At 32.6% G+C, this 144179-nt stretch overlaps 6 protein-coding genes across 10 annotated transcripts in view; 3 read left to right on the top strand and 3 right to left on the bottom strand.

Moving 5' to 3' along the window:
* LOC123695379 (homeobox protein unc-4) overlaps window positions 1-36677 on the bottom strand; it is a 37226-nt gene extending 549 nt beyond the window's left edge. Inside the window, exons 1-4 of one of the 3 annotated variants that reach the window (XM_045641206.1) lie at window positions 36415-36677; window positions 9525-9697; window positions 1062-1201; window positions 1-511 (exon numbers count right to left, since the gene is read on the bottom strand). The exon at window positions 1-511 is cut by the window's left edge and continues 549 nt beyond it. In XM_045641206.1, coding sequence (XP_045497162.1) covers window positions 1-511; window positions 1062-1201; window positions 9525-9697; window positions 36415-36628 — 1038 coding nt within the window. In that variant the 5' untranslated portion in view covers window positions 36629-36677. The remainder of the gene's footprint in view (window positions 512-1061; window positions 1202-9524; window positions 9698-36414) is intronic. The other 2 variants (XM_045641207.1, XM_045641208.1) reach the window with 2 other exon arrangements.
* A 29324-nt stretch (window positions 36678-66001) lies between these two features.
* Window positions 66002-68184, top strand: LOC123695382. Of its 2 annotated transcripts, XM_045641213.1 has the most exons (6): window positions 66002-66077; window positions 66281-66350; window positions 66655-66828; window positions 67079-67126; window positions 67648-67735; window positions 68063-68184. In XM_045641213.1, the coding sequence occupies exons 1-6, from the start codon at window positions 66032-66034 to the stop codon at window positions 68102-68104; spliced, it is 468 nt and encodes a 155-aa protein (XP_045497169.1). In that variant the 5' UTR covers window positions 66002-66031; the 3' UTR covers window positions 68105-68184. The 2 variants fall into 2 exon arrangements, with proteins under 2 accessions (XP_045497169.1, XP_045497170.1); XM_045641214.1 differs by lacking the exon at window positions 67079-67126.
* Window positions 68185-79371: 11187 nt separating this feature from the next.
* LOC123695376 (Usher syndrome type-1G protein homolog) lies at window positions 79372-96528 on the top strand. Its single transcript, XM_045641204.1, has 9 exons — window positions 79372-79749; window positions 90574-90717; window positions 91539-91760; window positions 92097-92323; window positions 92626-92783; window positions 93322-93479; window positions 94154-94276; window positions 95021-95139; window positions 95559-96528. Exons 1-9 carry the CDS (start codon window positions 79727-79729, stop codon window positions 95828-95830), a joined length of 1446 nt encoding a protein of 481 aa, XP_045497160.1. The 5' UTR covers window positions 79372-79726; the 3' UTR covers window positions 95831-96528.
* A 2936-nt stretch (window positions 96529-99464) lies between these two features.
* On the bottom strand, window positions 99465-139849 carry LOC123695381. Of its 2 annotated transcripts, none has more exons than XM_045641212.1 (7): window positions 139480-139849; window positions 122229-122358; window positions 104665-104770; window positions 103855-103997; window positions 102270-102367; window positions 100033-100198; window positions 99465-99585 (listed from the first exon to the last, which is right to left on the bottom strand). In XM_045641212.1, exons 1-7 carry the CDS (start codon window positions 139603-139605, stop codon window positions 99482-99484), a joined length of 873 nt encoding a protein of 290 aa, XP_045497168.1. In that variant the 5' UTR covers window positions 139606-139849; the 3' UTR covers window positions 99465-99481. The 2 variants fall into 2 exon arrangements, with proteins under 2 accessions (XP_045497168.1, XP_045497167.1); XM_045641211.1 differs by lacking the exon at window positions 100033-100198 and adding an exon at window positions 101361-101526 and having other exon boundaries at window positions 139480-139848.
* A 313-nt stretch (window positions 139850-140162) lies between these two features.
* On the top strand, window positions 140163-141986 carry LOC123695380 (nudC domain-containing protein 3). Its single transcript, XM_045641209.1, has 5 exons — window positions 140163-140394; window positions 140513-140910; window positions 141147-141332; window positions 141608-141723; window positions 141814-141986. The coding sequence occupies exons 1-5, from the start codon at window positions 140282-140284 to the stop codon at window positions 141970-141972; spliced, it is 972 nt and encodes a 323-aa protein (XP_045497165.1). The 5' UTR covers window positions 140163-140281; the 3' UTR covers window positions 141973-141986.
* LOC123695377 (zinc-type alcohol dehydrogenase-like protein SERP1785) lies at window positions 141745-143429 on the bottom strand. Its single transcript, XM_045641205.1, has one exon. The coding sequence runs from the start codon at window positions 143103-143105 to the stop codon at window positions 142029-142031; it is 1077 nt and encodes a 358-aa protein (XP_045497161.1). The 5' UTR covers window positions 143106-143429; the 3' UTR covers window positions 141745-142028.
* Window positions 143430-144179: the final 750 nt, after the last annotated feature.

Below are 144179 nucleotides of genomic sequence, written 5' to 3'. Positions count from 1 at the left end.
CGTATTAAGCAAAGACTCTATACTGAACGGATTGTGTTTTCTTGTTCCCCCATTTTTGGACAGATCCTGCTCTGACGATGTTCCGCTTAGGTCTAAAGACACCGCTCTCCCTGAATCGAAGTCAAATTTGTCGAAGTTCGCTGCAGCAGCGGTGAATTGCTTGAAGAAGGATGGCTGTGGGTCGGGGAGCGGGCTGAAGTTCCTGCCGGAGTGCGCGTCTGACGTCGAGCTGTCAGAGTTGTTGATAGCATCGCCGCTAGATGGCGCACGGAGCCGACCAGCTAGCGAGAAGTCTTCGGGACCAGAGTCGTGACAAGAGTCTCCACCTACCACATCAATCATACACTCCTCGCCTTCGACTTCCCCGTCTGAATCCGAGTAGAGACCGCTGTTCCTATGCTGCGCCAAGTACTCCGCTTTCAGGGCCTCGAGGTCAACAGCTATCCCCTTCGCCCGCAGCTTCCTCGCTTGCCTCTCTAGCGCTTTTGCCAGCTTCTTTCTTCTTCTCGCCCTGTTTAAGAAAATAGGGCTTAATTAGTATAGAACCTAATTTTATAGCTGCGTGAAACATTGATTACGTATGGGTAATTACCTACTGCGTACTTTATAAAGTGCGTCGTAAACCTACAATCTAATAAATGTTTTATTTCTAATTAGTATAAGTAAATACAATAAGAGATTTCCGGAATGAATAGTTACTAGAATTGTGCCCACTAATTGAACCATATACCAGTTGGTTATATTTCAATTTAATTTTTAGAGAATAGATATTAAGCATTTGAATGCTATAGAAATTAAAAACTGAATATCAACTATTCATATTTCAACAGTTCAACTACAATATGCTGAGAATTGCTGCATTGGTTGTCTACTAGCTTCAGTAAAGGTACACTATGTCTAATGGGAAAAGTTTAAAATGTGATAGAGTAGTTTCGAGTTTATTCTTTACAAACAATCAAATCTTACTCTATACATATAATATTTATGTATTTAGCACCTAGACAAAAATTTACGTAGTATGTAGTTCTGCTTTCTACCACTATGTCCTGTAATTGACTCACCTCTCGCGGGCTCTCAGCTCATGAGGCGGTATGGGCTCCCCGGAACACGACTGTGGGTGCGCGTTGTGCGCGGGTCGCCCGGGTCCCTTCTTCGTGTGCTCTTTCTTGCGCCATTTTGCGCGACGGTTTTGAAACCAGACCTGGTGGAGGGAAATTTATGAATTATTAAGTAAGTCTAAGTTTGTAAAAATTGTAAGTATTAATTAGTATTTAGTGTACCTATATGGAATAGGTAAAACCTAATTATTTTCCTAAAGGTACTTTTAGGTAGAGTAGTAGAGTTTTTATATATCGTTTAGGTATAAATTGGTTTATAACAAATAAAATACATTTTATTTCTCTTTTCCTTTTTGAAATATTTTGAAGCAGAGATAAAAAAAATGCTTCGATGTAGCTGAAACTCATTAGTGTTATTAATTAGACAAAAGAGGTTTATACGTTTAATATTTTAACAAAGTAACATTCTATATAGTAAAAATATAAAACTTTCTAATAAAACATTTGCCTCATTAATAACTGTTGTATAAATTTGAATAAAATACGCCAACAATTACATATTGTAATTTATAATGCCATATAATTAATATGTTTTGTCAGCGGGTCAATTAAAAACGAAAGTGGCGAGTGACAAATAATTCATAATATCCTATTTTAATTATTCGTGCTTTCGAAGCCAGGAATAAGGTGGGACAAAGACAAATGGCAGTGGGTGTAGACTCACGTCAAATTATACAATTAATTTATCGTATCAGACTGGCTTGCTATTTTTAGCGGTACAGACTTTGCAGTACGTATGTACGTACCTATAGGCTATAGTTAAGCATTATTCTCATTAAATTTATATTTCTACAGATAATCATACTGGAGTTAAACTGAAGGTTTGTTGAGTAAGTATAAAACAATAGTTTTAATATTTAGCAATATTATTCGTGTGTGATAAAGAGTCAGTAAGTACCTTCCCATAGAATTAGACTAAGTATATCACTGAGAATACTTATAAAGATTACGAATTTGAGGCTCTACCACGCTCTAGGTACGCTCTAACATTACGTTACGCACTGTCGTTTTAGATATCATAGTTTTCTTCCCTATTAGGATGCACTACATTTCTTATTTTTATATTCCTCCTTGTAACATCAATTAACTCAGGTACCTTTCATGTACCTTACCTATATATTATATACATATTATATTAAGTAACATAAAATGAGTTCTATTATTAATAAAAAGGTCCATAAAAATCTGTTCGACACGATATTTATGCCGATTATACTAAAAACGTTATTGGCGAAATAGAATCCAAATTGAACAAAAGTAATAAAATTTAATTTATTTTATGGATGTTTAATTATCATAAAATTAATAAAGGTAAAGAATATTTATGTCCTTTTCTTTACATATGTCAGAAAGGAGGGTTTTGTAAAACATATGTCGACTTAATTTAATGTTCTGGCAATCTTATTTTATGGGCAGAGGTAACCGGCATTCGGATTTCGGATTAATGAGAATTAATTTAATAATTTAAACGTTTCACCTTTTATTGACGGTAAATTTTAATTATGTGAACGATATTTAATCTATTAGCTCTATTTATTATGTTCGAGGCAGCAGATAGGTATATGTAACCTAGTACTAATTCGATTGACGTCTTGTTGACTTCGATCTTCGAGTTTTTCAATTAGTGGCAAATATCCCTGTGTAATATTCAATTCAGATTTTCGAATATAACAGAAGAAAAACATAGTTACGGCTACGGATATCTGGTAATAAATATAACTAGACTTAGCTAAGGTTTGAAGTTAAAATTGTGTCAATGCCTAAAATCAAACCAAATTGTGAATAAGGTGAATACTATAACTTTTAAAAATGACGCGAAACTAAAATATCATATCATATTTCAAAGTACATAAACAACACAATCTTCGGAGCGTTAATTCCAAAACATTTCAATTCCACATAACAAGCCCTTCTAATAACAAAATTGGCCGTTACAAATAACTTCATTAGCATATTCTAATGCTACGTGCACCTCTTTATAAGTTTATACTATGGTGCATGTCAAGAGAATCGATTTTAAAACACCTTTTACATAAATAGGCATAATAAGGGCATAATTATGTAAAATTTCCCGCCAACTGCTCTACAAATAATTACGAACGATTTGCTTTTCAATTGTTATATTTATAAGCAAGTTCTCACGCGATTTAGCTAAATTGTTTAGACTTGATGGTTTGAATGTGTTGATTAAAATCATTTTCTCGACGAATCTCAAAAAGGTCACCTAAAATAATAAGTTTAAGGGCCGATTTTGCAATCCTTAGTTAAAACTTATTCGTACCATTTTAAAAATGTGTTACTTGCCCACTTTTTGACAGTTTTAGGTGACATCTGTTTATTATTGTGTAATATACTTTATTGGACGGATAAGATTTAACCAAGGATTGAAAAATCAGCCCTTAATGGCTCTAACTCACTCTAACTGATTAAGATAGGTTAATTTGACAGTTAAATATTTAATTGCAATAATGTATAATGAAAGAAGGCAAATTTTTCAAAATTCAATAAATAAAAGACGTTTTTTTCAAAATTTCTTCATCATCTCTATCCCTATCCTTATTTATCCTATCCTAGTTCCTATCCTTATTTCCCTTGGTCACGGCATCACGCGTGAATGGCTGGACCGATTTCAATAAACCTTTTTTTTTAATATTCCTTGAAATATGAGTATTCAGAGGAAAGGAGAGAAAACGTAAACATGTAGGTACCACGGGCGAAGCCGGGTCGGACTGCTAGTTATTAATAGTCTATAATAGCATGAAGTTTTTTTATACGAAGTGCATAAGTATCTACTAATTTATTATAAACTACGTAGTTCTAAAATATTTTCTTATCAATTCCATGGTTTTCAATGAGCTGTAAAATTATAAGATATGCGTCAGAATGGCTAATCAAAATTAACTAAATAGCCGTGATATTCCACGCTACAAATTAACAATAGACAATAATATATTACTCATTTACTTATATTATTTACTTTAAAATTCTAATCTTGAATGTCTATTGATTTACGTAAGTTATGATTAGATAGTTAGTATTTTGTAGCTATTTTGTAAAATAACGTTACTTATATTAATTTACATGTAAAATAGGTATTAAAATGTACCTATATTATCATAATATGTAATATGTTTATTTAACAGATAGGTAACATATTTCTTTGTTTTCAGTCGCATGTTAGAATTAATAGGTACCTACGTACGATTCTCTTGTCTTTATTAAGACTATTCATATTAGACCTTTAATATTCTAGGAAATAAGGCCATGTACCTATACTTTTTTTTTAATATAGAAAGAAGTCTCAATTTATCCATCATCAACATTCAGCAAATAAAGTAGGTACCTATAGACTACCGACTATCCTTCATTGGATAAATCTATAAAGGGAAATTAATTAAGAACTATAGTTAATCCAAAGCTACATAACAAACATACAAGTCCATATAGATTTAATTAAATCGACGACGTGGCATCTAATCGAAACACATTGATAAGAGAATAGAATAGCCAGCCGGTGGGTTGTTCCTTAATGAGGCACGTATATCCTCCCCCCCTAGGGGTGCTCCTCCGGGGTTTTTGTAGCACGGTGACGTCTGTACCAAATTATCTATGGATTTATGGATTGCCGGTATCGGAGTTAATTGCGGTTTTTAAATTTTTTTTGAATTGTTTTTTGTTGAGTGCTGTTATTTTAATATTGTAGCTACCTTCTTATTACAGAATCCTAAATAGTTACTACGTTCTAATTTACAATAATGTTAAGAAGTATGTTATTATTTTATGGGTGCTTAAATACACGCATAAAGTATTGCTAAACATTATAATCATCGGCTCTATCAATTATTTCAACTAAAAAAAATCATACAAACATATACGGTCTACCTACCGATTCTAAAATAATAGGCTACAAATGTTGTATCTATTTCCCCTGATTAGCGCAATACTATCAGCAAAAACCCATACAAAGGAAAATCAATTATATTCAATATAAGTACACATACAATAAGGCTCTATTTCCCGTAACAGATGTTTCAGGAGTTTATACAAAGACAAACGTACAGCCACCCCTCCCGAGAGTAAGCCTCATCGATACATTGCCGTCTATTCACTCTTATTTACTGCAAGGGGATCTTTAACGAGAAACTGAAAGAAAATACATTCTAATCATGGGTGTTTTCACTTGGTAAATGGTGATTATGTAGAGATACGAGATACATTGTATTGAATGTAATGTTAAATATTATTTGTACACGTTTGTTTAGTTAAGGTGGTTCGGCAGAATTTCAGTGTTCTATGGAAAATTGATATGGAAAGATTGTTTCTAAGTTTTTGGAGTATTGTCTTTAAATTATTTCTAAACGAAAGATAGCGGTGAAGGCATAATGATAGACATTTATATTTTGGCTTACATGGTCACAATCTGCAAATCTAACTGTTCATTAAAATTGTAATAGACATCAATGAATATCAACATGTCATGTAAATTATCCAAAACTCTATCTAATCTACAATAATTAATTTAAGGATTTGAACTGAGCAATATAAATCTTTAATATTTAACATTGAACTATTTAATACTAATTGTAACGACTTTATGGTCAGTTCACTCAATGTATTTTAAGTAACACATAATTATCTTTTATCACCATAATAACACGCTGGTTTTATTACAATTATGACAGAATTATTACAGTTATAATGAGTGTCCGAGTGTCCGCCTCTCGTTACAAATAGATATTGTCTTAAATCACTTTATAACGAAGCACGTCTTGTTTGCTAGAGCGAAAATTTATATCATAATATACAGAGAGGCAACCCTACGTACACGCCTGTCTATCTTTTGCCGCTAAGCCTAGGGCGGTAAACTTGTCTCGTATTTGATAGCGAAGCTCAGACAGAGACAACAGCAGTAAGAACATGCAGAAGAGCGACAGGGAGAGCAACATCTCCTTAAATTTTATATTCTATCCGCATTTTGTCGCCTAAGCGTTCCATTTAGTGTTCCATATTTAAACCTTGCGCTTTTTCTTTTTCTTTCAGCCAAGCGGAGGATGTAACGTATTTTTTTTCTTTTAACTTTCAGGGGTGGAACACTGTGTGTGTGCGGAATACTGATGTGTGCGTGCGACCGCCAACGCCCTGTTAGGGAATGAAATTGGCATATAAATGTAAATTTTATGCTATGAATTTTAAAATGAAGTCGATAAGAAGAATGAAGTCCTCACTTACCGCGGAACGAGTGCAGTTTTCGCAAGTTTTACGTCTGCCTCGTATGAAATTACATTTAAATTAGCTCTTTAGTCAAAAATTATGCTATGAAAGCTTAAGACATCTCATTTACAGAATATAAGAACCTATTTACATACGTAATATAATTACACACATACCCAAGTGTATTGGGTCTTATGAGCAAGATTCTAAGTAACTTGTATCTTGTACCAACAACGCAACAATAAAATTGGAGTGTTGCTTTTATACAAAGGTATTTAGTAAAATTCAATGTATTTAAAAATACATAGCTCTCCAATGAAATGGCAAAAAATATTAACGCCATGAACGCACCCTCGCCCGTTCAAGCCAACGAAGAAAAAGAGAAAATCAAGTGGAGGAAAAAATCCACTTTACAAACGCAAACAAGTCACTTTAACTTTATTGAGCTGTAATCGAATTGTGACGTCCCTATGGTAGCCGCACGATTCGGGTCGGTGCTGCGGAATCTATATCCATCCTTATCTCGCCCGACCATTTAAATCTATGCGATTCAATCGTGCCGTCTCGCTCGCGTCCCAGGGGTGCCGGCGAGATTGCAATCTTTTGATTTATACCAACTATTAGGAGTGCTGTGGGATATAGTCTGTCTTGGACGAGATTTCCTCGATAAGCGTTGGATACAACCGACGTTAGTACTGATTATAGAAATAGATTTATACCCAAATGAAATTGGTGCGATTTATAAAATGATATAGATACATGGGTATCACAATAGCGGTGTTTATAAATATAATTTAAGTGTTATTATAAGCTATCAATATTTTCAGTTACTAATAAGATTGCTGTGGACAGTGGAATGCAATGATTATAGGTTTCACCCATTGAATATTTGTATTTTATTGGTTGTTAAAATATTAAGTGAATTTGGGCAATTTCCATGTAATTAAAATATGTAGTAGGTACCTAATAATTATTTAAAATATGTATGACATTGAATAAATACAGGTACATTTCATTTACAGTGATAATTTTTTTTTATTGCAAATTCGTACCCAAAATCTACCATTTAAAAATACATCTCAATCTGTGGCTTATTAAATCCGCATACAAAAGTTATCCCCAAAATATTGCTTACAATACGCTATTATCCCAAGTTGACCGCTGGTCGAATGCGATTCGACCGCAGTCCCTGGCGGTCGTTTAGGACCGGGAAAAAGAACCACCCCTCATTTTATATTGAGTATGTTTCTTGTTGGTAAGTAATGTTTGAACACAAGAGTTGAAAAGTATAGTGATAAAAAATCTACTTTTTTTAAGCATTAAAATACAGATACATCATCATTCATCATTCAAAATATATGTCTTATCGATTTTTTATTTAGGTATAGTCATTTGATTGCTTATTTCATTCCGTCTTATTTTTTTTAAAGAAAAATGCACATTGTTGGTACATATTGATTACATAATATTAAAAAGGTACCTAATAATGACAGCAGGATAATAAATTATCCTTGTTAACAATACATTATAAGGCAGTAGGCTAATATCTAATTCGGTCTTGGCTTACCTATCGATGGAAAAAACGTTATAATTAAAATATCAAACAATTTATACAACCTCTTCAGAACCTAGCAATTAATTCCTCAATAATAACACTAGCCTCCATATTCACTGTCTCATCAATGTATCAATAAATTAGAATAATCGTTATAAAATACACATCCTCGCATTCCAGTTTAAAAACAAAAAGCGACGCTCAAAGGGCAGGCTATAATTTATATCTAATTATCGAGTAAAACCGGTGAAATTAAGATGTTCCGTGTAAAGGTGGATTGATACATCAATGTACAGAATAAAAACAGCTCAGTTTGTTTACGAATGACGTTGAGAATATTAATGAGCATAAGTAGTGGAAATTGTAAAAATTTACATTTTTGTTGTTAAGAATTTTACAATGTTGCGAACAGTTGCAAAGAGAAGGTACATATCGATTAAAATTTAAATATTGCTCGGTTAATAAAAGCTTCTGAAAAAACATTTTTTTTTAATTTCATTGCGAATCTTTCAAAAGATCAAAAAAAGGAATTAATTATGGATTAGATAGAGCATGTGTAACGTTATAAGAATTTATCGTTACTAATAATAATTTGTGTTTAGGAAGGATGATTATCGAGTTACTTACAATTTTAAGTAACATACCTACAGACCAAAGCCAATGTTTAACAAGAGATAAATAAGACAATACCTACATTTAAACAATCCACTCTTAATTTCCCCATATATTTATAGACGTGATACTTTAGCACATAAAAAGGCATAGAGGCGCAACGCAAAAAGTAAGCCATAAACACGTGTTTATATCCATTATTCTAAGCGAGAGTACACGCTTGGCTAAACTTAAGTTAACTTAACTGAGCAACAAAGGGTTAACATTAAAACAGCGTGTCCAAAGCGATCGTCAAATGTGTTCTCCGTTTATGTGATATGTGTTTCCTGTCAGTTAAGTTGTCAATAAACTTATAACAGCTTAAGTAAGGTGTGGTGAAGTTATTGTTCAGTCTATTTTAAACAACATTGTACTTGTTTATGTATTCACTTCTCTGTTTACTGGTTTTGTTAGAGCAGTAAATAAGATCAGTATCTAGTTGCATACGAGAGGCAGTAAAGATGACGTTAAAATGTTTTTAACACGCTTTTTTTGATAAAAATTTGCAGATGTTGTAAGTTTGCAGATGTCATAAGTTATCATAATAAAAATTAAGTAGCTATAAAAATTATCTGGAAAATATTTTGAGATAGCCTTATGTGATGCCGGTGTAATTTGTAAAATATATCTATAAATTTATCTACTATAAAGCTTTCTTATATTATGTTGAGAGTAGACGGTGATATGACTTTTGTTACCTTAGTACTACTTGATTTTTCTTTTATTCTATTTTATACGTACTTTATAATAGATACTAAGTATATTATATAACATTATAAAGCTGAATAGTTTGTTTGTTTGAACTCAGAACGCGCTAATCCCAGGAACTACTGCTCCGATTTTAAAAATTCTTTCGGTGCAGATAGCCCATTTATCGAGGACGGCTATAGGCTATATAATACGCTAAGAGTTAAGACCAACATGAGCGGAGCCATGCGGGTCAAACCGCGTGGCGCAGCTAGTAAAAAATGATATTATAACGAACTTACCGCGACTCTACTCTCTTTCAGGTCCAGGCGCATCGCCAGAGCCTCCCTCATGAAGACATCTGGATAGTGTGACGCGAGGAATGCTCTCTCCAGCTCTTCCAGTTGCCAGGAGTTGAAGTTTGTCCTGGAACGTCTTCGCTTGCCGCTGTCACCGTCGTCATCACCGACACCACCTTGAATGATTAGAAGGAATTAGTATGTGGAAATTGATAAAAAACTATAAATAACTAAGTTAAAAGAGAGAATGATTGTGGAAATAGCAATTAATAATGTTTGATTTTATATGCCAAAATTTTTGTGAAGAGGGAATCGTATTTTGTCGACTTTTCTTATCCAATTTTATAAAAATATGTTTGTATTCTCTAGGTAAGAGATCAGAAGCTGACAATAAATGTTAATACTATAATGTAATATATGTTTAATTTTGCCTTATCCCTACACTCCCTACAGTTCCACAAAATATTTAATTAGGGACCGTTTACATAACTGTTAAATAAATTCTATACAAAATTTATAGAGCAACAGACAAAAAAATAAGAATGAAATTGGCAAGTCATTTACAATTTAATTATCTAGTCTAGTCTAGTTGACTGGTTTAACAAACTAGGAGGATTTTCAATTTAAAATATAATTAATTAATAACACCGCTAACGGATAAAGACATCAAACATCTTGATTGAGTATATTTAATAGTTATTTAATCACACATACGACATTGTATTTTTTATGAGCCTGGAATTAATACTTGTATGCGTTTTGATTGAAAACTATAAAACTCGACGTTAAAATATTAATACCTATAGGTGTTTTCATGTTGAAATTATCTGTACCGTATGATGGTATAAAGTGAAAGAATGAGCGGCAATGTAGGTACCTACTAGAAAGTACTGTTTTAGATGTAGGTACATAAATGGGTTGTTAAATCAATGACCTATTATACTAGTAGACGCGGCATACGCCAACATCATTGCACTAAAAAACAGCGTAATTAATACATACCTACTTACTAACGCATTATCACCAATACAGTTGTTCTCTCTTTCACTCTCACGCACGAGACATAATACATGTCTCACTCATGTACTTCGTAATAACAACTGCCGATTAAAATACAAAAAGAACGTCCAGGCACGACGCTGAATGGTGCGTGACTAAGTGAAACTCGGGCACTTACCTGAGTTTTTTCTTGCCAAAATAGAGAGCGGGTAACGTATCTAGCTCTTTTATATATCATAGTGTTAAATGCTTTATTTTAATTAGCATAGGTAGGTATTATTAGCCACAAAGACAAATGTCATACGTAGCGTTAGTTGATAAAGTATATATCTACATTATTTTAGCAAGAAATTTTGATCATAGGAATTGTTGAATCTTTATATAATTTATAATAAGTGGATAAAGATAAATGTAACCAATAAAATTGGTAAATTATTTTATTAAGTACGTAAATTGTATTTACAGAAAGATGCAATAATAGTTTTATAGGAGATCAAGATAAATAGTTAATTTATAACTTTAATTAAATTATGATTGATTGTCTTTCAGTTTTAATTAAGTTAGTTATGTTAGTTCTCAATAATTGAGAAAACATTGGCCAGTTTCAATCTATAAAACTCAATGTCATCAGCGATGTTAATCAATATGTTATTTGACAAAATATTGATTTAGTAATTAACTGTACCTACCCAGATTCATAATAATAAATTAATCAATAAAGGTCTTTTCAAACGGACACTGCGATCAGAAATTACATCGAATACCTGCACGAGACATAAAATCTTTTATACAACTCATTTCTACATTGACCATTACGGAAAATCCTTTGCCAGTTAAAATAAACCCGCGACCGGGGGCTCATAAAAAAGAGATAATCTCCGACAAAGCGTCAGAACAAGTTTCAGAAAATAGAATATAATTTCTAATTTTCTCTCGGTGATTTTAATTAAAAATGGTCCCTAGAGGGAGACGGGTATAGCTGTCAGACGCGAGTGTAAGAGGGATGGTTGGAAATTAGTAGCTCTCCCTCCACGGCTAAATAAATTAGAAGTGATTAAGAGGAGCGCCGTTGTTATGAACACGTCGTTATCCTGTCTTTTAATTTACTAAAGTGTTATGAATCTAGTAGGCTTCGGAATTGAATTGATCACGAACTAACGATGCTCGCCTGGCTTCAAGTAGGTAGATAATATACTAGTAGGTAATTACTAATTAATACTCTGGTTTTACACGAACTCTTATATCGATATCGATGCGATAGGCACCACAGGTACACTTAATGTCATAAATAGGTATATCCACAACATAATCCTCATAAAGACAAAACAATGATAAACTTAAATCAGATCTCCTTCCGACAAAATCCATTTGAAGCTTCTGAAAGTTTTGCAATGAGGAACAAGATCAATGAATTACTTCTTCGTTTGCCATGCTCCGTCCACACTGTGCTTACAAAGTATTTAGCGTAGCCACATCGCATTTGTTACACCAAAGATTCAGTGGTATACGAAGGCTCGGTTTATGTAAATATTCGTTCGCCAGCTCTCCTTCGCATCGTGTGGCCGCAGCTTTATGAGAAATTAAGTGCACGAGTGCGAACGAGACGACAAATCAAGCCTAATGAGGAGAGTGAAAGAGATGACTACGGTTATTGTATTAAAACAAACGACTGCCTTGGGTCCGCCAGTTTTGGCGCGCTTTAATTTAGTCTGCCTCAATGTTTTAATGTCACTAGGGAGGGGGAGGGGGGCTAAGTATCTATTTGAGGGTTGTGTTACGCGGTTAATAAATTCGTACAGTTAATAATTCTACTTTGTTCCGTTGTTTTGGTATGAATAATGGTGAAGATATGGACCCAAAGTTTATGTTTGAGTCAATTACGTTTGTTTTGTGTTTACGTTCACGTGAATTAAGTTTATTCAATTTCATGATATCACTAATTTTATACTTAAATGATAAAACAAACATTAATCAAGTGTGTATTCGTTCCAAATTTTTATCAAAAGTTTTGTTAATTTAATAGATACTTAAGTAGGTAGGGGAGCGGGGGGCACGTTGTTACAATTTTTAGATAATTATTAATATTACAAAAGCTATCAAATAATGTATACATTTTATTGCTTTTATCATTAGTATGTCTATTCAGCTAGTAGAATAGCATTGGAAAAATATTAAAATTAACGTAATTTTTCTCATAATAAAGAATTATTGAAATAAGTCGATTGGAACAACTTACCCCTGACTTGGGGCTAGTTGTTACAGCTTCGGGGTACGATGTTACAGTAGGTAAATAAACAAAATGAACAATAATAAATCACTTATTTTTTATTATTTCAAAACGTTATGAATAAAAGAGACTATTTTGAACGGTCGTATAACATTTATAAGCAATTATAATATCTATATCGTAATTTTCCAACTTTTTAACAGTAATAATCACATAACTTTGGCAGGAACTTTCTTCAATCTTATATAAAACACTTTTTCATTACTGAATTAGAAAACTTCGTCAGTAAATACTAACATATTGTAATAAATTATTTATACTTTTTTAACTTGGCACTTCAGTCAAACTAAAATCTACTAGGTAGGTACTACATTTTGCTTTCTTTACGAATGCTCGTTTTATTCTGCAGTACTTCTGCCGCAGCAGATTCATAAACTTCTTGACTAGTTGTACCTCTTTCCGCTTTTCTTTTATAGTTTCTCATTCTAAAAAAAACATTGAGTATTTAGAATTAAAAAAGAATTGAAAGATGAACCATTGTTTTAAAAAGCAAGAATGCGCCCGTCGGAACGAAAGCTTCAATTTCTTTCCATTTATTCTAATTTTTAAGTACAGCGTAGTCATTTCTAAAATATGATACTCAATGAGATGAACGATAATACAAGGTCTGAGGCAAGTCTTTACATGTAACAACCTACCCCGAAAAATTGTAACAACCTGCCCCATGGTATGTTTTTTAATTAAAATTAAAGCCGCCATTAATGGATATCAATAGCAGAATAAAACGCTATTACAAATTAAAACTTGATACATTATGAACGTTCGAGGTGAAAAAAATTTAGAGAATAACAAATATAGACAGCAGGAATCAAAAATTTCGTAAAAGATTTTGTTACTTTCTTGATGGAAATCGAGACACGTGCACATAACCTAACAGTTTGCCGCTCGGCGGGTCACTGATTGTTTTTTTGCAACGCACGATGTTATAACGAAACAAATGAGTCCACTTACGTCTACCAAAGAGCTAAAAATCCCGGTAAAAAATGCGTGTAACTTCTTACCCCTGTAACAACAAGCCCCCCGCTCCCCTATTTAATTTCATGATATCACAAATTTTATAAAATATGATAAAACAAACATTAACTAATCAAGTGTGTATAATTATTTGTTCCAAAATTTTCATCAAAAGTTTTGTTTATTTAACGATACTTAAGTATTTAATAATTACCTATAAGTATGTCAGAAACATAATAGGATAATCGGATTTAAGTGGAAAATAAAACTTGATTACAACTCAGTCACAAATATCAATATCGATTCGCCATATTCCCAAAGAGCCATAAATTCATAGAGCAATACAATAAACGCGAATATAATCTATGAAAAACCAATCAGAAACACGCATAAAGATCATATCTCAACAAATAAGATATAAATTATCAAGAGTCATGGAAATATATCAAATCCCCTGTATTCAGTGTAATAGAATAAACGCTATCTGAGAAGATTTTATTGAATATGAACATTTAATTCTGGTCTCATGCGGAGATAGTATCACTATGAATAAAATAAAAATATTACGAACTTTGCGTGTTGTGGAAATATTCTAAACATGTGAATGAGTTTAGGTTTAAGTAGTAGGTATGTTAGTAGTAGTACCTATGGTTTAAAATGCAGAATATAAGATATTTATTTATTTTTTAGGTACACAATTATATCCATCAGCGGTAGGTAGTAGACAAAGTATTGCACGTGGAATAATATTAATTATTATGCCTCTACATAAATAATACTATTATTGATATTAATAGATATATGAGTGGGAACTGAGCGAAAGAAATCATACTTATTGTCTTCTATGTAGACAATTCCAAACTTCAATAGGTAGGGGGTGCCTACCACCTATACATATTTCTTATAAGAACAGAATTCCAGAAATATTTTTAAGATACTTCTTACCATATACACTTATTGGTCAGTGGTTTCCAGGTGTCAAAATACTGAGAAATGGAAAGCGTAAAATTTGACGATATTCAATTTTATTCTTCCAAGAAGATGCTTACTGGAAATTATTACAACCACTCGTGCTCCAGAAGTTACCAACCATTTTAGTTTCCGTGTAAATACAAAAAAAAAATGGAAAAAATTGAACAGATCATTTTAAAGTATAGTTAGTGTCTGTAGATAATTAGTGTCTGTAATAGGGATAATACCTTATTAATTAATACAAATGAAACCGTTTAATGTTTGTTTTACTTTGTACCAAATACTACTACGATAAAATGATTACATTACATAATATATAAATTCTAAAAATTTACGTTCTACACATCTATGAAGAATTATGTATTTAAGAGAAATGGGTGTTCTTCAACAAACTAAAATATATTTAATGTGATAATTTTCAGTACAATGCATAATGCATATACCTAACTGATAATTAAATAAACAACATACTACTTACATGAATATTCAACAAAATCACAACCCGACACACAATTATCATATCATATTAACATTTACCTCGTAAAAAGGTTCGCAATATCTGAAATTAACGTTGCAAAAAAGTAAAAGGGAAGTCATAATGTCTACTTAAGAGTTGTTCAGTATGTGATCGGATTTTTAAGGTGTTGAAATTATGTAGGTGCATGTAGGAGGATTGTAGGTTAAAATAATTGGATAATTGTTAACTGCCGGTTATTTGTACAAGCACAGATTCATAAAGACATTATGTTAAGGAAGTAGAGGACTGTTATCTAGACATATAATTATCGGGTAACGAATTGTTTGTTATATATCTCAATTAAATGTTAACCACTGTACCTATTAGACCACATTAGACAGTTTGTTTTATAGCCTTGTTTTGTTGTTTAAAGCTTAAAGTAACGTAAAAAGAAATGGATATTTTACAAAATTTGATTCACATAGTATTTCAATTCAAATTCTTCATTGTTCACCTATCTATAAATACTACTACACTCTTTAGGACAACGACAATATTCGTACAGCAATAAATAGCTAATAATTTCAGAAGGCTCTTTCAATTACTAGCTTTCCGCTCGCGGCTTCACCCGTGTTTTAAAGAAAAACCCGCATAGTTCCCGTTCCCGTAACATTTCGGGGATAAAACCTATCCTATGGGCTATGTGTTAATCCAAGTAAACCTCTATCTAGGTTTAGTACTTACTATTTGCGTGAACAAACATAGATACACTTACATATCCATCCTCACAAACTTTCGCATTTATAATATTAAGTAGTAGGATAATAGATAAGTTTCTAATTTATTCATACGGAACAGTTTCTACTTACCTACTCATTATGAACATGATGCTTAAATCTATACATATAATAAATCTGTAGAAGGTTCAATTCTGTACATTGAAAATATTGAAAAAATAAATAACAGGGGGTGTTACTGGATCGATACCAAACCCAAATATGTGATTAAAAATGTTTTTGTCTGTCTGTCTGTCTGTCCGTCTGTCTGTCTGTCTGTATGTGAAGGCATCACGTGAAAGCTAACGGTTCGATTTCAATGAAACTTGGTATAATTATACCTTATTATCCTGGGAATAAAAAAGGATACTTTTTATCCCGGAATAATACGTAGAAAAAAATAAATCTTAATTTTTCTTAATTTTTCCGCGCGGACGGAGTCGCGGGCGAAAGCTAGTGAATAATAAATTCACAAAAAATCACCTAAAATAAAATTAATTAAAAACAGGTGAGAATTAGCACAATAGAATGTTAATTCCATTTCCTGCGAAAACGTGTCGTGACTCGTGACGAAATTGCTTAAACTTTCAAACTCAAAATTTCTTTGTAAAACATACAAAAAATAATTACAAGTTGCTCGCACGGCGTCGGTGATCGCCTATAATTTGCGTTCGATCCCGGGAAATTAATTTCGAAAACACTGCCAATAATAAAGTAATAATTTTGATGCAGAATACGTATCTGGCGGGTTGGGAGCCACGCCCCCCGGACTGGATTCCTTGGTGTTACTTATAAAATTGAAACAATATTAATGACTGTTGCCAAATACATTTATCATACCACCATTTCGATAATGAGATTCGTTCTCTGCATATTGCGCAAGCTCTTCGCGTATAATGAAAGGGTAGTGTAAAGTGTTGTCGTACTTAATACAATCCTATATAAGGGACCAATAGGAAAATATTCTTGTTCTATTCTAATAAATAAAAGTCACTTCTTTATGTTAAAATCAGTATTTTGGAAATCATTTAATTTATTAAGGCCACGGTCAGGTTTATCCAAATCAAATAATTTAATTATTATAAGAATAAGAATTTACATAATAAATAAACACATCCGCACAGTAACACGCTTAATTCAATAAATTTTCCATTTTTTCCATTTTTAAAATAAAACTTCAAAATTACGTCATGCAGCCGTTCATAAATTTGATTTTTTAGTACAATAATTGATCATGTCCAGCAGAACCTTGTAAAATGATTTAAAATTATTGCCAAATTTATTCACGAGATTTTCAACAACATTTTTTGCGTGTACGTGATGTGATGAAGACATTGATTCCGATACTTGCATATTATCAAAAACGGTGCAGTAAACTGTTCCACGAAAAAACTTTAATTCAATTATATAACCTCTTTTCTACATGGGGTTGTTTAGTGAATTGATTATTTTGTAGTTATTTTTGTTTAGAAGCTGTAGGCATAATGTTAAGAACATAAATGGGAGAAGCCACTGGCTCTTGAAACATAGAGTTTTAGGGACTAATTCAGGAACCGAAATTAAAAAAAAGTATAATTTTTGTTTCTAAAACGTACCTATCTCTTATTTTTAATTAGGTTTTAGCCATATTTGGTTCATAGGTAGTATAATTCATTAGTTTATGTCAACAGAACCCATTTTTTAATTAAATTTTAAGGAATTGCAGCTACGCTTAGAATCTCGGTATTTAATGCAAATTTAATTGTAGAGGAAAAAAAGATTTAGATTCATCGATAAAAAAGTCTTCGAAAAACGGAGAAAGAAACAGAATCTCTGGATAAGTCAGTTAAAAACAATGAATTCTTGAGTAGGTACCTATATTATCGTTTGAAATATCTACATGATATTAACTTCAAAGGAAATCTCTTAATGTCTGCAGCATAAAAATGTCATTTAAACACCCAGTAAAAGTGCAGATACACATTATAAATGCGTATAATATAGTGGTTGGTTGCCATCGCCTGAAGCTACACCGTATTCAAAGATTGAAACGTGATAAATGGATATTACAATATATTACAAAGCGTATATTAACGGCAATTTTGGCTCGCCGATATGAGGTGTAATAAAATTTTAATATTTTATGAAAACAATATCGATCACTTTAGCCCTTGATTGATGGCTGATGGTTAAAAGTTAATGCTTTTGTTTTAAGTGTTTCACTTAAAATTTTCAATTGAAATGGGATCATGTGCCAATGTTAATAAAGAATTATTTTGTAAGAGTGAATTTAATACGTCTCTATAAATACATACCTAAAATATATAGGTACCTACATTCGAGTATATCTGTAGATTAAATATATTTTTTAAATTATGTGTTTTTATCATTAACCAATATTATTCCTTTCATTTTTATAATTTACAGTTACGTTACCCATAGGCCATAACTAACAATTTTGGAGAGAAATTTCTCAACAAAACATTTTCCCTTACAAAATTAAACATCAGTGAATCCTGACGTAAAAATAATGAATCTATTAATCAAAAGCTCTACCAACATTCAAAAACAGAACAAGTTCGCCAACCTGACGTCACAATTGCACAGATAAACAAGAACAGCTGCAGCAGTGCGTACGTTACAATATTATCTGTGCCGGTCTCTCGGGTGCTATAACTCACGTCTTGTTCGCTTGTGGTTACTGTTTGTTCGTGACGTTTGTGTTATTAATTATAATTATTTAAAAGTTTGGTCATTTGGTAAGATCTTGTATTTAGTTATAATGGATAATTAAAGTTTAATTTTGTTTATGATCGAATAAGTCCAAATGCAGCTCTATGTAGAGATTTTATCTTGCTCTTTAAAAATAAAAATATAATAAGTAGACAGTAATTCAGTTAATTTAAATTAGATATTGTAAATGTACTTAGTTAATATTCATTTTAATATAGCTAATAAAAATATTAATAGAATAATCTGTGCTCTCCATCTTATTTATTAATTAGGTAACCATCTTCGTTATCTAATAACATCCTGGCAACTTCTCATTAATTTTATTTGACTTTAATTTCTTAACAATAATAATTGTTGCCATTATTTTTTAGTAAAAAACATATCCTCAGAAATTGCATTCATAATTAAACACCTTCAGAAACTCTATTCATATTTAAACAGTCCTAATATATTAGGTATCTACTGATCTTCCTATTCTTAACAAAACATCCAATAAAATGCTTGACTTCTATCTATTGTTCAGGGCACAGATAAAGCAAGGGTACTTGAGCCCAGCGACATGTGTATCGTATAATCCATTGCGGCTGCTGATGCTGTAGGGCCCTCGAGGGAGGAATTTATCACAGATTTACTACCCTAGTGGAAGTATTTGATATAGAATATTTAATACACTTTCAAATACAGTTAGGTGCAAGATTTATAGCTGAGATTGAGAAGTGGCAATTTAATTTCATGTAAACAAAATGTTTTAATCAATAGAAGCAAAAATGGAAACGCGATTTTTTACTAAATTATCGGAATTTCAATTTGTTTTTTTTAGAAATTTTAATTCCTTTCCTTTGATATTTGCAAAAAATAGTGACCCCGTCAGACCTTGACGTTTTTTCTTAGTTTCCACTTTCCAACATCAATTCCAATTGCAACATAATAATTAACAGACTTATAAGACAATTCCGTGTTTACAATTGCAAAGATATAGAAATAAGACAAGTTCCCCTTTACCCTACAATTTCTAGCATAAAATTCCATTCAAACCCCTTTGAAAGTTCATATCACTCTATTCTTTCTTCTGCTGTGTTAAAGTACCTAATAGGTACGTACAATGTACATACCTACTATAAAGAGACGCTGAAATTACAAAATACACATTTCACAACAAAAAATCAGACTACGATTGCGACACAAAAGATACCTAGCGTATTAATAATAATTAAATTACGCCCTCAATAATTGTCCCCACACTTTGTCGGCGATCACAAGGGCCGCGTTATCATTGACATAACTCGTTAGAGATTTATTGCCGTCATTATCGCGCCTGCCCTTTGCGTTAAATAATTAAGTTCGATATTTGTATCGATATTAAGTCCGTTGATAAAACCTCGAAATTATTAGTACAATGACATAAGAGATACAGTGGTCATAACAATGTGAATCTTTGATTGCAGTCAATGGAGTGTTTTGTGTTATTGGGTTGATTCGATTCAAGGCCCAGATTCACAATCGTGACTTTACTTTAGAGCAAAAGAGTCTTCACAAAGTAAACTTTGTATGACCGAAGTTTACTTTCAACATATTTAATTTCAGAGACAATTGCTTGACTTTCCTTAGAAAAGTATGGCCGCAAAGTAAAGTACAGGGTAAGACGTGTAACTGTTACGTTATACGCATAATTTATGTTTTTGAGAACATAATATTATTAAATTAAGTTATATTTCCATAAAAAAGATATATATAATAATAACATTATTATTTTATATCAAAAATTAAATGTTTGAAAAAAAAACCATTAGGTATATAGGAAGATTATAGTAGAAATATCAAAAACCGGTAGACACATCAAAATTCGTCAGAAAAATATAATAATGTTATAAGACAAACGAAACGATGCAACGATCAACACATCAACAAAAAAAAATGTCATACAAATCGATATGACGTTAACCCAACCATATTAAAATGTGTTTCTGTTCTAGGAAATTGGTTTAAAATGAAGGCCTACATGACTTAGTCATGTAAAGTTTACTTTGAGACCAAAGTCGTGATTATCGGCTCCTTAGCCTTTACTAAGTAAAGTATAGTTTCTGGAAAGTAAAGATGAGCTTGACACGACTAAGAAATATATTTTTGGGTGAAAGTAGATCTTTCCATCAAAGTAAAGTTAAAGTGCGATCTATGAATCTCGGCCCAAGATTTCCATTGACTATAATTTTTGCAACATTGCCTATATTTTATCCATACCATTGCATTCACTGATTATTTTTTATTCGTTTGAAATATAATTTTCCTTTGCTTATTAATATTACTTGAATAAAATTTTTTGTTTAATTTATACGTATCTTTTTATCACCTCTATTTCATTACTTTGATTGCCAATTTTTATTAAATTACACATTTTACAAATTACAATATTCTTAAATCGGAATGTTAGCATATTTTTTGTGTCTTTTACATAAGTTTTATAACAAAACTATAATTTTGCAGCCTGAAAATGTGAACAATGTTAAACAATGTGACCAATTACAAACCCTTCCCGGTGTTTCAAGTCATCAAGGTGTTTGTGACCCGTACAAAAAACTAATTAAAATTTCGCAGTATTTATTTAGACAATTTGTCACGGTACAGTTAAGGTGACCGAACGCATGTTCTTAAGGGCACGGTTTAAACTAGCACACGACGCGTGACGCGGGACTTAATTTTATGCTACATTAATAGCGAAGGGTTTTAATAGGGTTAGTTATGGTGGTCTGACAGACCCCCAGTGTTCGCGGGGTTAACGGATTATATGCTTGTGTTTGTGTTGCTAATAGATGTATATCCGAGATTTGAGCCACTCATCTGTTTGGATTAAGGATGAGCTGAAGAAATGGTTGGATGATGAGATTATGAAGCACGGTATTGTAAAATGGTAGGGGAGACCGAGGGGATTTGAAACAAAGGTGAGTTGAAACAGTCCCGATTTCTCGGAACTTAAAACCTTTAGCGATCTGGCAACGTCTTTTTTAAACTTCTCCTATCACAAGCTATCGCGTCAGTTCACGCCGGTGGCGTCATTTGTGCAGTTTTGTAGTTCTGAATGACATGTGCCGAAAATCGCAAAAAGTAAGTATTTCATGATTTTTTACGATGCTTGTACTTTAATATTGGTTTTCTTTTTTGGGTTGAGTTATATAGGTTTTAAAAACTTATTATCTATAGATTCTTGAAATATACTTGGTAAATTTGATTTCTGTCTATTTACTGCTTGATCGAGATTTGAGTAAAAATTGGGAGGTTTTTTCTCACCGAGGTGATTTGAAACAGACTGTTTCAACTCTCCTTGTTTTCAATTTAATATCTGATTATAGCTAAAAAGTACGAAGATTATAGGATGTTATTGTTGATTTAATGTGTTTATTTGTTTAAGCATGCCTACTGGATGAACTGAAACAAGAAATAGATCAAAACCAGGCTGTAAAACTAAAAAGGTTAAGGTTGTCAAGAAAAGAAGATAGTGATGAAGAAGAAGAGGAATCCTGCTGCATTTACTGTATGGAATCATATTCAAATAACAGATCCAAAGAAAAGTGGGCTCAATGTGAATTGTGTGCCCATGAAGCTTGTGCTGGTGGAGAACTTTGTTGATATTTTTTAAATTATTGTTCCATAGTTTATAGTAGGTAGGTACTGATTGTAATACATACTTAAAAAACGACTGATTATTAACTATTTTATGTCAAAGATTTAGTTAAAAAAAAATGTAAAACATTTTGTTGATTTGACTAATTATAATTGATGTTACGCATGTTAATTTTTATTAATTTTTGTGTGTATTATTTGTATTAGACCTACTTGACTGATATGTCATTAAAATATTACTATTACATATTACAAGGTCGTTGATTACTTGAAAATAAAAGTTTTAATTAAAACCTTTGAATCAAATCAACATTTTTATTTTGCAGCTCCTATTGCTCCCCAGAATCATAATGTTTCAACTCTCCTCGACCTCTGTTTCATCTTACCTCGGTATGAGGGGAATTGAAACAAGTTGACTTGTTGCGATTAAGTCAATTTTTCACCATCATTTTTAACGCTTACCGTTTATTTATGCTAACCATTCGCAAGTGTATAGAATAACCTATCGATTGGTACCAGTACCATAAGATTTCTGACAATAGTATGAGTTATATTAAACAAAACGTAAAAATTGTTTCAACTCCCCTCGGTCTCCCCTATGTTTTAATGATAAATTGCTGGTGCATATAATAATATGTCATTGTGTTGTTGTGTTGTAGAAAGGTTTTAGATATAATTTAAGACATTTTTTTATAATATGAAGATAAATAACTCTGTCTTTTTAAAGACACTTAGGTACCTACTAGATAGGTAATAATTATATACTATGGTATACATGTATAACTTTTAGCTTTAAAAGTCTAGATACAAGTTAAATTTGTACATAAATCTTTTAATACATAAACGTTGTCTTCTTATGATAATTTTATTAGAAATGTTAATTATTTAAAATCACCATTTTCCTGTTTTAAAATTACATTCACGTGTAATAAAAAAAAGTTATTACAATCCATACAACTAATGTGGATATATTTAAGGAAAACTATCCTGGGGTCTATAATTTATGTGAAATATGTGCAAAAGAATAACACGGTCACAGTTATTAATTGTTTATAATTATTTGCTAGTTATAATTTATTCACGACATTGCGTCATACGTCGGCGTGAAATTAGTTTTGTTTTTTTTTTGTTTGACAAATAAAAAAAAACTCGTGGGTGATGGTTTTTTAGAACCGTCCCATGGCAAATTAGCAACATAATTGCGAAAAAATATTAATTAGGTACAGCATGACATTTGTTTAATTTTACGATTTGTTTGTATTTTTTTCCTTATTGTTGAATACAATTATATTTTTGAGCTCGAATTTGACTATAATATTTGAACGTGGTCTTGTGGTTACAATATTTTTTACTTTATTTCTCATAAAATAAATATTAATGAATCAAGAGTCAAGACCATCGAACCTAATCAATTTTGTTACAAGCAATCAATTGTAAAGCTCATAAATGAGCTATTGTAACATAAAGTATATTTTCATACATTTCTACATAATACCTATATATGACATACAAACTAAAAGTATCCACACACTACACCGTTTATATTTCGTACCTAAACAGTGCATTATTGGCCTATTCCTTTATAGCAAGACAGTTACCCAAGAGAGCAATTGGAAGCTACCTAGCCAAGCCGCTAAACTACAAGCCATATTGGCGCGAAATCAAACCTCTCCCGTGGCTAATTCCAAAGGGTGAATAGGGCAAAACGATACACTGTTAAAGTAAATAGTAAAAAAGCGAATCGAATTTGACAAATGCGTGTTTTGGGCGCACGCGACCGGCGATTAGACACGCGCGATGCAAGATGTGATGATACGGAACAAAACAGAACATTTTGAGGTTGTGCTCTATTGTTGGAATGAATCAAGGACGAAAAATATGTCACAGTGTAATAGTACCAAATTGTAAATAAAATTCGTTAATCTATACTAATATTATAAAGCTAAAGAGTTTGTTTGTTTGAACGCGCTAATCTCGGGAACTACTGGTCCGATTTGAAAAATTATTTCGTTAAATTCGTGAATTAGCAGAGCAATGCGGGAAAAACCGCGGCGAACAGCTAGTAGAAAATACCAATGTATAATTTACTATATAAATGACAATAAGTAAAAACGGAAGAAAACTAATATATGTCATAATGTAATCCAATAATACTTAGGTACCTAAGTAAAATTACATTATCGAATTAAGTGTTAAAATCTGGTAAGATTATGTAATTTCCAAAATTAGAAGAAACTTTATTAACAACATGAATAATCACGGCAAAAAAATGGTATTTAATAATTGTTATTAATCGATTGCCCGATTGATCAATTTGAATTATAATCAGAAGCGAACAATTTATGAATTAAAATAAAATTATTTTATATTTTTTAAATAAAAAACAAAAAAACATTAGTTCACACAGTATCGTTTTTACGTATTTAAATAAAACAGCTCACCATTACCTTATTAATTTAACAGAACAGCTGTCTAAAACCGGAGGTCTTTGGTTTTTTGGAAGCGTCCTCCCCCGTCCGGGGAGTGTGATGAAATGACCCTTGAAATTGGTTCCCGCCCTGTTCGGTTACATTTCGCGCATCTTGCCGACGACTTGACTAATAGGCCTTATTACGTACATTTTTGGCCTTTTGTCACTTATTCGGGGTAATAAAGCTACCTACGCTGTAATCGTAATAATGTGATGCAATTTCATCTTATGCGAATAAATTACATAACTACCAAAAATATTCATAACTCTAAATTTATGCATAGTGATAATATTTTTATAATGAAATTAATGAAGGGCTATTGAACAAAAATTTAATATAGATATAGAATAGACAAAAAATCCTATTAGCACACTCCAATAGAGATAAAAGAGCAAAAGATCCTAAATCAACATAAAGGAAGATAAAATTTACAAATAGCGAAATAACATTCGATTTAACGAAGGGTGGGTGTAATAATTTATGTGTGCTCTATTTCAGCTCGGTCCCCTCGTTATGTAGCCCTTTATTGATGTACTTTTGACTAGTTGTGATTTCTGTTTATTACACCATTTAATTTTACTGCTTAGTGCTTGTTTTCTGCTTTAATGAGATTGACTTTTTACCGGCTGCTGGTTAAGGTGAATAATGTAGGAGTGTTAACGTTTTTACAACGTCTAAATTATGTGCTTCGGAAGTCTCTGATAAAAAATGTGTGCGTGTAAGTACTAGTGTACACACGTAAGGAGTGAAACTTCTTTATGACCTTTTTTTTCCAAAAATAATTTACTATAAGTATGCAACTTTTGAGAAATACGTCGAATCACGCGTGGTAGGGATAAGAAAAAGATGGCGTGTAACGGAAAATGTCACGCGTAACGAAAAAATGTTACACTAAATTTTTTTCCAACCCCCATAAAGTAGAACTTTCACTTCAATAAATAATCGAAGTTTATACAAACAACAATTCAAAACAAGCTTCTATATAATTAAAGCGGGTAAAATTCGCTCTAATATCCATTGTTAGCATACGCTCTAGACAAAACGTTACATAAGCTGTTCTTTAATTACCTGAAAATCGTAAAAAAATCCCAATTCCAGTCGTAACAATTGAATTGTAAACTCTATAAAAGTTAAGACTGGCTGAAAATAAAATCAATAGCTATGACAAACAAAGAGAATAAACAATCGCATGATTTCAAAATTGGAATATTTTTTCCCGCCGTTCGTTTAGCGAAGAATGAAATTGATTCGACTTGCTTCAACTCAATCAAAATCGCAGAGCTATTGTTTTTATAAACGACTAGCGGTCCGCCCCGGCTTCGCCCGTGGTACATGTTTACGTTTTCTCTACATAAGAACCATCCTCGTACTTCAAGGAATATAATAAAAAAAGAATTATCGAAATCGGTTCAGCCGTTCTCGAGTTATGGAATTACAACGAAAAGTGGCATTGATTTTTATATATTAGAAGATACTGTTACATGAATGAACAATGGTAAAATCATTTAGATTTCTTGATTTAGCTACCTACTCAATAAAAGATCAATCTATCAGTTGTTTTAGTTTAATAATCTATAATAATTTTATGTAGATATAAATGTATTAAATTAATATAGTTTTGAAAAATATTTAGTACCTAATTATCTTTTTTATGAAAGTAGGTACCTATAACTCAAAGTAGTTGAGTGTGGCCGAGCCGATTTTTACGTTGACAATTAGAGTCGACTTACAAAGAATATTGAAAAAAAAAATTTTTTTTCAGTTTACGTAATAACGAGTTAATTATCATATAATTTAATACATTGTACATCTGTCCACATATCTAATTCACATAAAACAAAACAACATAATCTCCATCTTATTAATTTTTTTTCTTGTATTTTATCAGACTCGTGTAATCCCAGATTTAACATTTAGCATTAATGTGGATGTACCTGTAAAGCAGTAAAAAGGAAATAAATATAATTATATTTATTATATTTTAGAATTATTGAAGGTAATTCCGGCTTAGGTTTTGACAAAAAAGCTAAACTAAGTAGCTGTTAAATCAAATAAAATTATCTGCAAAAAGTATTACAGGCAATTAATAATACCAATAAGTGTTAATTAATATTGTCAAAAAGTAAATTTAATAAATGGAAAATAAAAAAGTACCTACGTCCTTCATCACTTTAAATAAAATTTATTATAAAATATAAGTTTTTATTGAATAATTTTATAAGTAATTTAATAGATAGACCGTATGAATAATATTGTAGACTGTAGTCTGTCCTTTGCATAGACTTCGATATTTCGGCATATCTAGATACTATATTGGAGAGTATCAATTCTTATAACAAATTTTTATGTACAAAATATTAACATAAATAACAAATGATTTTCGCAGCATCAAAACAAATACAATTGTTAATCATAGGTCATCCATTTTTAACACGAAACCAAAATAACAGCACTAACCAACACCCACACAAAGCCTTCAAATAGATAAAGGAATAAATTATCTACACTTTTGTATTTCATTTTAGACGCATTTCCATAAACACCCAGCCTTGTTAATCACGGTATTATAAACCTCCAGGTGCATATAAATCATCTCGAAAAACTATTGATATTTCTATTATATGCCGATAAAAAATGGATTGTTGCCAGTCACAAAGCGGGGTGGTCATGCGTCATCCACAAAACATTTAACAAGCTAATTCCGTGGGTAACACCTCAGCGCTAGTGCCGACAAAGGCTCGATAAAATCTGAGTATCGACATCGATGTTTGGAGCGACGCGCGCGCAGCAGGCGGCCGAATTCGAAACTAATAACTTACATTTGGATTACGCTCGTTAGGCTCTTCGCACCTTGCCGGCGCGGCGTTTACTTTTTATTAATACACAATTTATTCCAACGAGATATAGGAATTATTCTAATAATATTAAAATGATAACTTATAGCTAGGATTGGGAGTTAGAGACGCGGGCCGCCGTTTTCTTTTTGTGACTCGAAACTACAGATTATGTTCTCAGACTCGATCATTGTCACTGATATTTTATCTACTCAGCACCATGTTTAAAGTATATAGTACCGATGTATAATAACAGGTGACGAATTTTTAATTTTTTGTTTATCATGAATAGGTTTATATATATTATTTTATATTTGAATAGGATAAATGTTGATGAGTAGGTACTTGGTGAGTAGTTGAGTAGGTACCTACAAATCTATTAAATCAGTTTATTTCTTAGTTTGCCACACTTTATTTGTAATATCACACTATCTTTGTTCAATAAATATAAATTTACATAAATCATATTCGAATTTTGAACTCATATGGATATTTTGTGCGATAAAACGCATGACGAGGACGACAGAAGAGCCTTAACTAATGTGTAGAATTCTATATTTAGTGTACAGTGATTGGTATAATATCTAATGAAGTGCCTGATATTGTTAATTAGTCACATTAAATACTAGAGCAGACACATGGACTCCACAACACTGGAGAAAATATATTTCCATTTCCAATAATAAGTTGGTAGGTTAGAAATATTAAATACTAGCTTCCGCCCGCGACTCCGTTCGCGCGGAAAAATTAAGATTTATATTTTTTCTACTTATTTTTCCGGGATAAAAAGTATCCTATTTTATGCCTAGGATAATAAGGAATAATTATACCAAGTTTCATCGAAATCGAACCGTTAGTTTTCACGTGATGCCTGAACATACAGACAGACAGACAAAAATTTTTTTAATCACATATTTGGGCTTGGTATCGATCCAGTAACACCCCCTGCTATTTATTTTTTCAATATTTTCAATGTACAGAATTGACCCTTCTACAGATTTATTATATGTATAGATTTATAATATACGAGTAGATACCTATTCAAAAAATGTATTTAGTCTTCTTTATAATATTTGAGATCAGTGAATTCTCAAATTTTAATTTCAGCTTTTTTTAAGTTGAAATGATTTATTGTAAGCAGTTAAAAACATATAAGTAGAGCAGGTATAGAGTTTTAATATTTATCACAGTCTAGCTGTTCCCCGCGGTTTCACCCGCATTGCTCCGCTCCTGTTGGTCTTAGCGTGATGATATATAGCCTATAGCCTTCCTCGATAAATTGGCTATCTAACACCGAAAGAATTTTTCAAATCGGACCAGTATATCCCGAAATTAGCGCGTTCAAACAAACAAACAAACAAACCCTTCAGCTTTATAATATTAGTATATAGATTACCTATAATTTATCACAGATTACCTGCGATAAATATATTAAAACTTTAGATTATTATAATCTATTCTGAGCCAATCAATCGTAGTATCTAGGTACATTCTACAAACGTAGGTAGGTACATCATGTAACACATAATTCAGATTTGTATTTTAATCTAAGTACATAGTTCGCTTAATCTTATCAAATATCAAGTACCTACCTATAATTGTCACATTTTATACCTACTAGTGGAATGTAAACTACTTAGGTACCTACCTCAAAAATGTCTAAGGAACTAAAATAAGAAACAATGTTTGTTAGCTCTCTGTTGCATGGTATTACCGGTTGTGCTATATTAGATTAAAATACCTTTGTAAAAAAAAAATAGGTAGGTATACCTATTCGTAGAAGTTTATTTACCTATACTTATCTATTTTAATAAATAAGATAATTTACTAAATTGTCATTTAATAAATAAAATTTACACTTTAAAGAAATAAAGTGCTCAATAATTTAAATAAGAGATTTTCATAGCGATAATAGTTTTTTTTTAATATAGGTAGGTAGGTACCTAAGGAAGGCTTTAGCGCAATAATGTGAATGCGCATTTAAGTGTAGGTAGGTAATAATTTGTTTATAGGTATCACTTACATTTGAATCTTTAAAATTACATCATCCTGTTATAGAAGTTTTAAAATACCAGTACCTATCTAATATTAGGTTTAATACAGGGTGTCCCACCGACGGTGTACCTACTGAGCTTAAAGGGACTTATTAATTTGCATAGGTAAAATAATTATTTATAAACATCATATACCTAATAAATATTAGGAGTTCTAACATCTATTAAGATAGATACTTAGAGGAAACGCAGCAAATTTGGAATACTGCACGTAAATTGGAATACCTTGGATACTCAATAATTATAAGCGCCATCTGTGTTTTCTTCTTTCAAGATTATCGTCATATCCCATACGGATCTAATGAGTACTAAAAACAGACCACCATCTTGACATTTCGGCTGCCAGCCTCGTAGAAGCGAAACGTCAATATTCAAATTTTTTTCGGTAAGAAAGCAATCAGTGACAATCATTTACTATTATATGTAAAATCTTTATTGTAATTATTTAAACTATTAAGCGACCTTTTTAGTTTATGATTTTACTTTTATTTTGTTAATATTTCTGAAATAAAAAATGTGATATGAAATTTTAGGTTTGGATGTCATGTTGTTAATTTGGAATACCGAAAGTGAATATAATTTGGAATATTCCAAATTTTGTGCAAATTTTTGTAAGAAGATATCCAATCTTGTTTTTTTTTAGAAATGTCTGCATCCCATAAGTACAGCAAGAGAAAGAAGTGGGACAACGTGTCCGCGGCGATTATCGCTGTTCGAGAAAAGAGAATGAGATACTTGAAGGCAGCTAAACACTTTAACATTCCCTGGTCAACCCTCTTTCGATTTGTTAATAATGACTCCTCGATTGAATCTATAAAGAATAAAGCCATTGGTCGTAGGCCAGTTTTGGGTACAGATATTGAAAACATGCTGGTTGAGTACATAATATTAAGTAACTATGGAGAATACATTTTATGGGCTGACCAGAATGGACGTTTGCGTCGGTTGGCATATCGATTAGCTATAAAAAATAATATTCAAAACGCTTTTAAGGATGGATTTGCTGGAAGATACTGGCTAAAGGTCCGGAATCCGGTATTTATATTATATGTGATTAGTGCAAGAATTAATGACTAATAAATATAGTAATTACTAATTTTAGTTCCTAATTTAACACTGATCTGTGATTATTCTGACTGATTATTAAGCTATTTTGGTATAAAAATGATTATCAAGAGAACTGAAAACTGTTAAACTGTTATAAAAATAAGATTTTTTTTAGATATGAAGGAAAAGTGTAAGCAATATCAAAGAAAAAAAGGTGATCATAATTTGGAATACTATATTCCAAATTATCTGCACCATAAGTCAAATGATGCTTTTGGAGTTTATTTGTTTAATTAAAATTTTGATATTGTTCTTAGTTTTCGATTTGTTTTATTCTTTCTATTATTAAAGTTTATTAATTTTCTGACCATTTGATGTATTTTTTATTGGGCTAAGCCATTTTATTTTCTACTTATTCCCAAAAAACAAACCGGTATTCCAAATTTGCTGCAGTTCCTCTATTAAAGAACGATCTGTTTATGTAGGTATCTAGGCCTTAATAATTTTGTAAAAATAAAGAAATTGAATCTACCAGATATTGTATTAGCTTTCCTACTAAAAATTTTCTTTTTATATTATGTCGAAATTATCGACTATGAAATATGTAGGAATGAAAACTAAAGAGCCTTTTTATTCGTATACAACATTGATGATATTGAAACTTAAACGTGCAAGAATTAAAGTTAAAGAAACGAGATGAATAAAAAAATGTATTTGAAAATTTTAAAAATAGGTAGGTAAACACGGGCAAATAAATTATTTTTCATAGCAAAAGATGAATTAAAATACGCAGTAGGTATTCTAAAATATTAAAGTTAAGTAAGTTAAGCACAGCACATTAATAGCGGAAAAGCATTACAGAAAATTGTAAACTCCGAATTAATTAAGGTTTAATATCAATTAAACATTTACATTAAAATTTGTAATTGCCAGGTTAAGCTGTTATTTACGTTTCAACGAAGGTCAATTGCACTATATTTTAAATATTTTGTCCTTGCAGGCCTAAAAACTTATTAAGGTTGGTACCGATTACCGATGGCTTAGGTATTTCTTCTAGGTTTGCTCCGCGGTTTTATCTACGGCCAATTTTTTTTTTTTTTTTTTTTTTGTAAGGTGTTTCTCAATGTTAGCCAGAAGGGCTATTACATTTTAACGCGGACGCGGGGGTGAACTGAAGGTTCACCCTGGTAGCGACATGCACAAGGGCGTCCCCCCTTGACGGGGACCACGAACCTCGGCTTGAGCTGTCGCTTGAGTGGAGGAGGCCAGAAGGGCCCTAATCGGACGGGATCTACGGCCAAATGACGGGAACATATTACCTACCTACATTGGTTATTTCAAAGCTAGATATACCTAAGTAGGTACCTATACCTACGTAGTTTTTTTTTAATTAAAATCTAAATAAAGTGGAACTAGTGAATTGTGTTTCTTTACTAAAATGCAGTTCCATTAAGAGACAATACAAAGTATAAATTACTAGCGGTCCGCCCGGCTTCGCCCGTGGTACATATTTAATTTTTCTCTAGATAAGAACCATCCTCGTACTTCAAGGAATATACTTAATAAAAAAATAATTATCGAAATCGGTCAAAACGATACGGAAGTGAAATCGAAACATCATTAGAGCGGGTGGTGAAAATAATAACATGGTGTTTTGCTGTGGAAATAAAAACAAGTTCATATACAAAAAGTAATAATTACTTTGTTTATCGCTCTTCATTTTTTATAATCTAGGTAAGTACGTATTTAAAACTTAGGTATTAGGTACTCTACGTAAGTATCTAAAACAGCGGAGACTTTTTATACGGTCTATCTCTGAATAGTTTTTTCTTGTTTTATTTATGCAATTTGATTAGAATAAACAATGAAATTCCTTTTAATAAGGTCCTTCTACTGTTTGTAACAGGCTCTACAAAACTCATAAATTAAAGAAACAACAAGGCATTTGGTATAATATCATGCCTATTATTAGGTACCTACCTAATTAAATTAACATGTAAATTAGGTAAATATTTATAGGTAGATATTAATTGGATCCTATAACTTTCTTATCTTATCAATGTAGCAATGATTCAGATTTAGTTTGGAATGGGAAAGAGAAAAGGCTAGAAAAACAGAGTTCTCTTTAAATTAGTTTTTAAAATTAGTGATTGATATATGTAGGAAGGTATTGTAATTGTCAATAATAATGTTAAATCGAATTTAATTTTAATTTATTTACCAACGTTATCATGTTTATTAAATTAAATATAATAAAAAAAATGTGTGCGTGTTAGAGTAGATACACACGTGAAACTTCTTTATGACCTTATTTTTCAAAAAATAATTTACTATTTGCAACTTTACAGAAATACGTCGAATCACGCGTGGAGGATAAGAAAAAGATGGCGCGTAACGGAAAAATGTCACGCGTAACGAAAAAATGTTACACAAATTTTTTTTCCAACCCCGATAAAGAAGTTTCATTTCAAAAAACATTTGCATAATTTAATTGTTTAACTCTACACTTCTACAGGAATACCTACCTACTATTTAAAAATAGACTCTATTTCCATAAATATTTAAATACATAAGCATTTTTAGATATTCATGCAAATGACCATTTAATAACCTACCTAATATCTTGTTTTTGAATAAGGCATAAAGAAACACAAGGAGACACTAAAAATACCTACTACCTACCTACTACAATTGCTGCAATACACCTTATTATTTTAATACCTATCGTTTTCTTGTCGCATACAAAATTCTCTACATATTTTCTCTACGTGAAAATAGCATCTTTTATTACATAGTAATGTAATATTTTTTTCTAAGTAGGGACTTATTCTCTATATTATTGTAGATAGGTCCTTAAAGAAACGGTTCCGACGGCTACGAGCTTTATTTGAAATTCATTATTTCTTGATCTAGGTTGCTATATACCTAGGTATTTTGTTTTATAATTGATTATGTTTACATATCTTATTTATTTACTCATAGATACGTTTGAAGTTATTTTTGTTTGCGCTAAATTGTTGAAATCTACCTAGGTACCTACCTACCTACTTAACTACTTTCAAAATCAACATTGAAGTGTGAAAAATTTAAACAGATCTTTAAAAAAACCGTTTCGCATTTTATTTCGATAAAACGAATAAAATATTGTGAATATTATATGTTTTGTGGTGAGTTTTAATTAATCTTTTAATAGATACATACATGCCAACAATAAATTTTTGGTAGGTAGGTACTTAAAGTTATTACCTACCTACTTATTTATAAACAATTGTAAAGGAATTTAAGTTAGGTAGGTATTATTATTAAATGTAGGTACACCTAGGTAGAGACATCTGAAATAATTTTTCTTAATCATCAAATTACCTATTTCAATACAATTTATCATAGACATTCTTGATAAGTAGGTTATTTTTAAACCTATTTATTTTGAACTTTAAAGGGGTAGGGGTGTTATAAAAGTATTAGGGTATCAAATTTGTTAATAAAAAAAGGTGTTAAGATGCTAGGTATCTTGTTATTTTAATTTATTCCGTCTACCTATATCTTATAGCTAGGTATTTAACTAAGTATTGTGATGATTAATTTTATTATTATTTATGTATTAATTGTAACCTTTCAAATAATTTCATCAATGTTTCATAATTTCCAATAAGTAGGTACTTAGCCTACAAGAATAAGCTGTTGAAAGCAACTCTATGACTCTAACATCCCTTATGTTATCTCTATATTTAAATATAGGGTAATTGCGCCTGTTTGCGTCCACTTAGTGCAGTTGGAAAGTTTGAAGGAGAAAATAAAAATGTTCCAGAACAAATTTCAACGCAAAATTTATGTAACGTGTTTATTACATAGTCTATTTTAAGATTTACTTTCAATTGTGTTGGAAATATCATGTGGTTTTTATTTATCTAGACAAATAGCAGAATTAGGCGTTTTACCCAGTTCGCGTCCAAAAATTCCAGTTTGCGTCCACCCGTGGACCAGTTCGCGTCCACCAGCTTAGAAAAAGAATTATGAGTGTATTGGGTGATATTTTATCAGATAAATGCAAATAAAAATTAGATTTTAATAAATTATTTATTTACGAATATAGTTATTTAATAAAAACCGGCCAAATGCGAGTGGGACTCGCATACCGAGGGTTCCTTATTAACCTGTCTTTTTTCATATGTTTTAACTGTAAATTATTATTTTTTCAATGTTTCCCTTATTTGTGCTATAAGACGTTGCTTTGTACCAAACTTGAAGTGTCTGTGTTCACCTAAAGTACCCTGTAGGTTTTGATTCCCTTGCGAATGTCGAAATTTGCGAAAATTTGCAGCATAAACGGCTGTATCTTTTGATTGCTTTGGCTTATAAGTGTGATTTTTTCACTGCTTCAAGGGACCGTAGACTTGAGTATTCAAAATAAATTTCAGCTTTATACCTCTACGCGTTACTGAGAAATAGGGTCTTGACAGAAAGACAGACCGGCAGACGGACATACAGACGGACGGATATCAAAGTGATCCTACAAGGATTCCGGTTTTTCCTTTTGAGGTTCGGAACCCTAAAATCAACATTATTATTAATATAATTCACTGTGTGAGGCAAATGGAAAAACTTATTTATATTTATCTTCTCATCATTATTAGAACCAAAAATTAACAAAAAACAAAGTTACGTTATGTAAATAAATAATAATCAGTTCTATTAAGATTACCTACCTACCCTATTTTATAGTTTCTAATGAATTAAATTTCTTTTTTGTTTATATTATTTTCTTAACCACAGATACTTATTGACTGTCATTCTCAAAAATACTAGTCTCATTTTTAGAATACCCATTTTAAAATGAAAAAATAGCATAAAAATTTGCTAATTTGAATGAAAATTTAAATTATCAACTTGTGGTCTTAGTCAAAAATTTACAATCTATTCTAAATTACATATTTTAGCAAACAATTCATTGCTACGTAATGAAAAACAATGTGGACGCAATATGTTCTATTGTTATGCACTATAGGTATAGTTTGCGCCCACCGTGGACGCAAAATGGAAGTTGTACAAATTCGGTGTAGTAATTCGCGTCCACCTTATTTTAGCTATTAATTGTAAAAGAAATAAGCTGATTTATAATCCATACTATTCCAAGTTTTGTTAGCAAAGCAAAGAAACAGTTACATATTCAAAAATTCACATTTAACAATAAGATACTTACCGTCAAACGCGACGCTGCGCACTATTTTTTTCTCAAAATTCAGCGCGTTTTAGCTTTCTCGTTTAATAGCCAAAATTAAATATTTTTTTTAAATAGGATAGGCGTTGCGCAGGCATATTTTGAATATGTGTGCATGTCTCATATACATTGAGGTATTATCGGAAATTTTTCTTATTACAATTTTACATAAAGTATACTTATTTTCGTGAATTTTCTAAAAGATATCCGCAAAATGGACGCGAATAGGCAGGTGGACGCGAACAGGCGCAATGACCCTAATATACCTATCAATATTATTAGGAAAATCGCTCATTATTATGTAGGTAGGTACCTACCTATGTAGTTACTAACTACTAGGTAGGTGCTAAGTATATAAACATTTTGTATAGTAAAACAACTATCCCCATTATACCAAATCTTCCACAACAACAATCAAAATTCTTATAAGCCACAACGCACCCTTACCTACTTCGTTTACTTATTACTCTTATTAGCTATTAATTAATAAAACATACCCTTACTGCTTCCTCCATCTTCATTTGAATCCTCGCTCGGCGGGCCGTGCGGGGCCCTTGCCGGCAGCGGGTGCGGCAGCCGGGGCCTTGCCAGGAACGGCGGCGGGACTCCAAAGAACGGCAGAAACGGGGGCCAAGTGGGCCTGGGCGCCAAACCCGCCGCCGCGGCCGCGTACAGCTGCAGCGGCGCCGGCAGACCACCTTCCAACACCATACCGACAATCCTTAACACCCACTTATACGCATTGTCACCACATCACACCACAAACACAACTGTGCTTCCCGCGTTTAGCGACAGCACTGACATGGCGCGCTCGGCCTAGGCGGAGCGACCCCTTCCGTCCGAACTCATTCCCGCCTCTTTCATATTATAGATTTATTCCGTTGTGATGCGCTAAACAATAATACACCTTATGTCTTGAGAGTACAGAAGGATATTAAATGGAGGTTATAAATTGAGCTCGGCATACGTGAGAATAACGACGCTGTTGCCGTTCGAAAACGTATGTTAAAGTAGACTCTATCAGAATGGAATAGAGTTCAATTTCAATGTATTTCTGATTATATATTGGATTGGCACTCATACGTTAGTATGGGGCGCAGTCGTAATCTTTTTTAGCCGCATGGCGCTACAAAAACAAGTATAGACATAATCAGAAAGATGCTATGTTATAGATTGTTTCTAATATTTTAGGTTTCGTAATATTTGTTGGTAGAGTCACAGAAAATAGAAATTGGTAAGTTACCTAATAGAGTGTGATATCTCTACATTTTGTAGAGTTTACAAACATTATGAAAACTTTTCTTGTGTTTAAGAATGCTTTCTTTATGGTTTATGTGTGTATAATATTTTGGTGATGGATAAATCTGTAGCTTGTTTTAGTAATTTTATAAAAAAAGAAATCTTGCTTTGAGATGAAGATAGATTAAAAATATTTTAATTTTCTAACAATCGCTGCTTATTGCGGCTCAATTTGAAACTAATTATATGGTACCGACTCAATAGTTATTAACATATACAATAGGTGTTGCGTAAAACTAGATTACAACCGCATTCTAATGACCGGACGAACTATCAATCATACAAAATTAACACGTTACAGATTGTGTTCTGACATTGATGAATCATAAACGAAAGGCAATCAATTTCACAATTCCTTATTCCATTAAACAAAAAAGCAATAACCTAATTGACATAAATAATAATAAAATGTGTCAAGACGGGCGTAAGCGAGGCGACGTGACAGCTGTATCGGGGATCTCGCACTGAGCGGCGAGTCGCTGTGCTCCGCCCTCTGCGCGCGAGCGAGCTCAGCTCGGCCTCGCTCAGCGGGGCGGGGCGAGTGAGCGGTGCGGGGTGAGGAGGGAGATGGGCGGCGCCCCACCGGGGGTGAGCGAAAGCTTAGCGTTGCATGAATTTAATTAGTGCGAGGAGCACCTCGGGCGCATTAGGAGCTGCGATGGGCGAAGCAATAAAAGATATAAAGGAATGAGTATAAATTAAAAGTTAAATAGAGGATGTGGCGAGTTAGAGGGAGAGGGCGCGGAGATGGTACCCCCGTCCCGCTCACTCCTGGATGAACGTAATTGTTTGACGACCTTATTAGTATCAGTTAAATGTCGCGCTCTCTTTTTCTCCGGCGAATTTAATTAGTTTTTAATTAGGGACGGCTTAATGAGTCTTTCAGGATAGGTATTTTAGCTTTCTCTGTTTGTTTTCGGAATATTGTTTGTATAATTGGTATTAACCCTTACTTTTAGCATTAAAATGCTTGTTTAGTTTTAAACGAATATAAAGGATTTAAAAATATATTAAATAGGTATTATCTTGTGGAATTATTAGATGTTTTATTGAGATCATCTTTATACCTTTCATCATTGAGAATGAATTAGTAGGAACTCTTCTAGGAACCTTTATCGAATATTATATACACACATAAGTAGGCACCTATCTACTTAGTTAAATTTCAAGTCTAACGCGGGATTTCACAAAACGCGAGTTTAAAAATACAAAAAAATAGGTATCATAACTAGTACACATTTAAACTTCTCATACAACCGGCAACTGAAACAAATAACTAAAATTATCATAAAACCGAACGCTATCATAATAATTTTTCAATATATAAAACCGATTTCCATAAAATCTCGTTCAATAAAATCCAATAGAAAATAATACGCGGACATAACTTTCATAATAAACTGAAACGATCCCAAGCACATGCGCCTTCAGAACATCTATCTTCAATTCAGTTTAGATACCATTCCCCGTCTCTCTTTATTGCTTGTAAAGTGATATTTGTGTCCCGCTCTAGCATATTAGGCTGCCCATTCACGCTTCTGTCGTTAGTCCTCATTATAGCGTGGCTTACAGCGAGGCGAAAAGCGTTCGTCCTGAATGGGGCGCTTTACTTGTGTTATTGATGTTATATACGTTGCTCTTAATGTAGCATTTGGAAAATATTGTTCCTTTGTTTATTATACGATGGTTGTTTATAATGTGAGCTTAACGAAAAAAATATCTATAGATACCTACCTACCTAGGTAGGTACTCAATTTGTTAAATTAAAACATGCGTCAAATGTAAAAAAGCGCTTAGGTAAACGTGTCACTATAAAAAGTTTCTTCTTTTATATCAGCATTCAGCATACCTATTTAATCAATTAAGTCATAGGTATAAAAATCAATAAGTAAGTACATTCTACAAATAAAATAACAGTATTATCCACGGTTAAAGTTTTAATTAAACCAATCGGGGCATAGCGAATGTTTATTTTTTATTGATAACACAAGATGGATGACGGACACGCGCGAACACAATTGATTTAAAATTAAAATGGCAACTTTATGATGGATGTGACGGTGGCACATCACGCCCCAACTTCCTGGGAATTCGAAGGGTTAACGATTAAACTAAACGGTTTTTGTTAAACGTTTTAACTTTTAAGATCATATCCAATATTATCGGAAAATACGTTTAGGATTGATGAGATGGAATGATAATGTCGGTGTTGTTTCAGTTTTGATAAAAATAGACTTATCTACCGAAAATAACCATACAAATTTAGGTTTAATTATGTTATGTTTTGTGGTGATAAAACATTAATTTTACAGTTCACGACAATTTATTGAAGGTCTCCGAAAATAAATTATTTGTGAAGAAGACTGATACAAATACCTATGCATAGGTAGGTAGGTTAATTTATTACAATGATAGGCAAATTATTTTTGGTTGTTAATAAATTTAATAGGTAGATAGATATTCGCCAATTGAAAAAAAAATGTCTCTATCTCTTGACTTATAGGATTGGTAAGAAACGTAGGTACCTGTAGGTGTCAATAGAACGTTCTAGTTTCAAAAACACCAATAGAACACAGACATATGTAAATTCCAACTTGAACTTTGAAATTATTCAAGATCCCGCCCTTAGTATGCATACAGCCACTTAAGTTACGCTACTTAAGTGTGCTCTCAAAAAGCGGTTGGATTCATAATCTTGTTAGCACTCAAATTTGCATTAATTAAGGCGTCGAGGCCTCAGTCTAAACTCGTAGAGAGTTAGATAATATTCAAATGGTACATATAACGGCGAGACCGCGTCGCTCCCGAGCAATATAGAGCGGAATGGCGAGCGGAAAAGTGCTTTCAATTTAATTAATTTTAAATTTAATGATATTTGTTGCAGGTTAGTATTAATGGTACTTTAGGGTTTAATCGTCGCATGCAATTGTCTTCTCATAGTATATTTGTTTTCATTAGGTATATTTTACACTAACAAGTAACAAGTTTCCAATTCAAGCGTCAGTAAGATTTAGAGAGATTATCTGAATTTTGATATATAGGTATATATTGATATATGATAATAATATTAATATATGATATACAGAAATTTTAAATCGAAAATATGAATCGGTTCCGCTATATTAGGTAGGTACATACCTACTTGATTAATTACATCGGCGAGCCCCCATAGCCATTTTAAACTTCGAAGTAAAATAATATACCTACCTAGGTAGTTAAAATTGTGTGTTATTTTTAGTACCTGCCTATTATCACTTAAGTTTACTTACATAGGTAATCATCATCAATCAATATTTATTTCACTTGTGCACTGCACACTGACTTTTTGACATGCCCATTGCCGGAATCTTCAATATTATGTCTTCCGTCTCCGATTCTGTACCTAATTAATATCTAATACTTACTTTTTCTGTTTTAAATAAACAATATTGCTTAAAATTTATATTTTCAATTTATTTAGCACAGTTATTTAGCAATTATTTGTGGTTTGCCGTATCTAAGATAAAATAAAGCAACGTAAACAATACAGATAACATAAAAACACGTTGTTCAAAATAAAAAGACGTGGTGTTACCTAACGTAAATAATACCTATGGACTATGGTAACGAACCATTAAGGACAAGAGCCTTAACAAAATTGTTCTTACGTGTAAAATGTCCTTATTCTAGAAACCTTAAATACATACTGAAACGTATTTCCCGCTCATCTATCCTTCAGTGAGAGCACCGAGGGTACGCTCGACAATTTCCTCCTCGGGTAATTCACTAGGATTTAATTTAAATTAGTTTTGGCTTGGCTTAATAGCTTCCCCCCACCGGGTGGGGGTGTGGCTCCTCTCCAGGGGAAGTATTCTGGGAGCGGAATATATTTAATTTTTCGTTGACGGTTTTATATTATTTCTGAGCAATTTAGTTGTTGATAATGCGTGTAGTTTTCTTTAAGGTGGTGAATGACAGATTATATGATAAAGACAAATACTTACATAAATGGCATAGTCATCTGCATACCTACTTTAAATCCACACCAGGGATCAAAAATATTTCAAACAGGATCCATAAATAATATAGTAACCTGTTACAGATTGTATTGTGACTAATAAGTAATAACATTCAAATTTACCTACATGCATACTAGCCTAAGTCACAATAATGCTAAATAAACCATAGTTTTCAACTTTCAAGATACCTTTATCTACTGACGCAAGGTTTTTTAAACATATAATATGTTTAGGTACCTACGTATGTAATATAACGCATACCAGAATAGGGTCACAAGTGTGTTTCTGGCTCAGTAAATAAACAAAGTAATGGCAGAGAGCGTTGGCGTGATGTAGGTAATTATTTGTGTCTCTTTAAACACCGCCAATTATGTCTAACTTTATCATATTTACAACGCTCTGAGCCAAACGATTTACAATTTTATGTTTTACAAGCTGTTCCATATTTTTGGAACTACATTAATGAAACAAAGTTGTAATTGAAGAAACACTTATCGATAAAAGATTCAGTAGTTTACTTTTTAATAACGTATTGAACTACATTTTACTAAATAAGTGTTTCTATTTGGTTCTCGGTTGTAACTCGATGCATTATTAGGCGGTCAGCGAAAATTCAGCTATTCGGGCCTTAGGTAAAGGGTGAGGGGGTCCATGTTTAGTATAGAATCAACGTGCTCGAAAACTAAAAATCGGAAACCGTTTTCACCTACTAAGGGCCCTTAATTTGCATAAAAACAAAGAAAAAATACTTATAATTTTTATACAACAGTGCCTACCCAATAGAGTCATAAACTGATTAAATTATTCTATTGTTATTATTGTTACCGATCTTTGAAATTGTGTCGGTTACATAGAAATATACAGATGAAATTAATAAAAGCTTTTTTAAAATACTTGTTTCAAATATAGGCTTTACATTCTTTAAATGATTATCAACAGAGATACGACATTAAAATTTGTAGAAATTACAAATTGACATTATCACGATTTTTTGAAGACCTGTTTCGGTCCTGTTGATTTTAGCGTGATGATATTACCTATATAACACGTTCACTGCGGCATGTCCAGTATCGGGCCATCAGCGACTAGGGTAATTGCGCTGGTTTGCCGTCCAGCTTCTGTTTTCGTCCATTTGACTGACCTGCTACAATCACGTGCGTAAAACTTGAATACAAACCTACCTTCCCGCGCAAGTTTGCACTTTTTACGGTCCATAATGTTTAAGCAACAGTACTATCAACATTAAAATTTGATTTGACAAGAAGAGAGTTCAAAAAATTAACGTAAATGTGGCCGCTTCGCATACGTGCCTTGCAGATGTCATCGCGCGAGAGAAAAATTTGCCGGCGAGAAAAGTTCATGGTAAGGTAAATCACTGTTTTAGCTAGTTTACGTAATGTTTTTGGTACGTATGTTTATTTATAAGCATAATAAACGCAATTATAAGTGTTTATAATACATTTTTATAATACTCTTCGAAATATTAAGTGGACGGATACTAGGTTACCAAATTCTCAAAATATTTGGTTTTCGTCCAAGTGGACGGAAACTCAAACAGCTACGTGAATATTTGTTAGGGTCATTTTACTTTATCGGACCTTTAAAATACTGAATAGTTTCTCCCGAAGTGATCTTTATTGCTATTAGTTTAGTTTTTTTGGTTTCCGTCCACTGCTATGTCAGTGCTGCCAAAATAAAAAAATATTTAAAGAAGTGGACGAAAACTAAATTTAGCTTTAAATGTTTTAGTTTTCGTCCATGAATGAGTATTGGAGTATCCAAAAATTAAATATAGCCATTCTTTTGCATTACTTTTCGTCTATTTTTACGTATTGAAAAGTTTTCTATTCAGTATCTTCCTTATAAATAATTGGTGAGGGCCAGAGTGTTGTAGGTACCTAATATTGTCATTCATTCAGTCATGTATCATTCTCCTTATGTGAAGTAGAGTCAATTATTCGTAGCATAAATGGGGGTAGGTCAGACATAATACACTGTATTTTTCTTAATTATCATTCACTTGAGTATCATCTTTTATTCTAGGTCTGTTTTGCCAATGCAGTATTTTTTTATTATACTTACTCAACGTATCCTCAGAAAGATCTTATTGTTTTTAGATGGCCTCGAAGGAGTCTAGAAAAAAAAGACGCTGCGTACACTGAAGATTCTGTAGCTAAAACTTATTATTATGGCTGTGTGTTTATAGTACGTTTCATTTGATAAACAAAGTATTAGAATGAAAATTTTTGTTGTTAGAATGAATATTTCTGTTTTTTGATGTTATTTCTTAGTCCTGTAATTATTACTTGTTTCATTTACATTGTAAGCAACGCATTCCTTTCTTTATTACGAATGATTATACAGTCATCACTAACGCCTATAAGGACTGCCAAGTGCTACATAGATCTCAGTGTTGACTAAGTAGTTATATTGATTATTATTAGTAAAACCACAAGTAAAACTAAACCTGTAAGGTAGTGAGAAATTGTAATGTTAAGTAATTAAATAAACGTATATATTTACCTGTAATTGATTTTTAACTTAATAGTTGACCTACCCTCCTTTTTCTACACGGTGGTCGAAAACTAGCTTACACTAGGACGAAAACCAGTTTTTTTGGACGAAAACTAGCATTTACCCTACTTTTGCAGAAAATAATTTAAATAAAAAGATACATCGAAATGATTTATTTTCCCTTAATATTATCTTAAAGAAGACTATATAAGGACTTAAAAAAAAAATTATATGTTTAAGGAAGGGTGCTCCAAAGAATTTATTTCGTATCACAAAGTTGGCAACTCCTATAATTGGACGAAAACCAGCGCAATGACCCTACACCACAGTGCGGCGCCCAAAATCGCAGTTTTCACCGTGGTGCGGCGAGGTTTTTTATATGTTAATCAATGACTAGAAAAGAGACAAATACCTATATTTTTGTAATCACAGTTTGAAGTAGGACTCAATTTCGTTTAAAAATCGTATGGCAAAATATTGGACACACGCATAGAAAAGAAACCGTTTCTTTTGTGTGCGGCATGTCAAATATTTTGCCATGGACAAGCACCTCATGCCGCACTGTATTGCGAGCGCGCCGCGTGTCATTCTCGCATAGTGATGTACCAGGACCGCACGCGTCGTTATCAAATTTTTAAATGACAATGATACCTTAGAGGCTTTAGTATTTTACTTTCTTTTATTTCGTAGCATAAATGCAAAAATGTGATGACAGTTGTGAAAATAATATAAAACATTAAAACAAAAGTTACTGAACAAATTAAAACAAAAGTTACTGAACAATTTCCTGATAGTACTCTATCAAGTACCTTGTTTTATATGTGTTTTTTTTTGTATCGACGATCTCGTTATCTGTTAACAAACAGACTGAAATATACAAAATTGATTTATATCGATATCGATGTTTTATTTTACAGTGTTTCCCATCGCTATTACTGTAAACATGCCGTATCAACGCAGTGCGGGATGGCAAATAATTTTTCACAAAATCAGGGGTTTACATTTTCCCTAATATCTTTTAAACTATTGGGTCAAACTAAAAGCTATTTATGCGGTATATACAAGACTATATATACTATTATCTGAAAAAAAAATTTTTGAAATATCTTGAAATTTCATGAAATTATTAACCTTCAAAGTCAGAAGGTGCGATGTGATAAAAATGGCTCATGACGCACAGTGGTGAACTTGCCGATGTGAAGTATGGAAGACATGCCGCAACAACGGTAAGTTTGGCATTTTAGGTGCCGCAGTGAACGTGATAATAGCCTATAGCCTTCCTCCGTAAATGGGCTTTCCAACACCGAAAGAATTTTTCAAATCGGATCAGTAGTTCCTGAGATTAGCGCGTTCAAATAAACAAACTCTTCAGCTTTATAATATTAATAATAAGATTAAGTATAGATAGAATAGAATAGATAGGATAGAATAGTAAAACATTCCAAATTTCATTGAAATAAAATCTCAAGTGCTACAGATGTACTAGTTAAAGTTAATTGCACTGCTGGGATCATCTCCCGAGAGTGTGATGATACGAGTATCTAATGAAAATAAGCATTATTGATTTGGTTACATTGTTTAAAAACATGTTTTTTTATAATGTAAGAAAGTGTGGACTATTGTAGTCAATTAGGAATATGAAAATAATTTCATGCTTTTCTATTGAAAAGTCGAATCACTTCGATCCCAACTTAGGGTTTTTTTGCATTGTCATAGTCATGTAGGTATACCTATCACATGACTATGACAATACAAAAAATTATTATGTTGTGATCAATATTTATGTGGTGATTTTTTAAAGTAAAATGTTAAATGATTAGGTATTTTTTTTTATAAAATATGCGTAGGTAACATAAATTTTGAATCTAGGTACCTATATCTACTTTGGTTTCGGCTTAAGTACAATGGTACCTACGTGTCTAATAGAAAATTTTCAAGCATCAACAAACATGTAAAATGAAAATGACGAAAAATAAATTAGAAGATGTTTTTATTAAGACCAAAACATAAACTGACAAACAATCAACATCAAATAACATAAAATTACCGCTTAACGCTCAAATATTCCACATTCACGGAAAATAGCTGTATTTTGATGTAAATCATAATAAAAATAAACACAATGGCCGATATTACATCGCGCCAAGCCCAGAGGCGATGAAAAATAAATAAAAATTGTAGCGAGGGGTATCTAGAGGGTATGTTTAACCCCTCTTATATTATTCAGAACCGTTTTTTAATTTTTTTCTTTAAAATGCACTTGTTTTTGTGGTTATTGTTTTGAAATCATTCGAAACATTGAAGAAGATTTTTTAATTAAGACTTAATTTTACCTGATACAAAGACATACAATTTAGAATTCGCAAACAAAAGTAATCGGTTGATATTTCGCATTACGTTACGCAATTTTTGTAGATTTTTGACCCTCCCTCCCACTTTTCTGTGCGTACGTTTTACGAGACCCCCCTCCCTCCCCCTAAATTACGTAATACTTGGACGGCCCCTTACCTAAACAAAATCCATCTAGTAAGCCTTTCATTGCAAATCACACCGCATCTTACGAATTACAATTTCTTTCCTTCCACAGATAATAAATATGTACACTTGATTTAAAAATCACACCACTCATTTCACATCCACAATTAAAGCCAAGATACCCATCCCCTGTATTGTCGACACGTCCCCAATATTTTGGCAGATGTGACAATTACAACAGAAGCGAGTTTCGATTGCGCTCAATACAACGAGATAACGTGTTAAATGATTCATATTTTTAACCAAATGATAACATTACAATTGTTACAATGCTGTTTGCATTTTGTGATGTGTTGGGCTTTGTTAGCTATAGAGGTAGAATGTGATTTTATTGATAGACTTATTTAATTTTAAAGTAGGTATAGGTACCTATATTTCTATTGTAATATCTAATATTTATTATTTATCATAAATGTATACTTAATATCTATAGGAATTAGGAATCTAGTATCATGTACTTTTTTTTTTGTAAGGTGTTTCTCAATGTTAGCCAGAAGGGCTTTTACATTTTAACGCGGACGCGGGGGTGAACTGAAGGTTCACCCTGGTAGCGACATGCACAAGGGCGTCCCCCCTTGACGGGGATCTCGAACCTCGGCTTGGGCTGTCGCTTGAGTGGAGGAGGCCAGAAGGGCCCTAATCGGACGGGTAGTATCATGTACATCAGTACTAGGTATCTAGATACTTAAAAATAGAGAAAGAAAAAGGCTTTGTTAGAAGTGGAAAATGAAGGAAAGTCTTAAAAGTTAAAATACACGTAGGAAGGTATATTTAATAAACTATAAGCTTTCCACCCGCAGCTTCGCAAGCACAGTCAAAGAAAAACGTGCATAGTTCCCGTTCCCGTGGGATTTCCGGGATAAAACCTATCCTATTTATCCTATAGGTATTATCCTATAGGTATCAAAATATCTCTATACCAAATTTCATGCAAATTGGTTCAGTAGTCAAGGCGTGATTGAATAGCAGACAGAAAGACAGAGTTACAATCGCATTTATAATATTAGTATGGATAAATAATATTATAATGATCAGAACATAGAAGTAGCATTATACTTTATACTTAGAGATCTAGAAAGTAGTATGTACATAATATATTCATAAGCTTAATATTATATATACGATTTTATACTGTTCCGATCTAATACATGAAGCCGAAAGCACAAATGTTGTTGATACAAACTGATAAATGATAGGAATAATTGAAACATGTGTTGCAGTTCACCCACACAGTGTCTTATCAAGTTATCAATACTAGATATAGAACTATAAACGGAACACCTGTCAATATAGTTTAGCTTTATCGTGGTTCCAGAAGCAGTGACACTAAAATAACAACACGCAGAAAATATGTTCGTTCAGTGAAGTTTGAAAAACTGTTAAAAAGAGCGAATTAATTCATTTCTCATTACTAAAACATACCTATCAGGATAAATTGGACTTATTAAAGTTTACTTGATATCAATAATTGAAAAAAAAAACTAAGGCTTCAGTAAAAAACTTCACTTTTTGTACATTACCTACCGTCTTTGTTGCTCTTTGCGGATAAAGTAAATAGCGGGATGATGTTGATGATTGATGACTGCATTCTGTAAATAGGTACCTACCTTAATCATTGCGAGCACACACATAACAAATTTTTGTATCTAATCACTAGAATCTCATATTATTATTCCTCTTCCCCCCGCTATTTGTTAGATCAAAACATGTTACTCTGAGTCACAAACCAAAGATCAAAATTCAAAACCATTTGACAACCCAAGCTTATGATTTATACCAACCCAATTTCTTATTTCAGGTGCAATTTTAATATTCGTCGAAACATAAAGCTAGGTTTTACGATAGCAATACGGAAAAGCCTACGTTTCGTATTTATAATATCGGAATGGACAGGGTCTATCTATTGGGTTACGAGTAAATACATAAAACAAAATTGAATCGCGCCGGTTGCGCTGACTATGTTGTTGTCCACTTGCCGTGTCCCATATGGATTGAGTGGACGGGTTTATGCGAAGAGTAGCAAGTCTTTTATCTTAAATTTGATTTTATTGCGCCTTGATTAGGTTGTAAGTTTATAGCGTATATTAGTACTGTCTGTAGGGTACGTGTAATCTTACCTTCGACATTGTTCTTAGCTTATTTAATTAATTAGTAGATAAAATTTATACACAAAAGAGTTGTTAGTTTTTGCTCTCAATAGAAGTAATTTAAAATGTCAGCCGATGAATAATTCTACATTAGTTCAGGTAGATGTCAACCACAGAACAGTATGTGATGTCAACAATCCCTTATTGTTATCTTACCTTCTCTCAATCCTTTACCTTCTCTCAATTTTTTTACAATATTTGTAAGGTGACTTCTCACTGAAAATAACATAAATATCTGATAAGAATTTATTAGTTATAGTAGGTAAGAATTTATTATCTACATAATTATGAAACTAGTAGCACCTAGCAATAGCCATGTACCTACCTATCTAATATAGTAGTACCTACCTAGTATTAATACCGTACCAAAAAGAACATTACACATAGGTGATATATAAAAACAGTTGTATCTATAATGTATGTCACATCCACACTATTTCGTTTAGTCATCGACTATCAAAATTGAGTTCAATCCGTCTCTATCTCTTTAATCTTATTGCAATCCCGTTTTGCGTTTCTGCACACAACTTTTTTATATAAATTTGATTGTATTTCCTATTTCGATAACCTTGCATAAAATAGTATAAATTTTTTGAAACGAAATACAATCTAAAGCCTAATTTTTAAATTATAGAAGGATTGAACGATTCACTTTTAATATCTACATTTAGACTGAATGATTTCTAATTGATTTTGCTTTGCTCACCTTCATTGATTTTTCTTTTATTCAGTCAACTGATTTTAATAGGTACTAAGATTTTATTAAATACACTTTGTTATCCAACGCAATACCTAAAAGTAGGTAGTTGAAGGCGCGGTCAATATCCAAACAATAGTTTGTTTTGAAGGTTTATTAGGTACTTATCAAATCATTTTTTCCAATAATAATTATAATATATTCTATGTTCATCTACACTGTTATAAAATATTTTTTACTTTTAAAGATAAATACTAGTTACACGAGTTAATAAGCAAAATGAGGCAAAATGCGATTTATAAGCATTATAATGTAGATTCTAGACCATAGACAAAATCTTGCCAAACTTCAAAACAGCCAGTAATCCCGTCTAATTTACGGCCATATCCCTATCAAACGGATCAATCAGTAATTAAATAGCAGTAGATCGTAGAGTGCTAATCCCGGTTATTCCCTGAGCACAAACAAGCGACGCCGGGACACGCGGCTGCCACGTGACCGGCCATTACCTACGCGTTAAGGATATACTTTGTCTATTACTGGCCGGTTATCTCGTTATCGACGGTATCTGCTCATCCGGGATTAGGTGACGCTGGGAATGTTTGCTTGTATTGTTTATAGTTCTGGGATTAGTTGTGTGAAGGATCGAATGTGGCTTCTAGAGTGCGAAATTTATTTTGAATTTGAAAAACAATTCAAAAATCGGTCTAAAATTAAATTTGGTAGGTACATCTACGATATATTATTTTCAAGTATGTTGAACTATTTTTCATCTAATATTTCATTGGATATGTGTACCTGCATGAGTAGGAAGATAAATCATAAATAGGACAAGACAGTTATGGCGTACGCAATAAAAAATCAAATTAAACAGGACGAATGAACCTGTCGAAATAAATTATAATCACAATGAAGATTAACGCAAGGTAAAAAGTCGAAAAAGTGTGGAACAATAAAACAAAAGTCAAAACATCACTTTAATAAGAAACATTGCTTCCGAACTCCGACACCATCAAATTACATCAGACGAAGGGGAGGACTCACTTAAATATGAATCATTTCATTATAATGCCGTATTCAATCCGAGTAAACCTCACTTCATACTGTTATTACAAGGGGAGCGTACAAACATAAAAATGTATAATACCCGCTGTAGGTAAGCCCCGTGGAGACGATAACTGACACTTAATACCATAGAGCGTGACCGCATTACTTTGTGATCTATGGTCCGCGGAATCTGTGTGTGCAATTTTTATCTGTGCATCGCCTTGCGTCTGAACTGTCAAAAGTTGGAGGGAACGCAAAGCCGTAGTGCAGTTCAAATTTCGAATGGAACATATAAATTTGCACAATTATAATCTTTATTTTGTGCAAAGTAAAATTCATTTTTGATCCGATACTTTGAGTACACACATTTAATTCAGTATTCTATATTTAATGCAATATAATATTTATACGCAAGGACATAAAAGCGTATCTTGAATGGTATCTTATGTTGATGAAATTGGGGGTTGTTTTTATGAGAAAAGCAAATTTGGCGCGTGTCGACCGATGGAATTAGCCTTAATACTTACATTAATAAAGTGTGAAATTGCCACCATCGGGACATGTTTGTTATAATATTTCTTATTAGCTTTTTTTCAGTTTTTACAGCTGTGTACAGATGTGACTGGAAAATGGTATGTATTATTTATAATTCTTGATGAATCTTTTTAGAGGCATGTGGTTAAATGAGATATTTTTTACTCGAAATAATTACGAGAGGCCTTTGAACCGGAACGTTAAATACTTACAATGACAGCACTATTAAATTCTAGCGCGGTTTTTAGCTTTTATTGATTGCGAGGTGCATTGAAGCGGGTCCACCGGGCTGGATAAACAAGGGATAAAAAACGGAAAAATAGTTCCAGCACCGCCCCCCGCTGGGCTAAGGCTACCGTTTCCAAATGTCATTCTCCACTGTTACACCTGATTTCGACCAATGAGACGTCTTGCCGTTTTATCGATATCGACATTTTTTATATGTGTGTAGGTAACTACATTTTTTATAATGGTGAGTCATACCTATCACCTACATTTAGGTAGGTACTATCTAGTTTAAGATAAAATATGTCTAGTTATTTTTCTTATTTAATGACAAAAGGAAGAAAAATAACTGAGGCATAATTTGTCACTTTAAAAGACAAATTCCAAATCAACTGCAGAATTTATAGTCTTCTTATTTCTCAAATAACTTAAATCAAAAAGCACTGTTTTAATTAACGGAGATGACCAATAAGAAAAGTAATTAACAGCTTCAATAGGTAATACTCCTCATTTTCATAACAGTTTCATTATTCCTAATCTACAACGTGAAAGCACAGCGCATCACTATTTACCGATCTTCCAAAGTCGATCGTCGATATTTTTTTCAGCCAGCTCATTCAATTCGATCTTTGGTGATATCGATTTATTCAATTTAATTCACCATTCTCATCGCAGTGATCGTTTCCGTTCGTTTTTTACTAAATATTTTTTAAAGTCGACACTCGGTAGCGTAACCGATTAGTGACGCGCATTCCATAGATTTCCTTCCAATCGTAACGTTTACGATTTTTCTTTTACCCGTGGTAATTTAAGTTGGATGATTAATTTAAATGTTTTCCTTAATCAACGAAGTACCTATTTTACATAATTTTCCCTTACTGACATCGCAAATTACATTAAATAAAACAGAAAGATTTAAATATAAGTACATATAACTATTAACTATCTTTCATACAAATAGAATGTAGTCATGACTATTAAACCAGGTAGTTTGTTATCCTATATTGTGAACCAAATCTAATTTAACAAAACTTATGATCTCATTTTTCAAGCTATCTATCACGCCATAATTTTACCAAAACAGCAAAAAGGATCCATCAATTCCATATGTCATTAGTATCACAATTAGGCCACTTAACGTGCTCCCCGAGGGGTATACCAATTTCAAGTATTTACTACGTCATCAAGTGCTTTATATCAAATCCATTAATGTTCACAAAATGACGTCCAACTGAGTTTGGTCCTTGTCACGGCATGTGGTAATCATGGTCCTGGTCCTTGATTGTAGTGTGGCCCTGATGTATGGGAATTAGAGATTTTTTAAGAACATAAAATGTTATAGTTCAGGATACATCGCCCATTTTTGCAAGTGACTACTATCAAGCTGATTTTCCGTTTGTAGCTTTATTTTGATGAGACACCGAATAATTTCGTGTACGAAACTCTCGATTGTGGTAGCTAACAGAGATAACAAGGATAAAAATTTTTGATTTGATGGTTCTCAAATATTTATTACGCAATTTGTAGGACAATATGTCTGTTGTTTTATATAAACATTAACAAAGTGAAAACAAAAAAATCAGCTTGTTAGTAATCATTTATGATGACCTCGTTATCGATACACTTTGGAAAGGGGGACTCTTTGAACCAACCATAGATTTTGTAGGACAAATATTTTTTCGAATAATTTAGGTAATTATCTTGAGATTGAACAAAAAAAAATTCAGTTAGTAATAAATATTTGAGAACCATCAAATCAAAAATTTGTATCCTTGTTATCTCTGTTAGCTACCACAATCGAGAGTTTCGTACACGAAATTATTGGGCGTCTCATCAAAATAAAGCTACAAACGGAAAATTAGCTTGATAGTAGTCACTTGCAAAAATGGGCGATGTATCCTGAACTATTAACGACTTCTTGATCAGTACTTTCATATCAATATTGTTTTTCAAAACAAATCTGTACACGTAGGTATTTATCCTTTACTTTACTAATTCAGGCATTTAACAAAAATTGTGCTACAACAAATTAAATACATAAATGAATTTACTTCCAAAATAGCAATAAGCAGTACCTAACTATTTTGGAACCAATTTAGTTTAAAATTAATTAAACTACAAAGAAATATTACAACAAAAAAAAATTCGAAACGAAAACAAATTTATTTCGCATCTTTTAAACACAGGTGTTTGCGTTTTGACAAAAGATACAAATACAGAAATAAAAAATCCTCTCTCCTTCCTTAGTCCTAGAAATATCAGCAAGCAAGGCATCCTACACCGTTAGCTACAAATCTACAATAGTCTCGGAATTGTACAAATTGATTTAAAATGCATTTAACCGTGGCTAATGCTAAAGTGTTACACATTCCTATCTGTCATTTGTTCATATTAAATTGATTTTTTACTGCACCTCCATTGTTATTGAATTCTTTTTGCACGTCATGGAAGATTACGGAAAATTGTTACAGAATTGTTTTTAAATTAACTGCCAGTACAGTAATTGTTCTTACGTCTAGAAATTTTGTAAAAATGATTTGTCGAAAATATAGGTAATTAACCGGGCAGTCGAAAAAACATTTTGAGAGTAGTATAAACAAAATGTAAAAATATTAGTAAATAAATCAACGGGAGACCTTTGATCAGAAAATTGCACAAATCCCAATTTTTTTAGTTTTTTTAAACTTCCAATTACATTAATTTTATTTCTACAGCTAAGTAAAGATCTCACAAGATAACAAGAGCAAGGTACACATTGTATGCATTGCATCTGCATCTGAATAGATCGGCAAACACTCAAAGGGCATATCTCAGCGGAAATAAGGTCTCGACTCTTGCCCCTAATTGAGCGAAATGGAACAATTCACTGATAAAACATTACTGTTATAACATTACTATTTATTATTATACCTTCAATGTATAAACAACACTTCTTAACAAACGTCGGTACTTTTTATTGATAATTTAGTAATAAAAATATTTATTAAATGCTTGCTGAGATTGTGAATTCAAAGGGGACCGCTTGGATATTTTAGTACCTACCTAGTTCATTAACCAATTAGGTTAGTAAACTCTGGATCAGATCGTAAATTATTATATTAGCTACCTACTGCATTAACATGAAATGTGAATAGGGTAAACATATAGGTATGATTTTGATTTCGAACCCGATTTTTAAAGTATATTGTAAACTAATCCCTACTCGCGGATTCTTTCAATGTAAGCCAGAATAAAAATGCAAGAAAAATAAAGCCTATGGAACTTAAAATAACGGAGTCATCAGTTATATTATGTAGTCTAATATAAAATTTAAAACATTTTATCTAATCTGGGTAATTGAAAATCGAATTATTTATTCAACCATATTCTATATCCACAATCCTGGAATACCGTACGACGTTCTGCCTATTACCAGCTGCTACAGTCTCTACTATAAAAAGTTCTCTACCATTTTCCGTACCTTCAATCCTGTAGGTACCTACCTTACGACGACCTATTACCTACCAGCTGCTGCGTTCATATTTTTTCCAAAGTTAATAATCGGTAGCGCGCCATCATTAATCAAACCTTAATTAACACATGCACCACATTCACACTACTCAATTAAGACGAAGATCAGCACAGATAACATGCAAATTTACAAGACCAAAGCTCAGCGTGGTGTCCCTTTCTTGCGTGTGGGGAATCGTATATTTGTTTCATGGGATATCAAGAATTTATTGGAGCAAATAAAGCACCCCTGTCCACTTGTAATGTGGAACCTAAATAGCGAAATGTATTGAAATTAGATATTGAATACTTTTTGGAAGAAGTAGGAATATTTTTCGTCCGTTTTATATCAAATAGATTTAAAAAAGTTTAACTAAGTAGGTATATATATATACTATTCTATCTATAAACTAAGTATTATAACTATTTCACAATAAATCTTCACTAAGATATCCGTCTATGCTTACCTACATCTTTGATTATCTAAAACTCACAATTAATTTGTATCCATAGGAAAATGCTCAAAATCATATCCATTTTTTCCAGCCTCAAATTTTACATGGTCAAATGAACACACACCCTTACTTTAACACAAAAATTATTTATTTTGACACATACCCACATCTCTTTCACACCTCCACATTCAATGCGCCCGAGCTTATAAAATAATTTGCCGCTAACAAATAAATAATCTTTTTTTTTATTTTTTACATTTTGTTCCTACAAAATTGACATGAATTATTATCGACGTGGAATAATCGATTTTCTTGTTTTTATTTCGACCTCGTTATATTATTTAAGACGAGATGCGACATGAAAAATTGTATTAATTTTACATGCAATTTATAATTTTCGTGTTGTGTTATGTTTTAATTAACTTTATGTATGTAGACGGTGGGGTCTAGCAATCAATTTAAAAAGTGATTAGTTTTGATTAGACATCAAGAAACGATATATTTACAGTTTAAATGCCAACGTACTCGTTTCAATACTTGTTTTTTTTTTTAATTTATTTGATTATCTAGGTACATGAAGTGGGTATATTTTATTGATTCAACAATGTCAATTATTCTTTTCCTTCTTTTAGGTATGCCGTACCTATACAGATATCGTTGTAATCTTGATTGCCATCATTTTGCAGGTAAATATTCATATCATAATCATTTCATCGTTTTTGGAAGTATAAAAAGCTCAAAACTGTACGCAAAGATACGTTATTTAAAACTGTGTTACATCTATAGTATATAGATCAAGAGCCCATGACGGCCAGACTTTCCTTTCTTTAGGAAAGTTGAAAGTTTCTCTGTATATGTCTCCGATACAGATAAGAACGACTAGCGATTATCAAGTCTGAGTTGTGGTTACTTTGGCAGGAAACAGGTAGTAAAGGTGTATAAAATTGTACCTGACTTTCAGTATACTTTAAAAGCTAAATTTTATATATGTTACTTGGGGACGTATAAAAAGATGTTACCTCAAGAGCCGGACAGTTTTCATGGTTCTTACATCTTACCAGACACATTTAAAAAATAACTAACATATCATCAAATTAACGTTACTACCTAAAAGTGTATCAAATAATTAATGATTAAAAAATAATAGTATAATAAGTTATTAGTTATTACATATCTTTTACGGGGACTTATGTTGATGGAATTTCACGTATCTCGATGACACAATAACAAAGTCATCGAGATACGTGGAATTCCATCGACATAAGTAAACCGCGCAGCATAGTTATTTATTTGCATATTAAAACAATTCATTCAAAACGATTTATAAAAACGGTACAGCTCCTTAGCTGCGCTTACAAGAGACCGACACCGACTACAAACACCCTTACACGAAATTCTATATTATTATGTTGATAATGACATCACTCTTACAAAGTAGATTCACTACTTAGTTACATAACGTGTCATTAATTCTAGATTTTATAAATATATGTATAGGTTATGAATGGGCTAGTGGCGAGGGCTTCAATGAGCTGATAACGATAGCATGTGTTATTCAATGAACACTTAATTAAGTACAGAATACAGATAGCGGGCACAAATCATTGTGATTGTTTATCGTTTAATTAGCGGAGTTTGTGTTTTAGTTTTAGGAGACTAGAAAATAGATCAGGATTTTTTTTTTATGTTAATAGCAGGCAAACGAGCAGACGGGTCACCTGATGTTAAGTAAACATCGTCGCCCACCTGCCCCCACACTACCAGGGGTATGGCGAGTGTGTTGCCGGCCTCCAGGATACTGGATACCTATTCCTAGATACCTACCTAGGACTTTAGATCTAGGCTTACACTCGACACTAAACACATCGGAAAAGATGATTAAGATCCAATTCATTTTAAATTACACAGCCTACCTACATGTTCAATAGGTACGTCATGTAAACTCTGCCTGACAAAGGTTATAACAGGGAATATTCAGCACAATTATATTTCAAATTTCAATTTATCTGATTACGAGTGTACCTACCACTAATATCTTAACCTCTATAGGTATATTATGAAGGGGTTCCTGCTCAGTTTTGAAGGGAATTCGATTCCTAAACACCTCTTTCTAGGAGTAGCAGCGATAATACCTAGGTAAGCTGAAATGAAGTCTAAAATGAAGCGTTGATATTTAATCGATACTTTACACTTGTGAATCGATAGGGGGTTATCGCGAAAGTTTACTAGTCGGAAGCCCGACATCCGTTTGTCTGACTGTAGGTACCTACGTATATAAACACTATAATATTATGTAATTACCTAGTTAAAAGTTTGCCCCTAAATTGTATAGGTATGAAATAATTTGAGTGCTGTATTCATTTAAGAATTAACTTGATGATGCTTTTTAAAATAACTATAGCTTTTGTCGATGTCTTACGAATGAAAATCATAAGCATTAACTTCCAAGTTCGAACAATAAAAATAAGCATAAGCCTACTAAAACTAATAAAATGTAGAAATAAATACTTAGTTACTAATAAATTGTTCAGTTGTTTAGTTGTGACACAGAGAACAAAATAATATCAAAGAATCACAACGACCAAACCATAACAACCAATTACCAAATACAAATACATACTTATAAACACAATACCTATAAAAAGTGTCGTACCTACATATTCTCAAATCGGTTGAAAACATATTTGTTTCACTCACAACAGCTGCAAAAATCGTAAGTTATCTTTATAATAACTTGTTAATTGTTATACATTTATGAATTGTCCTGAAATATTTATATACTAGACCGTATATTCCTAGTTGAGACAATCGTCGTGTCTAAATTGTTATGTTTTCTTGCGCTTTGTGTTCTAATTCGTCATCATCTGAAATAGAATGAAAACATTATTATTTTAAAGATAAATTACATGATAATGGTATTTAGATATAAGCAAATTGTAGGTCAGAATAGTTTGCTGGTACATAAATATTAAGTGTAGCTAGAGATAATAATATTATGTTTGTGTTTAATATAAACTATGATTATTATGTTAATCATTTTGTATAATATATTAAATTTATCTAATAATTAATAACATCAATTATTTAATTTACTCTATTAAAACTCTATTTTTATGTGGGATCTAATTATAATTTTTTTTCTCTACCTGAGTACTAACCGGCTTCTGAATTATTATATTACCTCACACACATGAGAATGTTAAAAAAAAAACTCTAAAATTAAAAGAAAAACCTTCCAAATTAGACCACAATAATTTGCGTTTTAAAAATTAGAAAACAGTTGAAAAAAGAATAAGTTTGTATTTTTATTATCTGCGCTTTATTAGAACCTTCTTCTTAATTCATCTGACTATTTTACTTTAAAATAATAGAAAAAGAGACAAGTAAATTATTTGCTTACCCTTAATAAAAATATTTAGTTAATTATAATAGTATTTTTTTTTTTTTTATGTAAACTCCAACAAAAGAGCGGGCGACTCACTTCCTGGAGGCTCGCCGCCGCCCATGAGCGTTCGCATTGTCAGAAACTTTACGAACGCTTTGTTGGCTAAAAGTAGTAAGTAGTATTTTAAAAGGATATAATAATTTCGTTCCCGTTGCATCCCTATCCAAGTGAAATGGTATAAAGTCGTTTAGCAGCCATTATTTTTCACTACTCCGCTACAGGCCTATCTCGGAGCTATATAAATCGTGTCCATCGCCTGCAGCGCTTTTGATCTGGCATCGCTAAGTTATGTGTCCCTGGTGCCCGGCCTTTCTGTGATACATGTTGTTTGTATGTGCCGATTTCATTTTGCTTTAATTAATGTTGAGTTGAGCTTGAAGATCATTATTTGCTTGTTATTTTTCTAATTTTGGGAAATTTCATTGTAGGATTTTTTAAGTATATTATGCTTACACTTATTGATTTGGCAGTTTATCAATATGTCCACATTAAATTATAAAAAAATACTTTTAAACTTTATAAAAATTATAACGTCCAAAATCATCAATACATTCATCTCCTAGTACATAAATACCACAAAACTCACATTACCCACCCATTGTTATTCCTTGTTAAGAAAAATATAAATTCCATTTGGTACACAATATAGCGTTATCACGAGACAATAGTAGTTCCGCGAGGAGCAATATACTGCAGAGCGCCTTGAGACCTCAGCGAGTGCAATAATTCAACAAATTGCCGAAATATAACGTCGGAATGGCCCATAAAGTTGATACATAGCACTGAAATAAGCCAATAGTTTTAATATAGGAGACTTCTAGACATTAGATTTTATTGGTCCGAGTTTTGAATTTACTAGTGCATTTTTAAACCGTGATTTAAGATGTAGGTGTCTGTGGGGAGATATAAGTTTGGCATAATTATGAAAATGAATCAATTCTTATAATGAACTAGCTTACCGCCCGCGGCTTCGCCCGTTTTGTCCAAAACCTAATTAATTACATACTAAAGCCATCCTCTTGAATTACTCTATATCTATTAAAAAAACCGCATTAAAATCCGTTGCGTAGGTAGTTTAAATACAAAGGGACATAGAGACAGAGAAAGCGACTTTGTTTTATACTATGTAGGTAGTGATAAAGATAAACATGAATTTGGAAGAGCAGAATAATGTAATCTATAGCAATTCATTAAAGTGATTAGCTAGGTGCAGGTTATTAGATAATAATTATTAGAATTAATAGAAAGTTGTAAAAATGATCTTGATCGATAGAAACACACAACTTCATAATGATGATGGCCTATTGGTGATACCAAAAAATTTTTTTTGGTAATACCAAAAATTCATAACAGTCGAAAAAGAAATGTTTTAGTAACTCCAGCCTCACTGGAAGCACCAAATGGCAAATGCAGTAGTATTTGCTGGACTAGACAGTTATTGGAATAGATTAGATGGAGGAGAAGAAGTAAGCAGATTTCCAGAGAAAAAGCTTATTATCGACTTCAAAATAACAAAAACAATTTTTTCCTAAACCTCAAGCATTTCTCCTCACACTCTGAAAAACAAAACAATCTCAACGCCGGTCATTCGAACTAAAGACGAAAGGTCAAACAAATGACAAAGAATGTCACAGATAACGAAAGAAATTATTTCATTGACACTGCGGCGCGTTTGTTGCGTCCACGGTTAGGTACGTAACAAATTGATAATTAGGTGTGAGTTTATAAAAATATCGAATCAATAACAAAAGGACGCAAATAATTAAACGTTGAGGCGAGATGATAAAAACATCTCGTTTAATAACAAAACAAGAACAGTGCAAAGGTTGTCACGATAAAACACTTGTATTAATTTGCTTCTCTTTACTCATAATCGTGTAAGTCGACTCGTTTATAACGATCGCTTCGATATTATAAAGGTTTCGAATTTTGTCGATTTTCGAGAAAAAAGAGGTATCTAAATTTAGCAGAATCTAGGAACTTGACAGCTTCATATTCAATTTAATTTAGCTACTGGTCATCCAGCCATAAATATTTTACTGAAACGAATTATAGTATTTTCTGGGGTTTGGTTTTACGCGAGTCTTATACATTTAGAAATTAAAGACTTTTTAACGGATTTTAAACGCGATTTATTCATTATATTATTTTCCCGACGTTTCGAACACTTTACAGCGAGCGTGGTCACGGGGAGTCTCCCCGTGAACGAATTATTTTTGAAAAAAAAAAAACTTCTCAAGAAAATACCTACTTTAGTCTAATGAATGTATCTAACGTCTATAATGATTACTAGAAGGTACCTAATACCACCTAATACAATTTTTTTTTTAATTTTATGTGCCTTTTCTTCCTTAAAAATTGATTCCAATAATAATTGAATCAATCAGTTTCGTGACGATAATTGAGCAAGCGCTATACGCCTTAGCGTGTTTCAAAGATAGCAGGGTTATCACCACGGTATGTCCAATAAATTAGAGTGTCTTTTATTTTTAAAGTTGCCGCCTCTGATAACATGGTTATTGAATTTTAATATCGTTTTCGACGCAATTATAAATGAGGTTGGATAAGTTTCTAGACCGCGATAAGTGTTATTTTTATATTTTGTGGTTTGTCTATGCCGAATTTATGTTTCGATTCGGTCTGGTTATAGATTCGGGTTAAAGTTATTATAAACATTTTGTAAATAGATATGTATTTTCCATTTAATTTTTAAATTCTTAAACAGTAGATTAATCTTATTTATGTACTGTTTTGTTACCATACTGTTACTATTTTCGTGTATCTAATTATTCTAACATCAATGTCCTAATTTTATCATCATCATGATTAACTATTTTATTTTCTATTTCTGTCACTTTTTCGATAGGCAATGCCTTAGTGCCTACTCGATAATATGTTATCTATAATATCTACGATATCTTTATTCTCATACATCCAAATCGCCTAATGCAGCAAGCTGGAATAAAAATCTACAAGAACATTACTCCTTACGTAAAATAATGAAAACAGATAACTACTAACTTATACACAAACTCCAAAGGAAGCAGGCAGTCTGCATACCTACAGCACACGACGTACTCGTTTCTAGTGATTTGTGGTCCTAGTTATTCTCTATTGTTACATGCGAGGACAGTATTAATGCCACTCATGAATTGTCTACAAGATGGTACAAAGCCACAAAGGCACTTTATGATTTGTGTGGATTAGAATAACTACATGCTGTAATTTGTAGTTAAACTTAAACGAGCTTTTGAGTGGACTAGGGATATGTGTTTGGAAGAATAGAATACACTCCAGAAATTATTTTATTACTTAGGTATTACTTAACTCGGGCATATAGAATTCCTGTTCTAAATATTACGATTTATGCCTATTAGGGGGTGCCATATTCCATTTACCTATCTATAGTGACGTCAGCCGTGACATAGCTAAAAAGCAAATGACGCTCGATCGAATGATGAAAGTGTTTTGAACGATCTCACTTGTCTATTATGCTAACTGGCTTATAAGCTTTTGCTAAACATAAAAAAATCAGATTATCTTTTGTTTTAGCCCATACAAATGAGAATAAATAAAGAAATCATGCTTTAGAAAGTTTTATGAGACATTTTTTCTTCTTCTTTAAATTTGATACTGCGAACAATGTTTTATATCAGGTTTCTTCTAGTCAAGAAGAAGAAAGTGTCTAAAGAAAGCCAATCTAGTCTTAAATCAGATAAAATGCCCATTGTCACCTAGGTATATTACACTTTTTGTGAATACACGAATACATTGCTCTTTGCAGTGAGCCGGAACATCGCGACTTCGTTGCCAACATAAATCAGGCCTGATTTATTTTTATTCGGTTGGCACTACTGAGCTTCTGCATATGAATGTCCTTTGCCTGCAGTGTTTACATTTTTATTTCGTTTCCTTCCTTAGAATTGTAAACGTGTGTTGGAATTTTAAATTACTGTTGAAAGGCTTATAAATATTACCATTATAAAACTAAATACTTAGGTACCTAATTAACTTATTATCTATGCTAATATTATAAAGATGAAGAGTTTGTTTGTTTATTTGAGCGCGCTAATCTCAGGAACTACTGATCGGATTTGAAAAATTCTTTCGGTTTTAGATAGCCCATTTATCGAAGTCTATAGGCTATATATTATCATCACGCTAAGGCCAACAGGAGTGGAGCTCTACGGGTAAAACCGCAGGGCACAGCTACCTATAGTTTTAAATATTTTAAAACATTTTTCTGGAGGCAAGACCAATAAAACAATATTATGAAGACGCAAAACTTTATTAGGTACCATTAAAATTTATTTGCAGGAACGGTACTTAACAAAAGATTTACAATACATCATTAAATCATTTTACTAAAGCGAATCAACTTTATTGATATTCATTGTGCCGTGAACACTGCAATATTGTTTACACAAAATGGACGCTCCAAATGAAGGATCGATTTACGATGACAACCAAAATTGTAATTCAAAACGCGCCTCTCCTCCGACCTTTCGTCCTCTTCCCAGTTCGTCCGGAAATTGAACTTCGGACACCCGCTTGACCCGGATCTATCTTGCAAATGACAGCTGTCAAAATCTTTCCCGCCATTACTGGACGATTTTATTGTTTTCTTTTCGGACAGGTTTAGGGTAAAATGTCTGAATAGCTTTAGGTACTTATTTCTTTAAGGGCCGATTTTTCAATCCCGAGATAAACAGTCTAATATCTACCCATCGAATAGATTTGTTCAATTGTTTATCTAACTCATAACGGCTCGCCTATTTTTCAATCGTGATTTATTTGATGAATAACTATCTGACCAAATATTTCCATATTGGCAGCTCTGCTCTCGGAGTGGCGAAACAAACATATTAAATTAGTCAGGTTAGAGCGGGATAGAGTCAATTCTTGCAATTTGTCAACAACCGTCATTATGACTCACGTCAGGAGTGCATTTTAAGTTTATCTTGTGTTCTATGATTGTTGATTATTGTTTTGATTCGAGTAAAGAGTTTTGATTAAAATTGTGTTTAAATTTATATATTTTACGATGGAAACGACATAAAGGCAGCGTTCGGCAAATTTTCAATGGCATGGTCATCAATACTACCAAAAACATCAATTTCAATATGATTTTAGTAGATAATAATTATATAGAAAGAGGCTAAATTGTTAATAATTCTATGCTCTATGTTATTACATACGAAAATATCCCAAATTTGACGCGTCAGTTGTCAAATTAAACGCCTATCTGTCGAATAGCGCGCTATCTGGCCGTTGGAGCGGCAGATAGATTTATTCATCAAGTAACGTAGTTATAGGTAAACCAGAATCTGATGGCAATTAGAGAAATCAAAATTTGGAGTGTGCAACCCTAGGGAAAATGGACTGAACGATCTTGATACTGCTTATTTTTTATTTTGTCCTCAATATCATTTGTCACATTACATAAATGGACAATACTGTACTTAATAATGAGATATCCACTTAATATTATATGTAGGTACATACTTACATGTATAATATACAATTATACATATTACTTTTATACAGGTAATACATATTATTATTAACACATACCTATATTTGAATATTATTCATTACCAGTATGCCATGTGAAAATATCGATATAATCATAATGTAGATCAAAACTGCTCATAATTTTTTATTAAATAAAATAAAAAATAAAATAAAACTATGTTTATTTTCGTAAGTATTAACAGATACACACATTATAAAATTGACTTGGACAGCTTGGACTTGACTATTAGCCGTATTGGAAACTCCTGTAATAAGTTTTCATAAAATTATATTCTAATCAACAAACAATATTATAGTTACCTACATATAATATTATTTTAATTTAAAGTATCAAAACGGGTAAGTCCAATGTACCAATAAAATCTTCAAATTTGAAAATTGTGATGTGTTTGACCCTTTTTCATCGAATGTTTTTCTATACATATTATAAACAACAACAGCTTGTGATCGCAGCGGCTTTTTCGACATTTTCGAAGATTTTTTAGACAAAATCCTAAAAATTATTCATCAACTGCAAAAAAGACAAATAATTTGACAACCAATTTGATAGTTGTCAAATAAATTGCCACATGAAAATCTTTTATTTCTTAAATATAAATATGCCATCAGATTCTGGTAGACCTATATTCGATAGATAAGTCCTATTCGTCTATTGAAAAATTGAATATTTTGTTAACTGAAGAATAAAGTCTATCTAGCTCTTTATCTGGGCATTGAAAAATCGGCCCTTAGTTCGTTATCATTGTTACATTTATTTTTAAATTTCAGTTTACTTTTACCAAAAGTTGTATTGTTATTTCATTAATTACGTTTCCATAAAAAGCAACTAAACTAAATCTTATCTCTTTGTTCAATTTCCTCAATAATCCAAGCCACAACACTGTATCTTTATAAGCCATAAAATAATAGTTATAAGATTCAATTCATGACCCGCGAGGTCAAAAGCGATCAAACAAGATAAGGCTATAGTTTTGACGTTAGAAATGTACCAGAGCGGCTATCACGACTCGGAGATATTACCAATAAATTCTTCTATATTTCCCTGTAAGATAACACTCAATGATGGGGCATGACCGTGTGCGAATTAAGCTACGAACTTATGAAGGCGCCGCGTTTTGTATAGGATTTATAACTGTGAGGATATTATGTAAAGATATGAAATATCAGATAAGATGGGATTTCAAATTTAAATTGTTATTTCTTGTGTGATTAGCGGCTAGCGCCGATAATGTCTGATATTAATCTATTATCTAACAAAATTATACCATTAGTTCAAAATTTTAATCATTGAAAATAGTCATGTTAACTCTCAAAAGAAATGTCCTTTTTTAATGTGCTAATATACTTACCTATTATATTGCAAATTGATGTTGTAGGTAATCGAAAAAATAGCCCTACCTACTCTAATAAATAAAAATAAGACAAACAAAATAAAATAGGTGCATACAGTTGTATGATACAACGTACATAAACACAAATACATTATCGCTCGTATTGTTAATTTTATTAAATTAAAAATCACCAAAACAACGATCCCACATCAATTACCCGATCTCACTTCTCACGATAAAGTGATAGTTATAATAACGAGATCGATAAATAACCAAAGTACCAGTTCCATAGTTAGCGATCATGGTATAATGAAGACATAGTGGACCACGCCCCCCCTAAGCGGGTAATGGAGTCATTATGGCGCGCGCGCATGCTCGCCAGATCTCGGATCGATACAGCCTCGGGTACTTTGGAATAGACGATTTTTCATGCGATAAACTGACTTGGAACTAAATCTAGGGCTAGGTAGATGGTAGATCGTGGATAATTATTTAGATGGTTGTTTTTAAGTGAAACGCTTAAAAATGTTGGTGTAAATAGTTACATGAAACTTGATTGATCCTTGTTGTTGTCACTTGTAAATACTAAATATAAAGATAGTAATATAAAAAATATGAAATTAAACGGAATTTATCTATAACATGTATGAAAAGAGATCTTTGCTCTGTTTTTTATTCTTAATTTTTCTTTTCCATTTTCTTCATTTCAACAAATGTCAATGTCATAGTTTTTTATGTGCAGTAAACTTGAATAGGTAATTGAAACTATTGAAATAACAATCTTGAAACCAAGCGATTATTACGAAAATTAAGCGATTTATTCTACAGGGAGAAAGAATCTGAAATTATAAAAAACGTTGATAATGACCCGACGCCGTTCCAAGCACGACAAAAGAACAAAACTGGAAGGTAATAAGAATTTTTTTGTAAATTTAAGAAGCCTCTGCGATAAAAGTTTAGGATTATTTCCATCAATCATCACTAATATATTTTTGGGGTTAGATAAATAACGGACATGTCAATTGTCTTGCTTACGTATTTGCCTACTTACTTCCCTTACTTTGTGATAACCAAATTAATCAAACAAAGAAATGTATCAAACACCTTTACAGATAAAGCGTTCGAGCCAGCAGACTTTTCCTACTGGGACCCATACTACGTGGATTCTGAAATAGTTCAAAGGTACTTGTTATAAATAATTGTATGTAGGTAGTAGGTATGTCTTGCGCGGCTAGCGTCAATAGACGTAGAACATTACCCCGTGGCGTGTAGTTTGCTTCTTCCTTTCCTCTTGACAGTTAAAAATGAGTAGATCTCGTATTGTCCAAGTAGTTCTCGTATTGTCCGAGTAGTTCTCGTATTGTCCGAGTAATTCCGGTACTGCCTGAGTATAGTTCCCGTATTGCCTGAGAAGTAATTACAAATGACGAATGATGTTGTATCATGTATGCTTATTCCTTATTCTAACAGGTATTATATCTAACAGGTATAAACGGAATATAGAAGAAGAAGAAGCCTTTGAAGCAGAGGTAACAACGGTAGAGACGACAGCATCGAAGCCTGTGAAACAACATTTGGGACCGGCAATCGCTTTGACAGCTATATTTGGTGCTTTGTTTGTTATATTGCCGTGTCTAGTGAAGAAGGGACCTAATAGAGGGTTAGTAGATTTAAAATTAATAGTAAGATGTTTTCGTTGGTTTTATTACTTATTGTTTTTAAGAAAATTACCTACGTAATTTTTAACGGAAACAGTATCTAACTTAACGTTTTATAATTAATCTACACACCTCTTTTCATTGTCACGTAGATGGCAAACCAGTTGGACAAACTTGTCCTGAATTCTAAGTTTCTAATTAGCCTGTCTATGTTCTTAAATGAAAATTCCAATTAATGTAAATGCTTTTCAGAATAATACAGTGCAGCATTATGATAACAATATTCTGCATGTGGATATTGTAAGTCTCATTAAAAGTTATCTCATAAATTTTTACGTCATATCTAAAACGTATTTCATTCCGTAATATAATTCATTTCTTTCCTGTGTGTATTATCGTGATTTATAAGATTTTCAAGCATTTTTAACCGACTTCAAAAAAAAGGAGGAGGTTATCAATTCGGCCGGTATATTTTTTTTTTTTATGTATGTACACCGATTACTCCGAGGTTTCTGAACCGATTTACGTGATTCTTTTTTTGTTCGATGCGGGATGGTGTCGAATTGGTCCCTTAAAAATTTTATTCGGATAGGCCCAGTAGTTTTTATTTTATGAGCATTTTTGTCTGTAGGTATTTGTAAATTTTGCAAGTGCAAGTTTGAAGTCGGTTGTTTTTAACGCAGTTATCACTTGTATAGTCATAGAGCCAATTTTCACGGATCTTCCTTTATTAGTTATCATCCACCATCTGTTTAGACGACATATCAACCTACATAATATTTATACTATAAAGTGTATGGCTTATCCTGTTAATTTTCTAGCTGGGTGACAATTTACATCGGGCAAATGAACCCTCTAATGGGTCCAAGGCTTGAAAACACCACAGTCGCTTGGATTGCTCACAAATTGGTTAATTTCCTTATTTTATAGTCATTTATCCCATCTATCTGTTCTACAATCCTGTCGTTTCCAATCTTCTATATTTATTTTCTTCATAATTTATACTTTTTATTGTTACCTCTTGATGTAATTGCATTATATAAATAGCTAAGATTTTTTAAAGAAACACTAAGTAGTTCCACTTTTATTTAAAAAAAAAACTACGATCGGTTTCGATACATCATTTATTATCTTCTTCTTTATTTATATATCTACATATGGAGTATTATTGTATGAAAATATAATAGGAATGTCTTCGTTTTCTTTTTACATTAACATCTATTTTTGTCATTTCAGGGTAATCAAGTTGTAAGAGGCAACTCTAGTAGTTCCGACTAATGATTATGTTTCTCTAATATTAATGTTATTGAAAAGCGGAAGTGTCGTTCTCTTTAAGGCTAATAAAGTATACAAATAAATCTCCTCTTTAATTTATCCACCTTGCCATGTGTCTTTCCTCAATGAAATCTTCATTAAAATATTAAGAAATAATTTCGCATTCAAACATCACAACATATTAACAAAAGCAACAGAATAAACTGTAACTTTAGTATATTACCTACAAGATCAATTCCCGTACCAAGATAAAAGCAAAATGTGCACTTATAAAAATAAAGCGATTATCGAAAGCATCTCGTTAACAAGTTGATCCGATGCAATCAGACTGCGCCCCCAAAACAGTCCAACGGTATCGCTAAAGATCAAAATAACATTTGTTGCGGAATCATTTATCAACGCTGATTCTCTTTTGCCCCCAGACTTGGAATCGCTCGACAATTTTGTAAGGCGGTGTCTAGTGCAGGGCAGAGCGATTTTGTTTTTGATGATAGTTTATAATTTATAGGGGAAATGTTAGTGTTATAAATCTATGTAGATGTCTGAACATTTTTATGATTAAAATTATACCAGACGTCGTTTTCCTCATATCATTTATATCAGCTGAGCCAGATCCACACTGGCCCAGCTGCTTCGCGCGCAATCGCTTCGCGACGCTGTTCGCGTTTTGGGAACCTGCTTAATTTCTCAGGAAAAAATTACCACTCAATAATAGATAAGTTAAAAAATGAATTGAGGAAGCTCGTTCTTATCTGTAGCATTTTGTAATATGTTTAATTAAAATCTTTAGTATAAGCATGGACCCAATAAATATCTAGAGGACTTATCATAGCCATAGTAAACAGCGTAATTCGTTTCTCAGTTCCCAATTTAGTCGATAGATGTCACTCGCAGTATCATTTGGCATTTTTTTATAATTGAATGGTTCTTGTCTCAACTAGATGTCGCTTCTAAAAAAAATCAATGTGCCAAATAGTATCAGATTATGGTATCTTGACGTAAAATATAATACGCAAAAAACGTAAACTATAACGTAAAATATAAAACGTAAAATATTATAAAGGCAAGAGGCGGCTCGTGACAAAATTGTACGGGTGTTCAATTATTGAACTAAAACAAAGAAAATACAGTAGCGTAGTAAATTCATAACAAAAAAAAATGAGCACCACATTACAAATGTCTATTTAAACACTAAAAATTATAAAGTACAGGCTATTTCAAAACGAATTCAATGATTATCAATTAATAATTAGAAAATCCCCGAATTTGCTTTCGCGAGCGTATTTTTATTGTTTGTTTATAAATTATATAGGAGTGGCAACTGGCAACGTCGCGCGCTTGTCGCGCGCAATTGCTGCTGTCATGCGATGCGGCAACATCGCGGTTTCGCGCAGGACCTCCGCAGGACTGTCGCAAAATTTCTCTTTCACTCTTATTGGATTCCGTATTTAGGCATTTGATATTCGTATTGGAGTTTAGGTATACGATAAATTTAATTTTAAATTAAAGATAATATATTAATTTTTAAATGAATGAGCACAACTTTATTATAATAATTATTTATGAGAGTTCACTGCCCCAGCGCTCCTTAGGATGAACCGCCTATTTTTTCACTTCAATCATCGCTGTTCGAGAGTGACTTCGTGACCACCATCATGGACCACGCTGCTATGAACTGTTTTTTATCTAAGAATTACTCGAACAATTAGAGCATAAATTTCAACATAAGACGTATAAGTGTCTGTAGCTGTATTGACTCAGTCTCGTACTTATAAACTGATGGAGGCTGGTTCAAATCATCGCCGGCCGTACATCTAGATTTTTTTTTCTTTTCCCGTATTTTTTGCTCATATAAATATGTAATACTGTTTACAAGGGAATAATTAAGAAGAAAAAAGATAGTGACATTTTTTTAACAGAAAATAAAGAATATATATACACTACTCTGATCACTATGTCGAATGTTTGTAGTGGGTGTCGAAACCTTATTAAAGGTACTCACTTCCTTAGATGCTCCCTATGTTCTTTAGCGTATGACTTGCAGTGCGCTGGAACCAACGATAAGAGATTTTATGCCATGTTACCTGAAAAGAAGTCTTCTTGGAAATGTCCAGCATGTCTTAGCCAGCGACCCAAACTTGATAACACCAACACAGTCAGTCGCTTACGTCAGTGTGAAGCGTACGTGTTTGATCAAGCGGGTTACAAATTAAATTCAAATCTAATTGAAATAGTATATCTTGTTGGAAGTTTTTATTAGTGGTGCTTAAGTTATCAAAAACAATCTGATTTGTGGACGAATACGCGTTATACATCACGATTTATTATTAAAATTAACATTGGAAACTTTTTGCGTAAAAGTGATAAAAGTGGTTGACGGTATATTAAAAACAAAAGTTACAAATTAACATTGTCATCTATCGTGACGATTTACCAGATACATTAAGAAACATAATTTCGTTGAAAATTACAAGACACTTGTAGCTCTGTACAAAGTGAACTGGACTTAGAACAGTTAGTAGGAAGATCGATCCTGACAGGGGTCATATTATCAGAAATTTATTACTATATTTTTTTTTTCTTAATTACTTAAATTTTCCAATCATTATGAAGTTTGCCTGTTGCAAAGCTACAACAGAAGGCAGCGCTGGGATTTTATCTTGCCCTCATTGTAAACGAAATTATCATATTGCATGTTTGTTCCCAACTGACAAAAAGATACAATTGACAAGCGAATTTAAAAAAAAATGGTTTTGCCCTGAATGTTCCACTCATCAGTCAAGATCTCTGAATACTGAAAATACCCCAGTACGCTCATGCGCTCAATTGTTACAACGAAGTCCTGATAACATTACAACACGTAGAGGTGGCACATCTTCTTTTAAATCCCCTATCGCTGTGAATAATAATGCATTATCAGCTGACTCTATTCGAGAGATTATATCCGAAGAGATGGAAAAGCTGCGGCGCTCACTGGAATCATCAATTATGAATAGGATTTCGTCAGATTTAAATTGTATAAAGCAAGAAATTATTAGTTTAAAAGACAGTATCACATTTATAAACAGCAGATATGATGATTTCAGCAAAACTATTTCAACGCTTGAAAAAATTAATAATTCTAATTCGTAATTCTGCACTAAACCCTGTGAGGAGCATGAACGCTCTTAACTAAAAACTAAAATAATTCAAAAACACCGGAGTTTTTAAAACAACGCCCTCTAGATGTAATAATTGAAAATCGATAGTTTGCTGTTTCCATAGTTCTAAAATTGGTCACTAGTGGTGCTTATAAAGTTGCAAATTAAATAATAAGCTCAAATCAGAGCGCCATCTAGTAATAGTCTGAAATTACGGGGTACGATCTTTAGTATGACCATTATCAGTCCTTTTAGATTATATTCGTCCATGGTATAAGGTGTAAGGCACTAGAAATATTTCGTCAATCAAACAAACGCTAATCGCTCCGTCTATGACTGAAATAGCACACAAAAATCAAATGTGCTTCAGGGGAATAGTATTTGTGGGGAGATCATCATTAATTCTTGTTGGTGATGACGTTTAGATTAAAATTTAATATTTGTATTAAATGTTCACTTGTCTTGAATGCACAATCAGAGAACACATGTATAGGTTGGTGAATTTTTTATCGTTATTGTTTTATAAAAAATAATGGTACTTATATTTTGTATTTATAATAGCAAAAAAAAATATAGGTACCTGTAGGTATATATTTCAGTAGGTATAGGTACGTATCAATTATCATAATAAACTGCACCTTAGCAGTTGTAAATGTACCTATGTTAATAGCGAGACCGCGCGAAAAGAAAAATATATAATTTCAAGATGCTTTCAAGTCAAAAAATGATTTCCTAAGAACTAAACATTTTGTTCCTTACTATTTTGTCCTTTGTCTTACGATACAAAGAACCTTATACCTTCAATTCAAACCCAACTCAATACATACCTACAACAGTAGGAATTTTCTCACTAAACTAGAAAAGCCATTCCAAGCGAATCCATCCCCATCACAATAAAACGACAAATTCCTAATAAAATAGGTGTAATCCAAAGGTCATCCCTAACCTTAACTCAATTGTTGTGTTTTCGATCTATTTTTTCGCCCTAAAACCAAATTCGCGGCATATTGCCGACAACCCCATCTAAATGATAATTCGGGAACCCTTCTTACAATAAAAATTATTGCGGCCAGTTTATTTTATTACGCTTCGCATTGTATTCAAATACCTACGGACAATCGAATTTGTGCTCCGTAGTTTCATTTGAAATATAAACCCTATGCTCTACTATAAAAAGAAAAAACTTGGAACATTTTGTCATTGGCGCCTGGTTTATTTTCCCGCCCTTGCCGATACAGCAAAACTGAAACACGCATTTATTGGAATTCTTTTAATTTTATACCTAGGTATCGATCTTTAGGTATGCTATGTCTATTTTTTCTGTAATAGTTCAATAAATAATAGCAAAATAGTTAATTTCAATGCTAGCTTATACTTAATTATTTCTTTGTAAAAAGGAAGTGATCGAAATGATAACGGTACCTACTCAAATATTGTAAAAAATTAATTGGATATTATAACACATTACAAGATCATTTTCGAGTGTATTCTCATTTCCGTTAACACCGCACATTTACCCTCACACAGTAAATAGTTATAATTACCTAGCAGATGTATATTTGCTTTACAATCTACTACAACAGTCATCAACCGCAAGACAAAGCTAGCAACCCCATTCTTATCTCCCTTTCAGATCGCAATCAGTGCCGCCATATTCGATGCCATTATGAATCAAATTCCCGCCTTTTTACTTTTTTCCATTCGCTAGGCACCGGCGTCAGATCTCACAGCCGATAAGTTCTTTATTATCCTGGATGATTTTTTAATCTATGCAACTACCGATGTCGTATTTCACACATTTATTATTGTCTCATAATAGTTTGTTTAAAGAACAATAGCTTTTATGGGGACAGATTAAGATTAAAATGACTTAATAATTACAGTTAGGTACAACTAAATACGCATTTAAGAGGTGTGTTTTTAATTGCATGTGCAACATATTTTGTATGGCAATATTTTTGCAATTCCCGCTCAATTTCTTTGTTTTAAGATTAGATATTAAATAAATAATGAGAGTCGGAATGTGGAAATTGGAAAAAACAGCTCCGTTGAGGCGAACACCGAAGTCTCGTAGTGGATTTTCCTATTTGAAACTCGTTAGGAGTTTGTGTGAACTTTTTAGCTCTACGATCCGATACGGATACGATAAATCTTAATGTTATATCTTAATAAAGTTTCTTCTTTCTTTGGAGATTCTTTTTCTTAACTTTGTAACTCAAAATAGGTACCTAGTTTTCAGTTTTCATTAGCTAAACCTATACTTAAATTGCTTTTATAAATCCTCAGTGATTAATTATTATCATAAAAACGCCGAATAGGTAGGTACAGGTTCATTTACACAGTTCAATTATTTCTTACTAAAACCATCGTTTAGTCGTATCGGAGTCGTTACGGGGATTGCGAACCAACTTCCAAGATGCGAAAAAGTATTTTCACTTGAACTGTAAGGGGATTTATCGTTGAACTTACAAAAGTGCAGGAACTCGAGACGGATGAAAATTGTCAGCGGGAGTTATTTATAGCGATGTTTTTTAAATTTCATTTTAAATTATGTGATTTCCTTGTTTTCGGAATAAATGCTGTACATAGATAGGGCTTTAAAATTCTTATGTCACATGTTTGTAAGGCAACTCCTTCGAAACGGCTTGACGGATTTTATGAAATTTTGTTTTCATTTGGTTGCAAATAGTGATGCAACGAATACTACTTTTACGAATACGAATACGAATATCAAACCTATTATTCGGCGAATACGAATACGAATATCTCGCCTTGGTAATAAAATAGGTAGGTACTTATTTATTTAATGAATGTTTACTCTTCTAATAATTAAAATTTAGAATAGGCAAATTTTTATTTAAAAAACAAAGTTCGTAGATTTTCTAGCTTTAGGCGATTTTTTTTCAGCCTGGATGTTTCCAGCCGTTGAAAAAAGTCTTTCCGAAGCGACCGTACATGGCTTCAGTTGAAAATATTTATGTGCGAGTTTTTTCAGTCTTGGAAAATGGACATCTTCTCGCCAAAAGGCCAGTGGATCAGCAGTCTCTGCACACGTCATATTTCTACGCACGATTTTTAAATCTGTAGTAAATAGAGTTGCGTACAAAAATATTCGTTTTTAAATATTCGTATATTCGTCGAATACGAATATTCGGTAAATGTCTACTATTCGGCGAATACGAATATTCGTATTCGTATTCGTTGCATCACTAGTTGCAAATATATTTCATACAACTAGGTAGGTAATAGGTAAGCAATGCTTTAACGTTTAACTGATGACTACATGCTTTAAGCATGTAGGTACCTATCTACTGTCAGAGCAACGTTCACTGTGTTAGTTAGTACCTATTCAAGATAAATATTACTGTGGCACTTAATATAATATCAAATTTGCTAAATAAATATGTAATAAAAGTAATTATTTGAGTATCGCTATATCGTAATGGCGGATCTTCCGGCGCGGCCGCCATTAGTGGCTATTTCCTGCTCACTTCCGGTCGCTAGAGGCGCCGCGTTACGGATTTTTTGGGAAAATACTGAAACTGTAAATTACCTACTTCATTAGTAAATGTTATTATTTAAAAAATTACGCTAACATAGTAGAGTGTGAGTACCTAATCAAATAAGTAGCTAGGTATCTATTTATTATGATCCCGCCCGCCCAAGTCAAATTTAAAGATTGATTTGCTATTTAATTGGTCTTTTTAAGATATATTATCATTTGAAATAGTACCTTCCTAGTTCCTACCCACCTAGGTAAAATCTATCAGTAATTTATTAGTGAAATCAAAATCAAGTTTCTGATAACAAACACTATTAGGTACATAGATATCTATAGGTAGGTGTATAAAAATGAACGACCCTGAAAATATTACAATCTTTTTCCAAATTATTAGGTAGGTAGGTACTTATCAGAGAGAAAGCTCTTCCAGGAATTTACCAAACATATAGGTACAAATGACATGTTATTAACTGTATAATACAATAAATGCAAGTAAGCATTAACATATCCATCAACAACAGTTACACAGGAATGACTGGACCGTAATCGATGTTATTAATCGATGCTAATGCTCTGACACTACAATATCGCTAAGTGGCGGAAGCACTTGATCCATTGGGACCAGATAGCTTTTGTGGTAACGTTTTTTATTTATAGATAGACTAGCTGTGCCCCGCGGTTTTACCCGCAGAGCTCCGCTCCTGTTGGTCTTAGCGTGATGATATTATAGCATAAAGCCTTCCTCGATAAATGAGTCCTGAGATTAGCTTTAGCACGTAACAAACTGTTCAGCTATAGGTAGATATCATTTTAATAGGTAACTATAGACTATAGACATTATATATTATTTTCGTAATATCTATAGACTATAGTTGGACTATAGATATAGTGTATAATAAGTCAAAATTGTCAGCTGTGGTGTGTACCTATTTAAATAAATAAATAAATAAATAAGAAAATAATTTAATTACGAAAATACCTATTTAAGTAAATAGTTACCTATTTACTTAAATAGGTAACTATTTTCGTGGTATGACAAACTTATTTTGTGGTACAAACCTAATGAGATATGGAATTATAATATAGCTTGATTAATATGCTATATGACATTTAAAATTATCACCTAAACATATTTAAATTAGTAACATTACTGTTAACTAATCTGTTATTTTTGTTAATAATTGCTTGTTTTGAGACATTCAAATTAAACAAAAACAGTTTTTTTTATCACGGAGTAGGTACATTCAAAAGCAACATAGATGGTCTTTAATAATCTCTACTTATGATACTTTTAAATAAATTTAAAATCAAATACATAGATGCGACGGTGGGTTGCTAGAATAAAAAATTCGTGGGCGCGACGCAATCAAGCAAAGAATGGGTTAAAAGTGCTTAGAATTTAAATAAGAATGTATCCGATATTGAAAATATTTTATAAGATGTTGACGAGTAAGTACTTATTACATTTTTTATGGTTTATTATTTAGTTATTTACCCGAATATTTTCTTATAATATATTATTTAGTTTCACGCTCCTGAATTTTATGCTTGATATACCTACTTAGGTATATGAAGACAAAATATTTATCCACTCCGCACCTTAGTCAGAGGTAATATTAGATGAGGATTTAAAACTGTAATTTGTATATTATTATCATAAGTAGGTATATTGCGTATTTACGTTAATTAGATACAAGCTTCTGTACTATAAATAAAATAGTTTTAATACATAGGTACATGATTTTCCATTCAGCGGGAACGCCGACAATCCAAAACATTAATCGTCCAAAAGCTTTGATTGAAAGTAAATGATAATAAGGTAAACACTATAATGACAATCATTACCGTGCTCGGTTAAGCTCAATGACGTTAAATGAGCAAAACCACAAAATGCTAAAATGGCGCTGGCCGCTTCACCATTATATTGATTTCGACGCCATTAAAACGGGCCGGAAATTAAAAAGAAATAAAAACATATTGCTTTCCCGCGCGCGCCGAACTTCACCCAATTTGTACATGTTACGTTCGATTTTTGAATACACAAAAAACGAGTAAAAACTTTTTGCGGCTCAAACTATTTCCACCTCTACTGTGAGTGAGTAAAACCTGAATTCGTTCGTTGAGGTTTTTCACAAATGTCGTCACAATATTGCTGTTAAGCACGGAATATAGGGAAGGTAGATTTTATTTGGCATGCCATTATTGTCAGGGTAATATGATTATTATATTATCGGGCGATAAACGAACATAAAAAAGATATAGGCGGCGAGGCAATCATCTCGGGTGGGGATTACGAGCTTATTACAGTGTTTCGAGGTATTATCGAGCATGTTCGTGGCTAATTAGATTTGTGACGTGGACTGGGAGCATAAATCACTTAATACGACTATGACAATTATATATAGCAGAGATCACTAAGCCTACATTTTCATACTTAAGTACTGAATAATTCGGGGAAATAATATTTTACCTAGAGATTAGAGGCATTATATCTGAAATAAATATAATTTGTCTTTCAATAATACCTACCTACATAATTCAGAATATTTTTGCACACTAGATAAGTCACTTGAAGAAGCTTATAGGTACCTACTTACTTATATAAAGTTTCTAGTATTTAATGATAATAAGTATGTATTTATTAGCTTTTATAAAGTAAATATTGTACCTACCTTGATATCTCTTAGGAATACAGAAGCTTTGTAGAGGCCGTGTTAACGTGTAAATTTATCAGCTCTTTGAAATGTAGATAATAAATAAGTAAGTATTTAAAATTAAAATGAGATAAAAAAGGTTAGAAATCTGTACTGAAATATAAAAGTAGGTAGGTATATACCTATCTATATATAACATACAATTAATAAACTTGGAATTTTTAGCTCTACAATGCGCATTGGTTTTTATGAAGGCCTAAAAAAGTTCAATTACGAGATGAATTTATCTAAACAAAAGTAGGTACCTACCTATCTATGTATATTTCATAGGTATTTATTAAAATTTATATTTTTATTCCACCAAATTACCTACTCTGAATCAGTGCCCTTTTTGCAACTAGGTACCTAGGTACTTACCTACAACTAACAAAATAAGCTTTTTTCACTTAAGTTTTTAATTTTTTCTGTTAATTTTATTTTGTTTTATTTACAAATAAATATTACCTAGGTATGTCAATATCTTAGACCTGAAAATAACTTAGTACGATAGACCTAACTAAGCATTTCAATTTGAAGTCCTTTTTGCATCTGTGCAGATTATTCAAACAGCATCACGAAATCCTTGGCTTACCTACTATGTCGAATTTGTGTTTTTTTTTTTTAACATTAGATATTTTTATATCAGTTAATAGAGTGACATATCTACGTTTATAAGACCCTAGCCTACCTTTCAGTATCTACCTACTTAAGTATGAATTTGCATAACTTTTCCATTCCAGTGAATAAGTATACACAATTCGAGCAATTCCTCTAATTTCTTCCTATCCCAACCATAACCAACATATCTCTCTATGAATTACTTATGGTTACAGTTCTACATTCAAAAGAGAAGCTTGTTCAGCGCGCTATCATCTAAGTACTTAATTACGAATGATCCATAACAATAAGCTACAACTTATAAAAGTCCAATAAAACGTTTGATAGTGTATCGTTCGACACATTGGCGGCAATACTTGAACTACACGTAAAATACATTAGCCGTGATAATGCCGTTAATGGACGCCAAATATTTGCACATCACTAGTATTGATAACGGTGGACGAAATTAAAAGTAATTTTATCTTAATGGTCCGATTCCATACGCCTGAATGATGGATTTATTGTTCTGTAATGGTAACTAAATTTACTCAATTGAGATACGTATTTATTATGTAAGTTGGTATTTACTGTTTAGGTATTGCGAATATAATTATGATTATTTCGTAGGTACATACCTATAATATCGATGAATGCATAACATCAAGTCATTAAATTATATTTAATATTTTAGTGCTTGATTCTTAATAGGTACCTACTCAAAACATCTTTTTAAAGTGAAACTTTTATTAGGTAGGTACATCGTCTCAAACTTTTTGGTCTGTGTAGCGCATGTCGCGTGACGCATTACGTACGTACGATACGTACGATAATTATCGTACAAATACGATAATTTTTAGTTAAATGTCTATAGTGTGAAAAAAAGTTTCCCTTTTACTGTGGTTTCATAAAACCACACAAAATTTTTTTTTATTACCTATAAATGCATACCTATTTACCTAAATCTTCATATTCCGCTAAAATTATATTTACATTCATATAACAATATGTACACTTATATGATTTAATTGCGTAGATACATATTATTATAAGTATTTTTTATTCCCTTGAAGTTTTCGAACACAGAGCCTACATTTCCTTATTTTATTCAAATAAGTAATTTAATTCTCATTTCTTCCTGTTAACGCCACCTAGTGGGGAATAGCGTTATTAGTTCTCCAGAGGAGTCACGACTTACGGATGAATGAAGTGCCCTAATAATAGTACGAAGTACATAATATATTCGATAGATGTCGCTGTATTGAAACCGGAGGTCAATGATTTCTCTTGAGGCTATGTTCAGTGCAGTTCTTGTTGACTGTTTCACTGTTCACTGTTGTATATTTTGTACATTCGTTTTTTTGTCGAGAGCCAGACACATTGTCGACAAAATTGTATTGGAACAATAGAAGTGAATTAATTTTTATTAATTTCGCATAAACTGTGTGTGTACCTGTATCAAGTGAGACTGAAAATAAGTGGTGTGATACTTTAATTCAATTTTTCTTTGTGTAAACTTATACTTGGGTAATTAAATAAAAAAAATAAACGTATTGAAGTGTAAAGTGTGACAGTACAAACTTTCTCGTATTATCAATTTCGCGGTATTCACCGGACGAATTCATAGAAAATGAGTTGACCAAACTTTTATTCAACTACTTCTTGCCATAGTTCAAATAAAATAACGGAAATCATGACTACAGACAGATTTCACAAGTAAGTACATATTATTAACATGAATGGTAAAAATGTTTATCTTTTGTAATAGTTCGATAAGATTATGATTGATAATAATATTAACTGCTAATCCCCATTTAGTACGTAGTATGTTTTACAAATAACTATTCATTACATGATCTGATAAATGCAATTTCATTCTATCAAACCCTTTATAGGTTTGTGCAGAATTTATGAACATTGCTGAACTTCAGTCACGTAGGTATATATATCACTATAACAGGTTTAAAAGTATCTAGGTATATAGAATATACCTACGTGCATAAGCTTTAAATGTAATTGCCACAGGTACTTGCCACTTAACCCTGGATGTGGTTGTATCTACTAGGTAGGTACATAAAAATAAACCAAACAATATAGGTACCTACCTACCTAACATTCTCTAAAAACTGTGCTACTGGTAACCTACCTACCTATTTACAAGTTACAGTGGATTTACAAACCGTATCCAACTTATGTAGAAAATATTTGTGGACTAATAATTTGAAAGCAATCCATTAGAATTAACAAATTGTGTACAAAATTAGGCACTGTAATTTGTACCTATCTTATCGATCAAACAATATTTTCTAATAAGATACGATTAAGAATCCGCTAAAAAAATGGAAGTGGTTTGAATAACGCAACATAGAGGGAATCTTGTGTTCGTTCTCATACATCCTACCTACCTAACTTGCAATTATTACTCGAGGTGTATGATTAAAATCTTATTATAGTCTATTTAAATCGCAAAAACCGTATAGGTATGTACCTATTTACAATCAGTATGAGAAAAGCAAACGCTGTACCGTAACGAAGAACGTGCTTTATGTACAAATCCTATTTATCAGAAAAAAAACTATAGAACGAGACTTAGGTTGCGTAGGGTCATTTCGCCTGTTCGCGTCCTAGTGCCTATTCGCGTCCATTTTGCGGATATCTATACTAATATTATAAAGCTGTAGAGTTTGTTTGTTTGAACGCGCTAATCTCGGGTACTACTGGTCCGATTTGAAAAATTCTTTCGGTGTTAGATAGCCCATTTATAGGCTATATATCATCACGCTACGACCAACAGGAGTGGAGCCACGGGGATGAAACCGCGCGGAGCGGAACTTTTCTCTTATAAAATTCTCGAATACTTTTAAGGAAAATTGTAATAAGAAAAATTTCCGATACTTAATAACTCGATGTATCAGAGAGATGCACACAAATACAAAAATTGCCTGCACACAGCCTATCCTGTTAAAAAAAATACGAAAGAGTGAAAACGCGCGGGATTATGAAAAAAAATTAGTGCGCAGCGTCGCGTTTGACGGTTCGTATATTATTGTTTAATGTGAATTTTGAATATGTAACTGTTTCTATACTTTGCTAACAAAAAATGCAATAGTATGGATTATGAATTAGCTTATTTCTTTTACAATTAACAGCTAAAATAAGGTAGACGCGAATTATTACACCGAATTTGTAAAACTTCCATTTTGCGTCCACGGTGGACGCAAACTATGGGGCATAACAATAGAACATATTGCGTCCACATTGTTTTTCATTACGTAGCATTGAATTTTTGTGAAAATAGGTATGTAATTTAAAATAGATTGTAAATTCTTTACTAAGACTACAAGTTTATAATTTAAATTTTAATTGAAATAACTAATAAGCAAATTTGTTATGATATTTTTTGGTTTTAAAATGGGTTTCTAAGAATGACAGTCTCATTGAGCATTAGAGTCAATAAGTCTGTCTTCTTAATATAGGTAACTGATTATTATTTATTTAGATAACGTAACTTTGTGTTTTGTTAATGAATAGTTCTATTAATGATGAGAAGATAAATATAAATACGTTTTTCCAGTTTCCTTACAGTGAATTATTAATAACTAGCTGTTCCCCGCGGTTTCACCCGCATTGCTCCGGTCCTGTTGGTCTGAGCGTGATGATATATAAGCCTATAGTCTTCCTCGATAAATGGGCTATCTAACACCGAAAGAATTTTTCAAATCGGACCAGTAGTTCCCGAGATTAGCGTGTTCAAACAAACAAACAAACAAACTCTTCAGCTTTATAATATTAACTAGTATAGATATATCACTGTAAGGAACTGGAAAGGTAAAAACGGAATTTTTGTAGGATCACTCTGTTATCAGTCCGTCTGTATGTCCGTCTGTCGGTCTCTCTTTCTGTCAAGACCCTTTTTCTCTATAAACGCGTGGAGGTATAAAGCTAAAATTTATATTGAATACTCAAATCTACGGTCCCTTGAAGCAGTCAAAAAATCAAACTTATAAGCCAAAGCAATCAAAAATATCCGTATCCGTATAGGCTGCAAATTATCACAAATTTCGACATTCGCAAGGGAATCAAAACCTACAGGGTACTTTACGTGAACACAGACATTTGAAATGTGGTACGAAGCAACGTCTTATAGAACAACTATGGGAAACAATGAAAAAATAATCATTTACAGTTAAAAATATGAAAAAAAAAGAGGTTAATACAGAACCCTCGGTGTGCTTGTCCCACTCGCATTTGGCCGATTTGTATTAAATAACTATATTCGTAAATAAATAATTTATTAAAATATAATTTTTATTTGCATTTATCTGATAAAATATCACCCAATACACTCTTAATTCCTTTTCTAAGCTGGTGGACGCGAACTGGTCCACGGGTGGACACAAACTGGAATTTTTGGACGCGAGCTGGGTAAAACGCCGAATTCTGCTGTTTGTCTACATATACAAATAAAAACCACATGATATTTCCAACACAATTGAGAGTAAATCTTAAAAAAGACTGTAGTGAACACGTTACATAAATTTTGCGTTGAAATTTGTACTGGAACATTTTATTTGCTCCTTCAAACTTTCCAACTGCACTAAGTGGATGCGAACAGGCGAAATGATCCTACCTTAGGTAGGTACCTATCTCTATACCTGTGGCCCCGCGTTGATGCGGCTTGACGGAACACAGTGGGGTTTTGGTCGGTAGGAATACGACATAACCCACGGCCCTTTCCCCGGAGGCCGTGGGTAAGGGTATCTATGCAAGATTTCCCCAATTTAAAAAAAGGTAGGTACCTATCTATTTCTTTCATAAAAGAAGCTCAAATCTGAAATCAGGTAGATATAAATGGCAATAGGTTATCGGTATCTCTTTATATCCAGTCATCTCAGTTAAAAATGAGTTCTTAGCTACCTAGGTTATCACGGAATAATATTTTATCCTGTGTCCTTGTGATTAGATTTTGGGATTTCGAGATAGGTAACACGATAGTGTAAATAATTAGACTGAAAATTATGATTCATCCGTAATTGACACGATAGGTACAACGTATTAAAGACATCATTAATTTCAACACAAATACAAGAAATGTGACTGAGTTGTGTGTAGTCCAACAAAAAATTTATATACCTATAACTTAATTATAAAAAAAAATTTGCACAAACACCGCGTCAGTGCGCCTTCCAAAGTTTTTGAGTTACGGATATGACCTACATGATACATCGGATAAACAAAAAGTTGAATACAGAATTTCATGGAAAATACTCAGGTTTTAAAATAACTATGGCAGACTTATTCCGTGCCAAACTACATCTAGATCCATTCCTAATGAAAGTAAAAGAAACACCCTGAAAAATGTATTTGGGACAATGAATTCGCTTACCGTTACATCAAAATACATTACATTTAAAATATTGATTTGTTCAAAACAAAATAGTTTCATTAGGTTTAGAAATACGATATGGCCATGCCCACCGGTGATATCGCATTTCTATAAGTAACCGGCTCTCGACTTCCGTGGCTTCGCAAAAAACCTACTCATTACCTAGAACTAGAAGTACTTACTAATAAAGAAACTCGTGTGGATACAAATAACAATGGAAAGCTGCAAGGAAAATTGTAAAAGTTGTAGAAGAATCAAGAACTAGTTGTTATCAGTTAATTGATAACATACCTAATTTATAATATGCTGATTACAAGCACGATTCTGATAACATTTCGCTTTATTCGCATTCGTGAAATCTCATCATTATAAAATCCTAACTTGACTACTCCATGTATAAAAGAAGCGAAAAAACTGACTTTAAAAATTGATTTCAATAATCATACCTACCATAGCTATGAAATCAAATCTTCAAGAGAAAGAAAAAATGACACATCAAAAAAGCCCATGTTTTGTAAATGCTCTTTATATCCATTTCTACTTGTACCTATTCTCATTTTTTTTTTTAATTAAATAAGGTTGCTAATTCAAATAGCACCTTAAATACAAATTACAATCTAGCCTACAAGACTAATAAGTAATTTTATGTTAACCTAAATTTCTAAATAACTTATTCTAAGAGAGTGTCCATTGTCACTTGCTTAGAGTCTGTTAAGGGGAAGTAAGTCACTTTGCTCGTGTGCTTTACTACTAGCTACTAACTACCGTTTCTCATACATTGTTATTTTTAAACCGTATACTAATAGAACCAAGGGATAAACGCACTGACTAATTGACTTAAGGCTTAATTACTTTCCTTGTTGTTTATCAGTTTCGTAACAAAGACTATCTATTTAATTATAGGTACGTTATATCTTTCTATTATGCAAGTTGCATTTATATGGTTAATATAGTGCTTAAATAGAATAAGATAGCAGATTTAAGGCTGTGTAGATGAAACTATATTTATATGTGTTTATAACGAGAAAATAAATTAAATTCATATTTATACAAGTAGTCAATGTTAAGTCAATAAAACAAAAACATAAGCAATCAGCATTATGAATAAAACTTCATGTGTACTTTTTTATATTTGCATTTAACAAGTGATAAGGTACCATGGCAGCCAGTCAGCCACAGTAACGAACACCTGGTCAGTAAATCGATAAACAAGCACAAGTTCTAACTTCGGTTCTATTGCATTAGGTGAATGATTGGAATTGCCTGTAACAACCCTCATGTGCGAGCGTAGGTGAAGCGTGAAGGTGCAAGGAGTAATTGAAAATACGGGCATATGCATTACGTCGACTGACTAGTTCTGTCACAGGTGATAGGGTCTCTTCCTATAGCCTGTAGTCTAATGATAAGGATAGGTTATTTGATTATACAGTAGATATTCAGTACCTATACATATTATTTTGACCAACGCGAACGCGTCCATTAGAGCAGTGGTGGCTCAGTGGTGAGACCTCGGACTTCGAATCGATAAGTCCGGGGTTCGAGACCAGGCGAGCGCGCAGGAATTAAATTGATTTTTCAATTTATCTGCGCATGTTGTAACATCACCACTGCTCGAACGGTGAAGGAAAACATCGTGAGGAAACCGACATGTCGAAGAATTAAAAAGTTCGACGACATGTGTCATCCGCCAACACGCACTTGGCCAGCGCGGTGGATTATGGCCTGTACCCTCATAGGAGGCCCGTGTCCCAGCAGTGGGAACGTATATGGGCTAATGATGATGAACGCGTCCATAGTAGATAATGAAAGAACCTAAAAAAACAAGTTAAGCAACTGATGCTATATTCGGGATTATCTAGTTACTTATTAAATGTAAAAATACCTAAATGCACGTTTACTAAATAACATACTAGGCTAACTGCTTATTTTTATAGCAAAAAAACCGTTATAATGTATTATTATTCATTTGTATAAAGTAGAATGAATTGTATAAATAGACGCAAGTGATATCAAGATAGAAAGTGTTCTTTTGCAAATAGTCTAATACTAGAGGTAGATATAAATATCTTAAAAATTTTGTTAACCAAGAGCGTGATAAAATATTATTTATAGGTAACATAATTATACTTTTATTTTCCTTAATTTTATTTTTAATAAATAAATTTTCAATTCGAAAAAATGGAAAGTATATTCAGTAAGTTTCTAGTACAGGTAATTGTGAAATTCAAGCCATGAATACGAAGAGAAATTTTATACATTTATAAAACAACATTTTAATTTAAAATAGAGAAGGTTCTATGTTCACTCCGCCAAGTTTACAGCATTTCAAATAAGTCTTTATCTTAGGGCTCAAACCAATCTTGCTATTTAGGTACATAGTTAGTACCTATTCACTATTTTAATATCGTAATTACCTGCATTATGTATATAAAATGTACTTGTATCGCGGTGTTTGAACTACTCCGAAACGGCTTGATCGATTCTCATGAAATTTTGTATGAAAATAATTCTTAAGAGTTGGACAACATCTATTACATACAACAACATAGATAAGAGTGTGGCAGAACATCGTTTTCCAGGACAAATACTAGGACTTATATTTTTTGGTTTTTATGGCATTCAAATGCTTTATAAATATAAATTTATAAAGGATAGAAAAAATTCGATCACGAGGCGGGACTTGAACCCGCATCCTTCGCGCCATTCCGGGGCGGATGCCTAACCAACTCAGCCACTCGTGACCCGCCTGAGCAATCGAATTTATTCTATCCTTTCAGTTTTATGTGTCTTAAGGGACACACCGCGCGCCATCTATTGAGATGATTTAACAACCATTTCAACCAATATGAAGCACTTTTCAGTGAATACAATATTGTAACGATGGAACACGACCTTTTTCTTGAATTTATATTTTTTGGTTTTTATGGCATTCAAATGCTTTATAAATATAAATTTATAAAGGATAGAAAAAATTCGATCACGAGGCGGGACTTGAACCCGCATCCTTCGCGCCATTCCGGGGCGGATGCCTAACCAACTCAGCCACTCGTGACCCGCCTGAGCAATCGAATTTATTCTATCCTTTCAGTTTTATGTGTCTTAAGGGACACACCGCGCGCCATCTATTGAGATGATTTAACAACCATTTCAACCAATATGAAGCACTTTTCAGTGAATACAATATTGTAACGATGGAACACGACCTTTTTCTTGAATTTATATTTTTTGGTTTTTATGGCATTCAAATGCTTTATAAATATAAATTTATAAAGGATAGAAAAAATTCGATCACGAGGCGGGACTTGAACCCGCATCCTTCGCGCCATTCCGGGGCGGATGCCTAACCAACTCAGCCACTCGTGACCCGCCTGAGCAATCGAATTTATTCTATCCTTTCAGTTTTATGTGTCTTAAGGGACACACCGCGCGCCATCTATTGAGATGATTTAACAACCATTTCAACCAATATGAAGCACTTTTCAGTGAATACAATATTGTAACGATGGAACACGACCTTTTTCTTGAATTTATATTTTTTGGTTTTTATGGCATTCAAATGCTTTATAAATATAAATTTATAAAGGATATAAAAAATTCGATCACGAGGCGGGACTTGAACCCGCATCCTTCGCGCCATTCCGGGGCGGATGCCTAACCAACTCAGCCACTCGTGACCCGCCTGAGCAATCGAATTTATTCTATCCTTTCAGTTTTATGTGTCTTAAGGGACACACCGCGCGCCATCTATTGAGATGATTTAACAACCATTTCAACCAATATGAAGCACTTTTCAGTGAATACAATATTGTAACGATGGAACACGACCTTTTTCTTGAATTTATATTTTTTGGTTTTTATGGCATTCAAATGCTTTATAAATATAAATTTATAAAGGATAGAAAAAATTCGATCACGAGGCGGGACTTGAACCCGCATCCTTCGCGCCATTCCGGGGCGGATGCCTAACCAACTCAGCCACTCGTCACACACACACAACACAATGGTTAGGCATCCGCCCCGGAATGGCGCGAAGGATGCGGGTTCAAGTCCCGCCTCGTGATCGAATTTTTTCTATCCTTTATAAATTTATAATACTAGGACTATTAATTTATACAGACGAACTAATCTGCTTATCTAATTCTCTCCAGACAAATAATTTGCATAAAATTAAATTAAATCTAATTTATGCTATATCATAAACTAGCGACCCGTCCGTGGCTTCGCTGGCTTTGTCTAAAACCTAATCTATAAAGCTGAAGAGTTTGTTTGTTTGAACGCACTAATCTCGGGGACTACTGGTCCGATTTGAAAAATTCTTTCGGTATTAGATAGCTCATTTATCGAGGAAGGCTATAGGCTATATATCATCACGCTACGACCAACAGGATTGGAGCCACGGGGGTGAAACCGCGCGGAGCAGCTAGTAAATTATATACTTAAACCTTACCTACTCGAGAATAACTCTATCTATTAAAAAAATCCGTTGCGTAGTTTAAAGATTCAAGAATACATAGGAATATATAGATATACATAGAAATGGACAGAAAGCGACTTTGTTTTATTCTATGTAGTGATAATGGAGCAGCATATTTCACAGGGTACGGAAGGCTGTAGGAGACACGGTTGACGTGACGCCAAAATGGTTCAACGGCCTACATGACGTTATTTCACCTTATTTACGTATTTTATTTTAATAATAGCATATTTTTTTATTGTACCTTTTCCAGGTGTTATATTTTACGTACCTAAATGCGTTTAGTTTTTAATCACTAGCGATATTGAATTTGACCCATTGTATGAGATGCCAGTACTCAAAAGATATACATACTAAATAAGTTCATATATCGAAAGTAAATATAGGAAGACTAAAATATAATTAGAGATCAAAAATCACTTAGACCATATTACAGGATGTTAGTCTTTAGAGACAATGATACAGGGAGTTCAAAAACTCCTAACAAAAGGTGAACGCCCAAGGCCAGTATTTTATGTGATTTCAATAACCATACAAATGCATACTTCCGCAATACAAATAAAACTATAGTATCTGATCTAGATTTAGATCTATTTAACGCCTAGGTACTTTTTGTTTGAATAAATGACAAACATTTATCTTACTACATCGTTCGTAAAAAAATACGTATAAAAGGATCTAATTGGTGGCACCTGGTCTGAGGACTGCATCACACACACTGTTTAACTAGACCACATTCTCTTTAGTTCATTGTAAATATAAAAATATTATAATAATCTAAGATAATAATTATCAAATTAGCCGTTTATGTAGAGTTTACTGAGTACTGACACACGCGTTCAGAACAATTATAATATACCTACCTGTATACTTGGATAGAAAGTAGGAACAGAATAATCCCAATCACATTCCATTCTTCCAACATGCTGAATGACAGAAAGTCCATAAAATTCGCGTCGCGTAAATTCAGTTGTTAAACTACATGCTAACCTTAGATTATGCTATATAACATATTAATCTCTACATACCTACGTCTAGTCTTAATTTCACACGGAGTCAGTGTCGGTTCATTTGTAAATGAATCGTCGAGTCCAATTCACATGGCTAGTGAAAGTCATTATTGTTAACAAATTCCATGCTTCACTTTTCATAAACGCTTCCGGAGTAAAACCTTGTGTTATGGTCATTATATGTGACCGGGTTAACGTTGTAAAATGGTATAAATGTAATATAGGAACTAATTTGGTGACACGGATTATTTTGGTACTTCTATGATGAATTAATATTATCGTGAAGTACGCTTTTTTGTTGATAATATCCTAAACGCTCAATGATGCGGACCCTGCAGTCCTGAAGAAATAGAGTAGAAGTTAGAACATTTCGATCCATCAAAAGTCGTTAGAGTACAAGCCTTCTACATAATAGATCTATTCTTAATAAACCTACTTCTTCTATCTACCATCTTCAAATCAGATTCGATTTTAAAGTAGGTTATACCTTCTGCATATGCTTTCTTGCGTTCCTTCTTCATATTATATCTTTCTCTATGCATACCTGTGATGCCTACAGTCTAAAATTCAATGTTATAGTCCATAGTTACTTACTAATATTATAAATGCGAAAGTAACTCTGTCTGCAGTCTGAACCAATTTGCATGAAATTTGGTATAGAAATATTTTAATACCCGAGAAAGGACATAGGCTACTTTTTACCCCGGGACATAGGATAGGTTTTATTCCCGAAATCCTACGGGAATGGGAACTAAACGGGTTTTTCTTAGACTGCGCGGGCGAAGCCACGGGCGGAAAGCTAGTAGTGAATACATTACATAGTTTATGATGTCAGGTGTCAGTGTTTAAAAATTTCTGGAAACTGTTGACATCTACGAAAGTGTACCAAATAGTTAACGTTATGTTTATAACATGTTGGCAATAATTAAAAAGCTTATACTAATTCCTCACTTCCTCACGTCTCTGCTCAAATAGCGATTATCTCTTACGTAAATTGTAACAAGTCGTAATATGTAACCGAGTGTGTAAACAGCTTTTAACGACGGTGAAATTGGCACTCAGTGGGTATTAGCCGAAGCTTATAGTTTATGTAATGTAATGTTAACCATTGTTGGTGTGATCTGACGTGGAATTAATGACATATGTGACCGTGCGGGCGTGTGTGTACCTGCCAGTTTTAGATGAAGATGGGAAAGTTGAATATTTGACGATTCAGTGACTGAACAGCCTGGCATTGAAATACGATAAACAATTTTATAACAAAGTGTATACAGTATAGGATTTAAAATAGAAAATGTTGAGAAAATAAATATGCAACTAAAGTGTGCATACTGTGCATATAAAGTGAAACCTAAATATTCATGATACTTTTTCATGTGAAACTATTATAAACAATGTTAACTGATGATGTTATGCAGTCTTGTTCATCAACTTCTTCAATGCATAAGTCCAATTTGCAACCCATTATTTTTAGTCACCTTTTAACCAGACTACGGCTCAACCGGGCAAAATTGACCAATAACAGTCAACAATACAGGGAATTCTTTTGCAACTTTTAAACCCATTCTTTTGAGTAGTAATTTGTATAGACTGGCCTAAATTTACCTATAAAGTAACCATTTATTTATACAACTTTTAACATTTATTTTATTAATTTTATTAATTTTCAGGGCAGCCAAGGATGGCTTACTAGAGGTGTTACGGGAAGCGACTAGAAAAGAATGTAATAATAAAGACGAGTCGGGAATGACCCCTACACTTTGGGCGGCATTCGAGGGTCACATAGAGGCGCTACGGTTACTTTGTGGAAGAGGGTAATGTATACGTTTGAAGGAATATACTAGGAGATAGTTAGAATATAATTCGAGTTTATAATATGGGATTGGAGAAATTATAGGAGCAAACATTTGTAAAGCGAGTAAATTAAGAGTACCTAGTTTACCAATGCAAAGACTGACAAAGAAGTCCAATAGCAGTATTTAACAAATAATTTTAGGAATATATGTATTTGAAACTCAAACTGTTCGTTTCGTAAACATAAAGTATAAAAAAGGGAACAGTGAATAGTCGAAATTCATCAATACTTTATGGATATCCACGTACCTACCTGCATATTTACACTACTTGGATATTATTTTCACAGCTTTACCTCTAAATATGCCTCACTAACTTGTTATATCTCGCTTATAGCCAATATCTAATGATATAGATTGCAAACCATTATTGCCTGTGGCGTACCAGATAATTTTAATTGATTTATTTGTACTATTAAGTATTAAATATTATCAATTAGTAAGACAATTATTGGCATAAAATATATTTTCTAGAAGTTTTATAGTGCGTTAAGTACGTAGATGCCAATTAATGTAAGTATTTTAATGCTAGGCTTATTTTTATCTATAATATATTTCATCGTATCTCTTGCAAAAGATCGTGATGGATTTAATAAACTGATAATATTTGGCATCTAGCAAAGCCAAAATTATAACAAAAGTCTTATTTTTTATGAACCCTATATATTATGTTCAAATCCTACAAATAAATTCAATATTTAATAAATTCATTTTCATATTGACAACAAATTGGCTCTAATTTCCAATATAATAACAATAAAATAATCTGAATATGTTTTCAGTGGTGAACCAGACAAAAGCGATTACTTCGGTAATACAGCCCTCCACCTAGCTGCAGCAAGAGGACATAAGGAATGCGTTACGTTTCTCGTGAACTTTGGTGCTAATGTGTACGCTATGGATGTTGATGGTCACACCGCTCAGGAATTAGCAGCTATAAATGGTAGAGAAGATATCTTGAGGTTCCTTGACCAGGCTACGGGGAAGCTGGAGAATAATGACAAGTAAGGACTATTTTAATGTAACTTAACTAAAACAGGTGTACACAGTACAGCTAGCATATATATTATATGCTAGCTGTACTGTGTACACCGGTTTTACCCGCATTGCTCCGGTCCTATTGGTCTTAGCGTGATGTTAATACATAGCCTACATTATTTCTTCTTCCTTCCTAGTTAAATAGAATTTCTTAAAAAGCAAGCAAACAAACCAACAAACTCTAACTTTACAAATAGTAATAAAAAAAGTACTTATAACTACATAGGTATTACTATGTCTATATCTACCTGGTCAATTTAAGCTTAAAATAATAATAATACAATTCAATCAATCAATTCCAGAAAAAAAGCGAAATCCTTCAAAGAAAAAGCGAAAAAGGACCACGAGAAGTTACAAAAACAGTACCACAAGAGGCAGAGTAAAGCAGAAGTCATGGCTGAGAAGGAATTGAAGAAATTGACAAAGGAATGGGAAACCAACTATGGGGAGGAGGTGTCGACGATGCCGCACCGACCTAGCAATGTGCTGATGGCTTTGAAACAGAAGATGACAAGGTCTACGAGTCAAGGTATGATAAAATAATTAGGAGATACTTACATTTTAGAAGTGTAGCCATATCATAGATATTTAAAGGCCATATCTAAGAGCATGAAATAATTAATTCATTCTGTTGACATTAATTAAGTTAAAAATTGCTCATCTCAACAGTTCTTAAACAATAGTTTTCTGCAGCAATAATTTTAGTAAATATTAATTTCCTGAAATAGGAAACTAACCGATTCCTTTACATTTTTCTCTGTATATGTTGTATAATATAATATTATTCCACTTCTATGCTCTTTTATAAATAAAAATATCCTATAATTTCAGGTAATTTACTAGACGAGCAACCAAGACCGACGTACAGTGCTTTAGTGGGGACTGTGAATTCGGGCGCTCGAGGACGAGGCGCGGTTTATAAGAAGGCACTAGCTACTAAACTGAAAAATGGAACTTTAAGGAAGAGTAATGCTAATGACGATTTTAAGGTGAATACTTTGATATTCAGGGTGTAATCGTTAAGTGTGCACAGGCGATTATTCCGTAACTATTGAAGATATCAAAAAAATTTAAACTGATATTGAAAGCCTAATGAGTAAAATTACAATAAAAACTTTTTAAAAATAAAACGGGAAATGTCCAAAAATTTAACATAAATAACTCCCATAACCCATAAGTAAAATTACAATAATATTACTTTTTTACTCATTAGTTTCGATATCAGTTTAAAGTTTTTTGATATCTGTAATAGATTACGATATAATCGCCTTTGCAGTGTGCAAAAAAAATGCTCAATGTGCTCTCTACAAAATCAAACTTTCTACAAAATGTTGATAACAATAATTGAAAAGACCTATTTGCGCATTTGTTTAAGTTGTTATAGTTAATTTTTAGCGTAATCTACAATTGATCAATAAAGTATTATTCTAACTTAATTACATGAAGTTTCGTTAGTTTTCATTTATAATAAATTAAAACATTAAAACATCTTCTAACGCACTAATCTATAAATTAACAAATATCCAGGTCGGTGAAATGGAAGGCACAGGGCGGCGATCAGTGACGTCACTGAGTGGTGTTCGCCGTGACTCAGAAGTTATGTATGTCGGCACGTTCGGTGCAGGTCCACAGCAACGCGGCAACCTCGCACAGGTGTTCGACCCGGAGCCCAAGACGCTAACTCGGTGAGTTATTTGGATTTGCTAGAACTCAGCAGCGCGGCAACCTCGCGCTGAAACTACGTCTTAGAATTATGCGTTTGGTTTGGAATTGTGCGTTACATGTGGAGGCACCCCGTCCGATTAGGGCCCTTCTGGCCTCCTCCACTCAAGCGACAGCCCAAGCCGAGGTTCGAGATCCCCGTCAAGGGGGGATGCCCTTGTGCATGTCGCTACCAGGGTGAACCTTCAGTTCACCCCCGCGTCCGCGTTAAAATGTAGAAGCCCTTCTGGCTAACATTGAGAGACACCACACAAAAAAAAAAAGTGGAGGCACAATGGTGCGTACCCGAAGCAGACGCTAACTCTGTGATTTTACTTGTATTTGCTGACTCTCAGCAGTACGGCAACCTCGCACAAGTACTAGGACATTAACTAGATGAGTTTGATACAATATGTGTATAGAATTACGTTGATGCGGGCTCGCAACAGTGCGGCAACCTCACACTGATGCTTTAATGTGTGAAAGACATCCTTGAATAAGAAATTACTATTCTGTTAAATAAACTCTCTCGTACATAATGAACAAACGAAACGAAATAAATAAAAGCATAAATTTAAAAATTAGAATGTTACGTCCTTATTTAACAAAATGTAAAAAATGCATAAAATTAAAACTTTAATTATTTTTTTTAATACAGATCAGCGAGTCAACCCGATTTCTTGGCTGCTCAGAACGAAGACAGTGGCATCGGTCAAGAAGTATTGCTACAAGAACCCGCTAGTATCTTCGACAGGCCTGGCTTTGGAAGTGTTGCGTTTAGGTATTAATTAAAATTATTTATTTAACAAGCTTTATTATACTGTTTTATTGTAATATAAATCAAATGCTTTATGCAGAGGAGCAATCGATGATAAAAGTATTTCCACATACATATTTTTACAAAGTATTCAATTAGTATTAAATTACATATCGTTCATATTAGATACGACTACCTGCGTTCCACGGTTTCACCCACTTGGCTCCGCTCCTGTTGGTCTTAGCAAGATGATATGTAGCCTTCCTCGATGAATGGGCTATCTAACACCGAAATATTTTTTCAAATCGTACCAGTAGTTCCTTAGATTAGCGCGTTCAAACAAACAAACTGTTCAGCTTTATAATATTAGTATAGATTACAAGAAAAGAAAAACCGTATCGCTAATTGAACTCAACTAGCGTCTTTATTAGTAGTGAAAAATAACCTTTTCAGTTTTAAACATGTAATAACCTTTTAAAAATAATAAAACTAGGTAATTTTTGAAGTGAAACTTCTTTATCGGGGTTGGACAAAAATTTAGTGTAACATTTTTGCGATACGCTGTAGGCGTGACATTTTTGCGTTACGCCGTAGGCGTGACATTTTTTCGTTAGGCCGTAGGCGTGACATTTTTGCATTACGCGCCAAATTTTTCTTATCCCTAAGTTTCACTTCTTACGTGTGTACTCTAGTACACGCACACATTTTTTTTTTACTATAACTTTATACTACATATTATAAATATTATAATTTATAATATTATTTCAGGCGTTCAATAACAGCAACACTAAGTGCGTTACCGGGTGAGGACGTGTCTATAGGCTCGGCGGGTTCGCTCGCCGCTCGCCACGCCTACCAGCCCGCTGAATGGGCTTCTACACAATCTGGTAAGTTAATGTCACACACACACAAACACAAACATACACACACACACACACACACACACACACACAAATACAGTTCATTAAGCACAAACGATGTATAACAAAAAATCAACAAGTATACACGTACACACGCAAATTAGCGTACAAGCACGTATATGCATATGTGTAAACTAGATCAAGTTGTATTGTGAAAAAGATATTGTGACATATTTCAACTTCCAAACTTATACGTACGTAGGTCTGTTTAACTTCCGTGTTTAAAATTAATTAAGTAGAAAAACGGTACATACAAGAGAGAGATGAAAATGTTGCGTGCCCATCCACATATTCGGGGTTTCCACACATTCTTTCTTCAAATTTTCAACAATCAACCATATCAACAACAAATAGAGATGTATTAATAAAACTATACCATTTTACAGGCAGTTCCACAATCACGTCCGACGAAGAGGGCGAAGGTGACGAATCTGGTTACGCGTCACTCGAACGGTTCCTCACCGCTTGGGGCCTTTCCCAATACATACAAAAGTTTAAAGACGAACAAATTGACCTGGACGCGCTAATGTTGCTTACAGAAAGTGACTTAAAATCCTTGGGATTACCCCTAGGACCATATAGAAAGTTAGTGACCGCGGTACAAGAGAGAAAACAGGCGCTATCTCATCCAGGACCTATGATTGATACGGCTATATGATGTATTTGAGGCTATTTTCATTGCAACTTATTGACCACAAAACAATTACTAGACTCACAATCATGTTTAAAAATTGTTTGAAGCTCAACTCTGCCTATGCGTGTATTAGGCAGTTTTCTAAAAAGCTATATAATAGACTTTAAACGTTACTGACACGAAATAAGGTGCTAATTCCAATGTTTTTAACAATGCCGCTTGGACATATTTGCCGACCTTTTTTTGATTTTCCTGGGTTATTGTAAAGTTTTTATAGTATGTCAATGCAACTACAACGTAATTCGAGAATTGTCGTTTTACATGTATGTGTACAATAGATTTAAGAGCCGGTTTCACGACTTCCTGATACTGCTATGATAGATTATTTACAGCAAACAACAGACAGAACTTTAAAGAAGTTGTGAAAACGGCCAATAAAAGATGACTAGAATATTATGGTGCTCAATTGTTATAATATCAAATAGTCGTCGATTAAAAATGACAAGTTTTAGCTCTTAATAAAATGTGTGAAATTACATTTATATTTGAAATGCACGTATGTTTGTGACTGCACTTTTATATTTTTGTATTTCTATGTTCGTGTTGTGATATTTTGTATTCGAAGTCATGCCTCATTGTATGTGATGTTAGTGAACCATTCCATCCATTATCGCCATATTATTATGAACTTTTGTACAAAATATATGATTTTATATAAAATATGTTGTGTAGTTTTATTTCTTATCTGACCTTAGACTGCGATTCATACCATCAAAAACTGCCTTTCAATAAAAATGTATTAACAGCTGCAATTATAAAATTAATTAATCACCATTTGCTCTGGTGTATCTGTAAATAATCTGAGCATAATAGGCGCATTCTTGAATAAAATAATTAGGTTTACTCTGACAAATCTATTTGCTATCTGAGTGGGAATCACCGAGGCCGTTACAACTACTGCGATCTGCTCATGCGTTCGTTCACCTAACATATTTTTACAATAAAAGCACTAGTATATAGGTAGCTATAATCTTTTGAGTTTTTCTCGATATTTCTTCCCGTACTTTTAGTTTCGGTTGGCAAATATACTGTACGACTATACAAATCACCATATTTTAAATATTGTTTAGGTTTATATCTACTGATCATAATACTGCTTAAAATTACATTTTCTTTGCTAAGCAATTATAAAATCCTGCTGATTCAATAGTTTGCAGAACACTATTTTTATTATGCAAACTTAGTCCTTATATATTACAATATGCTGTCTTAGATATATATGCTGTCTATTTTTGTTGAATTAATGAACATCTAAGGTGAACATTATGAAGATTTCGTGCGTTACGAGGTTCTTGGAATGATTATTTTTATTTTCTTAACAAAAATAGAATCCATCCATCCATAGAAATTCTCAACAGAAGATCTGTCGTAATCTGCGTAATCCTATCAAGTAAACATTTCACATAGGTACCATACTGGCGATCTAACATAGGCCTAAAATAATGCACAAAGCGTTAGGATATGTCCATTATTTAACGAATGCAGCGTAAAAAAATCCTAACATTGGTTTATTTAATGACACCCTGACAAAGTTTAAGGCTAGTTTAAAAATGCTGGTACTTGGCAATGATCTCACTACTTTAAAAATTATTTACTCTTTATTACTTGTTGCTCGATTCAGGATTATTATATTTTTATGAATGCTGTTTATCTATAATTGTCTAACATATTTTTTACTGTATAAAATACTGGTAATGTTTGTATATGTTGGATGTAAACCAATACACAATAAATAAATAAAACTTTCTATGGAATTAAATGCTGTTTTTGTAGCTAACCTATTATTTATTTTATTTATTTATTTATTTATTAGCCTTAATCAGACACAACAATAGTAAACAATATGTGCATTTAAAAACTTAATTAAGACTCTGATGAGTCGACATCGGCAGATTGGTCTGTTTGCCCTAATTTGGCAAAGGCAAAGACCAATTATTACGGCTTACCATTTAATTATCTACTTCTGAAGATAAAATCCATATGTAATCATTGAATCAGTAGTACTCTTGTTATAGTGAGTTCTCTAGTATCGGGAAATGTAAGTAATGGATGAAGGATAAAGAAGAAAGGTAATTATTGCGTCGAATGAAACACGAAGTAGTTTTTACATCATTTATTTTTAAAAATTTTAAATACAAATTAGTGGAAAATATTCTAGATTTCCAATATTTATAAAATCTAAATTGATTAATTTACAGTGTGGACCTCTTACCTAAACTATGCATTGACTACAGAAATATTACATACAAAATATAAAAACATTATAGAAAATGAATATTAAATGTACTTCCAAATATTATTATATCGAAAAGGACGTCTTTTCAGTCAATTTGGGTAAATAATTCGATTAAAAAAAGGTGATAAAATATTAATATAATACAAAATATTATAGTATTTTATCCGAACATTAATTACCAAACACAATTCTAACATAATATAAAGGTAATTATCGTAAAAATATATTGAACTACACTTAACGATATGTTTATTCTAAAATTCAGACATATATAATTATACCATGAGCATTTGTTTGGAAGTAGGAAGGCAGAAGCCGTTCCTCATTCACTCTTGTGACAAACTTTCTATAAATCATTAAATCAAATTACTTATTCTAAGTGATTTTGTTACGATACACTTATGGCGGAGTTCACTTCGACTTGCTCCTATAGTACATACCTTCGATAAGTACAATTTTACACTATTACCTAAATTCGCATGTATCAGAAATATTTGTTCGAAAAATAGTTACGTTATGAGATTTTTAAGTTAAGAGTTTCGTAAAGCCGTGCTCAGAGACCGAAAGCACGCTTTTGGGTCACTATCCCCAAAAACGCGTCCTTCGGCCAAAATAAAACGTGCCAATAGTATTCAGTCGATCGTTTCACCAGATTCGGGCCACCCATGGGAAAATCAGTGTACGATTGTTTTGAGGAGTTTAGAATTGAAAAAAAAAATAATATACAATGGGTGTCATACACTGTAACGGCGTTCGTCGAAACTCATAACCATTCAGAACGCAGGCGTCCGCTAATACATGAACGCTAGAAACAGGTTGTTGTTTTTGGATGTTTTCTTGCCCTTCCACTTGAGACGGTTTATTCTGCTATCGTCTCGGTAGTACGCGTACTCCGGGTACGGGATATAGGCGCCGGTTAGTGGGTCCAAGGGGACCATGATGGGCAGGTCCGTCATGGACGCGGGCCGGTCCTCGTACGAGCTGGAGTCGGGGTCCGCGTACTGTGGACTCTCTTGGGTCGAGATCTCTTGGCTCTGATTGCAGACCGGTACACTGCGACTCGTATCCGCGGATACATTGGATCGGGAACGAATCGCTGGCCGATTGGAGAATTCCGACGGTTGCAGACTGCGGGTACGCGGCTCAGATACAGTCTCGTCTATACGGGAAAGCGTGTGCCGGCGTGTTGGCCGATACACCTTCCTATCTATAAGATGAGGTCTGCGCAACTTGCGATGCGAGTTGTAGGTTTCTAGCGATGGTGGTCGGGTGTGGTATTGGGGGTTAGGGTCGTCTAGCGGGGGGTTGCGCGCGGGCGCCTGGGGGGCGGGGGGGTTGGCGAAGGTCGCCGCCACTACGTCCCTCATCTGGTCGCTTGCTCAGTAGTTGTAGGGCCCGTACTGCGAGCCGTGGTAGTAGGGGCCAGGGTACGCTTGCGGTGGCGGGTACCCGGCGTACGCGTACTGCTGCTTTTGTGGGTACACTGCAACATATATTATATTTATGACAAATGTGTTGTGGTATTAGTTCGAGAATTTCTAATTTATTTATTGGAATATCTTAGGATTTTAATTAAACATTTAATTTGTCTATATTAACTTGAAACTAGAACAATTATTAATAACATTATTTCATTCAAAATCTATAGTAAGGTAATAAAAAGTAGAATTACTTTCTTTATAATCACAATTATGTAAAAAATATAACATTTGTTATACCAAACATTGTTATACATTAAACTTCATGCACCCGTAACACCATATTTACATCGATGTGTAAGTTCAATGTTATGTTTCTTATTCCTCATTGGCGTAAGTACCCAAATGAAAAAGACAAGATACCCTTCTAACTTCTTTAAAATATCCTTACTTTCGACCACCCTTATGGCCATTTAAAGTTTATTTGACATATTCATAACACCAAAGCATACCCGGCATGAGGTACTGCATGTTAAGCGCCTCTTCCCGCTCGCGCTCGCCCCGCAAGCAAATGGCGGCCGACGAGAACAAAATGGCCGACACCAGCGACAGGCCCACGCCGCACCACGCGACGATATACGACCAGTCGTACCAGGTGCGACTGTTATCTCGTAATATCTGGTTTATACCGTGTATACCCCCGGTTGTTTAACCCATGTGTTTTTTGTCATGATTTACAAGTATTTTGTCATGATTTATAAGTATTTTGTCATGATTTACAAGTATTTTGTCATGATTTACAAGTATTTTGTCATGATTTTTAAGTATTTTGTCATGAATTACAAGTATTTTGTCATGATAGTGTCATGTTTGTAAAGGTTTACAAGTACAAAGTAAGAAGTATTTTGTCATGATTGTGTCATGTTCATGTCATGTTTGTAATGTACAAAGTAAGTAAAGTACAACAGTGTAGTGAATATAATGCAACCCATTTAAATAATGTTTGTAGGTAGATGTTTGTAGTGTATGATTGGTTTTAATTTTCGTGGATACAGATTTATTGAATCCGTTATGTAACGCATTGTAAATTAACCAGAATTGGTAATTTTAACAGGAAAATAGTGTATTTTACAAAGTATTTGTTAGGTAATGAAATGATGAGTTATGAAATGTGTATTAAAGTATGGTTATGTACATTCCCACGTTAATCAGTAAGCGTGTTAGTATTGCATGGCGTAAACCAGATATTAAGATAAGATTATAATTTAATAGCGCGATTATTTGGTCGCATATCAGTCGCAAAAACGCAGTCACGTTTCGGAAGAAACATGAAAAGAAAGAAAGCATTTATGTTAGTAATTCCTTAGTTTATATTATTTCTTACAACTATACTTATAACTAATGGGTAATGAGGAGTTTGTAGATAAAAGATGTGTGTGATAAATATTATGAAGATATAAATTACTTATAGTTAAGTACTATGATATTTTATATAGGTACTTACTTACAAAATATAATATAATAAAATTGGATAAATACATGTTATAAATAACAAAATATAAATGTGTACTTTGAAAATAGTTTAAATAAGTTGTTAGATAATAATATTATACAATATAATATGTACCTATTATAGTAATATTATGTGTTTTTATTTTTACTTTAATTGTTAAATAATACCAATAAAAACTTTTAAGAATTAATTGAGTGTACCTATACAAATAAATATATACTTAATATAAAACATGTTGCGATGATAATATACAATTTACATCCTGCCACAGACCGCTTCAACCAAGCGTTAATCAAAATGGCGTCCACCACAAGATGGCTGCCTAACCTGGCATTATGTACTGCACGTTATTCTGTTGTTCCCGCCGTTTCTCTTTGCTGAGGCACACAGCGGCTGAGAAGAATATTACGGAGCTCCCGAAGGACACACCGACAGACAACCAGGCTAGGATGTATGACCAATCGTACCAGACTGATGAGTTGTCTTTCAATACCTGGGGTTTTAAATTGCTTGAAACTTTCTCTATGCGATGTTGAGGTTGGCAAGGGGTGGATTAAATACACGAATGTATAGTCTGAATTACTGGTTTAAAAAAAGATCAGTGAAACATGTAATGCACAATTTTATCAACTCAATCCTTATGAAAATTATAGACAGAATATAAACCAAAAATATTGTATTTTATAAGGGCAATGGCCATGGTAGGACGTTCGCTTTCACTCTCACACATAGAGAAGAATACATCTCGCTCGCTCGCCTTAACGAGTCGGGCAATTACCTGACTTTCGTATTGCAATTCTGGAGCGTGTATAGCTTTAAAATCATCAAAAATAGAATTTTGCATATTTTTTATAAATAGTTGTTTAATTAAGAGTTTTTATTTATAGATAATAATAAATTATTCAACCTATCAATTATTCAACGTTTCATATCGTGAAAAGTGATAAAATTCATATCATCTTTCGACCTTATTATATCATTCTTATTATCTACTAGCTATCCGCCTGCGGCTTCGCCCGCGTTTTCAAAGAAAAACCCGCATAGTTCCCGTTCCCGTGGGATTTCTTGGATAAAACCTAGCCTATATTATTCGTGGATAATGTAGCTTTCGAATGGTGAAATAATTTTTTAAATCGTTCCAGTAGTTTATGAGCCCATTCATTACAATCAAACAAACAAACAAAGTTTTCCTCTTTATAATATAAGTGTAGACTAAATAAAATAAACTATACTAACGTTAGGCCACTGCTGGTAGTACTCCTCTCCGACGGCTTTCTCCTTCTCGTAGAACTCCACCCCGTGCCACAGAGCCATCGCACCCGCCGCTAATAGACCTGCAATTGTAGAGTTAAGTATTCAATAGACGTCTAGATAATTTAAATTTTATTTAGGTTTATTTTTATGAATGATCATAGGGTCAAGAATCTGTGATGACGATAAAGATTATGAGGAATCTAATTCATGATTGAAGTAACTGTAATTTTGTAAATGTTATTTCTAAATATAACTAATGTTACCGATTGTCTGGAAGAAATCGCTGCATAGCGATAAGACCGCCAATTGTTTTAATGTATTCTTAGGTTAAGTATTATTGTAATAATTATAAGAGTAATTAAGTACTTATTAATAAATAAAAATAAATAAAATAATGTAATGGTTAATACTGACACTTGTACATAAAATTCTCAAATATTTTATGAATTACTAGCTTTCCGCCTGCGGCTTCGCCCGCGTTATCAAAGAAAAACCCGCATAGTTCCCGTTCCCGTGGGATTTCCGGGATAAAACCTAGCCTATGTTACTCGTGGATAATGTAGCTTTCGAATGGTGAAAGAATTTTTAAAATCGGTCCCGTAGTTTATGAGCCTATTCATTACAATCAAACAAACAAACAAAATTTTCCTCTTTATAATATTAGTGTAGATTAGTGTAGATTTGCATAGGGTCAGCCGAAAAAATTTCCCTGACACTGATAAAAATGTACTCAAACATGTGTTTAACATATATAATAGGTACATAAGTATGCATAAATTATATAGAGAAGACACCTACTTAACATATTTAATCGCTTATAAACTTGTAAGTCATTGTAATTAATTTAAAATACACAAAATAACTTTCACTATTTAGGAATAAATTTATCAAATATTAATCATCAGTTTACGAGTAATTTATCAAGAACTTTTCAAAATTATCCCTTTTATAGATACAATTACTGATCATGACTAGAAAACGTAGTGCCCTACTTGGGCATATTAAGTGAAAGAAAGTCAGTAAGTTATGGTAAGTAAGGTTTCAAGTGAATTAATATGCAAACTTAATTACTAGCGTATGCACGGTGTGTAAGGTGGGTCTATTTTTAAATTTCACTTGGTCACTTATTCATTCATATACCTTTATCAAATTTAAGGTCAAAGAACTTACATACATAGAAAGATATTACAGCTATGCTTCTTATAATGTACGATGGTTCTTATTTGTAGATGATTTTGTTATGTTGGATAAAAAAATTAGAGATATAAAAATGAAACCGTTTAACGTAATTTTTATAGCGTTAGACAAAAAGAGTTACTACAACCAAAGCGCAGATTAAATGCATTTTAATCGCGTTATTGCAAATATTCGAAACGTTTCGATAAACATTGTTTTCCGAAGCCGCGAAACAAAATTATTATAAGATAAATTCCCACTCAAAGGCTGGTATAACAACTAAGCTGTAGAATTTATAACTCATACTCACTAAATCCCTAATTCTTAAAACATAATTGCTATTCCCTAAAGTTTACGCAACACCAAATAACATAATAATATTAATACTCACAAGTAACGAGCATAAGTATAGCTGTAGCGGTGATATTCCCGGGACTCCTCTTCCAGCAGCCCACGACCCCGGTCCAGAACGCTATGAATAGTGTGAGGAACCCGACCATGAATAGCGCCACTGTTGATCTGGCCATGTGTAACCTGGAAATGAGAAAACATTTGTCAGGGTTTTTGTTATAGGTGAAACAATTAGATATGTATATGGAGAATATCAAGGCTTATGTTGGAAATTACAAACCTTTCAAATTCAAATAATTTTAACCGAATTAAAAAAAAAAACGAGGAGGTTATCAATTCGGCTGGTATAATTTTTTTTTTGTTAGAATTTTGGTAATGTGGAAGATCATATAATTTAAAAAATAGTCCACAAAATTCGCCAAAAAAATTGGCAAACATTTTTTTCAAAAATCTAAATTTCACTAAACTTCCTCCAAAAAAAATCACTAGTACCTATAAACAAATTCTCTTTCTCTGTCCTTATAGTTACGTATGTATGCTCCTATTGTATGCTTATCTTTAAAACTACTGAACGGATTTTGATGCGGTCTTTTTTAATAGATAGTGATTCGAGAGGAAGGAAGGAAGGTAGGTTAGGAAGGTTTTAGAAAAAGCGGGCTAAGCCGCAGGCGGAACGCTAGTAAAAACTAGAATACCTACGTTGCGTTTACATATTATACTGCTTCAATTTTTTAAATTTAAATACCTAAGGTAAATAATTACATCATTTATATCCGCAAATATCGCCCAGGCCAAAGTCCACCTTTGTATCTCACTATAGAATAAATTACTTATATAAATTGAACATTACCTATTCATGGCATCTTCAGAGAGTCCCCTTGTTTCGTTGTTTTCGTCAGGGATGAAGTAGTCCACATTGCTGCAGTGAGTCTCTACTGGTGATAAGTAGATTTCCACTAGAAATAAGCAGAAGTTTTTGGTTAAAATAATGTGGCATTAAATATGAATATGTACTTAGAAAATAGTTTATTTAATGAATAAATTTATGTAGGTACCTAACGTGATAAATACATTACATATATAATATATCTTAGAACTTTAAACATATGGAGACTTTGGGTCCATTGCAAGGTCTATTACAATTTTTTTTTTACTCTTATAGCTTTTAAGATCTATCGATCTAAACTATCTAGCTCTGAAAATTTTATCTTCGATAAATTAAAAAGCTCTCATAAGATAATATGCTCTATCTCCTAACGTTATGATAAGCGTTAAACAATAATTGAAAGGTGAAACTTACGTTGAAACTTTCAACGTAAGCCCAACAAGTTTTTCAAATTTAATCCTGTCACGCAGGCTTCAATCTTGCTACCCAAGTAACAATACTTGATGAAACCATTTGTTACATTGAGCAAGCAAGTAAGCTTTGTCCATTCTAAAAATATACTACTTACAGATAGTAATGTACATATTAATTCAGTTTGTAAATGCCAGATTATTGAGTCATATTCCTGTCTGATATCCGTCTGACGAAGAATGCAATACATCCACAATAGGACAAAAACGAGTTGGTATAAAATTGTTATTATGAAATTCCGCTTTTAACGTCAGAAATATCGGAATTGTTAAATTGAACTATGATTTTTTTGAACTTTCAAAAAGAAAATATGCTGACATGCGGAAAACGTTTTTTTTGAAGTGAGAGTAACTTTCAAGGTCGCGTCATGGCTATACCGTCACGTCATGGAGTAAGGCGACGATTTTTGGTACTATCTTTGAATCTTGCCAAAGAAGTTTCACTTCTGACACGTATGCTCTAAGTAGATACACGCTCGTTTTTGTAATTATCTGAATCGCTCAATTTGACGAGGTTTAGAGTGAAGTTTAGGTATGTTTATTTTGTGTTCCCTTTGTAAACATCCAGATTAGAATAATTTGTATTTGAGTATTTAAATATGCTTAGTATGACATCTAATTTATCATTTATGAATACCAATGTTCAATGCTAGGTGACACCTAGTTAATATAATATAAAATTTTCACCGTTACTATAGGTGGTAGGTCAGCATACCAGTTTATGTTGGTCTGATCATTTTATGAAGTAGGTAATCAAATTAATTCGTAAATGTTGTTTGACTCGTATTAAACTTGTCTTTCTAGTAAAACTGCTAATATTTTTAAAAACAGTAGCTATTATAGAATCCTCTTTATATGTACCTCATTCTTATTTAGTTCATAAACTCGCTATGCAATCGCATACGCATTATACAATTTTCAATAATACGACCATTATTGAATATTTGCAAGCATTTCCTTGTTTACTGTCAAGTCTCATTCCCGAAGAATGAAAAAAAAAACATTAACATCAAAATATACTCTGATTTTGTATTAATTGAAACTATGCAATGAACTCTACACTTTCCCTGATAATTACGGATGCTTAAATAAAATACGTAACGTAGGCTGTGATACCTATAGAAAGGTGGTATCATACCACCTTTCTTGCTACAAAAAGCCTTTCAATTATATTTGCAAAATCTTAACACGTTTATCAACTAGTTAAAAATCACATGTGAGTGACGTCACTGCGAAAAGGACACAAGGCTAGCTACAAATTACAATTAGTACCTATGTGTCGACTGGCAAATGAATATACAATGAGCTATAAGCAGCTACGATTAAAGATACGGCTTGCATTGTTCCGCCCACTTAGGAGGTATGCAAGACGTAAGTAGGACTTGAATTCTTGCATACTTGTACTAAGCACAAAGACTGGCATTTGCAAATATACCTTATTGTTTCGTTTGTGGGGATGAAAAGTGGTAGGTACTGTGAATAGCATTTGGAATCTTAAAATGGTTCAAAAAGTAGATTTTTATAATGATTATTGTTGAAGTATTCGCGCAATACATGTACCTAATAGATATAAATTTACAGTCATTTAACCATTATATCACGTTAAACGATAGAAAGCAAATTCTTTAGATACGGATAACTACTTATTACATGATATAATTATTTCGTTGAATAACAATGCACCAGATTACATTCATATTACACGTATCATTTACTATTAATAACTGAATCATCACGCGTCTAAAACAGAGAAACTATAAAAAATGTAATGATGAAAATCTCTATAGATCGACAAATGATAGGTCAAACTCCTTATCTAGCGTATCAATCAAAACGTGTGTAAATGATCCTATAAAATTGTCTCAATATCTTGTACACATTTGCTCACGTATCTATACGATAAGCAGGCATGCAAATGGGTAACCCGGTAACATTTAAGAAGGTATCGAGGAGAAAGTAGCGAATTTGCGCGTCCTTGTTCAACGGTTAGACTTCTGACTTGACAAACAGGTGTTGTAATTCTAGTGCCGTTAATCACTTGTTTAGTTCAATTGTAGCGTGCTGTCTGGAATTAGCCTCGATAGACTTGCAAGAAGAATGACGGCGAGTATTTTATATTATTATTGATTTAATATGGGTGGTGGCACGCAACACTTGGTGCGCTAGTTTGTGCACTTTTTAGAATAGCACCAGTTGATGAACACGCTGCCTAACAAGTGTTTATAAGAATTAAATTTTTCTTTATAGGTATATCTATGAATAGAAATGGAAACATTAGCAACAAGTCTCATAAGTTTATTTTTATTTATTTACTTCTTAGCTAATGTAAGATACGGTCATTTGTGAGAATTAAATACAATACATAAAAAAGGAAAAGAAAAAGTAGGTATCTACCTCTAATCATCATCAAACATGACTAAACGCTGTTAACCCACGCTTTCCTTAATTAAACTTTAATCTTATCATGTTTTATTGATGTTTGTCTAATTGTTGCTAATGTAAGCTGTGCATAACCAAATCAAAGATAGCGAAAATACCTAAGAACCTTATACATTGAGTATTTATTCATGTCCCGTTTGATCTAATGATAGATACCTACAAACAAAATTAATTAAAACTCTATCTATATAATATATATAAAACTCAAAGGTGACTGATATAGTGATCTATCAACGCACAGCCCAAACCACTGGACGGATCGGGCTGAAATTTGGCATGCAGGTAGATGTCATAACGTAGGCGTCCCCTAAGAAAGGATTTCCCGAAATTCTTGCGGGAACGGGGAAAAACGAGGATGCACGTACAAAGTCGTGGGCGGAAGCTAGTGTATGATAAAATGTGGAATAACAACGAAAACTTGTTTGTTTTACTTAAATCTGGGTCTTCTCTCAATTTCATATTTATTATTATAAACAATAAGAACTTTATTACAATGATTCATAGATATATTCATATATCTATAATTCATATACCTACAGAAACTGTCCTCGTAATAGTAACTATTAAAATATAAATACATATGCATATTTAACTGATATATTCGCTTCCGTCTTACACAATAGTTACATCAATTAACTAATATTTAAACAAAAGAATATTATTTTTACAAGTTGGTCATATTTGTTCTTGTTCAATTATTCACTAGATTATTATTTGTTCAATTTGTGTCATATTTATGAAACATTTTCAAAAATAAAGACCAATTATTATTTTAAAATAGCGTAATAAAAACTTTGAAAAATAATCGGCCATTGAAGCTCAATTTTATTTTAAACGTTTGTTTTATCGTAGAACGCAGTTCAGATGAATTTTTAAATAGGTACCTACATACTTAAATAAATAATCTCTACATAAATAGGAAAATGTTACAAGTAAATAAGCAATTTTAATATGCGTATGATTTTACTTTGTGCAGGTAAAGTGTAGTGTTTTATCACACAATGAAAGTTAAAGTAAGTAATATATTATAGCCGCCATTGTTATTTTCCTACACATGACTAAATAGAAAATAGATAATTTAATGTAATATCTAATAACCATTTATTTACTACAACAATCACTTGTTGCAATTCACATGCAGAAAATGACAGGAAAGAAAATCAAGATGGCCGCCAAGTCTAACTTTTTCCCGCCAATTAGTTGTCATGTCACTTTCACTGCTTTCCGATATTTGTTTTAAAAGGTCTCAGCAACTAATTACGAGCGTATTTGGTATGTTGTATGTGATGGAAATTCAAGACATATAAAAACTGTTATCCTGCATTCCACGCAGTTTCCTTGTGAATAAATTCATACAAATTCGTAGCAAGCTAGAATTCCAGATAGACCTGACATTAATGTTCCTACAAGACAAGTCTACAAATATACCAGTAATATATTTTGCTATTATTCTAAGTACTTGTGTGACTATGACTACAGTGATAATGTTAAAATGCAAATTGAACCGAAAAACAAGCGAATCGTGGTTTTGTAATCGACCGTGAAGAAACGTTTTGTTTTATGCGGTGCGTGTCACGAATTCATTGATATATGCTACGATTGATATATAATGGTGTTAATGTGGACGTGTAGAGGCCACGTATATTTGACACTTGCATACTTACCTATCCTAAATGACCATAGTGGACCATTTATAAATAGTATTTGATGGAAATGCATTTCATAGCGCTATGTGTAGTATGCTAAAAAGTTGTGTTCTTGGCAATGACCTATTATACTAGTAGACGCGGCATACGCCAACATCATTGCACTAAAAAACAGCGTAATTAATACATACCTACTTACTAACGCATTATCACCAATACAGTTGTTCTCTCTTTCACTCTCACGCACGAGACATAATACATGTCTCACTCATGTACTTCGTAATAACAACTGCCGATTAAAATATAAAAAGAACGTCCAGCCACGACGCTGAATGGTGCGTGACTAAGTGAAACTCGGGCACTTAGCTGAGTTTTTTCTTGCCAAAATAGAGAGCGGGTAACGTATCTAGCTTTTTTATATATCATAGGTTCTTGGTGTTTCTAAACGAAATATCGAAGCCAAGTCTCTCTGATAGTACCTAGGGTAATTGCGCCAGTTCGCGTCCACTTAGTGCAGTTGGAAAGTTTGAAGGAGAAAATAAAAATGTTCCAGAACAAATTTCAACGCAAAATTTATGTAACGTGTTCATTACATAGTCTATTTTAAGATTTACTTTCAATTGTGTTGGAAATATCATGTGGTTTTTATTTATCTAGACAAATAGCAGAATTTGGCGTTTTACCCAGTTTGCGTCCAAAAATTCCTTTTTGCGTCCACCCTTGGACCAGTTCGCGTCCACCAGCTTAGAAAAGGAATTAAGAGTGTATTGGGTGATATTTTATCAGATAAATGCAAATAAAAATTAGATTTTAATAAATTATTTATTTACGAATATAGTTATTTAATAAAAACCGGCCAAATGCGAGTGGGACTCGCATACCGAGGGTTCCGTATTAACCTGTCTTTTTTTCATATGTTTTAACTGTAAATGATTATTTTTTCAATGTTTCCCTTATTTGTGCTATAATATAAGACGTTGCTTCGTACAAGTGTCTGTGTTCACGTAAAGTACCCTGTAGGTTTTGATTCCCTTGCGAATGTCGAAATTTGCGAAAATTTGCAGCATAAACGGCTGTATCTTTTGATTGCTTTGGCTTATAAGTTTGATTTTTTCACTGCTTCAAGGGACCGTAGACTTGAGTATTCAAAATAAATTTCAGCTTTATACCTCTACGCGTTACTGAGAAAAAGGGTCTTGACAGAAAGACAGACCGGCAGACGGACATACAGACGGACGGATATCAAAGTGATCCTACAAGGATTCCGGTTTTTCCTTTTGAGGTTCGGAACCCTAAAATCAACATTATCTATACATATAATAAATCTGTAGAAGGGTCAATTCTGTACATTGAAAATATTGAAAAAATAAATACCAGGGGGTGTTACTGGATCGATACCAAACCCAAATATGTGATTAAAAAAATTTTTGTCTGTCTGTCTGTCTGTCTGTCTGTCTGTCTGTCTGTCTGTCTGTCTGTATGTGAAGGCATCACGTGAAAACTAGCGGTTCGATTTCGATGAAACTTGGTATAATTATACCTTATTATCCTGGGCGTAAAATAGGATACTTTTTATCCTGGAAAAATACGTAGAAAAAAATTAATCTTAATTTTTCAGTTTTATCCATAGACGTTGTTCCGTAGAACCGCGAACACACGTTGCGTATTATTATAGGCCTAACCGTATTTGGGAATTGGGTCCAATATATATTTATAAGATGTTATTGTCAGAGGTCTCAAAATGGAGAAATAAACCATCCACGCGAAGACCGACATCCGCGCGGACGGAGTCGCGGGCGGAAGCTAGTTATTAATATAATTCACTGTGTAAGGAAACTGGAAAAACTTAATTATATTTATCTTCTCATCATTATTAGAACCAAAAATTAACAAAAAACAAAGTTACGTTATGTAAATAAATAATAATCAGTTCTATTAAGATTACCTAAATACCCTATTTTTTAGTTTCTAATGAATTAAATTTCTTTTTTGTTTATATTATTTTCTTAACCACAGACTTATTGACTCTCATTCTCAAAAATACTGGTCTCATTCTTAGAATACCCATTTTAAAATGAAAAAATAGCATAAAAATTTGCTAATTTGAATGAAAATTTAAATTATCAACTTGTGGTCTTAGTCAAAAATTTACAATCTATTTTAAATTACATATTTTAACAAACAATTCATTGCTACGTAATGAAAAACAATGTGGACGCAATATGTTTTATTGTTATGCACTACAGGTATAGTTTGCGCCCACCGTGGACGCAAAATGGAAGTTGTACAAATTCGGTGTAGTAATTCGCGTCCACCTTATTTTAGCTATTAATTGTAAAAGAAATAAGCTTATTTATAATCCATATTATTCCATGTTTTGTTAGCAAAGCAAAGAAACAGTTACATATTCAAAAATTCACATTTAACAATAAGATACTTACCGTCAAACGCGACGCTGCGCACTATTTTTTTCTCAAAATCCCGCGCGTTTTAGCTCTCTCGTTTAATAGCCAAAATTAAATATATTTTTTTAATAGGATAGGCGGTGCGCAGGCATATTTTGAATATGTGTGCATGTCTCTTATACGTTGAGCTATTATCGGAAATTTTTCTTATTACAATTTTACATAAAGTATAGGTACTTATTTTCGTGAATTTTCTAAAAGATATCCGCAAAATGGACGCGAATAGGCAGGTGGACGCGAACAGGCGCAATGACCCTACCTACCACCCTACGCATCTAAAATACGCACTTATCACGCAGAGATAGGAGACTTTTAAAAATTAGAAGAAAGAAACAAATAAGGTAAAGAAATTAAGTGGAACACGTTTTAAATAACAAAATATAAAACAATATATATGTAGGAATTTCGCATTGTTTCTGACGTGGACTCGAAACATGAAACAAAGGTGATCAAATCGATGATTACATTGTCAATGCATATGCAATGTAAACAGTTCGTATCATAAACAAGTTATATCGTAACATATCGAATATAAACTCATGACTATTTGTATGAACCAAGTATGAACTCATCAACAATCCGTGATGACTGAGGATAAATATCTGTTATACAACGTCATCAGTTTTAATCTAGATAAGCTCAAGAAAAAAAGGTGTAAATTTTTTGTATGATTATAATGCATTATGTTGTCAGACAGGTTTTAAACCTTTGTTGTTAAGCTTATACATATTTATACACGCTTCCCAATGCCGTTAAGTTCTTTAGCGCTTCATATGTAAGTTGTAACATGTAGATATAGGTCACTGATAAACTTCTTAAAAAGTAAATTGTAGCTAGCAGCAGGCACCTACAGCTATGTATTTAAATTTAGCAATCAAAGTTAATTATTAGGAGAGTGGCCATTTACATATTCTCTTATTTCACTATCACTACATAGTACCTACTTAGTACTTACGTATAAAACAAAGCCGTTTTCTGCTGTCTCTATGTTCAAAGATCTTTAAAACTACGCATTAGATACCTATTGCTGCTGTTTTTTATAGAGACTTAACAGGAAGTTAAAATTTTGTACAGTTTTATACAAAGCGTGCAAAACCTGGAGCGGAAAGCTAGTTCCATAAACTAGGTCCATAATACGAACACCAAGACACCGCACGATGTTTTGCGTCGCACATGTACAGGAAAACCTATTGTTTGTGTCTTAACAAAGGCCTCGTATTGTGCGTTTCTGGCTTTCTTTTAAGATTCAGTTCTTTATCTTTGCTAACGGATCTAAATGTTACACCTATACACCATTAATCTACTGATTCTGCCTTTCACACCGTAGCCCGTAGGCGAAAACATAATACGTCCCAAAATAGTACACTCTTGTCGGCTATATGAGAGAGAAAGTAAGTACTTACCTATTATTTTTAATTATTTAACGTTCATCAAATTAAACCGATTCATTTTTATACTATTTAGAAACAATATTTTAAAATCTTGGATTTAAAAATACAATATAAATTACATATATTATATGCAAAAATTAAAATATATTGTATTCATCTTCTCACTTGGAAGCTCTAATCTTGGGAACAGCCTTGAATACAATTTTTTATTTTTCCTTCACACACTAATTGTTTATAAATTATAACTTTAACTGCAAAGAATATAATTGGCTGTTCATGTTTAGAAAACTTGCAGCAATTTTAGCTTTCTCTAAGAGATTATCCAAGTAGGCAAACTAGGGTGTAAGTATAGACTAGAATGAAGCGTAAAAATAACACACATAATATACTTACTTAGGTACTTTACAACTATACTTTTAAAACTGTCATATATTTAGAAGAATTAAATAAATAAAACAAACCAAGCTTAACCCTTAGCAGGTATCGTGGGTCAAATTTGACCCAGAAGCGAACATTTTCCGTTATAATTCTTTAAATATTTATGCAACGACTGTGCGCTTCTAAGTATTCTCAGTGCGTCGCTAGCTGCAGCGGGGGGTGGATGTGCAGAACTGTGACTATCTTAGGAGCGGAGGTAAGTAGCTTTCTGGGTCACGTTCGACCCACGACACCAAATAAGTAACTTTTTTCACTGAGTGTAATTACTTACTTTTTTGGTTTTATTGTTTATTTGTACTACATTGGAGGGCTTTTTGAACGACAGACAAATCGAGGAGTTGATGAACGACTTAAGTGATGATTTGGAATTGAAAAATAAAAGAATACCAAATGTAAACCAACTTTGTGACGAAGAAATCATCAGCGATCGAGACAATCCCTAATCTGGCTGTTGCTTAGAAGACAGTGTATTTGGAGTAAGTTCTGACGACAGTGAAAACGAAGAGGAGATACGAGAATAATAGAAAATATACGAGGAACGAAAATACGAGGGATGAGAGTGAAGAAGATGAGGATGATAGTTGATGGTAGAAGTCATTTTGGTTTTGGTTGTCATTTTTTTTATTTTATGCTGATTTCAGAAGCAATTTGTTTTTTTGTTATAATAAAGATATGAGAAGTGCCATAAATATATTTTAGTTAAAGTTTTTCTAACATTTCTATTTTTTTTTTATGTTTTAAGTTCACATTAACCAAAAAGTGCCAAAAAATAAGGTTATTTACAAATACATGTAAAACATGATATTTTTTTTATATTCTAAAATTAAATAAAGTTAATTTTGTAAAAAAACATTTTTTTTATTTCTTATCTAACCATATTTTATACAAATAATAAAAAATCTACGTTCTACAACAGATTGTTTGGTATGGGTAGAATTTGACCCACGATACCGTTAGTGTTGTCAAAAAAGGCGATACCAGCTAAGGGTTAACGTAGCTAGTAGCTAAGCCACAGGCTTAGCTTAACCAATAGATGGCTACCTGCTGACTATAAGCTGTGCTATAAGGTAAGCGTAGTCTCCGAGTTATGGTTCCCAAAATAACCTATAAAATGTAACCAATTAATTGTTACCTTATCTATTATTAATCTAGCTTACTACAAAACATTATGAAGGCGAACTTCCTCAACATATAAGCACATATAAGCATACTTCACGGTACGTTAGCAAGTTACAACATGGCTGTACCGCCAGGGCCGACCGCGCGCTTGCGAAACGAAGTCTATAAGAACTTTAAATTAGTAGATTAAAGATTTGGACTAACCAGCTACTGTATTGGCAAGACATAATTCTAAATACGAGTATGAGAAGGAAGAAACACTATAAGTATCTATATTTTAACTTAGAAACTTTCCAATGCTAGTAGGAATCTAAAAACATCTTAGTTATTTTCCAAAAATGTAATTTTGAAAAGAACTACCTTAATATCAACTAATATTTGGACATATCCAATTAATTTGAAATTAGGTATAACTTAAAAGCCTATTTTTCATAAGAAACCGATTCAATTGCATAGCTTTACGACACTTTCTTCTCGCTTGTCTATTTGAAATTGCGAAAAGATTAATTAGAAACATATTAATGATCTTTTTATTTCCGTCTACGTAGGTATGGGAATTCAATATTCATCAGCCCGTAAAGCCCTAAAAAGCCCTACTTCTTACTGTCATTGATGTTGTTTATCAAGAGTAAAGAGTAGGTATTTTTTCTATATTGCAAAAACATATTTATTTAAATTAATTACAACCACCAATTAATTTTAATTAAGTGCAGGAAGACGTGAGTCCCTCTGTGCCATTATCCTCAAGTTATAAATAATTGTGTATCATCGTAATCCACTAATAATTCACGCAATGCACTAACAAACAATTGTCGTGACGTCACACGCCTTGTGTGATTAGTACGAAGTTTTTTTCGCAGGTTGTAAACGGAAACATTACAGAACAACCTTGTATTTATATGACGTTATATTGTTACTTTTTATAGCGACATGATAACCTACTGCAATAACAAAACTACGAATATTATAGTCAAATTATATAAATTTGTTAAACAAATATTGTCGGGTTATTTTAACGCGTTATTACAAATTTAAACAAAGCTCAAATACATCAGAATTAAATTCACAAAAGTGACATTTTGATACTTCTATAATCGCAGGTATGTATATATGTATTGAATCAAACTGCGCAAGGATTTTCCCACAATTGGTATTTATTATTTTAGAATATGTGATATTTTGATTAATTTGGTATAAAACTTATATTTCCTAAATGATTTTAAGTTACATAGGTATTCTAACGTCATAAAATTGAATGTGGCCGAGACTAAATAAAGAATGAATAATTTGGAATATTTCAAAATTCAAACATTATATAAATAATACATTAATTACGAATTACGATGATTACGGAATATTCTACATTCGCAGGTGTTCTTTGTGAGTTTATCTGAGCCAACCTTAGCACTTGCAGTTTCATTAAAGAGGAATGTTCTTTGTTTATTATATAAGGCACGTTATTGTGTCATTATCTAAAGTTCTCGTAAAAATTGCAACTTGAAATATATAATATTCACTTTAATGTGACATTCCAAAAGCTTACGAGATTAATTAGTTACTTATTAACTTAATATTGTTTGTATGTGAACAAAAACCTCAAGGTTTATATGACTATACATATAATGTATGAGAAATATAGTCCAAATTACATAGTTTCCAATATATAATTATAGCAAAAATTTACTGTCGAGAATGAGTGTTTGTTTCCATTGTATAATTATGTCCTATCCTACTAAACGTACTTATAAACGGGAAAGTTGGTAAGAATGTATGAATGAAAGTTACTAACTCATTGACAAAAAAACAGATGATTAGATCTGTAGGTATCACATTTGTTACAAAGACATGTACATCTGGATGAGCATAGCTTTTTCACCCATGTACCACGTCAGTGACACGGCGATTTCCAGTTATCTATAAAAAATAAGACATTAATAACACAAGCCGTTAACTGTGTCCCTAATCGAACAGTCAGCCAATTGACTATAACATAAAAGTCCCGTACTTCAGGACCTAGTGTAATATCACTTTATCTCTGTCAAGACGAAACGGGCCTACACCATCAACCTACTTTTCAACATGACTACGGTTAAACCTCCTGTTAAACATCGGTTTACATCGTAGTTTGACAGCTATTAAATGGTGTAGATATTTCTACAATTAACGATCTGTAATTACATAGATACCTACTTAATATAAAACATGTTAAACTTGTGTTGGAATTAGTGATATTTAAATACTAATTGCTAATTCAAATAGTTGGTTTACGAATACCTACTAGAATATTCTTTCATAAAATGGGGTCGTATCCTTATCTCACTTGGTAAAGAGTGATAGTCTGGGCAACGCCTGAAAGAAGCCTCTTCACTTTAGTATAAAAGTATCTTTTATGACCTGTAGTGGTCAAGATGTACAGACAATACACAGGTGTTCCCTCATGTAATCATGTTGGTTTAATATAAAACAGTGTACTAACTTCTAAACAAAAATGTCATTGGAGATGACCCTACTATCAGTGCATGCCAAAGAAGCTATAGGCAAAATAAATAATCAGATTATTAAATATTCATATTATGTACTTAAATCTAAATACCAGCTTAACCCGCTACAATATATATATGTTAAATGTGCAGTAAAGATCCATTACACACTATAATATTCAGCATTAACTTTCCCGTTTGCTTTCAAAGCTGAATGGAAAATCACGATAAGCCGCATAAGCGCATCTCCGTCACATCTCAAAGCAAAGCCACATATAACCGGTCGGCTTTGTGGAACGAAGATTTCACTCGACTTGTAAACGATATTAAAACGAATTCCTATAAATTGAGAAAGTATTCGAGAGGTCTTAATCGAGATCTGCGAGATATCGATTTTGTCATCAATCATATAAGTAATCGTGGTCGTGAGCGATTGCGTACCATTTAAAGCTTCTGCTAGTAAACGTATTGACTATATTGATCCTTGACTTTTTTGCGACTATTAAACTAGTTTTGATTATTACCTACGTACATTTGAAATGAGATACGATTAAATTAAAACTATTAAGGTACCTACAGATGCATTAGGATGGCACAGAAATTTCGAAAATCCAATAAAGCGGAAAGCCAAATTACATTTGTTCTTGAATCTGTTACAAAGTTATTAGACCTTGAAATATAAAGTGAAATGTTATCAATTTAAGATTTACTTTCATGGTAAAATCTTAGCCTTATTATTTTAGCTTTAGCATGCAACACAATCTCCTTCGTAATTATTTCACACGTCTCATTGTGGTCGCGACTCGCGTTGCATGACTCTAGCGAATTAAGGCAAGCTTAGTTTAACTGAAATAGGTGTTGCTTAATATTCGCCGAGACAAATATCGAGGTCAATTCATCTATTACTATTAGTTTGTTTGATCTATCATACTGCTGATTTATTGCAATCAATTCTGTTTTTAAATGGTTGATTAGAATTGTATGTGGTTAAAAATGAAACGGTACAGGTATTCATATTTTTTTCATCACTAAGACTGTTGCAAAACACACTTTATGCAAGTGCGTTAAGAGGAATACTAAAGAAAAGTTAATTATTCTCTTCCTATAACATAGGTACCTACCTACTAATTCTTAGATACCTAGATATCTTTTGGAAAATTGAGGTAGTTTCAGTACTTATACCCTTTATCATTAAAAACAGATGCCTAGGTACATCTTAGTTCTTAATGAAATTGTAGGTGGCAGCTAGTAATACTCAAGGCCAATTGACACGAACCTCCACAAATTTAAGCGTAGGCATGAAATGACGATTTCCTGTCCCATACAATCAAAACAATAAAACCTTAGATAATGACTGCATTGTCAAAATATTAAGAAGTTAACGGAGGTCAAGGTTCGACCTCCATAAACAGAAGGCATAACTAATTTTACCATTGCTTTGTAGGTAAGTTGTTGCGTTTACTGTTAAATACTATTTGAATTTGTATGCAAATTATACGAAAAATTATGAAATGAGATATGTAAAAATTCTGTATGGAAATTGAAGACAGAAAAATATTTATTTTATTCTTCTCTTCGTTTTAGTTTGTGTTCCCAAAAATTATAAAAGTAAGTATTTAATCAGTAGGTAGTCTACAAAACCTCTTGATATTATAAAAAATATAGGTATTTTGTTTCGACACTATAATTATAATTAACTTAATTTTAAAAGGCAATGCGTTAAAAGTAGTTTCCGATATATAAAGCCATATTTTATTTATTATATTTGGACTTACCAACTGTGAATAGGTAGATGTCGCACGATATCCGTGACACAGAATGTTGAAAAATTTAGACTTTTGAGGCAATCTTAAGAAATTTTATTGGGAGTTTATACATTGTCAGATTTTAATTTTTAAGTAAAAAGTAGATAACATATTAATTATATGATATTTTGAGATTGTAAATACTCAAACATGGTCTATCTTTATATCAACTGGTATTTAACTTAGTATGGTCACGTACGTATATATTAATGCCTATATGCATCTTAATATCTACTTATTGTATAACCATTGCGTGTTTCCAACCTATTTATACCTTACTAAATTCGCATCAACAATTTATGTATGCATAAAATTTATTCACACAATTTTATCCGGCCATGAAAGTGCTTCCTCATACATATCACGTATGATACACAGCCTAGACCTTCACAGAGCAATTAAGTTATAGAGCGTCCCAAATACACGTATTGAAAAGTGACACTATACCCGTTAAGGTGTACTACACTCACACTGAATATACGATGTGTAATTATAGCACACTTTCGAATACAACCTGGCTCCGTGACCCAGCGGAAACGCGTATAACATTGAAGAGGCCACTTGTACCAGCAAAGGTCGAACCGCCACTTTCATTCTTACTTACAACTGAACATTTTCTCATAATTATAACTTCAGTACAACGAACTACCAAAACCACCAGTTTATAAACTTCATACCCATGGTATTTGTTTTAAAGCTATATCTAAATGGCTTTCATACCGGTTTCTAGAGAAATTTGCGTAAGTCAAATAACGTTAGAGATAAATCAGAGGAATTCCAGCGTTGAAATCAATGTAGATTCTAATCTACGGACGTGTAATTATTTACAATTATTTACTAAGTATCTTATATCTAATAGACACATTTCATAGAATCTCTGTACAGTAAATTACACCAGTATTGTGTATAGGATGGTATGAACATAGAGATTATGTATGGAGGCAAATAGCATCACCTGTATGCAGGAATTTAAATTGGCATAGTACAGACTCATGCGGGTCATTTATACAATGCCAATACTCGGCATAAAGGTTTAACACCAATAATTACAGACCTCATATCTGGGTGTATTCATACACAAGAATTCAGATTAAAAATGGAAAAAAATAAGATCTAATTGGTGGAAAAGAGAGGTAAAATTAATCAAGATCAATTGTTTTAAGGTCACATTCTGTTCATACTCAAGATGTTAGAAGTATTCTTGAAAAACAAAATGGAATTTCGCTATAAAACACTATCTCTATTTTACGATCCAGACGATAATTGTACACTATAGTTAATGTCATAAATAACGTTTTCAAATACAGTTTACACTGATCAGTTATTAAGTCTCTCAAATGGACTCATCTGTGTCACGCGATGCGGTAAATTTTACAGGAATTCGCGGCATTTCATTATTATAACAGCATTGTTGATTGTAGCCATCATGCCTACACTATGGTACCGTATATTCCTGTACCGACCATTAGACTAGTGTTTCTTATAGCTATGCGCTTTTCGCTCCAATAGCGTCAAATCATTGCCATGAAATGTACGTGCAATTAAATAAATCACGATTGTTAATTTTATGTACTTAAGAGCTTCGTAAAATGCCAATTAATTATTGTAATTGGCGTTGTTGAGTGGGATGCATTTCAAACAGTACCTAGGTGTAATTATGATGTAGAGAGTGGAATAGTGAGCGTTAGAAAACTTTGCTCGACCTTTTAGAAAGACTGTAGCTATGTAGTATGTAGATTGTACATATGTATCAATCGAGTAATCTTGATACTCTTTTATTAAAGAAAGTAAATTCTATATGAATAAATGTTTCCACTATGAAAAAAAGAGTTTTTTATCATTTAATGTTTTCCGAGTAGGTAGGTATAGTGGTTTGAAAAATGTCGAAATAACAAAAGCGAAAATGAATATCTAAGATATGATTTAGTTTCCGATGATATCTATTTCATCGGACTACTTTAATTAAGTAATAAACCTTGAAAGCGACACAAATTTCCGGCTAAATACAATTCACGAAGATCCAGATATAACGTTATTACATTAGATTTCTATTTTAAACAGATACTAAGGCTGGTTGCAGAGCTTGACCGACCATCAGTGCGTACCGTGCGTCGGTCCTGACGATACGCATCAACAATGTTTATGAATATGACACTAATACGCATGACAATACGCCGATACGCGTGCGTATGGTCGGTCTAGCTATGAACGGTTTTATGAATTTCCATACATATGACAAGCGCGACTGACGTACGAACTGTCCACTGATGGTCGGTCAAGCTCTGCAACCAGCCTAATATTTTTACGATTAAAACAAAAGCAGTACAGAGGTACTGAAGTAGAGACTTCAATTTGTCATTAAACATTCAACAAAATTTAGCAATGAATACTTTAATTAGGTACCTAATCGATTTAACGCTTCAAGATGTTTATGAAAATTTTAAACAAATAACAAGTTACTAGAGAACTAAATACCGAAGAGGAAAATAGAATTATCATTCGTGGAAAATAACAACTCATTATATTATCACGTTAAATTCTTGACTCATTATAATTAATATATCCATGTAATAAACCCATTAAAATAAGAACTATCGTAAATGTTTTTGTGTTATTAAGTTTGTGTTAATTATGTTGATTAGCACTTAGCAGACATTGATTTACTAAAAAGGAAGGCACACCTTCCTCCTGGTAATCACTAATCCTCTTCCTTTTAGAAACTTGCCTTATCTACCTTTTTAATTCACAATTTTTTCCAACAAAATATTTATATTGTTAAACGCAAATTAAAAACATTTCTAGTACATTACAACCGTGTTTATGGTAATGAATGAAATGATTACGGCACCTCTCGTCGCTATTAAATAGGCCATAAAATTATTCAGTTAGCTTACACGAAGTACATCACATTATAACAGTTCAACGTGTTCACGAAAATAACGTTTGAAACGGCATTTTCAGTGAGAATATTGTAGAGCCATCATTACATATATGTATGAAACGTTTTCTTTTGAAATTCTGGTAAATGTCAAATGATGTTACTTTGTGGAATTCCACGTATACAAGAGAAAACGTCAAATATTTTGATTAATAAAACTCGTTTTAATTTTAATTCCTACTGAAATGAAGTTTTGCATTTTATAGATTTTGATATTAATTAGTTTCACATCATATGCTTAAGAATGCATAAAAATCCTTATTATAGATTTTCATAGAAACATTGTTTACGAAACTATACCCTATATATATAAGTTACAAAGTAGTATTGTACTCACCAGAAGGAGGTCGCTCCTTGGGATAGCAGATTCGGAACAAGCCTCGCGTCCGCGTGTAGAAATAGTACTTGTTGTTGAGGCTCTCGAGGATCGCTTGAGAGTTTATATCTGTGTTCTGTGTCACGTATGTCTGGAACAAACGAGTTGCATTCTTATTACACTGGGATAGCGTACATTTTACAATGAGTATGCTAAGGCCTCATTTGAAAGAGTGCGCAAAAATTACAAGCATAATTTACAAAGACAACTGATGATAAACACCATAAAGATAGTTTTCAGAGTTGTTTAGTCTATGAACAATTTGGTACTTATAGGTATATGTATGTACTAAATTAAACAGATTAAGGTAAGCCTATGAACCAATCCTAATCTAGAGATTTATTAATGTACTCAGGGCTAACGGGGCAGTTAGGTTATAAACAGACTCTTTATCTAACCGCGTTCCGAGTCCCAAGGCTGCAGTAGAAAATATCTCGTACACAGATTAACTCCTTAAAACCAGTTTTATTTCTACATTCCATTAAGTCGGTCCATGAAAATTGGGTGGACCGCATTAATATTTAGGAGGCAGCTGGAACTCAAAGGAAATAACTTGTACGTACTTACCTGTTTTTATTTGACTATTAAAATTGCAGTTTTGTAAAACATACAAATTTTATTGAATTTTTACCATTTCTTCAGATACGTTCATACAATATCATGTTTGCGAAGTAATGGTTAACAACGGTGCGATTACGATTTTTATATTTTTTGTAAAAACGTAAAAAGAACTGTAGTTTGACGTGTATCTATTACTTAATCTATATTTCAAAACACTGGATAAACTGGTTCAGTTATCAGCAATTAAATTGAACTTGTTGCGAAAAATAACAACCGCATGTCCATTTCGTTGTAAAATAAAAAATTGGCGCGCTTTTATAGCAAAAGCGCACAGATAAAAAATTTCACAGCGTAAATATAATGTTACGTCTAGACGTTCGTTTTTTAAATCAACTAGTTAACTGTAATTAAGCGTGTCCTCATTATTTAGGTTCCTACTTTTTTATCTTTATAGACAATAGCATTTCTCTCGTACGACCGTATTGTGTCGACGTAACGTTCTTCCTCAAGTGAGCTTTGTCGTCAAATGTACGGAATGTGCTCAATTCATCGTGAGAACCTGCACTCAGTAGAAATACCGATTTCTACTCCATTCATTCTCAACACTGTAGAAACGTAATACCGCGAATTGATATACTCATTATGTATGGAAAAAGTTTGATTCATTAAATTGTTTTGTTTCTCCATAAATTTTGTTCTGCTAAGGCTGACTCATTTTTTGTGACCAAATATTCTGAGAATATTCTTGTTTGCTACATTGACGATATATTTTGGAATGCGCTTCTGGGCTTATGGAATTAAATTTGAATAAATTAACTATATACCTGTCAGTAACGAGAAAATCGGAATATTTATCATCAAGTTCTATCCAATATATTTTCATATTGACGTACATTGGCCATATTTGTAAAACGCTGCCTTTAAAAATAAAGTAAATAAAACATAAGAAAGTGCAAACCGAAATGTACTTCTAAGAATTTCAATGAAAATTGAACCCATCCCAGCAAGCACAAAACACCATTATAACAAACTTATGATAGCACGAGTTCATGTACAAAGCATTATAACCAAATCGTATATCGGCTGTATTTCTTTTATACGACTCTTATAAGTAAAATTTGGGCCCCCCCCTTTAGACAGCGTTGAGCTATACAAAGGCAATTTAATAGCATTATAATCATCGTATTAAATCATTAATTAAGTCAGTTATGAGCACATGAATAAACAAATGGCATTTTTTGCGACTTCATTACAGTTATTATATAGCTTTTAAAATTACAATCTGTTATTAAAATTTCATAACAATGCTAACTGTTGTAATTCCTTTGTAAAAAAGAAAATCTTATGATTTTAAAAATATATTGATCTGTTTTTGATCGTGCAACGTTATGTGGACTTGAAATATTTAAATGTGAAAATTAATATTGAATGATGGGTAAGTACCGCCTGTATTTCTGAATGTTTTGAGTGAAATTAGCTGCGCGCATCAGTTTGTCGGGTGAAATATACATGTTATTGAGAAAGAATACACGCGACCTCGCTAATATACTTTATTAGTATATATTTTTTTTTATAAAATATAACCTATTTTAAACAAATATCACAAAATTTAGATTATAGCAATAGTTTTAACAATTAAAGTACCTTATAAAGGTATTGGTACAAAATACAAATGATTTCATTCCCTTTCTAGTCAGATCTTAGTAACTTGTATTATTTTTGTAAGATAGGAAAAGGAAAGCAAATGGCGACAAATGAAATTAGAGCTTTAGGCATTTGACGATAGCATAATAGTGCTGTTAATTTTAATATGGCTCGTCACAAAAATTAGAGCTCGTATAATAGTGTAATACAAGACACTTATTATGTTCAGCCATATGACAGCACTTCGGAAATATGTTATAATTAGTGACTGATTTTATCGAGCTTATCAGGGAACCGTAATTACTTGGTATAAAATAAATAAGCCAAGATTTTTAATTAAGCCATTTAAAAAACCAACTTGCTTGTTCTTTTCAGAACCAACATGCCCTGCAAAGTAAAGCGTTTCCCAACATAATATGAAGATGCCGATGAAGAAGTTTTTTTGTTTACTACAATTATTATTAATAAAATCAGTATAGTTACTCCTTTTTAAGTTTTCATTTGAATCCGCCTGTTTTTTAGTTTTATTCAAAGCCTTTTTATCCATTAACCAAATTCAAATTACGATGTTATTAATACTCATAGTTCTAACAATACTTTTATTTCGATCAATATATAGCTATATACTGTAGAGATGAATAAATTTGAAAGAAAACGGAGCAAAAGCATTAATTGTTATAAAGTCAATGTTAATATAGGATTAGCAATAAATTAACACAATAATGGACTATTATAAAGCTTTTATTCTTTAAAAAACCAACATACGTTCAAAGGCACTATAAAATAATTTATTTATGCTTATTTAGAGCGTAACGTTATTAAAATTACCAATATAAGATAATAGTCTTACTATAAGTTTGAAAGCTGTTTTAGAAGCTGTAATTTAGAATTATCCTACGTTTATTTAAGATTTTTGACATTGTAACAATTTTTTGGTAACCATTATATAACAGTTAGCATTATTTGATGAAGCAAATGCCTTTATAAAGTACTTATATTTGGATAGTGACGATTTAAATAATTAATATAACTTCAAGTCATAATTCTGTATATATTTTTGGTTAATATACAAGTTATGTGCTTGCTGGGATGTCCCCATAGGTACCTATATACTTATGGCATGCGCGGCAGATGCATCTCACATCTGTTGCGCTATAATATCTTTATTATTTACAGGAAATAAAGGTGATCAACCTTCGTCATGCGCAAATATAATTTCTTTTATTTGTCTCCAAATAAGTGCCGCTGCGCGAAACACAGGCTATATTTTATGTTTGAACTTTCACAAACTAATTCAAGATACGCAATAGGTACTTTCTAAATATGAATCCAAAAAAATATTAACTGTCACGAATAATAAACAGCTCGAATAATGTATTCTACCTGTTTCGTCGTAATGAAAGTATTCAAATTTCAACACCATGTCGATAGATGGCCGACATATGATACGTCAAGTCCATTTCTAAGGCCTGTAAAACCTTCGGCTTCACTTGCAAAATTCCTTCCGTAAGCACGCGTCTCACCTGTTTTCATAGAACTCGATAAGGATAGTAAGAGACTCCTACGCGTTAGATAGCCGCGGCCGCTTCAATAGCGAACTATTCTATATGATACGAATAATAGTATGTGATACATTGCTACATACGTAGCGCATATGCGCGGTATCGTTGCTTTGATATCCATATGAACGGCGTAATGTAATACCTACGCAGCGTTTCATAGATCGTTGGATTGTTTAGACGGTGAAACCGGTTGACAAGGCTTGATGACTTCCAGGTGAGAGGGGTGAGGTGATGCAGTGTTTATCAGCAAAATGCAAGTTTACAGTTCATTGAACGGACTATGCATGTGTAAGGTGCCTAGTTTTTAGTGACGTTAGATCGTTGATTGTAAAATGATTGTTATTATTTCAAATACATTAATGATGCTAAGATGTTTTTAATCGATATTGAAATTCTAAGAACTTCTTATTAACCGACTTCAAAAAAAAGGAGGAGGTTATCAATTCGGCCGGTATGTTTTTTTTTTATGTATGTACACCGATTACTGCCGAGGTTTCTGAACTGATTTACGTGATTCTTATTTTGTTCGATGCGGGATGGTGTCGAATTGGTCCCATAAAAATTTTATTCGGATAGGCCTAGTAGTTTTTATTTTATGAGCATTTTTGTCTGTACATATTTGTAAATGTTGCAAGTGCAAGTTTGAAGTCGGTTGTTTTTAACGCAGTATTATCACTTGTTTGTATATTAAAATATTTAAAATAAATGTTAACTACGTTTTATAATATTATCACAATTATGAAAATAAATTTACCATCGGTACATTATAATGAAATAGCAGAAATACTCTCTACAAAGAAACATTAACTATATTTCATAATTCCTAACACCTGACATCGAAACCTTTTACAACCTCATTCCTACGTATCGAACCAAAAACACACTAATTACCATCGCAACACCTCTACGTAACCAATAGATTCCCACGATAAAATCACGCACAACTAGTTAATTTGTAACCACAAAAAGTATTGAAAAATAGATAGAAGACGGCAACGATCAACCATCCATGCGCGACGTTCCCTCAACTCAAGGAGTTTTTTATACTATGTAACTGGAAAGTTTACTGTCGTAAGTATAGATAGTAGGTACAATAAATTGCGAGCAAAAACGAACGTTTTGATTTGTCGCAAAAACGAACGTTTTGATTCGTCGCAAAAACATTGACTATGTTTGCAGTCAACAATATTTATAAACATTTTGTTGCAGGCTGAAAAAACAAACAAATAAAAATGTGGTCATTATATTATAAAGAAAAACAACATTTCGTTTTAAAATAAAACTTACCTACCTGTCAAGGACTTAAAAAAACTATTAAATGTAACTTCTAAATTTATGTAAATCATGGTATACGACGAACTCAAATCAGTATTTATTATCTTAAAATACTATCTACTACTACGTTACGTTAACGCGAGGTATTTCAACGCGAGGCAAGATTTTAGGATGTGAAGTGTGGGGGGCCGTTCGCGTGACTCGCGCTCCTCGCGCTCCTCGCGTCGTTTGTTTTTCGTAACGTGCGCTATGCCACAGTGTAAAATATATCAAAAGTAAATTGTGATCAATTTTTATTATGTAAGCAATGTAAAAGTGTTTGTGTCAGATTGTAAATATAAAAGTAAATAAAGTAAGCATTTACAACTTTATAAACTGAGAGATAAGTAGGTACTAGGAATTTATTAATTAGCACAACATAATTATGGAAGTACTTGGTGTAACTAATAAATATTACTTGCTGCTACCAGTAGAAGCTTAGAGTATTATAATATTAGAATAGTATAGAGCGCGTGTATTGCACAAATTGCTTAGTGCGCATCGAAGGCAGATGAGCTATAGATACTATATAAATGTGTGTGTGACAAATAGGGATGGGTAGGTATCAATTGCGTGTTGAGCTATCGATAAGTTATGTAAATAAATATGTAACATAAGAAAATATATTGTTCAATATGTTATTAAAGGAGAAATGTATGAAGAAAGTATAAATATATGTAATTTTAAATAATAATGTAAAGTCTTCTATTAATTATAAGTAGTTTAAAAAAAATGTATAATTGAAATATCTGAAAAAACGTGTGGACTTCTTAACTATTAAAATTAAGAAAATAAAAGATCGGGTTTAGTACTATTTTTTAATAATAAATCAAATAATAATAGTATTTAATGTTAAATAAAAATAAGAATTAATTAATAATTTAAAATGAAATAATAAACAATATAAATATATATCAATTTTATACCTACCAAAACCTTCAAAAATCAATTTAGCGGTTAAAATATAATATCGTAACATTACATACTTTACATTTACACTATAATACATTCGCATTCATAATATTAGAAAGTGTATGATACAAAACACAACACAAAATTATTTTTAATATATTTTTAAAAGAGTTTTAATATTAAAGTCAAATATTAATATGTTAAAATATAGTTTTTCTTGTAAACTATCGAGTACAGCGTTGGTCAAGTCACATCACTACGATCACGTGGCGGCAGTAAGGTGTGCGAAGGGTGCGCGAGCGAGCCTGCGCGTGTCCGCCTCCCACTTCCCCTTGTATTTATTATCTAATATCTATTTATTTAATCAGGCATAGTATGGTGCTGAAACGAGACATAGAAGGAGCGTAAATAAACAGAATGGAAGCAACCTTATAACTCAATAAATAAAGTATATTTTTAAATGTAGTTCCGTTTATAGTAAAAGCCGCTTTGCGTGTTTTATTGTTTCGTCTTTCACATTCGTTACAAAAATTGTGATCGAGTAACGTCTACTGCACTCTTCCTAGTTTATAATGTCAACTAAAAAAAATGAGACACGAAAAAAATCTCAATCGTCACCTAGGAACGTATAACGTAGAACCTATGATCCCATATAATAATTACCATTCCGTATTCACGGTTTCTGTATTCGAGGCATATATTTTATGGAACATATACCCCGCCAATAAGGAACTTTTACTGTAGTGATTAATAATTATTATAAGTCAATAATCATTATTATTTGACTATTATCAATTATTTTTTAACTAATAATCATTATTGTTTTTTTCCTTAAAATAAACAACTGTAATTAATAATAATACCCCAAAATTATGCAAATAATACACCAATTATACGTAATAATAATCCATACTAATATTATAAATGCGAACGTAACTCTGTCTGTCTGTCTGTTACTCAATCACGCCTAAACTACTGAACCAATTTGCATGAAATTTGGTATAGAGATATTTTGATACCCGAAAAAGGGCATAGGCTACCTTTTATTGCGAAATATGTACCACGGGCGAAGCCGGGGCGGACCACTAGTATTATATATATAAAACAAATTATTATAAACTAAACTCTTATTTCACAGTAACGCAGCTTTTATCGTTTTGAAATAAAAGCATACGAGGTGAAACTTTATGACCAACTGATATTTTTATTCTGTGTCATCAAGTAACTACGTTTTTATCATATTACTCAATTTACATACCGTTTCTTATAGTTTACTCTTTTTTTTGATACTGACACTGCTTTCTTCCGAATTTTGTTTGTTTTGTTACCCATTTTCAATAATTTATCGTTACTCAAAACGTAAAATCGAGCGGAGATAATTTGACACAGGTCCTACGTTAGCAAGCGCCTGATCAGGACTGGCGGGGTAGCGGGCAGCGCGGTTTGTAAAGAAAACGCTGGGCAACGTTAAGTTCTGAGATATAATATGTATTTAATAATTACAGGGCTTCAGTAGAAAACCAAAATTTAGCACGTTTTCTGCAGTACATCAAAATACATATCCTTATATAAAAATTATTTCCAAAATCAGAAATTTCATTAATAAATAATTCGTTTTCGATCTTTATTTTAGCCTATTTTTATGATTTTATATGATCGACCAAAATACACGTGGTTGTGTAACAAATTAGCACACTTTTTAGGAAATATCTTGAAGTGAATTGATTATTTTTTCTAGAAGCGTCATATAATTGCAAATACATGAAAAATTTGATCTTGCAAACCAATTTTACTCCGCTTCGCTGAAAGGACTCCCCTTAATGAAGACCGAAGAAAGTAGCGATGTATTGCTAATTTATGAACCTGTTACGAAATTGAGACGATTTGTAAACAATCGAGTATTGAACACGATATTTGCCAAATGATAATTACGTATCAATTCTTATACCACTGTTGGGTAACTCGGTTGTGTAAGACATATGGATCGTGTGTGAATTTATTCTTCATGCAGAAAATACAGTATAACGAATGTATTTACAATAACTAATTGATAATTACTAACTATGACATACTCGAATCACAATGTACTACTTATTAACAAAATTGCCTTATGAATTTTTTTAATTCCTATCCACGTTCAATTAACTAAATTAATGCTAATGTAATACAGAATAAACTAATAAGGAACAAATACATCAAGATGAACCAGATATGTAATATTATTTATCTATATTAAATAAATAGAAATAGGTATCTCTATATGCAATATCTAAGACTCTCGTTACTATATATAAGTCTTGTGTGACCGAATTTCGCTATAAAAGATGATTATAAGTGTACTTTCACATACATTCGCGTGTGATCAAATTAAGATAATTTATCCGGTGAGAGTGTTCCTAGAATAATCGATGCGTGAATTTAATATAATAATCATCATATTGTCAGATAATAAGACGATCTTATAATGACTAGATGTGCGAATCTAACCTACAAATCAAAACAACTGTTAACTTATTTACCCACTAGGTAAAGTTGGTTGAAGATGGGTGAAGAAAGAGTAGGTAGTATAGCAGCTGTTTTAAAATATTTTATATATTATCTGTGACACTAGTAAACATTTTTCAGCTCTTATTCTTTGTGTTCGATATTAATTTCAGGACATTGTACTTGTAGGCTTATTTTGTTTGAAAAAAAAAATAACCTTGAACAAACGATTGAATATTTCATTGAAACCATATTACTAAACGATAGCCACTTGATTGTCAACAAAACGTATATTTTTTGTATTCACAAACTTATTTATAAACCTGCGTTATTATTTCGAGAGTTCTCGCAGTTCACCAATCTTTCACCGTCTGTTGGTCTTAAGCGTGATGATATATTATAGCCTATGGCTTTCCTCGAAAAATGGCCTATCTAATACCGAAACAATATTTCAAATCGGACCAATATGTACTTCCTGAGACAGACGATTATGAATTGCGTGCAGAATAAAAAGCCAAATAGCATTCGGTCCCGTTGATATCTTTTGTATGAAGCGGAATCTACACGCGGGACGATAAATTTCGTCCCTATAAAATGTGTGCATAAAAAAATATTTCAGCTACGTAATATAAGCGAGCCAAGACGTCAGCCGGGAAAACCTGATCCTGATCATTGTTCATACTACATACACGAGTTAAAAGGTCGGCTTCGTCCTGTATTCTCGTTCACCTTGCAATGCCGACGCCTCGCACACGTACACACCACACACACATAAAGAGAGACACACGTACACACCACACATACGCACACACTTACAGACTACACACAAACACACGGGTAGTTATGATGGGTGCAGGATGCAAGGCACATGGCTCCGATCAAGGTTTGTAGTTCAAAAACCTACAATACAAGTTTGTGGCAGATGAGCTAACTACCAGCGGAATAAGAATTAATTGAGATACTGCGCAGTTCTTTAATGTTGGAAACGATTATTTCAATATTAGGATTGTTGTACTAATTACAAATTGTTTAAATTTTAATGTGGAAATGATTGTTTTGAAAGAAACTACTTGATTCAGGTATGCAGGTTTCCATTGAGACAAATGATGGATACAGTTATTTTTATTTACAGTAACATGAATACCAACGCACCAACCATTATTAAAATATTCTACCATTGTATAGAATGTACCATTATTCACTATACGTACTAAAATTGTAGCTTATTTAAATATTAAAGTTTTCAATACCGAGACAGATTTTTTGAAAGTTAGCTTCGAGAAACATTTAAAAATGAAAATCTTTGAATCAGCGTTATTTAATACGAAACATAATCTTAATTCAAAGTATCAATGAGCAAAAACAGCAACTCAAATATAAAATAGACGTTCGAGGAATGATAAAAACACCTGCCGCGATCAGGTAGCATCTGCTGTAACTCGATCTTATATTATTGTGTTTTATAATATACATTTGTAACTCATTATTATTGCAATATAGAAAGTATATAAATATAAAACAAAACAAAAAAGTATCGATATAAAATAAAATATCAAGTGCAAATATAGCACGCTATGATACCGAATACCGATACGAAATAATTTAAGCGGTAAGATCGGATTATATTTGGTCTTTCTGTTTTATTTACAATATCATAGACTATAGCAAAATGATATTATAAGTACTACTATTTAAAAATCATTATAGTTTCAGAGGTAGGAAGTTTATTTTAGTGTGGTTTAGTCCTAAGTATGTATCACAGTGCACGGTAAACAATATTATATCTACCTAATAAGTGATTAAAATAATAAAGGATAAACAGGAGAGTCGATGGATTTGCGTTGAAATCCCTAACAATACGTACCTACTCGTATAAAATACAGAACTCAACTTCTAATTTAGAAACTCTGGACATCAGTTTAAAATACCTACACGATAAACTACTATTCTGTCCCTAATATCTTTTCGAGTTATTAATAACCTAATAAACATATTTCATTTCTTCCCTCAACCTTTTATCCTCTTTATTGTTACGAGTAATTAAACCATGTTGAACATCACAAGATCAGCGAAGTCATCTTCCTAGATCGTATCTATTTAATAAAGGTTATCATCGACTTTCATGTCACAGTCATTCTGTAAAAGAGAGTCAAGATTTGAATCTTGTCGTGATAGATTTCACTCTGTGTTTAGTATTGTCACGCGAGCACATTATTCTAAGCAAATTATGTTAGAAACAAGCGACCTGACCGAGACCGCGATCTTATAATTATATCCTATTGTATGGCTATTAGGCATGACGACAGTATCCATAAATGATCGTATTAGTGTTTTTAAGGGAAAATGTATGATAAATAAATTCAATATAGTGACTTAAAAATCTTAAAAACACTAAGATTAATGAGATTATCAATAAAATAAAACATAGAAATTCTGCAGTTGGCCATTTTGACTAAAACACGCGTGACGTCACGCTTAAGTAAACAACTCACGTAAGATGTATTTTGTTGTTATGAATATATTGAGAATACGCATTTTTATTTATTTTCTATTGTTTCACGTATGCTTTATCGACTCAGAACAGAAATATAATTGCGAATTCACGAATACGTGGTTTCGGGGTTCTCCGCGCCAACTTTATACAATCATTTCTTATTATTTTCTCGCTTGAAATAATTACTAACACATTTTTGAGCATTATTTTAATGTGGATTCACACTGCAATACTGCACACCACTTATAAACTTTGAAATTCGTTTCTATAACACATATTAAATCAATATTTTTTTAATTTTCTTCGCAATGCATACAAATAATTACGTATTTACTAAAAAATGACGTCACGCTTACGCCATGACACCTCCGAGCTGTTTTGGCACAGTTGATAAATATTTTTTGAAAAATAGCTTTTATCTTCGTTAAATTTAAGTATATTACCGAAATATAGGGTTTTTCTTGTATAGTAAACGTATACACACATTATGGAAGAGGATTTCAAAATCTTTCGTCATGCCTAATTCGTCTCAACTAGAAGAGAGGAGACAGATAATTTTCGTAAAAATGAAATAGCCTATATAATATTACCAAAATGTTCATATTGCACTTTTCAAATATTAAACTTGATACTTGTTATTCGGACTTTAGAGAAAACTGATTTTAAAGATATTATCTAGCACAGAGAAATACTTGCCTTGTCGTGATTAGGATGTCTCGTATTATCTTATCTGAGATAAAGACTTTCTTCTTCAAAGGATATTGAACTCAAATGCATTTGAAAATATTTAACAGTAGGTAATTAATATTCAAAAATAATTTTTAGTCATACTAAAAAAAGATTGTATGTTTCAGTTTATTTATACTTTTTCAAACTTTCTACTTAGTATATAACTTATTATATAAGTAATTGTTTAATTTAAAATGATTAATATTTAATTGTATGAATATGCAATGTTGAAAACGCAGTGGCGTAAAGCCAAACAATACTGAGAAAATGGCCACATCAGAATTCTGCACTAACTTAGTTGGAAGGAAGATAAATTTTATCAAGTACTTTATAAAATTGTTCTGTACTTTCAAATATTGCAATAATTACAGTCTAAACTCTATAGGTACTTTTTTATAAGCAATTTGGATTTGAGGTAACTTTAAAAATGTAATCAAGAATTATGAAAGCTTTCAGAATCTGTTCCAAGCTTCGTGCTGATCTTTGAAGGAAATTATTACGTAAAATAGAAACATTTATTTGAGTATGTAATATTATCGGTGTGTGCTTTCTTTTTATGAAATGACCAATTAAAAAAAAAAACTTTGTAAACATCTCCGTATTTAACTATCACCATTTCTCTTACAAGATCTCTATTCAAACAAAGCAGTCACGTTAAGAATTGCATAATACTGATTGTTTACACAAGTATTAACCAATACCATCTATTACAGTGAAAGGCCGGAAAAATTGAAACGCGTAAGCAATCGTGAAAGGCGATCATATTAAAAATCCACGATCGTTGGAGATTAGCAACACTTTCCATTTGTGCTGTTTGTTTTATGGGTTGTTTTGATGGTTATTATATATTTATTGTATTGTAGGCTTTTATGTTGGAATGTTTATACATTTAGTTTTATAGGCAGATATTCAATAATACCTAATATTGATGGAGATGGGCATAAAATTAAAAAGATAACACTATACAAATCGCTTGTGTAAGTAATTCTCTTCTGAATTTTATTTTTGGTTCCTAATAATTTTGTCTTACTAATAAGTAATAAGGCGTTCCTTTAAATGTGTCTTGACAAGCAAAAAAATAATAAATAGGTACATGACTTAGGTACCTACTTGAAACATTGAAAGAGATTGTGTTATTAATTATTATTATCATCATTTCATAAATACGCATCACATGTACATCGTATACAAGTAAATCATTCAAGCATGAATCACGCAGATCTGTGTATCTGATTACTTGTTTAATTACTTATTTATTTGTAATTGTAGCTAATATAAATTTTGTACAACAATTTCAAAATTAAGGTGTAATTCCTATTTAATCTTTAACGTCGTTAAATAATAACATTAAGAAAGGCATTATCCATCCAATTAAAAGCAATCTAGCACAACTCAAAAGATAGCTGCATAGACTGGGTTACCATGCATAGCATACGTTCCTACGTATCGACGCATGCAGGTACATCTTTAGTATTCCAATCACACACCAAACGCCATACAAGCTTTCGTGGTACGATGCGTTTTCGTTGGCACTGATTACTGTATAGCCTGATTTACTGGCTAGCTATCACGACGATACAGTCACGTTTGCGGAAAAACACACGTTTTCAGCATATACTGGCAACATATGTAACACGAAGCAGTGATGCTTGAACAATATCCGCATGATCATCGCATGCGCGGTTAACGCGCTGCCGGTTCTGTTTAACTAGTTTTTTCAGAATTGGTACTTTTGTACTTATGAATTTTATAGGGGATTTTGTTGTACCCAGTGATTAATGCAGTCATGCACTCAATACACTATGAAGAGATCCGTAATGCAACATGCTCATTGTAGAATCTACATGGAACTGACCTGTCTGACACGCTAATGAATAGAACACCTTATATTTTTATTTTTCAATGTATTCCTACGTAAAAGAAATGGTTTATGTGCTGCTAGGTAATAAGAACTAAATGCTTAAAGCTCCCTTAAAAATTACGTCGAACATCATTTCTTTTCTTCTATTGCTGATTGCACAATAATGCATTACGATTGTATTTCATTCGCATAGTGATGCACGATTATAGAATCTCAAAACATGTTATCAAATGCTGTTCGTATTTAATTTCTACTACCTTCAAATGTAAAGGTTTGGTAAATAAATGAAATAACAAGCAAAGCCCTTATTTTGCTATAGACAATTTCTTGAAAAAAGGCCTAGATAAAAAAAACTCCAAAGTCCTGGCGCCAACTTTTTGCATCAATACAAGTTTGAAGTGATATTAGTTGCCAGTCTAATATTGAATACAAGAGGTACCTGGTACATGCCTGTACTATTAACTATTCTGTGGTACATGTTATAGATAAGTGACATGCTACAGGCGTTCCCTGTAGACTGTCACGACCCCACTTGAGCTGTCAGTAGAAGAATCACGTTTATCTAAAAAGTGGGTACTTTTACAAGAAATGCAGTTTTATTATTCAGCGTTTGAAACTTGTAGATACTAGATAGTAGAGCTGAAGGATAAGGTTAATGGGTTACACAGATTACGATTGCATTTTGAAACAAAACGTGGACAAAACTTTATCTTGAATGTTTCGTAAAAAGCATCATTGAAATAGACGGAATAGACGGACTGGTTTGTAAAGCTAATGAACACACACTTAAAAGTCAAAATCTCATGAAGTGAATAATTTTTTATTTCAGAAGATAATGATGAGACTACAATGAGTCAAATAATGACTTTATGATAAGATTGCGTTTATAATCTGTATAAAGCAAAATTACCTATAAAGTTGTGAGAAACAAAACTATCAGTATTATTAAAAACGAAAATACATATATGAAGGTATCTGCGCATTAAGTTAATGAAATTCATTCAAGAATAGAAAGTAGCACTTTGACCACTTTTATATAATTTCTGAATTATACTAGAACTTTTTACTATGCGAATAGAAAATGTTAATACATACCTAATACGAGTAAAATACTCCTCTCGAGTACGTTTTTTAGCTTATAGTTTTTTAGGTTCTTCATTTTGAATAATAGGTAGGTAGGTGATAATAGGTACAGAATTATCTCGTATTAATAATTAATATGCACTGTGACGTCACAAATGTTTGTGTTAATAAATAACAGCATCGTTTGTCAAGTCCTTTGTTTCCTTAATGAGGCTAATATTGCTATTATCATTTATTTTCCAGGTCATGGGATTATTTAGGTAGTTAAGTCGTTGTAAAATATAGCGCAAACTACCTATATCATTCAACCTAAGCATTCAACGCAATCAATGCCAATCTTTATTTAAAAATTATAGACAATACTATGTTAACTACACCTATGTCTGACACGTCTAAAAATATTAATGCAATCAACAAAATAAAAACTAACCATCTAACATAAATTTATTCAGGAACTATGTTTAAAATAGTGTAAATAATTTAAATTTAAGTTCCCACTCACGTTTCAATGTGTTAGGAATGTTATGAATATAAGTATTAAGGTACCATACATCCGGATAACAGGTAAAATAAACGCATTTCCTGTTTGAATTTCGAACCTTCTGTCATGCGTATTTGTTTACTTCATTTCTCTCCCATATTGTTGCCCAAATCAATATTTAAATACTTTTTAAACGAAACTGGCTGACAATATTAAAAAAGAAAGCGATGCGGTTTCCGAATCACATCGTTTATTAACCAGGATATCGAAATTCTTTAATTATTTTTAATCTTCTCAAATTAGCAGTGATTAGACATAAACGAATGTAAAATCGTTTCCACAGCTTCACGGTAGAAACCGCATTTGCATTAACAAATTTGCGATTGTATAACCGTAGGTAGGTATACGCAAACTCGACAGAGCGTGTTCACAGAATTTCTCAGACATTTCGTCACTTTCACGATCAATTTCTCTCATGACTTTCCACACCCAATGTTGTTGGAACATCCTACTACGTTCATTTGTCTATTGCCGACCCGAATAATAAAATGGCTTGTTTATGGCAGGTAAACTATTAATAACTGATTCTGAAATATTGTTTATGTTTATTGGAAGGATATTTATGAAATTATTATTCACTCAAAAAGCTCTTTAACCGGAGGAGACATTACGGACCATAATATTATAGGTACAATACATTTTCTGTTCAAACCAAAGCATGAATCTTATTCATAGTTTTGTTGAAAGCACGGTTATTTTCGAGTCAAGTGGTTGTCGGTGCACGCTAAATACTAAGCAATTAACTGACTACCTGCTCCTCCGAATAACCGACGAAACATAAAAAATCACGAACGAAACGTACCGAATATAAAACGTTAAACAATACACAGCAAAAAATCATCATTATGTCTTATTTAACAAAGGTTAGATATGCGTTTTAAACTTTTTTTGTTTATTACTTTATTTATTAGGATACCATATTTACCGAAGTTTTCGACGAAATTGCGTGATTAATTAATTCAATAAATTTGATATTTGTTATGAGGAATCATTAGGAGAGCATTAGCTCTTTTAATGATGAAAATCATTAGATTTTTCTTACCATTAGTAAATTATTATGATTTATGACGAACTATCATTAACTAATTCGTCCTAATGCCTCCAAAGTACCTTCAGTAATTAGGTTTCTTAGAAATTGATTAACCTAAAACGTATTTGGAAAGAGCTTTACCTATGTGTGCAGATTTTTTTTGTTCCCGATGGGATTCCTCTCTGGGGGGAGGGAGATGTATTACAATGTTTCTCTGGGTTTTCTTGCGGACCGATTTATATTTTTTATCTGTTAATCCCTACCAAGAATCGAACCGTTTGTTTTACGCTCACGCTCGCGCTCTGCACTCTGCAGATTATGCGTTTATAAAAATCAAAATACAAAAGCAGGTAGACTTTTTTTTTGCCTCGTCAGGCAATCTTGCCTCGGCTTACACAAACATTACTGGATCGGTACCATTTAATATTCGATTGTCCTTAAATAAAGGTAGGTATGCTGAACATATTGTCATATGCTTTTGTTTTCAATCTGGGAGGAACCCTACAGATAATAGCATATCAATCAAGTATTATTATTTATAAGCACCAATGGGTACAGGAGACGGTAAAGTACAGTTACCAACACATTTGTTCGTGGTTCGTGCTATTAAATACGTGCATATTTATGCGTAACGTGTCTGTTCTAACGGTGCACAGGCCAGGACTCGAACATGTTATAATGATGTCCACTGACCTATCACGAAATACCGAAAGTGTGTCATTTAGGTAAGGACAACATGTTCCTTCGAAAATTGGCTCATCAATATTTGATGCATATTATAAATGACGTAGGATTTTATTTTTGAATATTTTCCTGTTCGCATACGAGGATAATTTTATTGGTAGCATATAATAGTTCTCAGCTTTTTCAAACTTCTAAAATGAACTTTACGAAAATTTTGTAGATACCCTCATTGCGCAATTATCAGGATCGCGCCATGAATATAAATAGTATAAGTTAGTAGTAACTCTCTTACGGTTATTTTAAAATAATTTACCTGTATATTACTGCGCTTCACTTCAATATACAGCCAGTTATCTGTTGAAAACGCTATTGCCATTAACGCAGCAGCCACGATAGCTGTAATGGTCGCTATAGACAAAGTTACCGCTGAGCAAGGCATTTTTAAACCTTGTTATAGACAAAATAAGATAAAAAAGAAATACGTAAACACAATCACAACACTAATTTTGGTTTGTTCACCTATACAGCATTTTTGTGAACACTTTTACGGAACAGGGAACACGACAGCACTCTCACAGTATAATAAAAACTCATATGAATGCGGTCATCGCCTGCAGCGTACCGAGTTCGCGCGCGAGACTTCTTCGCCTACTTCGTTGTGTCTTGCCTTGCCGCTCTCTTGCGGATGTAAACTTTCGAAATTATACTAGCGCCACCAATCGACAAGAATGTGAATCATAAAAACCAGTTTTGTGATGACAGTCGAAAAAATTATCTACCATTAGTAGTAATTTTATTAAACATGGCAATAATAGGATAAGTTATTACTATTTTTGTATTCCCTATTTTAATGATAAAGTTATTTATTTACACCACGATTCACACCTTTTTAATTCATGTTAATAATAATACTAATACATTTTTAACCTGACGTTCATAGGCAAAAATGAAAATATGACATGTGACAGTTCACAGTCAATGACATTGACATATTTTGGCAAAAGCCAATTCGAATTCCGCATTTGTGTATTTTGTTTACTTTGTGAATATTTTATAACATTTAGAAAGAAATTGAAAATTAAATCATTATTTCTGTATAATTATAAAACTTAAAAATGACCGACACAGAAACTTACGGAAAATATGATCAAGTTCTTGCTTCAATCTTAGAAGAAGAAAAATCAATACTCGGTTTCCTCTCCTCTATATTTGGGTTTCTTGCGAGAAGGTATGATTTCTATATATCAATTCTTACTGACTTATTATAGCTCTTAATTTTCTTAATAAACAACTGGAATTTCTTTTCATTTTTATCTTAGAAAATATTATACTTTTTAATCTTCCAGGACTGACTTTTACTATGTGCCAAAAGGCCCATATGAAAACATGGGGTTTCCGCCAGGCGTTGCCGAAGAACTAGTCATAAAAGTGTTACGGAAATGTGACCCAAAAACTTGGTATACAGATGATGAATTGGCCCAAAATGATATACACAATGAAATCATGTGTTCAACAGTAGCACAGGAAGTAGAAGTGGTTGATGAGAGTGAAACAAATGAAAATGTAGAAGCAACTCAAAGTTCTTCAGAAGAAAAACCTCAGGAAACTTCAAGTCCAGAAAATAAACAGAAATCCATATTCCCTGAAGATTATGAACCCCCGGTTATACCTGTGCAGAATAGTGAATCTTATAATGGAGCAGTGAGAGAAAAATACACTTGGTCTCAGACTATAATGGATTTAGGTAATATTGAGATTTTTTTTAATGTTAAATTAAATTTAACCTGTTTCTTCACTTCTGTGCTATTAAATTAAGCTTTCATAATATTGTTTAAATCATGCATAATGCTATGCTATAATAATGTGGTTGTTGTTCAACTATGTTATTATAATAAAGTAAACTTGTAAGTCTCTGTAAGCACATCTCATTATAAAAAAAAAAATATAGGTGCATGTAAATGTTTTATTTTATTTTTCTAGATGTAATTGTTAACCTTCCACCAACTGTAATGTCTTCAAAAGATTTAAGAGTGACAATTAATTCAAGTGATCTTACAATTATGAGCCGACCCAATGATATTATAATCAAAGATGCATTCCCATACAAAATTAAAGCTATTGACAGTTTCTGGAGTATCAGTGAAGGAAGACTCTTACTACACTTAGGTAAGTTTCATTGTATTTTCTTATTTATCTTTAAAAATACAGAAATAGTAGTACCATACCTTTGGAAGCTAAAGTTAAATCTTTGTAGTGTGTTATAAAATTACATATTTGTATAAAAGTGAAAATGGCTGATCCTAGTGCATGGAAATTAATAAAAATTCTTACCATTCCACATTCTGTGAATATTTTGTTCACAAAATATCTTAACCACTATAATATTTATTTGTGATTGGGAATGAAAGAAATAGCAACTAATAAACTGTTATTATTAATAGAAAAAGTTCAAGAACGCTGGTGGGACAGGCTGCTTCAGAGTGAGGAACCAATAAATTTAGACAAAATCGACTGCTCAAGACCCCTTAATGAATTGCCAGAAGACCACATTGATAAGGTAAAAGATTATAACAAATAATTTGTATTATAACTATTTTTTATTTCTACAGTTGTATTATTTTATTGTTAAACTACATAATTGTTGCAGGTCAGAGAATTACAATGGAATCAAGAACAGAAAATGAAGGGTCTGCCTACAAGTGATGAAATCCGAAATATAGAGATATTGAAGAAGGCCTGGAATTCTCCTGGTTCACCATTCATAGGACAAGAATTTGATCCTAGTGTACTCTCAAATAAAATTTAAATTTATTAAAATTACGTTTTTGTTTTATTATAATATATTACTTGCACAGTATGTGATTAAAACCCTGATAATACTATTTTGCCAATTGTCCGCTGAGATTCAATAAGTTTATGTGCTTCTCTCAAATTTTCAGCATTCAAAGGTGATATTATATTGGACAAAGTACTCTTTAATTGTCCATTCTCTAACATCTTTGACACTGCCTCTAATATTTCTGTATGTCTGTATTTATCTTCTGTATTATATGCTATCCTGGTATTCATCATTTCAGAAACCAATGTAATACTTTTAGCCTTTAATGGTTTAATATCAACCAATCCACTACTATCAACGACTAGGCAGATTCTACCTTGAGGTATGATTACTTTCATAAGTGTATTCCAGTACGGATAAGGATCATAGTTAACAAGTATGAAATCAACACCATTTGAATAGCCATTGTCTTTCAATTGTTGTTCTAAGTCATTTTTACGGTTTAGAACAACATGAACACCATGTTTCTTTGAATATTCTTCAGTTTCTGGCCTTGATGCTGTGCCAATAACTTTTAAACCTAAATTATTAGCCAATTGACTAGCAACTGAACCAACACCTCCAGCACTGTTAATAATCAAAATAGACTTTCCTTTATCTTTGTCTGTAAGCAGTAAACGGTCAAACAAGGATTCATAGGCAGTCACAGAAGTAAGAGGCATAGCAGCGGCTTGTTCAAATGAAAGGTTTTTTGGTTTCAATGCTACATGCAAGTCATCTAAAACGACAAATTGTGCATTCGTTCCATTCTTGCTCAAATCGCCTGTAAAGAATACTTGATCACCTAATTTGAATCGTGTTACTTCTTCACCTTTTTCTGCTATAATACCAGCTCCATCAAACCCTAAAATCCGCAATTGAGTTTCCACATTCGGCTTAGGGGCTCTCACTTTCGTATCGATGGGATTTATTGCAGTTGCTTTTACTTCAATCAAAACTTCTCTTTTCTTAGGAGCCGGTACACTTACTTCCATATCAATGAGACTATTCACATCCGTTATGGGTAAGTATTTATAAAGACCAACTGCTTTCATGGTTTTAGGTAGATTTTTGGCCATGGTGAAGGATAAAAATAATGAAATACAAAGAAAGCGTAACATTAAAATAAGTAAATCGTCTTGTCACTTTGTATAACTACCGAAATACAGTTTGCATAATATTTTTTTTTTTATCATGCGTCTTATCAATACATACCTACCTACATAACAGCGATATGCGATTAAAAAATATAGAAATGAAATATGTATGAAACAAGCATGCGCTTCTCGTCATTTTATCAAACCTAACCACTAAAGCCCCAGCCCCACAGGTCTCAATATTATAATTTATATGCAAAATAAAGCCATAACCATAAACGAATACGAAAACTAAAGAAAACGAGTTATTTGGGAAAATGGAACGTATGAACCAAGTAGGTATGAACCAGTATGAACACCAAATGAACACCAAGATGAACACGAATGTTTTGACAGAACACAGATAGACAGATACTTGACAGATAATATAAAATCAGGGAACGTGATTGGTCAGAAGGTCACATTAAAATAAAAACGGAACGAAATTCAAATATGGCAGGTATGTAAATACTGTGGTAAATACATAATAATATACCTTATTAATGTACTTATATTTACTTTTTTTATGTGGATCAAATTGTGTTCAAATTATATTTTGATTGAAGCTCCATTATTCTTTCAGTCTGAGCATTGGTTTCACCTTTACACATAAATTAGGTACCTATTATACCTAAACGGGGTATGAAATAAACTTATGAAATTTATTGTACTTACTTACAGAAATATTCGAATATTTCCTATAGTTTTATGATATTGATTGATCAGACCAATAAAATCATACATATCCAAATTGTAGAGGAATCTAAAAGGTAGGAAGAAAGAGTAGCAGCAATCTTAATTACACGGTTAAATAAAAGACTCTTAAACATGCCCAATACATTTATTATAATATGGATATGATTCATTTGCCATTATTCAGAATTTGTTGCATCAATGTCATTATAATTAAGTATAATATATTATTAGAGAAAAGACTCATAATCAAAGCAGATCGTTTATCACAGAAAAAGTACGCATTTAATTCACACTTTGCAAATTATTATCACCTACGAATGCACACAAAATACCTAAACTAAATTTAAATATCTACACCATAAT

The sequence above is a fragment of the Colias croceus genome, chromosome 11 (genome assembly GCF_905220415.1).
Source record: "Colias croceus chromosome 11, ilColCroc2.1".
NCBI classification, from domain to species: Eukaryota; Metazoa; Arthropoda; class Insecta; order Lepidoptera; family Pieridae; genus Colias; species Colias croceus.
Note: the sequence above shows the minus strand (reverse complement) of the source record. Positions and strands in the feature narration are given on the sequence as shown.

Bases quoted from the DNA above. Each gene is read 5' to 3' on its own strand.
- LOC123695382 (XM_045641213.1), top strand. From the start codon at position 66,032: ATGACCCGACGCCGTTCCAAGCACGACAAAAGAACAAAACTGGAAG. The intron at 66,829-67,078 runs GTTAGTAGATTT...AATGCTTTTCAG, and splicing joins AAGAAGGGACCTAATAGAGG to AATAATACAGTGCAGCATTA. The intron at 67,736-68,062 runs GTTAATTTCCTT...TTGTCATTTCAG, and splicing joins CTTGGATTGCTCACAAATTG to GGTAATCAAGTTGTAAGAGG.
- LOC123695376 (XM_045641204.1), top strand. From the start codon at position 79,727: ATGACTACAGACAGATTTCACAA. The intron at 90,718-91,538 runs GTAATGTATACG...ATATGTTTTCAG, and splicing joins CGGTTACTTTGTGGAAGAGG to TGGTGAACCAGACAAAAGCG. The intron at 95,140-95,558 runs GTAAGTTAATGT...ACCATTTTACAG, and splicing joins ATGGGCTTCTACACAATCTG to GCAGTTCCACAATCACGTCC.
- LOC123695381 (XM_045641212.1), bottom strand. From the start codon at position 139,605: ATGCCTTGCTCAGCGGTAACTTTGTCTATAGCGACCATTACAGCTATC. The intron at 104,771-122,228 runs GTGAGTACAATA...GCTTATTTCTAG, and splicing joins CAAGGAGCGACCTCCTTCTG to TGGAAATCTACTTATCACCA. The intron at 99,586-100,032 runs GTATGCTTTGGT...TATATGTTGCAG, and splicing joins CATGCAGTACCTCATGCCGG to TGTACCCACAAAAGCAGCAG.
- LOC123695380 (XM_045641209.1), top strand. From the start codon at position 140,282: ATGACCGACACAGAAACTTACGGAAAATATGATCAAGTTCTTGCTTCA. The intron at 140,395-140,512 runs GTATGATTTCTA...TTAATCTTCCAG, and splicing joins TTTGGGTTTCTTGCGAGAAG to GACTGACTTTTACTATGTGC. The intron at 141,724-141,813 runs GTAAAAGATTAT...TAATTGTTGCAG, and splicing joins CAGAAGACCACATTGATAAG to GTCAGAGAATTACAATGGAA.
- LOC123695377 (XM_045641205.1), bottom strand. From the start codon at position 143,105: ATGTTACGCTTTCTTTGTATTTCATTATTTTTATCCTTCACCATGGCC.